Source organism: Geotrypetes seraphini, chromosome 7 (assembly GCF_902459505.1).
Source record: "Geotrypetes seraphini chromosome 7, aGeoSer1.1, whole genome shotgun sequence".
NCBI lineage: Eukaryota > Metazoa > Chordata > Amphibia > Gymnophiona > Dermophiidae > Geotrypetes > Geotrypetes seraphini.
Window position 1 is genome coordinate 109118447 of NC_047090.1, and position 131492 is coordinate 109249938.

The 131492-nt window shown below is 42.4% G+C and overlaps 2 protein-coding genes across 3 annotated transcripts; both read right to left on the reverse strand.

Annotated features, from left to right (window-relative positions):
- Positions 1–23807: 23807 nt before the first annotated feature.
- On the reverse strand, positions 23808–40252 carry SYNJ2BP (synaptojanin 2 binding protein). The gene is made up of 4 exons (XM_033951071.1): positions 39994–40252; positions 35773–35909; positions 26320–26415; positions 23808–25679 (listed from the first exon to the last, which is right to left on the reverse strand). Exons 1-4 carry the CDS (start codon positions 40052–40054, stop codon positions 25533–25535), a joined length of 441 nt encoding a protein of 146 aa, XP_033806962.1. The 5' UTR covers positions 40055–40252; the 3' UTR covers positions 23808–25532.
- Positions 40253–49571: 9319 nt separating this feature from the next.
- MED6 (mediator complex subunit 6) lies at positions 49572–91832 on the reverse strand. Of its 2 annotated transcripts, XM_033953351.1 has the most exons (8): positions 91685–91832; positions 85802–85961; positions 78573–78664; positions 75309–75391; positions 72841–72949; positions 67844–67959; positions 66480–66507; positions 49572–50705 (listed from the first exon to the last, which is right to left on the reverse strand). In XM_033953351.1, exons 1-8 carry the CDS (start codon positions 91704–91706, stop codon positions 50575–50577), a joined length of 741 nt encoding a protein of 246 aa, XP_033809242.1. In that variant the 5' UTR covers positions 91707–91832; the 3' UTR covers positions 49572–50574. The 2 variants fall into 2 exon arrangements, with proteins under 2 accessions (XP_033809242.1, XP_033809243.1); XM_033953352.1 differs by lacking the exon at positions 49572–50705 and having other exon boundaries at positions 66501–66625.
- Between the last annotated feature and the right edge of the window lie 39660 nt (positions 91833–131492).

Sequence of the window (131492 nt, forward strand, 5' to 3'; positions counted from 1 at the left end):
AACTGGGAAACCACAGGATGAACAGAGAGAGGTTTTCCGTCAATCGGCTGATGAAAAGCAGCAATGGCATTAAGGTGGACTCGAATAGATGTTGATTTGAGACCAGCCCGAGACAGATGCAGCAGATAATCCAGCACGGCTGTCAAGGAGGCAGATTGTGGCTCCATGCGAAGCATAGCACACCAAGAAGAAAATCTAGCCCATTTTTGCTTATAACACTGTCTAGTGGAATGTTTTCTAGAAGCCTCGAGAATGTCCTGTATAAACTGTGAAAACTGGAACGAGGCAATCAGGTTACAAGGTACCAAGCTGTTAAGTGCAGAGACTGCAGGTTGGGACGAAGCAGAGATCCTTGACTCTGAGTAAGCAGAGAAGGAAAAACAGGTAGAAGTAGAAGCTCCCTGGCACTGAGTTGAAGTAGAAGGGAGAGCCACGGTTGTCTGGGCCACCGAGGAGCTATCAGAATCATGTTGGTGTGGGCTGATTTGAGCATGACGAGAGTCTTCAGAATCAAAGGGAATGGAGGAAACGCATAGAGAAACAGGTTCATCCAATCCAGAAGGAAAGCATCCGCCTCGATTCAGTGAGGAGAGTAAGTCCTTGAGCAGAAACCAGGCAACTTGTGGTTCGGGGGGCGCAAACAGATCTATCTGCGGAGTCCCCCACTGAGCAAACACCTGACGCAGAGTCGAGGAATTGAGTGTCCATTCGTGAGGTTGCAGAAGGCGGCTCAATTTGTCTGCCAGACAGTTCTGCTGGCCCTGAATGTAGACCACTCTGAGAAAGATGTTGTGACGTATCGCCCAATCCCAAATCTTCAGAGCTTCCTGGCAAAGACAGAGATCTTGCACCTCCCTGTTTGTTGACATAATACATGGTCGCAAAGCAGATGATGAAAGGCTTGTAGAGTGTTGAAAATGGCTCGAAGCTCCAACAGGTTGATGTGACAGCGACGATCCGTGCCGGACCAATGGCCTTGAGTACAGAGACCGTCGAGGTGAGCTCCCCATGCGTAGGTGGAAGAGTCTGTCCTAAGGACCTTCTGTGGAGGGGGCGCATGAAACATAAAACCTCTGGAAAGATTGGAAGAGAGAATCCACCAGCGGAGAGACTGTTTCAACAAAGGAGTCACTGCAATGTGTTGAGACGGTGAAGGTAATGGAGTAGCATCTCATGTGATAGTGGAATACTGCCTCCACAAATAAGGGTCATAACCTATGGTATAACAGATGTGGTAGCTGGAAATAGTATATTCTAACTGCCACTGGCCCTGCCATCTTCTCTCACCTCTGCTTTTTCTCATCATAGCTATCTTCTCTGGATCGCTCTGAGTTGGTTGCCTTCAGGTACCAAGTGCCATTTTCAAGGGCAGGGCCACCGTGCTTCCCTGCAGCGCTCTTCTCTTGGAATGCCAGTTTTCAGCAGCGAGCCAGCTGGCAGTAACAGCGCCAGACCAGCAAAAATGGGATCCTTTATTCAGGTAGTCTGCTCACCCTGCACATTGGTCTTTAGGTCCAGCAGCAGATATTGACCTGATTGTTCCACTAGCTGCATGGATTTAAAAAAGTATGAAAGGGCAGGGCTGGAACAATAATTTATTATTTCTATAGCGCTACCAGGCACGCAGCACTGTACACTGGATATACAAGAGACGATCCCTGCTCAAAAGAGCTTACAATCTAATTATGAAAGCTACAGGACAAAAGCTAGAAGAATGTCAGCGGCAAGTTGATAAATTGAGCCACAACTCTGAACTGAGCCCTATCCACCTAAACTGCACATTTTTGTTTTCATACTAATGTACAAGATTAATTTTCAAAATGTAATTGATGAGGCACATGTGCTATACGTATACCTACACCCTAGGGCATCCATAGACCTTGCGTTAGCCCTGGAAGAGACATGACTCAAGACAACCTTTAAAGCTAAATGCCTTCCTTCAGAATCCAAAAGAAGTTAGCGTACAGCTTGGAGCATTGTTAACTTCCAGAAAGCAAAGCAGCCATGGCCAGCTCATCCGTCTGGGTGTTTCTTTTATTTTACGCCATGGTGCCCCTTTTTATATTTCAAAGGAAGGCAAAAGTGCGCACCAGCTGGTTTAACAGACGCTGAAAAATCAAAATAAATGGTGAAACCTTTCCCAAGACTAACCAGTTCAGATAGTTAATTGGTACCTTGAGGAAGAGACAGACGGACACGATGCTAGCACCTCCCTGAAACACATTTTTCATTCCTTTCATCTATCCCCGCTGCATTATTACAGCTGCACATGTTCATGTGAAAGGCAGAACACAGTTTATTAAAGCTACACTTTCTGAATGGTAATCACAGGCTGATTTCAAAAGCATTAATATGGTGAGCATAGGGCACCAACTGCATTAAGTATGTCTGTTTAAATTTTCCAGCCTGCAGAATGTTTAAGGTGCTGGTCCCCTGGCTTCTATATATAGTGCCCAAAACTGAGCACCAAGCCAAGATACTTGCCTGACGAGCTAATTAGCAACAACTTGAATTTATGCACACATCTTGCTACACACTATTCTACATATGCACCCAAAATGGATGTGGCCATGGGAGGTGCATGGCCAGGTAAGGGGCATTCCTAAGCATAAGTGCTGAAATCAGCATTCAATGCTATTCTATATTGGGCACTTATTGAGTGCCCATTAACGAGCAACATGGAGCACCAATTTTTTTTTTTCAGTGCTGATTTTTGAGTGCTATTTACTGAGTCTAGCCCAATATGGCTAAAATCTATCTATTTAGGAATTAATTCCATAAAATGGGTGCTAATAATTATGTACATATTATATGCATAAATGTTTAGAATAACAGATAAACACGTATGCACATACATATGTACTTGCCAAAATTCCACCTACAAACTATACTTTTTTTTTTTTTTTTAAGATATGTTTATTGAGAATGGCAAATGGCCCAGACAAGGAAACACAATCGGCAAAGTAACAATACAGGAAGAGCAAGAACATGTTCAATCTCACCTACAGTGAGTATTTACAGGCAGGCGTACACATAGGTAGAGCATGAGTGAGGAAACTAAAGTGCACACAATTTTACCATTTCTATGGAAGGCGTAAGTACTCACACATAGAAACATGGCAGCAGATAAATTCCTAATGGCCCATCCAGTCTGCCCTTCCCCACCATCCATTATCTTCTCTTCCTCCTAAGAGATCCCACATGCCTGTCCCATGCTATCTTGAATTCAGACATAGTGTTCACCTCCACTGGGATATCATTCCTCACATCTACCACACTTTCTGTAAACAAGTATTTTCTTACATTACTCCTGAGCCTCTTAACTTCATCCTATGTGCCATATATGTGGGTATACTTGTATACCTAGTTACACTAACATTCTGTAAAGAAAAGTAGAAACATAGAAACATAGAAAAAAGCGGCAGAAAAGGGCTATAGCCCACCAAGTCTGCCCATTCCAAGTATCCCCCCCTCCTGAATTTACTCCCTTAAAGATCCCACATGAGTATCCCATTTTTTAAAAAAATCCGTCACGCTGCTGGCCTTTATCACCTGGGGTGGGAGTCTGTTCCAATGATCCACCACTCTTTCGGTGAAGAAGTACTTCCTGGGATCGCCATGAAACTTCCCTCTCCTGATTTTCAGTGGATGCCCTCTGGTGGTCGAGGGTCCCATGAGCCAGAATATATCATCTTCTGACTCGATGCGTCCCATAATGTACTTATACGTTTCAATCATATCTCCCCGTTCTCTTCTTTCCTCAAGTGAGTACAGCCGCAACTTCTTTAATCTTTCTTCATACGTGAGATCCTTGAGCCCCATGACCATCCTGGTGGCCATTCGCTGAACCGACTCGATCCTCAGCACGTCCTTTCGGTAGTGTGGGCTCCAAAACTGAACACAGTACTCTAAGTGAGGCCTCACCATGGCTCTGTACAACGGCATCATAACTTCAGGTCTCCTGCTGACGAAACCTCTACGGATACACCCCATCATTTGTCTTGCCCTGGAGGAAGCCTTCTCCACTTGATTGGCAACCTTCATGTCCTCGCTAATGATCACTCCAAGATCGTGTTCCGCCGTGGTCCTAACCAAGGTCTCACCATTTAGTACATAAGTTCTACGTGGGTTTCTCCTGCCCAAGTGCATTATCTTGCATTTTTTAGCATTGAAGCCTAGCTGCCAAGTTTTTGACCATTGTTCCAGCAGCAGTAGGTCGTGTGTCATGTTATCAGGTGATAAGCCACTGCCTACTATGTTGCAAAGTTTGGCGTCGTCGGCGAACAGTGATACCCTTCCTCTAAGTCCTTGCGTCATATCTCTTATGAATAAGTTGAATAGAATCGGGCCCAGGACTGATCCCTGCAGCACTCCACTGATCACGTCCGATGCTTCGGATGGGGTACCGTTTACCACCACCTTCTGAAGTCTATCCCCAACCCATGTAGTTAGAATGTCTCCTAATCCCATTGATTTCAGCTTGTTCAGAAATCTTCGATGAGGGACACTATCAAATGCTTTACTAAAGTCCAAATACACCACGTCCAGTGACTCTCCGGCGTCCAGTTGTCTAGTAACCCAGTCAAAAAAGCTAATCAGATTAGATTGGCAGGATCTACCTCGGGTGAACCCGTGTTGGTGTGGATCACGCAGTTTTTCTTTGTCTAGGATTGTGTCAATATTCTGTTTGATCAGTGTTTCCATGAGTTTACACACTATAGACGTGAGACTCACCGGTCTGTAGTTTGCTGTCTCCGTCCTGCAGCCTTTCTTGTGGAGTGGGATTACGTTGGCTGTTTTCCAGTCTAGGGGACCCTTCCTGTGCTTAGGGAAAGATTGAAAAGAACAGATAATGGTTCTGCCAGGACTTCCCTTAACTCCCTGAGCACTCTGGGGTGCAGGTTATCCGGCCCCATGGCTTTGTTTACTTTGAGTCTTGAAAGTTCGCCGTAGACACTACTGGGCGTAAATTCGAAATCTTGAAATGGGTCTCTTCGGTTATCTCCCGTCTGCAGCTGGGGACCAGCTCCCGACGCTTCGCGGGTGAACACTGAACAGAAGTATTGGTTTAGTAATTCTGCCTTCTCAGAGTCTGATTCTGCAAATTTACCGTCCGATTGCTTCAGGCGTACTATCCCATCTGTTTCTTTTCTTGTTACTAATATAGCTGAAGAAAGATTTATCCCCTTTCTTAATTTTCCGTGCTAGCTCTTCCTCCATTCGGAGTTTGGCCTCTCTGACTGCTGTTTTGACAGCTTTGGATATGTCTAGATAGTCCTCTTTTGCCCCCTCTCTGCCTAAATGTTTGCAGGCGATAAAAGCGTCTTTTTTCTGTTTAACTAGGTCTGAAATTTCTTTACTGAACCATTGGGGTCTTTTGTTTCTCCTGCGTTTACTTACTGTCTTTATGTATCGGTCTGTTGCTACGTGTAGTATGGACTTCAGAGACGACCACATAACCTCTATATTGTCAGTTTTTGCTTGTTTATGTAGCTCCTGATGGACGAAATCTCCCATGCGGTTGAAGTCTGTGCCTCTAAAGTTGAGAACCCTTGTTGCTGTGTTTGTTTTTGGGAAACCTTTCTTGAGGTTGAGCCATACTATATTATGGTCGCTGGAGGCCAGTGTGTCCCCTACTGAGACTTCCGTGACGCTATCTCCGTTGGTGAGAACCAGGTCTAGTAACGTCTGGTCCCTGGTGGGCTCCAATACCAATTGCTTGAGTCGTGCACCCTTTATGGAGTTTAATATTCTTCTGGTGCTACCCGTAGTCGCGGAGAGTGTGTTCCAATCTGCATCTGGCATGTTGAAGTTTCCTAGCATTACTGAGTCCCCGCGCAGTGTGATGTTCTCTATGTCCTCGATTAATTCCATGTCTTTGTCCTCCTGTTGCCTGGGAGGTCTATATATCACACCAAGGTATAGGCATTTTTCATTCCCTCTGGCCAGGTTTACCCAGAGGGATTCCCCAGTGTATCTAACATCTGTGATTCTGGTGGTTTTGATGCTTTCCTTAGTGTATAGCGCTACTCCTCCTCCCAATTTACCCACTCGGTCGCAACGAAGTAGGTTGTACCCTGGTATAACCATATCCCACCCATGCGATTCCGTGAACCTGGTTTCGGATATCGCTATCACGTCAAGATCGGCGTTTGCTATCTCAGTCTCTAATTCTAGAATTTTGTTGCCCAAGCTGTGTGCATTAACATACATGGCCCTCCATATCTGTGAAGAGTTTACTTTATGAGTTAGTGTGGCTCCTAAATTATCAGTGATATTTCTCCCTGAATTATTGTGGATATTATTGGTACTTACCTTAGACTTGGTAGTGCGACTTGCCTCCTCAGAGTGGTTTCTTACTGCTCTGGAATATAAGTATGTACCCTCCCCCAGCTTACCTAGTTTAAAGCCCTATGGAGTAGGCGGGCCAATCGATGTCCAAATACGTTTCTACCTCTTCTGGTTAGGTGCATCCTTCCCTTTATAGAATAGGTGGCACCTGGGCACCTAAGATTGAATTACCTTTGAGGGAGGGGGAGAGGGGAGTTTTTTTAAGTATTCATATGTGAAGCACATTTTACACACAGGACAGGCTTTTATAAAATTATGCATCACATGTAAGTGTTCCTGAAGCTTCCATTAGACAGCACTGTGACATAGACATGTATTTTATAAAATACACAAATCACACATACCCTTATTGGATAGTTCTGGGTGCCTGTTTGGATATTTCAGATAGAGGGGCATTTTTCAACAAGTATGCAAGAAAAAATTTGAATACGTTGTAGATTTTTTCTACATATAAGATGCCTCTTTTTCATGTGATTCTGGGCACTTCTAGCTAGCAATGCATATGTGATAGTTAAGGCCACACCGAATTGAAAGCTTATGACAAGTTGGTACACAAATATAAATAAATTGAATATGGATTATGGCAAAGGCCAGAAAAATAACACTAGAGAATAACAGAAAAACACTAGGAGTTACAAGGAGGGAAAAAGTATATGTATTTTGCTGGATTAAGCCAGATCATAGGGGAAATCAGGTATAGATACACATAACACACTTATAGAGGTATTAATCTGATTCCATTTTGTTTTCTGTCTTTCTTTGTGTCTTTGTACTGCGGTTTTCCCACTTTAAAAAAAGCCTGGGTTTATGGTGTCCTTTGTTTGGATAAGAGAAACCTCATGGCTTAAGTATTAACAGATGGTCCTGGCATTCCAATGCTGGGTAGAGAAGAACCTTTCTGTTATATGTTTTAAAGAATTATGGAATATGGCTGAGATATGAATAAAATATGAGTGTTGCTTGTGTATGGATGATGGGATCCCATGAGTGATTATGAATATGAATGTATATTAAACATAGATGTTTTGAAAACATATTTTTATATATTTTAAACCTGAAGAAATCCTGAAAGGCAACATCTGTAGATTGACCTATTTGACCTTTAAGCTAGGCAACTCTCTCTACTCTGTGACATTCCAGGAGGCTTATAATAAGGAGAGTTCACACACAGCCCAGACCGACAGCATTTAAGTACAATTTGGTCAGAGAGCTGTCTTGGTTCAAATTTTTAGAGCAACAAAACAACAAAAGAACCAGAGGTCCAACTTCGTCTGCAGTGAAAAAACAGACCAGAGCAAACAGTGACTGTGACGAACTTGTAGTGCATTTCGGAGATTCACTGGTGTGCTACCAAACGCTATTTTTCCAGGCTTCTTTTTGTGATATTTTTCTTTTTACCTTTATTACCATGGACCCCTGATGAAGGTTGTCTGAAACACGGACCGTGTTGGGTCCCCCGTCTGGTAAAAGGTTTTTAGTTAAGATTTGTCAAAATAAAATTTGCCTGCACCGTGTACAAGTCTGCAGTTTTGGTTTGTTTGCTCAAATTTTTAGAGAACACTGTGTAAGAAATTTTCTTTGAGCCTGGCACTATGTTAAAAGGAATTTCTTTGTTCAAAAACCTAAGGCCAGTCTCTGCTGGCCAATTGGTTGACAGGTGTGACATCATACTAGGCACTGCAAAAGTATATAAGTGAACCTTGTGGGAGTGGTATTCTGAGTTCATATTTGTCAGGAAAGATGTACTTTGACATGCCTGTCTATACTCTATATATGCCTCCATTGTGCAAAGACCTGATGATATGAGATTATGCTGTTAATATTAATAAACAATATTGGACTAGTAATATTTGCACAATTGTCATTATTCCTAGGCAACTAAGGGCAGGGTTCAGAATGAGTAAACAAGTGATTCGCATCTACCTGCTCCACCCCACTCGGTATTTTATAGACATTGGTCATGTAGATGTGCGTTAGTGATGGTTAGTATTTGATAAGTCAGCCTTTATCCTTGCAGATGGACTCACCCTGTCCTGACATTGAATAAACCAAATTTAGAAGATGGTGGTGACTTGATTTGTGGCTGCAGTGAGTATCCCTGTCAGCTCTTTGATGTATTTTTATTTATTTATTTGGTGAGTTTTATATCCAGTCCTCCCCAACAAACTCGGAATGGAATCATGCCACTCCGATATTTCCATTGCTATTTCATGGCACAAGTTCTTGGTTGACTAACTCAGTCATCAGACTTGAATCCAATCAAGGATACAGATCTTCTTGCATTTCTTCCATTCAACAATTGCTTTTAATCAATGGCATGGGACATGATCATCCTGGAATATGTAGTCACCGGGAAAAAGTTTCTCTGCTAATGGAATCATGCACATCTGAAGTATGGAGGCTCGGGTGTTGTTTAAGCTGGGCTGCTTCTGTTATAAGGCTCTCTATGGTACAGCCCCTTTTTACCTGGTTAACAGATTTTCTCTAGCCTCTTACAAACACAGTAGAAAAACTCAGTCCTTGTTTAACTTTCCTTCTGTTCAGGGCTGCAAAAGCAAGAATTTTTAAACTCACATATTAGCATCTCAAGCAGCTCTTCATGATCAAGAATTTCGAACCTTCCTGCTTACAGCTTATTCCTATAAACACTTCAGAACACAATTAAAGACCTATCTTTTTTCTAATTATTTGACCATTTAATTCATTTTATTCCATGCATTGTGACTCTTATTAGTAATCTTTGTAAACCGCGTTGAACTCCCGGTTACACGGTCAATAAGTATAATGTAATGTACCTCAATATACTCTTTGGCATTTACCAAGCCATTGACAATTTGTAGGCATCCCACCACTTAGGGCTCCTTTTACAAAGGTGCGTTAGCATTTTTAGCGCGCACAATGCGGCAGGTGCTAACCCCGCACTACATAGAAAGCCAGCTCTATGGAGGCATTAGCGTCTAGCACCTGTGGCATTGTAGCGTGTGCTAAAACCACTAGCGCATCTTCGTAAAAGGAGCCCTTACTATCATGCAACCCCCAAACCATGATCTTTAGTGGTTGTTTGACAGACACATTCAAGCACACTGGCATAAATACTTCACTTGAAAATCACCTTAATATATATTCAGGCATCTTTTTTTTTTACGCTGGATACAACTGAAACAGATCTAAATAAAAACCTACTGTTGGACATCCTAATTTTAGGTCCTCTCTGCCCAAAACACATCCCTTTATTTGGATGAGCTACAGTGTAGGATGTCCAAATCCTGCTGTTCCAAAAGTCACAATTTGTACATCTGTTTTTGCCATTTTGAGATAACATAAGAATTGCTATACTGAGAGACGCTGAAGGTCCATCAAGCCCAGTATCCTGTTTTCAACAGTGGCCAACTCAGGTCCTAATACCTAGCTCGATCCCAAGTAGCAAAACAGATTTTATGCCATTTATCCTAGGAATAAGTAGTGGATTTCCCCAAGCCATCTCAATAATGGCCTATGGATTTCTCCGATTTTAAATCTACTATTTAGTAGCTTTATCACATGCCCCCTAGTCCTAGTATTTTGGGAAAGTGAACAAGTGATTTACATCTACCCTTTCCACTCCACTAAGTATTTTATAGACCTCCATATCACCCCCTGAGCAGTCTCTTCTCCAAGCTGAAGATTCCTAGCCACTTTAGCCTTCCCTCATAGGGAAGTCATCCCAAACCTTTTATCATTTTTGTCACTCTTCTCTGTACCTTTTCTAATTCTGCTATATCTTTTTAGAGATACGACAATCAGAACTCAACACAGTATTCAAGTTACAGTTGTACCATAGAGCAATACAAGGGCATTATAACATTTTCATCTTTATTTTCCATTCCTTTCCTGATAATTCCTTTTTTTAAAAATCTTTATTCATTTTAAAACCAGGCATAAAGTGCAACATATCAATCAATTAACTCAATAGACAGCACTCAATTCCTTCTAAGGATACAATAAATACATAACCTCCTCCCCATCCCCACCCACCTTCCCAAAAGTGTAAAAACATTTAATATTTTCTTTTTGAGGTATCCATGTAAATGTGTAGTCAGATATTTATCTTTGAAGTATATTTTTACAGAGCCGTCTCATCTGATTAGTTTTCTCTCAGCGAAACGTCTTGAGAAAGGAATAACAGCGCCCATGGAAGGTTAGCTCCCCGCACTGTAGTAAGACATGGATTTCCTCTTAACTTATTTGATTTATATTTGTTCTACTCTTTAAATCTTGGATCCAATACATGGAGGACTAGTGTGTGATCAATTAGATCATTTATTACTTTATTTATCTATTTTTATTTTCAAATTGAATTATATATTATGGTATATCTTAATTTTGGAAATTTAGTTTATTATGTTGTTTGATCTCACTTTACTGTACAAGATGTATATGCTTGGTAATATTATAAAATTCTATAAATAAATAATAATTAAAAAAAACATTTAATATAACGCAAATGAACAAGATAAACAACCTTGCAATCCAATAATAAATTAATTACATACCCCCCACCCATCCTTGATGCATATAATCAAAGGGCTAAATCCAATAATCAATCTTTACAAAATTTTGGCAATGGGTCCCAACATCCTTAAATTTTTTATAATGTCCAAATTGTATTGCTCTCATATGGCACAAGGATTCCCACCAAAAACTATAGTTTAATCTATCTCAATTTTTCAGAATAAGTTGTATAGTGACTCCCGTCATGATGAAAAGTAGTTTGTTGTTATGGGAAGTTATTGGACTCTTGGTCCTCATTAACATGTCAAACAGCACTGTATCATATGTCAATACCACTGGATTTTCCTGTATTCTATTGATTTGATTCCAAATGGATTGCCAAAATTTAAGTATCAAGGGACAAAATAAAAGCAGATGATACAGTGTCCCTATATCGAGATGACAGTGCCAGCATCTATTTGACTTAGAACTATCTAATTTTTGTAATCTAACAGGGGTCCAAAAACTTCTATGCAACAAAAAAAACCATATTTGTCTCATAGATGCTGACGCTGTACATCTCATCCTCCAAGTCCAAATTCATGGCCATTGAGATGCAGAAATCTGCTGCTTAATTTCAATACTCCAAATATCTTTTAAGCCCATTTTTGGTTTCTTATTCAAATATTCTGATATTAATTTGTACCACTTGGCGGCCTGATGCCCTAAGAAATCTGTCTGGAAGCAAAGGCCCGCAAGTATATATTGAGTTTTCAAGTTTCGCCAATCAGGGAACCCCTTCTGAATGGCCTGCTTCAACTGCAACCACTTATATTTTTGAGTCACATCTCTATTCTTATTCTTAGGAGATTCCATCTTCAAGTTGACTAATGTATTCTTGTAACTTTAATGACTTTAATGGATCCTCGTAGTATATTGTTTTGTTGCAGTGAGTGACCTTCATCTTTGCAGGGAAAAATAATCCAAACAACGCCCCCATTTGTTTCAGCTGGGGGCGTAGTGCCAAAAATTGTTTTCTTTTGTCAGCTGTGGCCTTGGCATAATCAGGAAAAAAACAGTTTAGAATCCTGCTACTTTATGCTCTTTTTCTCCTTGGCTACTTTTTAAAATTTCCATCACTTGTGTGAAACTCAGTAACTTAAAAATTATGGGTCTGGGGTCAGTAGCAGTGTTATTTTTCTTGGAAGGGATTCTATGAGCCCTCTCAAATTCTAGAGAGGGAGAAAACTTTACAGACAGCACTTTGGGAATAAAGTCCTTCAGGAAACCTACAATATCTTGTCCCTCAATATTTTCAGGAAGTCCCAGAATTCTGATATTATTTCTTCTTTCCTGATTTTCCAAATCTTCCAGTTTTGTTGTTAAGGTAATGATAGATTTATGATCCAGCTGAGACTGGACCAGCTATATCTCACAGGCTGAAATTTGCTGCTCGCAACTATCCAATCTAGAATTGGATATTTGTATTTGATGAGTTAAATTTGTCAGTTCTTCCTGAAGTGAGGTCAACTTTAGAGAGTTATCTTGTAACTTTTGAGAGTTATCCTGCAACATCATTTACACATTTTTCATTCCTTCCACCAGTTGTTCAAGTACTTCCATAGAATCACCTGGTAAAGGCACTTTTGAAAGAGTCAGAGGAGTTGGTTTCAATATTTTGCTTTTTCCCTGAGAAGTAAATGCAGATTCCAAGCTTTGTTGTTTTCCTGAGGCCATCAGAGATTAAAAAGTCAGTCTGAAGAGAATCAGATTGTAATAAATATTCAGTTTGTGTGCCCAAGGGAGGAGCTCAGCAGCTACACAGCCATTCTTGTTGCAGCCAAGTTCCTAACATTCTATTTACTTTCTTAGCTACTGCTGCACATTGAGCTGAGGGTTTCAACATATCCTCAACAATGACACATAAATCCTTTTCCTAGGCAGTGACTAACATAGAACCCAGCATCATAACATAAAAATTTATTTCTAAACAGCAGTTACCATAAAGTTCAATACAGTTTACAAAAGATTAGCTATTAAACAAAATTCAGACTGATGGATACATTAATGTTAAGAACCCAAAAACTTGGAGAACAAGAATGTCTTAAGTTGTTTCCTATAGCCAGTGTTCTCCCCAGGGCCTTTCAGCCGGGCGCTCCGCCCAGCTAATTTAGATGAGCGCCCGGCTGTAATCTCGATCGCAATCCTGCTGCTGCTGCCGCCTTCTGCTCAACATTTTAAAAAAAAACCTTTTCACCGGCTTGGAGATTTACCGGGCTGACTCGGCACAGCCTGACTTTTTTTTTTTTTTCGTTTTTAACGCCAGCAAGCGACTTGAACCCATGCTCCCCGGCGGGGATCTAACGTGCATGCCGCTTCCCTCCGAAACCGGAAGTCACGTCCCGAGGGGGGAAGAGAAAGGAAGTCGGCATGCACACGTCCCGGAGCATGGGTTCGCTATAGGAGACAGGTCAGCTTACAACTTGCTCTTGCTTGCATCGGGCTTTTCTCGCTGCCGGGTCCTGCCTACTTTCTGTTTCCGTAAAGGCAGGACCCGGCAACTAGGAAGGCCCGAAGCAAGCAAGAGCAGCGAGTTGTAAGCTTCCCTCCGTTGCTGACTTATGGAAGATAGATCAGCGATGGAAGGAAGCTTACAACTTGCCTTAGTCCAGCCCTGCACAACATGCGGCCCAAAACGGATGTCACTGCCGATATGGCTCTCAATCCACTCTCCTTTGAAGATTAGCTCAGGAGGCAAGATTTAGCCCGAGATCAGACGAACATTAAAGGGCATCTGAGCAGATTGAGGAGAACATGTCCTGTTTTTCCATGCCTAAAAATACCACCTTGTCTAATGTAATCTCTGATCAGATCCTTAAGAGTGATGCAACTATGTATGCTGGACAGTCTCCTCCAGTAAACAGAGCTTTAAAGCCTGCAGCCATACAGAACCAGATAGTCAAAGGGCTCCGAAGTGTAGTATTGCCAAGGGATCTGTCTCACAAGTTTCTGCTGCTGGCAGATGTAAACACAGCACAAGAAATAGAGACTTGTGGCATTCTGTGTGGAAAGCTGATGCATGTAATAGTGCCAAAGCAGTCTGCTGGACCAGACTACAATTCAGTGATATGGGGAATATGGAAGAATTATTCAGTGTTCAAGATCAACATGATCTCCTCACAGAAGAAAGACGGAGAGAAAGAGAGAGGCAGATACTGGAGAGGGGGTGAGAGAAGGGAAGGAGATAGAGATGTCAGACCATGGGGTGGAGAGGCAAGGAAGGAAAGGAGAAGAGAGAGATGCCAGAGCATAGGGGAAGGGTGGAGACAAAAAATGGAGAAGGGTTGAAGCTGAAATAAATCATGTACAAAGGAGAGAAAGGGCACAGGATATAGAGTTTACTGAAGAGACATAGAGAGGGAAGATACCATATGGAACAGAGAGAGAGCAGACACTGGATGGAAAAGGCAGAAAGGGTGGACAGTGGATGCAAGGGGCAGAGATAGGGTAGACAGTAGATGGAAGGGGTAGAGAGAGGGTAGAGGCTGGGTGGAAGGGGCAAAGAGAGAGGACAGATGTTGCCTGGAAGGGAGCGAGGACAAATGCTGAATAGAAAAAAGAGAGTGAAGAGAAGATGACTAAAGCAGAAAAGACAAAAGGTAGAAAAAAAAAATTTTTTTTTGCTTTACGTAGAATCAAGTAGTATTGTAACTGTATTGATTAAAATTTATCAATAGGAAATGGAAATAAGGCAATTTTGGGGGGGGACTAAACCCCTTTCCTCAGATCAGGACAGGATACCATAACAGCTGTTTACTGTACTGTCTTGAAGAAAGATTTGGCCTCTGAAAGCTAATCGAAAAATGGATTAGTCCAATAAAATGGTATTTTCATATTTCTCACTATTTGTTTTATTTCTATTTGTTAATTTGTAAAGTGGTGACTGTTATGTAGAAGTTTTTTTCAAATTTACATCTACTGTCTTTATATTTTGCACAGTATTAGGGGGACATGTGTCACTGTTTCTGTGGTGTTGCATTGTATGCAGAGTCTGGTTTCTTGGTTCAGTTTAACTTTTGACTACATATTTCTATTTTTAGTTTGTGATTATTCCATATTGGGCAAGGGTGTATCTGTGTTCTGTGTGTATGAAAAGGACATGGCTTTCTGTTAGCATCGACTACAGGATCAATTGACTGTAGGATCTGGTTTGTTTAGTTTTCCAATGCGTGTGTTGGTATTCTAGTGCTCAATGCAGTGTTTAAGATGCTGCCTTTTCCTAGATGCACCCTTATTGTGTGACTCATGGATTATTACTAAAAATATCTTTTTTTATATAGAGGAGGGGGTTGTTAAAAAAATAATTAGCACTGGCTGACATATATACTAGGTACACCACTGGATTTAATGACCCTGTTCTAACTTTACTGTTGACGTAGGTGTTGTCCCCCCCAACACACAGACACACACATTATAAAGAATTAAATTAAAGTTGTATTATCATCAAGCAGCTTTCAAATGACATTATAAGCAAATAAAAATAAAATATTTTTAATACATTGCTAATTATTACCTGCATCTTTACCTATACTGTTTTGCCCTAGCTCTTACTTTGCACTATAGCAAAATAAAAAAGAAGCAGATAAAGATCAATCACACAGGTGCCCTTCAAGGCTCAGTAACACCTCTCCCTAAATTATGTGGAAGAGGTCTGGAAGTGGGGATAGCATCTATTTTATATCCTCAGTGAGACCTCAGGAAGGAACCTAGTGATCAAAACATTATTAGAGGTGTTGTACAGCCATTTCTTGTATGACTGGATGAGCTATATTTATCTTTTTTTTTTTAGTTGTTTAAATTCATGCAGAAATAAATGGTTAGATTGAACCTAATGACTTCATTAACGCATTTCCCTTTTTTAAACCTCTATACCATTTGAAAGAGGGTGAATATCTAATTATTCACTTCTAGAATTGGATACTTCTTAGATTTAGTAAAAATATTCTGGCACAAGTGTCAAACCTTAAAAAAGGAAGTCATATCGCGCATTGGAAAATAATAATAATTAACTAATAAAAATAGTATACATTTAATTTTCTCCACTACCAAATTTCCCCGCCCCGCCCCGCCCCCCGGCTGGAAAAAATTTCTGGGGAGAACACTGCTATAGCTATAGTTTGGGTTCCTCTTTTCCACATGAATCACTTTGCACTTGCTCACATTAAACATCAGCTGCCATTTTGATGTCCATGTGCTTTGAAAATGAGCCCATGATGTACGATGTTCCACTATAACATTTAATTATGTGAAAAATTGAATACTGAAGCTTCAAAACAGCATTAAGAGCTGCTTAATCCAGATTTTCCACACCACTGTATTAGAATAGGTACATTAAACCTCTCTCTACATCTGCTGCAAGCCATTACACCCACTGGTTTAATTGCTGGAGCATGTTATAATTAAAGAAAACCAACAGAAGAGAGATTATTTCACTTTATGATTTATTGATTCATATATTAACAAAAATGGCTTGTTATTGTCCTTCAATTATACAGTCTATAAGTCATGCTTGTGGTGGGGGAGGGTTTAAGAGGAGGGTAAAAGGAAATCTCTTTTGAAGTTTGATACCCCATGACAACTTAACAGGTGCCTAAAAACTGACTTGAGCAACCAATTCAAAAGGAACATTTCCAAGAGCAATAGAGTCATTTACTCGGCCGTGATCCCTCAAACAAGGCAGATAAAAAGAAGCTGATCACAAATAGATAATAAAACAAGGATGTTGTCCACCATTCAAATTTACCCGCAATGGGTTTCTGGAAAACTGAGCAGCTGTTCTAGAAGCAAGGCACTGCGATGTACTGAACTGTGTTTTTCTAGTGTGATAACCATAGGATTAACACTCAAAGGATGACAGTGTTACGAAGTCTCAAGTATCCCTGACTTCACAGGTAAATTCTCATTTGGAAAGCTCATTTGGCCCTCAAAATGCTAGAACTAAAAACACAGAAAATTATAATCAGCCAATTTGCAGCACATGACTTTTTTTAAAAAACAACCAAAAAACACCCAAGTCCATTCAAACAACATTTCAAGACCTCACTTCCTCTTTAAGACCGTCCCTGATGGTTTAAGAGTAGGTGTTAAGGGAACACTTAAGAGCCATATTAGCAATCCATTCAAAGAGCAAAGCATGGCCAATACTAACCATAACTAACTGCTGTGGTGTCTTTCCATTACCTTCAGGAGCTCACAGCAACTAACACAATCGGTTCTTGGCCTTTAGTTGAAGATCTAAGTGCAGGGTCTGAGCTATGAGTTCTGTATGGTCCCTTTTTGGCAGAGACAGAGAACTTGTAGAGTATGGGGAGCTAAGACTGTCACCCAACCCAACTGGGGACACATATACAATATTCTCTCCAAAGGTGTGCATAGGCATGGCTTCAGTGTTTCTCTAATGACAGTGCACGCCACACAGCACTAGACAGGAGAAGCAGCAAATCTGGCTAATGCTTGCTGTTTATTCTGTCCTGGTATTTCTGACTGCCGAGCTCATGTCAGCCCATGAGTTTTGAATGCGATTCCAGTGCTACTACAAGAGAAGCAGAAATAGCGCTCACTGCTTAGCTTAACAGAGAGGGAGAAGAAGCATCATGGGAAGGTACAAAAAGAGGAGGTACAGATGCTGGGAACACCACCTATTCTGGGCACAGGCCCACCACAAATGGTTAATTTAGGGTGGGCACAAAATTTTCTCTCTGTCCTGCACTTCCCCCTCCTTGTTTTCCACAGCACTCCTTCCAAACACAAAATATAAATGATCTGAGCTGGTGGCAATTCCCAAGCCCTACAGGTGAAGACCTCTTCCTTTTTTATTTTGCTTTTCTGAAATATACATGTCCCATAATCATTACAAGAAAATAAGTAAACAAACTTTTGCCACAATATTATGCTTCCCAAATAGATTACAGTTCAAGCCCACAAGTGCAAAGATGGAATAGCTCTAAAGAGAAATAAGACCTCTGTGGACAACATTTTTCCAAACTCGGCATCCTGTGGTAGAGTCCCTGAGGCACCACTCCCGATCCTCCCACCCCTCATGCTCAGATGGCTCAAGGACACTACTGATGGCTGCCAAGCTTGGAAAGAGTTCTGGATGCAGGAGTAGAGGTCTTCAGTTAGCAGGGCTTAGGAATTACCACCAACTCAGGTATTTATATTTTGTGGGAGGCAAGGAGGGGGAAAGTGCAAGACAGACATTAAATGTTGTGTCCACCCAAAATTAATCATCTGGCTACACCACTGCTGGGAAAGATCAATAGAGAGATGTAAAAAAGCACACAATAGAGGGATGAGAGTTAATGCGGAGATGGAGAAAGAAGACAAGAAAGGAGCAGAAAGATAAAAGAAGAAATGGAGTGGAGGGATAGGTGAGAGCTGAAAGCTTTGGAGGAATGAGAAGTGATGAAGCTAAAGGGGGGAGAGATGAAAATGTAGCAAAAGAAAGATGAAAAGATCCAGGAAAACATCAGTTTTTAAGTGGTGGCTCTATGGTAGAAACAACTCACAGTACTTCCTCCTGACTTATAAATATTACATACACAACAGCAGTACAAACCTGGACACACCCTGGAAAAATCTAAGAGGTGCACTATCATAATGAACATGGCTAAAGCAGGAAGAAATCCTCTGCTTAACACAAACTGAAAAGCCTTCAGGGGTAAGAGCAGGAGTGCAAAATAACTGAGTTATTGGAAGCAAAATGAGGACTTCAAATTAAGCCTATGCTGTACTTTACAGTCAAAGCCATGCTGAACTTTTACTTACTAAGAACAAAATAAAACTGTGGAGGCGATGATCTTGACAGTTTATTGTGAAAAGTCTTCACTGATTAAACCAATGTGCATACTTGACAAATCCAAATATCGTACTATACAGTATCAGATATGCTTTTCAAGATCATCACCTCCACAGTTTTGTTTTGTTCTTAGTTGTCTCCAATGTACTGTGGACCCATTTGGTGAATTTCTCTTGCTTGTCCTGGAACTTTTACTTACTAAAATGTTAAAAGCAACATTAGCAAATATGAAATGAAATGCTATACATTAAAAAAACAAATTCTCTCAGCTCTTGCCATACCATGAGACTAGCACAAATATTTGGGCACTACTTGGACTCCAAAAATGATACCTGGGTCTACTCTTTGAGAACCTGCAGTGCTGTCTGAGCACTGCAGTGAAGCAATCAGCGACTGGAACCAGATGGAAGTTGACAGGTTAGCTGGTTGGGGGTTTTATGACTAGATAGCAGGAGGCAAGGATGTGGGGGCTTGAGCGAGGGAGACTGGTGAAGTCGAGAGATATGTTAAGAGAAGGCTGGTGGGGGCAAGAAATGAGCTAAGGAAGTGGAAAACTTGTAGGGATGAGCACCAGTCTGCTGGGGACAAGGTGGAAAGCTGGGCCATAGAAACATGTGAAGAAAGTCACGTTACACTGCCTCTGTGTTCTTATTGGAAAACGTTCTCATTATAGTGAAAGGCACCGATCTCTACTACCTGAATTTGTTCTTCTGTAAATATGTTGCACTATGATTGTTGTTTTGTTATGTAAGTATGTATACAACATCACACATCTCACATAGCAACACGAGCTGCAGAGACGTCAGAACCAATTGGCCAATCCAGTTTGCCCAACAGTCTCTCTCTCTGGATCTCCACCACTTTGAATAGGTAAGAATATACATTCCCATGCCTACACCAGAGCCGGTTCCCACCCACTCCATGTCTTTCACATGATCTCTCAACCTTGTTCCTACCAGAGCCCTATGTATCTGTCCCAAGCAAGGTTAAATTTGGTTACAGTCGTGACCTTCATAACCTCTGTGAAATTTCCACATCTTTACTTTTTTTTTCTCTCTCTCTATCTTGTACCACTCAAATAATTTGGCACTGTGCCTGGTTGGTTGATGGAGACATGAAAATAAAAACAAATGATTTTTTTTTTAAAAAAACAGCATTAATTTGCTTGTTTTAATTGCCAATTACATTTTCTACTACAGGAAAAAACAAAAAGAATCTTATGGCTAGTACCATCACTTGAGGAAAGAAATTTCTTCAACAAAGAAGATTACATAGTATAGCAAATAAACCCCCAATAGTTTAGATTAAAATGTACAGGGAAATAACATAAATGGGAATAAAGGCACGGGGTGGAATCACCCACAGTTCCCTGTACAACAGGCACAGCTAATAATTACAAAATCAATTTTCTATTAATAAAGACTTGAAGGGATGATTTAATGCCAGCAATTCAAGTTCCTATATGTTTGTTTTTTGCAGTGCATACATCAGTTCTTTTGGTATAAATTAATCACACACATCTTTAATTTCTAACATATGCTATTTTGAAATCTAAACTGTTAGGAAAATTCCTAACTACGGAACTGGCTTAAGGAGGAAGCTGAACCCCACCCCACCCTCCTTTTATAAACGCTGTCCAGATAAATGCCATGTTTTGTTGTTGTTAAAATTCTTTCATAAATGCACTAAGGCACTCTGATGTAGTGGCACACAAGCATCTCTCAGGTGACTGAAGAACGTTGGGATTTTTTTTAAGTTCTCTTTTTTTAAGTTTTCTCTATTTCTCTTAATAATGTTTTGGGTTTGTTTGTTTTTTTTAAATTTCTTGATGACACACAAATTTGGCCACACAAGCCTACTCACGTGGAAAAAAAATTCTTTGGTGTTTCAAGAAACAGAGAAAGCTGCTAACATCCTACTGCCTTAAAGAGAGGGGCAAGGTAAGCCAAAACCAAAAAACAGAAGACGCAGTTCATCACATGCTACTCATAAAGGAATTTAAACCAGAAGACAGGTGAAATGTTAATGTTTTGGTTTGCCTTGACCACCAACAGAATTATCCTAACATAACCGTTTTTGCTTGTGCTGCTCAGCCACTATAAGAAGGACCGCTGAATGCAATTGCAGCCCCTTTTCAGAGAAATGAAACATGGACCTGTTTCTTATTAATGCTGGTCCTCTGGTTTGCAGGTCCCACCCAGTTCCCATCGGGAGCAGGGCAGAATGCGATGGGAATTGGAAAAACAGAGGTCTGCAGGAATCTGGATGCTGAGGAAGCCTAAATTAATACTGACCACACAACGAATAAGACACAAAAGAAAATGGCACCAGATTTGAATGCTTTCCCCAACAGAAACAAAATGAGCCAGACTTCTTAGTGCAAGTGACTCTCAAAGTGGCACATCATTTTTCATAAAGACAATAGACAATGGCTGTTCCAGAATCCCATCTGTCCAAGCATTCCTATAACAAACACATCGCCTATATGAGCCACATACACTTCAAACGACGCTCTGCACATTCATCTATAGTTAAGCCGTCCTTGTCCGCTACATACCATATCCATAGGCCTCGAGCAGAATTCATCCTCGGGACACAGACAACTATAAATCATATGACAGATCCTGCAAGAAAAGGTCTACACCAAAAAGGCAGCTTTTGGCTACAAATAACATTTTCTTAAAATTCCGTGAACACTTTTTCTCCCCTTTTTCCCACTGCCCTAGATGGCATGTACTCAATAAATCTTTCAAAGGCAGACCCATTCAGTATCACGTGCCATCTGCCAGTAAGCTTAGAACTGGCCAGTAATACTCCATAGATGATTAAAGCATTTTTTTTGTTTCTTATACTGACTGCTAAGAACTAAAACCTAGCCTCTTGCTCTCACATCCTCCCTCTCCCCAAAAAATATCCTGAACGAAAGATTAGGTTCTTACTTCTGCTAATCTTATTTCTTGTAAATTCACACACTATTCCAGGACAAGCGGGTTGTGAACCTATCCTCGCCAGACAGGCTTATAGGGAGACAAATATTCAGAGTCTTCAGCTCCTCCCCTCTCATCTCAGCACCGCCTCCCAGAGAATCAGTTTAGTAGAAAAGAATACAGCAACATCTGGAAGGAAAAGAACAAAAGGAGGGGGAACCTCCCTGGCACATTAGTCTATTCTGCTCAGAACATAAACATTAAACAATCATGAACAATTGCAAACAGGAAGGAAAACAGCAGAACCTGAACAAAACAGTGTTAGTAGGAAACACAGCCTGCACCTACGAAAGGGGGCTCTAGGACTAGAAACCCCAATGAAAATGCAAAATATACTCAGGTGGTAATCTTCAAAGGGCTGGATAGAAAAGATAGCCATCCAGCTTACCAGTACTTGTCAAGGCAGACGATCGGCGAATCAGCAGGTTCCAGGAATAGAGTATGGATTTACAAGAAAGAAGATTAGCAGAGGTAAAAACCTAATCTTTCATTCTTGTACAATCCCACTCTATTCCTGGACAAGTGGAACGTAACTGAGCAGTCCCAAAAACTAGGGTGAGGCTGATAAGCCAGCCACCAAAACGGAGGATGTGCATGGTGCCACATCAATCTGGTAAAACCTGATGAAGGTATGCAAAGAGGACATGGTAGCCGCCCTACAGATCTCCTCCAAAGAGACTGCTGATGACTCCGCCCAAGAAGAGGAAATGCCTCTGGTAGAATGAGCCCTCACCAAGAGAGGGGGTTTCTTCCCCACTGCAATAGAGACAGACAAAATAGCCATGCAAATCCATCTGGAGATGGAAGCCAGCCAGCCCAGCAGGCAGGACCCACCAGGATAAACAGATCCGGAACTCATTCGTGACCTCCAGGTACCGCAACAGAGTTCTGAACACATCCAGGGACCGCAGTACCCAATCCCGTCTCTCAAACTGGAGGGCACAAACAGTTGGAAGCTTTACCTCTTGGTTAACGTGAAAGGCCGAAACTACCTTAAGCAGGAAGGATGGAACAGAGCGCAAGGAGATACCGGAGTCTGTAATCCAGAGGAAAGGATCCCGGCAAGACAGAGCCTGAAGCTCAGAAACCCTGTGGGCCAAAGTAATGGCCACCAAGAAAACTGTCTTGATGGTCAGCTCATAAGGAGGACGAGCCAGAGATCAGAGAACCAGGTTAAGATCCCACATCAGACAGGTGCCCAAAGCGGAGACCGTAGCTGGAGTGTGCCTCTCAGAAATCGGATGACGTCTGGATAAAAAAATCAAAGAGCCCCTCAGGGGCTTTGGTCCAAGACAGGAGAGATCAGCCAGCTGAACCCGAAGGGAAGCAACCGCCAGCCCTTCCCCCAAACCAACCCGGAGAAACTCCAGAATTCTGGGAATGGACAGAACTGAAGGATCCTCCTGTCTCTGAACGCACCAGGCCTGATAACATCTCCACACCTTTGCTTATGCCAACAGTGTGGACCTTTCACTTGCTGTGGAGAAGGGTAGAAATCACCACTGACAAGTAGCCTTTGCTAAGACCTTGCACTCAATAGCCAGGCAATCCAGATCCTGAAGCACAATTGGACTCTGCATGAGCAGACGAGGGTGACAAGGAAGCTTCTCTTCCCATCTATCCATGTGAACCATCTCCTCCCTCTTTCTCCTCCCCTATTCCCATCTATCCATAAGAAGCATTTCTTCTTATCTCTTCCCTGCCGCACCCATTGCTATGCACCATCTCCTCCCTGTCCCCCCTTCCCCTCCACCCCTGTGCACCATCTCATCCCTCTCTCATGGTCAGATAACTCTGTTTTCCCCCTTCCCACTCATATGGTCTGGCATCTTTCTCCTCTCCTTCACATAGCCTGGAATCTCTCTCCTTCCCTCCCTCTTCCCGAGGTCTAACATCTCTCTTTCCCTCCCGCTTCCCGAGGTCTAACACATCTCTCTCCTCTCCTCCCTGTGGTCTGGCATCTCTCTCTCTCCTTCCCATTCCAGTTTTCCGACATCTCTCTCTTCCCCATGCATCTCTACCTCACTCTTCTCCCACAATATGTCCAATAATTCTTTCTCCCTCCCTCTCCGCCCAATTCTCCTCTTTCTTCATCTCCTTATATGCACAATCTCTCTTTCCCTCTCTCAAGACGCCCAATTCTCCCATTCTATTCCCTCCCTCACCTCACCATCGCTTTCCCTCACTCTCTCCATTCTATGGCTCATGATCCCCTCTCTCCTTCCCTTCATTCTATGTCCCAAGTTCATGCCCCCTCCCTCCTATCATTTGTCCGAAATTTGTTCTCCCCCTTTCTCGATTCCCAAAATGCCCCTCTTCCTCCCTCCATTCTGTGCCTCAGCTAGGTGCTTGCCTCCGCTATGTAATCCACCCCTGAAATTAAGAAGGTGAGATCCTGGTGTCAGAGTCATGGCGAAACTAGAAAGTCAAGTTCTAGCCACAAAAGAGGTGGCAGTCATCCGAAGCACCGCTGCAACCGAATCAAAAAGGTACTTAAGGACAAAGCCCAGCCAATGGACTTGAACATCTTTTAGGATGTTGTCCTCAGGGGCTGCTTTTGACTGAGTGCCTCCAGGTTATAGGATCCCCAATCTGAGGTTGAGGGAACCTGGGCTGATGAAATTTTGCCCCCCTCTTGTGCTGCAGCACACATGGAACATAGCCACTCACCGGACAGCCATCTGTGGCAAATGGGGCATGAATCTGAAGGATCCTGCCCTGGGGAGGCCAACTGAGTAGTTATCTTTTAAAAATAAAGATACTTGGAAGGTTACAAAATCAAATTCAAATCAGGAAAAAACCCCAAGATGGCCCCAGTGCAATATAAAATCTTAAAAAAGCAGCCTGGGAAAAAACACAGGAACCCCCAAAACACAGCAATTTCAGGATTTTAGGGGGGAGAACTAGAGCTCACCCCCAAAAATCCAACACAGCCCATCAACTCAGTACTTACTGTGTGTGCCACATGGTGCTGAAAGATTGCAGGAAAGGTAGCTGGAACAGCTTACAGGGAGATCTTCTGCCTCATCAAGTCTGTGCACTGGACTCTGACTCTTCTGATTGCACCCCTGGCTTGAAACCAATGACCAGGAACAACCACTGGACTAGTGCTGAAGCAAATATGCATAGGACGCAGTTGGCTCCAATCCCGGTCACACCTTCGAGCCACACAGCCTGCGTCCACCCACTAGTGGACAAACCTGGGGCGAGCTAGCTCCCAAGGGATGGATCCCTGAGCCCCAGAACGAAGGAGCAGGCTGTCAAGGGGGCATACTGTCAGTCGACCCTGCTGGAAGCAGACTTTCCAAAAGTCTGTGATTTCCCGCAGCCCAAGACACGCAGGGAACCTGAAGCACTGTGGCAAATACTGCAAAAAAGCATGAAAAAAATACTTAAAGAAAAATAAATATGAGCAGAAAAGTTATGCTCCCTCTGTTTGGCTTATAGGTTAAAACTGATTCTCTGGGAGGCGGTGCTGAGATGAGAGGGGAGGAGCTAAATACTATGAATATTTATGTCTCCCTATAAGCCTGTCTGGCAAGGATAGGCTCACAACCCACTTGTCCAGGAATACAGCGGGATTGTACAAGAAACTTAGTTTTTAACACTACAGGTTACTGAACACAAAAAAGCATTCAAGTTTCTGGGCAAGTAAGACAAGAATATCAAGGCAAGGGGCACACATCTGTGAGGTGCACACGATCCACCCTCTCTTCCTCGACCCCGCCTGCAGCCCGAGGGAAATGTAATGAACAAAAACAGTGCCATTATAACTTCTACAAGTCCTTAGAAGTTTCAGTCCAGGGTAAAACTTCGATTTTTCTGCCTAGATTGCATATATCTTCATCTCTCTTTAAAGAACATTTTCAGTGCCGATGCCGGTATTTCATGATCAGCCATACAGTAGCAGCTGCACCAGCTAATAGCAGTGGAACCAAAATCGTGCTCAGCGAGAGGCCTCCAGGTTCTCCATCCCCCTTGTGACCTAGTGGGCCATTCTGCTGAGTTTGGACCTGCAAGGAAAGAAGCATAATTAGGCTGGATCTGGACACTTTCAAATAGCACCTCTACCAATCCTGTAGCATCTGCCTGCCAAGTTTCCCAAGGGCCAAAAGAAGTAGGGCATGATGGCATGATCTCAAAGAAAATGACGTGATTCACCTTTATTGCAATTCACAAAAATCGTGCCTGTTCATACTACACATGCGTTAATCTCCCTAGCCAGATACTACTCATCTTCCCTTTAATTGATAAGGGAGGGGCTCTGAAATGCTCTCACCTTTTATTAAAAGTGTTTAATCAACACCATGGTCTCACTTATAATTCTTCAAAGAAGTGTTGACATATGAAACAGAATCAATCCTGCTGGACCACGAGACATCACGTCTACCAGATACTACAGCAGTAGAATTAAAATATACTGCAAAAGGCGGCAGCCAGGATGAAACGAAGAGGAAAGAGTATGAGTGAGGAGGGCAGGAGCTCTAGAAGTGAGGGCATACATTCAAGTTAGTTTAGCTTAGTTGAAACCAAAGCAGTCAGGATAGAGAATCTCTTGAAGAAACTACATTCAAAACTTTACCAAAGTTGGACGAGCTGCGGGCACCAAGAGTGGCAGTGCACAAAAGCTCCTCAAAGGCAGCCAGTACTCACTTTATGTTGAACATTTAACCTGACATCCTCGCCTGCCTTTCTGAACAGGTCCACCACATCACTGTGCAGGAGGTTCTTCAGCACCTGACCGTTGACCTAGTAAAAAGGAGCAAGTGTCAAAACCATTAGCCTTCTATGCACAGCAGGCAATTTCAAAGGTACTTGCCCCCTTCTCCACTGCACCCAGTTGAGCTTCAACCAGCCGGCCTCCCTCCAGTAAATCAAGCAATGTGGCTAGGTATCCCTTAGTACACAGAGCTCAGCTAGTTTTGTGAATACGGAGGAACTGGCAGTTAAGTTTATTAAAAGTTTGTTGTACACGCAATGTCAAGTACTTCAATGCAAATGACAATTTAAAATTGGGAGACAAAAATAAAACAATTTTATACAAATAAACGTACAATGTATACATACAAATAATTATCAATACAAAAGGAAAGGGGTGAACTACAATCTTTTTAACGATAAAGGTACATTTAGAGAAAAAAAACATCTGGAGGGTAATGAAGAATAATTTTAAAAATATGGCTAAGCCTAAAGGAGAGGGTAGGGGAGATTGTGACCTATACATAAGGTCTGATTAAGATTAAGTATTTGAGCATAAGGATTAATAGATGAGTTGTCCTATCTATGTCTCAAATGTGTCTTTATACAAGTGACATTTTAATGAACTTTTAAATTTTTCTAATGAGGATTCACCACATAAGAAAATTGGTAAATTGTTCCAAAGCTAGGGTGCTATAACTGAAAAAATGTACTAGAACTTCATAATTACTTTAAAAATTGTTAGACATACTAGTCATTTCAGAGACTCATTACGTTTTTTATTCTAAACTAAACCTTAAAAGCTTATATACCGCATCTTCTCTATAAATACAGATCTCAACATGGTTTCCAAAAATTAAAAGGGAAATACAGTGGGAGTTGGTGGTAGAGGGAAATGGAAATTTACATTTTTGAAAATAGTCAAGTTCTTTAAACATTGGATAACCAATGAGACACTGTGATATCAGTTACAAAACACACTAAAATGACAGAGATGATTAAGCTACTGGTGGGGTACCTATAAGTTCTACAGAAAATAAACTGCAATCTAGAATCACTATGGCTAGAAATTCTATATATAAGAAAAGTATAGCAGTGGCACTATGGTACCATCCGTTTCACCAGGCTATGAGAATTGTAAAATGATGAAATTAGATGTGTTGCTAAAAAGTAGAACTACAACAATATTAGGTGATCTGAATTATCCAGTGCTGACTCACTTCGAATCGATTCGTTGTCCAAGAAAAATTGGACTCACCGATTCAGCGACCCTCACCCTGGTGTGACCAGACATATATCCAAGGACTCCTAAAACAGCAGCAGCGCTGTGAACATGCTGCTTCGCGGCCTTCCCCCTGCCGTGTCACTGATGACATCATCGGTGATGCGGCAGAGGGAAGCCCTAGCAAAGAAGGTCACGAAGCAGCCCTTTCAAAGCGCTGTCCCTGCTGCTGCTTTAGGGGGCCTTGGAGGTTTGTCAGGTTTCACAGTGGGAGGGAGGGATGGAAAGCTGCTACACAGGGGCACAGGTGGGAGAGGAGGAAACATGCTGCTCAGGGGGGTAGAAAGGAGAGAGGAAGAAATCCTTCATATGGTGGAGGAGAGGGAGACATGCAGGGAGAAGAGAGAGAGATTGAGAAATCCAAGGTGCATCTCTCCCACCCCTCTACTGCCACATCCAACATTTCTCCCTCTCTCATCCCCCGGATCATGTGCAGTATCTTTCACCACTGCCCACCAGCCCCATGCCCAATATTTCTCCTTCTATCACCCCTCTCCAGGACATGCCACATCTCTCTCTCTCTCCAACACTCCTCTCCCTTGCATCCCTTTCAATCTGTCCTACTGTTCCCCTCTCCACGACCAAATCCAACATTTTTCCTTTTCATCCTTCTCTTCCCCATGCATCTCTATCTCTCTCTTCCCTCTCTCTCTCTCTATGCCCAACAATTTTCCTCTTTCTTCCTTTCCCCGCAGGAAGCATTTCAATCCTCCAAAGTAACCCGTTCAACTCTGTAACACCTCTGGAAATGTCCAGATAACCTCTTATGTAATTCACCTTGAACCGCAAGGTAATGGCGGAATAAAAGTCACTAATGTAATGTAATGTGCACCATCTCTTCCCCTCTCACTCACACACTCATGCCCAACAATTCTCCCTTTCTATTCCCTCCCTCCTGTGTCCCAAGTTCATGCCCCTCCCTTCTTCCTTCTACATGCATCTTTTCCCCTCTTCCCTTCCAGCCATGTGCATCTCCTCTCAATTTCCTTCCATTCCACTTTATCCATCCCACTTTCGCTTCGAGTTTGTATTCCAAGCGCAGAGATTTCCGTTGTAATTAATCCACAAGCCTGTTTATAGGACTAATAGGGACCCCTGAAGAAGACAGTTGTGTTGAAACACAGACCGTGTTGGGTCCATGTTTTCAGTGGTTCAGGCCCCAGATGTTTTTATGTGGATTATTTATTTGTTTTAATAAAGCCTTCATCTTGGACATCAACTCTCCACAAGTTTTTTGTTTCTATCTTCCCTCTTCTCCATCCATGTGCATTTCCTCCTCTTTCTCCCTTCCTCTGCATCCCATAAGAAGCATATCCCTTCTCACCTTCTCCTCCATCCATATCCAGCATTTCTCCACATCCATCCAGCCAGCCTTACCAACTCTCTCCATTTCCCCACATCCCTCAGTCCAACATTGCTCCCTCTCTCCTTCCACCCCACCCCCATCCCAGCAAGACCAGCGTTTCTCCTCCTCTAACCTTCCTTCTTCTGCCACCCTACCACTGCCTGACCCGAAATCTGGAGTCCACACAAGGCCTGGCACCAGCACTAACTTCATTGAAGAGCCTTCATGTTCACGTGCTCGGGAAGGTCCTGTCAGCTCCATCCACTTTGACACATTTGCTTCAGAGGGGTGGTAGCAACAGGGCCTCACAAGCGGAAAGACTTGAAGGCTCTGTGTCATTTAAGCTAGCACCAGTGCCAGGCCTTGTATAGACTCCGGACTCCCTGACAGGCAGCGGGAGGGTGGAAGAAGACAGAGTAAAACTGAGGAAATGAAGCAGAGCCCAGAGTGAGAGGAGAAGCAGAAAAATATGTAAATTAGGCTCTCTAGAAACTTCGTAGTAAAGGAGAGTAAATACACGTTGGTCAAGACTTATATTCCTGTTGCACTAGAAACAAAGCTTTTTTCACCAATTTGGAATTCTTTAATGAGGACAATCTTCCTAAGCCTGGGCTTTCCCTGTCCTTTGTTTTCAACCCTGGTCAGAGTTCACAAGGGCACTACAGAGCATTTGGATTCCTCCAGGTGATTCTCCTACAGACACAGAGGAAGAACTGCCAGCGGAAGTAAGATACAGTAAAACCTTGGTTTGTAAGTGTTTTGCAAGACAAGCAAAAAATTTTATTAAATTTTAACTTGCTATACAAGCAATGTCTTTCAATACAAGTACATACAGTATACACGTGTCACATCATCACAACTGAGCCGATGGTTCTTCTCTCTCTGACGCTGCGGGAGTGTAGCGACTGTTCTAAATGAGCGAGGTCTTGCAAAACAAGTACGTATAGAAACATAGAACATGACGGCAGAAAAGGGCCATGGCCCATCTAGTCTGCCCACACTAATGGCTCACCCCGTTAACTACCTCCATGAAGAGATCCCACATGCCAATTCCATTTTTTCTTAAAATCTGGCACGCTGCTTGCCTCAATTACCTGTTGTGGAAGATTATTCCAGCGATCAACCACCCTTTCGGTGAAGAAATATTTTCTGGTGTTGCCATGAAATTTCCCACCCCTGATTTTCAACGGATGCCCTTTTGTTGCCATGGGTCCTTTAAGGAAAAAGAGATCCTCTTCCACCTCGATATGGCCTGTGACATATTTGAACGTCTCGATCATGTCTCCCCTCTCTCTGCGTTCCTCGAGCGAGTACAGCTGCAACTTACCCAGTTGTTCCTCATACGGGAAATCCTTGAGTCCTGAGACCATCCTGGTGGCCATTCGCTGAACCGACTCAACTCTCTGCACATCTTCTTGATAATGCAGCCTCCAGAATTGTACACAGTATTCCAGATGGGGTCTCATCATGGATCTGTACAACGGCATTATGACCTCGGGCTTACAGCTGACGAAACTTCTACGGATACAGCCCATGATTTGTCTAGCCCTGGATGAAGCTTTCTCCACTTGATTGGCAGTCTTCATGTCTTTGCTAATGATCACTCCCAAGTCACGTTCTGCTACAGTCCTTGCTAGGATCTCACCATTTAGGGTGTAAGTCCTGCATGGATTTTTGCCGCAAAGGTGCATAACCTTGCATTTTTTGGCATTGAAACTTAGTTGCCAAGTCTTTGACCAATGCTCCAGCAGGAGTAGGTCCTGCATCATACTGTCGGGCATTGAGCTTTTGTCAGGCACTGTGCTTTCATCTGTTGTGCAGTTGCCTACCATGTTGCATAGTTTGGCGTCATCGGCGAATAATGTAATTTTACCTCGAAGCCCCTCTGCCAAGTCTCTTACGAAGATGTTAAATAGGATCAGGCCCAAGACCGAGCCCTGCGGCACTCTGTTGATCACCTCCGTCGTATCGGAGAGGGTACCGTTTACCACTACCCTCTGAAGTCTACCTCTAAACCAGTCCCTAACCTATGCGGTTAATGTTTCACCCAGTCCCATCGAACCCATCTTGCTCAATAACCTGCGGTGTGGGACACTATCAAACACTTTGCTGAAGTCCAAGTACACGACGTCCAGGGACTCCCCTATATCCAGCTTTCTTGTTACCCAGTCAAAGAAGCTGATCAGATTTGATTGGCAGGACCTTCCCTTTGTAAAACCATGTATTAAAGTTTTTGGGTTGTGGAATGAATCATCTGAGTTTCCATTATTTCCTATGGGAAAATTCATTTTGACATACGAGTGCTTTGGATTACAAGCATGCTTCTGGAACTAATTATGCTCGCAAACCAAGGTTTTTCTGTATTTATTTAATGAATTGGACATGAGTGTACATAGAAAACATATCTGACAAACACTCCTCTTCAACAACACTGAGCCAAAGAAACCAAGAGAAACACAGGCTCAGGCTGTTCTTTACCTTCCTCAGAATGGCTGGATAACGTCCCATTGATGCTATTCTGCACTTTGCCAGCCCTCAATTTTCAGAGAACCCCTTTACTTTCCTGCCTCATACAGTTGGTTACCTCTTTCCTGCGTTCCTGCCAGCTCACTCCTTCTAGCTGCAGAGCAGTGCAGTTAAAGCTTTCAAGGGACCGAATGAACAACCACCTCTATAGCCATGGTTTTTTTGTTTGTTTTTTTACTTGATGCAGTTTTATTGGTTGAGCAGAGAGCCTGTTCAACCAATCAAACTGCATCAAACATCAAAAAGCAGGACTCTTAAGGCTAGGGATTTACCCAGCCCCCTGAAGGCCCTGGCAGCACTGCTTTGAATTTGATTGGTTAAGTGGGCAGCAGGCAGAAGCTGCTCAACTAATCAGATTCAAAGCAGTGCTGCCAGGGCTTTCAGGGGGCTGAGAGAATCCCCAAACCTGTGTTCTCCCAGCCCCTTTTGCTTGATGCAGTTTCACTGGTTGAATATGAAGCCTGTTCAACCAAACTACATTACAACAAATCTGTAGGGCTAGGGATTTACCCATCCCCCTATAGGCCCTGGCAGCTCTGCTCTGAATTTTAATTGAGCAGGCAGAAGCTGCTCAGCCAATTAAATTCAGAGCAGTTCTGCCAAGGCCTTTAATGGGTTAGGCGAATTCCTAGCTCTGAGCCGTTAGGTTAGATGCAGTTTGATTGAGCAGGCAGACTGCACCAAGGAAAAAGTAAACCAAAAAAAAAGCAGGACTGTAGAGCTGGAGAATGAGGATTCACTGAAGGCAAAAGAAAAAGAAAACCAATACTCCATGCAAATTGATGGTATGTCTGCAGCTTAAGAATGTTATGTACCCCATCTCAAAAAACATACGGCAGAACTAGAAACAGTTCAGAGAAAGGTAACAAAAATGTTACAGGATAAGGAGGAGCTCCCTTATGAAAAAAGCTAAAGAGGTTAGTATTCTCAACTTGGGAAAGACCGAGGGAACGTGGAAGAGGTTAATAAAATCATAAATGCTATGGAGCTTGTTAATAGTGAATGGCTATTTATCTTTTTAAAGAGGACTACAGACTCTTTATGAAACAAACTTTGGGGAGTTTTGGGCTTACTCCAACAGTTCAAGCCCTATTGCAACCAGAGCTCACCTTTACCTATCATATCTAAAAAGATTACCACGGTCACCTTCGTTTTGGAGCCCAACAGATTGGGAATTAACATTTTCCTAAGAACATAAGAACTGCCATCTCCAGATCAGACCTTCGGTCCATCAAGTCCGGTGATCCGCACACGCGGAGGCCCAGCCAGGTATACACCTGACGTAATTTTAGTCACCCATATCTCTCTATTCCTCTCGTAAGGAGATGTGCATCTAATTTGCTTTTAAATCCTAGAACGGTGGATTCCGCAATAACCTCCTCTGGGAGAGCATTCCAGGTGTCCACTACTCGTTGTGTGAAGCAGAACTTCCTGATATTTGTCCTGGACTTGTCCCCTCTTAGCTTCAGTCCATGTCCTCTTGTCCGTGTCACATTGGACATTGTAAATAATTTTTTTCCTGCTCTATTTTGTCGATTCCTTTCAGTATTTTGAAAGTCTCGATCATATCCCCTCGCAGTCTCCTTTTCTCAAGGGAGAACAATCCCAGTCTCTTAAGTCGTTCCTCGTATTCCAAGGTCTCCATACCTTTTATTAGCTTCGTTGCTCGTCTCTGCACCCTCTCCAGCAGTTTTATATCCTTCTTTAGGTTGGGAGACCAATGTTGGACACAGTATTCCAAGTGTGGTCTGACCATTGCCCTATAAAGCAGCATTATAACTTTCTCCGATCTACTCGTGATTCCTTTCTTTATCATGCCTAACATTCTATCTGCTTTCTTTGCCGCTGCCGCATATGGTGCCGACAGTTTCAAGGTCCTTTTCTTGTTCGCTCTTACCCAGAATTGCACCTGACATTCTATACTCGTGTTCCTTGTTCTTTCTGCCTAAATGCATTACTTTGCACTTTTCCACATTAAAATTCATCTGCCATTTCTCTAATTGACACAAGTCATTCTGGAGTTCCTCGCTATCCTTCTACGATCTGATTGCCCGGCATAGCTTTGTGTCGTCTGCAAACTTGATGATCTCACTGGATGTTCCTTCTTCTAGGTTACTGATGAAAATATTAAATAAGATGGGCCCAAGTACCGAGCCATGGGGCACACCGCTAGTCACTTTCTCCCAGTCTGAGAACTTCCCATTTATGCCCACTCTCTGTTCTCCGGCCATTTGCCTATCAATCTTAGTATATCTCCCTCTTTTCTATGGCTTTGTAGTTTCCTGAGAAGTCTTTCATGTGGAACCTTGTCGAACGCTTTCTGGAAGTCCAAGTATATTATGTCCACCGGTTCTCCACTATCAATTTGTTTGTTCACGGTCTCAAAAAATTGAAGTAAATTCGTCAAACATGATTTCCCTTTCCTGAAGCCATATTGACTGGCTCTCATCAGGTCGTGTGTATCCAAGTGCCAGACTATGCTATCTTTAATCAGTGCTTCAACCATCTTTCCAGGGACAGACATAAGACTCACAGGTCTGTAGTTGTCCGGTTCTCCTCTTGATCCTTTTTTTGAAAATTGGCGTGACGTTCACTATCTTCCAATCGTCCGGTATCTGTCCAGTTCTAATTGACAGGTTGGCAAGTTTTTGCAAAAGCTCTCCGATTTCAACTTTCAGTTCTTTTAAGACTCTCGGGTGAATTCCATCAGGTCCAGGGAATTTGTCGCTTTTAAGATTGTCGATCTGGTAGTATATCTGGTCCAAGTCCACTTCTACTTTGGTGAGGCTGTCCTCTATTACTCATTTGAACATTTTCACTGCTCCTGGTATTATTGTGGTGTCCTCCTTCGTAAAGACAGACGCAAAGAAGGAATTTAGTCTGTCTGCAATTTGTTTGTCTTCCTTGATGTACCCTTTTCTTCCCAGGTCATCCATGTACATTTTCTGGAGTAAAGGATTCAACTTTCCATCATGTTTCAAAGGATGCAAGGAAGCCTTCATTAGCTACTAAAACCCTTATCCACACACTCATCACCTCTTGCTTAAATTAATGCAACTTGCTTCTCTCAGGTGCTTCACTCAACCATCTTTCTCCCCTTCAATCAATTCAAAATTCTGTCGTAGGACTTATATTCCACTAAAGCCGCCATAGGCACATTACCCCTCTCCTCAGTGCTCCCCACCATGAACTCCATTCATTAGGCAAGTCCCTCTTATTCATACCCTTCTCCTCCCCTGTCAAATCCAGACTCTGTCCCTTCTATCTTGCCGCACCGTATGCCTGGAACAGACTGACTGAGTCAATACATCAAGCTCCTTCGCCAGCAGTATTCAAATCCAAGCTAAAAGCCCACTTTTTCGAGGCTTTCAACTTCTAACTTCCACTCACCGTTAGATACCTATCATTCTCTCTGCGAGAAACTCCTAACCCCTACCTATCCCATTTGTTCCGTCTGTCCTAATTAGACTGTAAGGTCTTCTGAGCAGGGACTGTCTTTTACATGTTGAACGCACAGTGGTAAGCATGCCTTTCAGTGCTATAAAAAGGATAAGTAGTAGTAGTATATGGCCAGGTTTCTTCATTGAAAATAGACTGCAAAAAAAAAAAAGTTATAGATTAATGCCTAGGGAAACATTTGAGGAACCAATTTGCTTAAGAGTTTTTTTCCATTTAGTTTTATCAAATTTCCAACCAACTGACACATCGCAGCAAATGAAAGCATTTTGAGGCTGAAGGGTGAGGTGACAGACTGCTTCTTGAATTTTATAAAGGAGTGTGGCTTATTTGAAATTGGGTTTTGATTGATATTCATATTAACACTACGGGATGAAATATATGCACTTTTCTTTTTTTTCCTAAACTTTCTTCTACCTTTGAAGCTTGGATTCTCCCATTTTAAGAGCTTGCAGAATTGCATTTTTTGTGCCTTCAGTCCCAGCAACATAACATCCAAACATTACAAGGACCTCAGCTCAGAATAGACTTGTTTTCAGCATGCCATGATTGCACACATATATAACCGCTGAACCATATCAAGGTAACCTGAGTTACTAACCTGAAGATTCTGGTTAACAGAGCAAGGCACTCGCCTAGTGCTGCTTTATAATCAAGTTTTGCTTTTACTGTACAGACTTCTGATAAAGCACAGCATTTTCTTTAATGGAGAAACAGATCCTAAATGACATGAATCATGTCCCTTGCCATAAGCATGGAGTGGGAAACAACCCTCAGGAAAGCCAACGTGATACTTTACCGCTATAATTTTGTCTCCTTCCTGCAGTCGGCCATCGAGAGCAGCTGCTCCATCATCTTTTATCCTACTGACGTAGATCCCGCTGTCATTACATATATACTGCTGATCCGTCCCACCAACAATATTAAAGCCCAGACCTGAAAGATTAGTGAGACAGAAATTAAGACAAACAGCTTGAATGGTTTCAAGCAGCAGCTATGAACACATGAGATTGTGAAAACTTTCTGCTCAATATGGAAAGATTAGGTGCAGCCTGCACTTTGATTTCTTTACACAGTATTTTGCATGCTTTTTAACACGTCTAACTTTTGTGGTTCAACCAACACAGACCCCAGATGAAGGTTGTTTATACTGAAACACGAACTGTGTTGGGTCCACACCACAGACTATATACTGTGTATTATTTGGATGTGACAAGCATATGCATCGCTTTTACCTGTGAAGATTTTTAATTTTAAAAAAAAAACCAACCTAGTTATCAAGATCATCGCCTCCACAGTTCCTTTTCGCTTATCTCCTTCCGACTGTGGAAACATTTGATGAATTCTCCCCGCTTTACACAGAAAAATCATGCTAACAGAATACCTCAGTCACACAAACAGAACACAAATGCCAAATCTATAATAGTTGACCAAAAACGATAAACATAAATTAAACCAACATTCCAAGAAGCCACACCTTAAATGCAGTACAACAGCCATATGGATATATAAATAAGGAGTCTAGCCAAAGAGCCTGCTGTACACGGAGCCTAGAAAACTGGTGTCAGCAGCGTATCAATCCCGCTTAGGCGCTGTTCACAGAATTGCACCTAGTGGCACCTATGTAAAAATTTAGGCACTGGAAATAAAAGCGAGGGTTTTAAAGGCCTACATTTCAGGCACCTAAGTTTTGGGAGAATCATTAACGGCACCCAAGTCAAGCTCCACCCGTAGAAACGCCCACTTGGGTGTTAGGCACCATGTGATAGGTGCCTATCTTTTATAGAATTTGATAGGCGCCTATCACCCAAATTTAAGGGTATTTTGCGTATCCAACCATCCCGTTGTTTGCAGGATACCTACTGTAAAGTCTGGCCAGTAGTATCCTTATGTTCAAAGTCAATGGAATTCACATTGATACCCTCACCAGCCCAAAAGATTTCAACTACAGGAAAGAGCAATTGCACCGAATAGCTTCCCTATTTTGAGGATATAGATTTAAATCTAATATCTCGGACTCGGTCATATTTACTTGGAATCTAGAGATTTTCCCTTCCTAATATACTCTCCCTTTTTGTATCTGTCCTATTAATCATTATATTTCCCCCCTCACCTCATGTATAACATTGTTTTGTTCTAGTTTGTGTACCAGTTTGTGACACCCCATATGAATTAAAAATTTTTTATAGTAATGTACACTGCTTAGACATTAATCAAGCGGGATATCAAATTTTAAAGAAACTTGGTCTCTGCAGGAATGTTAACAAAGAAGCAATGGTGTCAGTTAAAGTAAACAATACATCATCTGCAAAAAATAGTATTCCTCATATATGACCATTCTGACACACCATTTGAGCCTTCACATTTTTAACGCCAACATAATTTGCATACTTTTTGTTTAGTACATCAAGAGAGAGAAAAAAAACAAGCTTTTTGCAGCGTACCATAGTTGCCAGGTCTGCAGTTTTCTCGCCCAATTGTTCTGCTTTGGAATGCTGGCTGCAGGAAATTTTGAATAGCTGACGGTTGTGTTTTTTGGGGCTAGTTTCAGATTTTTATGCTTTAAATTAGGCTGCATTATTGCACGCTAATTCTCAAGTTGGCTTGGCATTCATCAAATCAGCACTTAATGTAGACCATGTGCTCAGTATCTAGGCTTACCAGACTTCTGGGAAAACCTGAACATGTCTTCTTTTGAGAGCACTGTCCAGGCTCTCAGATGGACTTTCCAAAATCTGGCATTTGTCCGGGATTTGGAAAGCCCCAATGAACTCCGACTTCGGCTGGAGGGCCTCTGAGCACACACAGATGATGTCACACACATCCGTGCATGCTCCAGGCCCTCCAGACATTGCTGGAGCTCATCCGGAAGAAGCGAAGCTTTGTGGGGGCAAGGCTGGGGGCAGAACAGGGCAGAGCTAGAGGCAGAATGGGGTGGGGTCATGTGTCCGGGGTTTCCCACACTATCAGTATCCCACTATTGGCGGCCCTTGCCCGCCCTCTCCCCAAAGCCAATCATAATCAGAACCTAGCCTTCTCCTGGACTGACCCTAGCTCTAACATTGTCAACACTCAACAGCCAGGCAGCACATGAGCTGCACTATTGGGAAAGACCGGCAGCCAAGGAATTGTGATTTCAGAGAGAGCAGAGACAGGCAGGCCAGGAGCTGCACAATGAAGGAAAGAGATAGGCAGCATGTGCAGATTGTGCAAAAGAGAAACACAGAAAAGAGAAGTTCTCAGCCCATTCAACAAAGTTGGGGAAGTCTCCATTGAGGGAAATGCACTTGGACTAGATTCGTGTTTGCAATCGTGTACCGACTTGATTTTCCTCCAACCTGATTCACTAACCTCTGTGCCAATCATACTCTGATTCGATCCACGCATGCAAATGAGGGGAAATGGCATGCAAAGTAGGAAGGAAGCGATTCACTAACTAAAATCAAGAACACCGACTGAGCTGGCCGATCAACAAAGTAGCAACTGCTGGGGACCAGTCACTCACTTCCTTTCCGACTGCCCTGTTCTCTGCCCCGACTCTCCTGCACTTGCTGCCCTGCTCTCTGCCGACTTCAGTAAACTGCATCTCCTGCTCTCTGCCCCGACTTTGCGAGCCTGTGGTTTTAACCCGCGGGATAAAACCACAGGCTCGCGAAGTAAAAAGTTTCCAGCTCTGTAAGCATGCACAGACCATCTACAGGCAAAGGAGATGGTCTGTACATGTGTCAGGATCGCTCTGCAGCGATCTGTCTGGTCGGTGGGAAGAGTGCCTCCGATCGCCCCCAATTGCATGAGGATGCGTTGAGAATCAGTCAGCCTGCCACGGATCGGTGGCCTTAGTGAATCTAGGCCTTAGTCCAGGAAGTTTCCACTTTTTTCATTCCAATAGAAAAGTACTGAATAAAAAAAGTGGAAACTCGCTGGACTAAGTGCAACACCCTCGATGAAGACTTGTCCGAATTACAGTAAATTGGGCTGAGAGCTTTTCAGTTGGGCTGTTTTTGGGCTGCATTTTCAAGATAAATGGGCAGGATTATAAATAAAAGTATCTGGCAATACTGAAGGGTACCCTTCTAATACAGGCAATCCCCGAGTTATAGATGCCCAACTTAAGTATGACTCGTACTTAAGGACGCAGTTGTGGCTTCATTTGATTTCACCGAGCAGTATTTCCAATGGCATCGACTCCTACACTTCTGTACAGATTCAGGAATGATGCATGGCCACATCAAGAACAGTGTGTGGTTGTGCATGCTTAAGAGAGCATACTGTTAGGGACAGTTGGCCCTTTTGTCAGCTGATAGTAGAGGTAAGCAGCAAGAATCTTAAAATCTACATGTTCTGAGTTACATACAATCTGACTTAAGAATAGCTTTAAAAACGTAACTGGTTCTTAACCCGGGGACTGCCTGTATATGGCTTATTACATCAGCCCCTAGGTTGGGTATCAGGAGCTTTCGATTTTCCTTAGAAAAATCTACAGCCGAGCCATGTTGCTAAAGGGAACTCAATTAGCATGTAAATCTACGTTTCAGAAACTGCCCGGTGTAGGTAACGAAACTAAAATCTGATGTGTTCTTAACGTCCTTTTAGCACAGGGAAATTTGCATACGGCCTTCCGCCGGGAAGAAAACTTACATAGAAACCCTTTACTCAGCAACAGTTTATAAGAACAACAATCGGCAATATGTTTAGTGCTTGTAAAGGAATCCCTCGATTTCAGCACAGAGGGAAGATTGGAACGTCCGAAGCAATGCTTGCAGCTAGAACGTCAGCAATCCTGCTGCTGGAGAATTCTACAGCAAGCTCAAGTCTCCAAAAGATTATATAATATTTCAGTGAAGTGATCTACCAGAATAAATATACAGTGTTGTGCTGAGGAAGAAAACCACTGCGTGAATTCTAGGGCCTGCTAGATCTACAAGGGCCCCGATTTGCAATTCTGCGAGTTGACCCGAACAAGGGCCGAAGAGGCAGCAGCTTGCTGCCCTGTAGGGACTGCCTCCCTTCTCCCCGGTACCTGAGGGGCCTCTCTTCAGATGGATCTCCTCATCGGACGCGAGATAGTCCCCGCCGTTCATCGTGCCCGCCTCCCGGGGGGCCAGCCCTGCAGCACCGCGCGCGCCTCAAGGTGAACCGGCCGCAGCACTTTCACTTTCAGCAGCCTGGGACCCCCGCGGCATGCCGGGACTTGTAGTCTTTCGGCTTTTTTCACGCCCACCGCCTGAGATCGTTCCCGTTTTTTGAAGGTGAAGGGGACCTCAAGTCTGGAGAATGGCTTGTTTTCCAAATTGCAGGACAGATTTAGCACAAAGGGCAGAGAGGAAGAACAGTTTAAGTGACGGATATTCTGAGCTCCGCGTGCAAAACAATAAAAACCTTAGCTTTTTTTTTTTTTTCTTATTCCATATAAAGAACAACTAATAAAAGAGTTGCAGAGCAATTTGGAGAAACCCTTTTTCCCTAGTAGTGAAAAAAAATTACTTTTCTTATTTTAGTTTTGGGATTAATACATGAGTTGTACCCCCAAATTGTTATTTTATATGTAACCCCGGTCCCACTCACATAGTCTGTGTGGACACCGGCTAAGCTCTTTGATTCAAGCATCCGGGACCAGGATGTACAAAGAGGGTTATGATGGTGGGCGCAGGCTGGGGCCATGCTAAATCTCAGTAGGCCACGGGGTTTTAAGGCACTACCTTTACCACTGTAACATGGTCGCAGGAAAAAAAATGCACTAAATGCTTTTAAAACTGACGAATTTCTGTGGCCATCTTGCTATCTCAGCGCCCCGCCCCGTTTATTATGCTGGATAGGATAGCCCTTCTCCTCACAGGTCCTAGTGGGAGTTCAGGCAACCAACGACCTCGTGTTCACAGTAAGGAATAAAGTTTTATTTCTTCCAATCCCACCTCATTCGCTGCATAAACACTATCAAGCATACGTGCATAACATGCACAACGGTATCAATCTCCCAAATCCACCTAGCTAAAGCAACTCCACCACCTTCCATCACCATAGTGACCTCTAGGGGAACATCCTACCTTCTGCTCTGCAGCATTCTCCGGAAGAGGGGGGGGGGATCACATTTGATAGTGCCTAGGTTTCATATGGATACACAATACAGCCATATGTCAAAGTGCTGGTATCCCTGATTTATTGCTTGTGCTAAACATTAGTGCAACATGTACCTTTAACTAAGGTTAATATACTCACTGTTTCTGCAGAACAATGTTGGTCTCTTTCTGTGAGTCACCTATAATATTTGCCACTTCTTTTGATATCCGGGTTGATGTGAAGAAACAGAAATGCTCTATCATCATCACCTTTCCAAAATGTATCTTTCAGAGTTATACACAATATATGATGAACAGCTGCAAATTCCATCAAAAATTACTTTGAACAATGCAGGCGCTCTTCAATTTTCTGAGGCTGAAGCACAAGTTGCCCTGTACCCACAAACGAGATGCAAAAGTAAGAGAGCAGCAGACACATAATCTCCAGGGTGCAGGCAACAAAATAAAATAAGCTTTCCCTTGTCACCCATTCCTTCTTCAGGTCATACTCACATAGGAGTGACAGTAAGCAAAGTAAAGCTGCCATCACTTTGAGCCAAACCAATGGAACAGCAGACTGAAACACCCATGAAAGTGTCCTTACCACTGGAAACAAAACCAGTTAACAAGATTGCATACGCTGAACTGTTATAGCTGCATACATAACATTTGAAATAGAGAATAACATGGGGACAAATTTGTCCCATCCCCATGAGTTTTGTCTCTGTCCCTGTCCCATTCCTGTAAGCTCTGCCTTAACCGCACAAGCCTCGAACACTTATAATTTTAAAATGTGTGTGGCTTGTTCAGATGAGGACAGCCTTCAGGGATGGGGCAGGGACAGGAAAAGAACTTGCCAGGATGGGAAAATGAGTTCCTGCTAGAAGGAAACATTTGTCCCCATGTCAATTCTCTAATTTTAAACCAGTTAAGTTTTTAGTCAAATACAGCTTGGGATAAAGTGTATATAGAACTAAGAGCTCTCTGGAAATGCTCATTTAAAATGAAATCCCATCCTCCTCTCCTTTTTTTTATAAAATGCTAAATGGCATCATCATCATAGAATTTCATATTTGACTTTAGCAAAGAGTTACGCCTGACTTTAAATTGGACAGTTTTATCATATGAGAAAATAAAGGGCCTCATTCACGACACTCAGAAGAGACTCTCTTACCTGTTCCCAATCCCATCCATTCATATTATATCTCTCACCCCCACCCACTCCATCTATCATTGATTCCACTGACAGCCTACAACAGTCCAAAGATATAATTTTTTTCCTGTCAACCCATCCCTATTTTTCCCCAGCCTCCCAAAATACAAAAAATATATTTTCCTGTCACCCCCAATTCCTTTTCTTTTTGCCCCCAGCCCCTTATCAGTATAAAAAGGTACAGTATTTCCTGTCACCCCATCTCCTCTTTTTGCCCCCCTACAGCCCAGTACAATAAAAGGTATTTCTAGTTCAATGTTTTCTAGTATTCCTGACTGCTAGAGTCTTGTATCTGAACTAGCAAGTAGATGGTAAATCAATATATGCGGTTCATTTGGGGAAATACAAAGGGAGAAGAGGTAGAGAGGGTAGGAAGCTACAGAGGGAGTGACAAACAATGTGGTGCTTTACAAAATGGTAGGGTTAAGATTTAAAACAGTTTCAAAAAAGTGGGTCTTCAGCCTGGACTTGAATATCGCCAGAGACGGAGCCTGTCATACTGTCAGTGTTCTTATCCTCGTGCTTTCTATGCTGTCCTGATGAGAAGATATGCAATGAGATCCAAAGTTGATGATGATGGCGTTGCTTTTCCCAGCACATGCGCACATTGAAGCCTCCTTTCGGGGTGTATTCTGCACATGTGCCAATTACTATCACCAGCAACTCATCACATGTAAATTTAGCGACCCTTCACAAAACTCTGTGAACCTCATTTGCATGGGCATTTTTTAAAATTATTTTTTTAGACTAACTTGTCTTTTTGAAACTGTTACAATAATGGCCATCTGTCAGATTTTTCCAGTGATATTATATATAATTTGCATCTCAGAGCCAGATTCTCAAAACTTACCGTTCCCTTAATGATGGTTGCTAAACCTGTTCCAGCCAATTATCAAAATGGCTCACCATAGTCTTTTCCATTCAAATATAGTACAAGGACATTAATAGTGAAATGGGCTCACCAATATTCAAAGGAGCACTCTGGATGATTCCCCAAGCGCGGTGCCAGCTTTTGGCAACCAAAAATCACCAACTACTTCGGAGGTGCCAGTAATGTGAAAATCACCTCTAGAGAATGATGTTGGGACAAATTTGTCCCCGTACCTGCCCCATCCCTGTAAGCTCTGCCTTAACCGCACAAGCCTCATATATTTATGATATTAAAGTGTTTGAGGCTTGTGCAGATGAGGGCAGAGTTTGTGGGAATGGGGCAGGAAAAGAAGTCATGGGGATGGGGAAAAATTTGTCCCCTTGTCATTCTCTAAATGCATCTCAGGCATGTGTTTCTGGCTGTGGCTCATGATAAAATTTGATATGAAAAAAAAAAAAAATTACAAGATTTACATGACTTATAGTAGGATTTTTTTTTTTTGGGGGGGACAAAAGCACCCCTTTTGAGCATGTGTATTATAGGCATGTCTCATGTGTTTCTGGCTTTGGCTCATCATAAAATTTAATAACAAATCTTTTAGGGAGGAAATATTATATACTGTGATAATATCCAAACTCCAAACAATCACAGGTCAATCAATATATATGATTTAAAAAAAGTAAAGTGCTCAGACCCTTAACCAAGCTGTTCAGTACATTCACCAAACTGTGGTTGCCATAGGGACCATCATTGCCTTTACCGTCCCTTTCACCACCTTATATCCAAGAACTTAGCATAAAATAAAGAGATAACACCAAAACTTATCTTAAGTTCTGCGGCAGGCAGTTGACAACTCCATTCATAAGGAAGCCACAGGAGAAAGAGCTAGTGCAAAACGTGCTGGTGTTTAAAATGCTAGACGCCGTTTGTGGAAATGACCCTCCGACTTGAGTTTTGCACTCTTCATCAGGAGAGGACACTGCATAAAATTACAAACAAACACACCTCTTACTTCTATAAAGAAAAATTGGGTATTGAATTATACTAAATAGATCAAAATAATAAATCTCAAAATCTACAACTATTAAAATTGCTAAATACCTTCTCTCGCAGCTTCCCACCAGGATTGGCAAAGGCCAGACAACAATGGAAGAGTTACTATTAGCAAAACTTCCTATACAAAAAGCCATCAGATTGTAATTTTACTCCAGTATCAAAGCTTTCACCCTAGAGCTCTTAACAACAGTATTACCACAGAGCAGTTCCTTCATTTAAGAAAGATTTGCTCAGATGAAACAGATTTCAACAGTCAATCGTTATTGATTTATGAGAAATTTATCAACAGAGGTTATCCCAAACATATCATTAGGAAAGCTTGGAAAAGAGCTAAATATTGCCAGTGGGAGTGGCTTATTAATTCAAATTCTCACAGAGAAGATAATGTTCTTGCCTGCATTTTGCCATATTCTGCCAATAGTGCTATCATAAGAGATATTGTTAAAAAACATTGGTCAGTTTTGCAGGTTCATCTGGTTATTCCCCACTTTGCGTTCTCTAGAGGACGCAACCTGGGTGAAATATTACATCATAGGGGATTTTCTCGTCAATATGGTATCCGGCATCTCCATAAGGGTTGTGGGAAGTGTTCTTGTTGCCAATATAGTCTTCCTGCAGATAATATCGAGATTCCTCATAGTAATGGCAAGTTATTCCATCGATTATCTAATACTACTTGCGATTCTAATGGAGTTATATACCGCATTATATGCCCTTGTGGCAAATGTTATATTGGACACACTATTAGGAAGATTAAAGTCTGTATAGCTGACCATTTAAGTAACATTAGATGTGGACGTTTATCCCTTAATGCCCCATTGGGTTGAGTATAATCATTTAATAACGGATGTTAAGAATACTGTGCTGAGTCATGTAAAAAACTTTTCAGGGGACCTGTCTAAATTTCTTCTTTCTATAGAACATAGATTTATTTTCAAATGGCATACATTGACACATAAGGCCTTAATGCAGAAATCAATTGATTCCAGTTGTGACCTCCTGTTGTCGTCAGGTTAGTTGTCCTCAGCTGTTGGCTGACGTCATCCTTTCTTTATCTAACAGGAAATTTAGCTAACAGTTAATCTTCCATTGTTGTCTGGCCTTTGCCAGTCCTTCTGGCGGGAAGCTGCTGAGAGAAGGTATTTAGCAATTTTAATAGTTGCAGATTTTGAGATGATTTATTATTTTGATCTGTTTAGTATAATTCAATACCAAATTTTTCTTTATAGAATTAAGAGGTGTGTTTGTAATTTAATGCAGTGTCCCCTCCTGATGAAGAGTGCAAAACTTGAGTCGGGGGGTCATTTTCACAAACAGCGTCTAGCATTTTAAACACCAGCATGTTTAGCACTAGCACTTTCTCCTGTGGCTGTCTTATGAATGGAGTTGTCAACTGCCCGCCACAGAACTTAAGATAAGTTTTGGTGTTATCTCTTTATTTTATGCTAAGTTCTTGGATATAAGGCAGTAAAAGGGACGGTAAAGGCAATGGTGGTCTCTATGGCAACCACATTTTGGTGAATGCACTGAACAGCTTTGTTAAGGGTCTGAGCACTTTACTTTTTATTTAATCATATATATTGATTGACTTGTGATTGTTTGGAGTCATGATAAAATTTGACATAAAAAATTATAAAATTCAAAAGCTGTGAATTATAGGCATTTGTGAGTTGCATGTGTTTTGTACTATAATAGCAGATGGCAGTTCTTATCCGCGTACTTTCCATATTGTCTTGATGAGAAGATATGTGATGAGACGCGAAGATGATGATGACAGCATTGCTTTTCCTGGCACATACACACATGTAAGTCTCCTTTTGTGGTGTATTCTGCGCATGTGCCGATTGCTATCACCAGCAACTCATCACATGTAAATATAGTGAACCTTCACAATACTCCGTGAACCTCATTTGCATGCATGGTTTTTGAGAATGACTCGTCTTTTTTTAAACCATTACATTAACAGCCGTGACAGCGGCCCATTGGATTATTCCAGGGATATTAGGGGAAGATTCTCTAATGTTCTCGATAAAATCTAAGCGAGAGGGGATGCGAGTGTGGATAAGGGTTTTGGTAGTGTGCTCGGAAGAGAGAGGTCAGATTTTGGTAATATTATCAAGGAATAGACAGGCTTTAGCAGTTTCTTGGATCTGAACAGAGAAGGAAAGAGAAGAATCAAGGATGACGCTGAGGATGAGAGTGTTGTCCACAGAAATAGAGAAGGGGGGAAGGTGGGTTTAGATGGAAAGATAAGGAGCTTGGTCTTAGCCATATTCAGTTTCAGATGGCAGTGAGACATCCAGGCGTGAATGTCAGAAAGGCAGGCTGAGACTCAGGCCTGGATTCCTGTGGAGATATCTGGTGTGGGGAGACAGATCTGGGAATCATCGGCATAGAAGTGATACTGAAAATCATGGTAGATCAGTGCACCGAGGGAGTGGGTATAGAATTGATAAAAGGAGAGGTCCCAAGACAGAGCCATAGGATACACTGATTGATAGTGGGATAGTACTGGAAGAGGATCCACCATTGCATACACTGAAAGTGTGATGGGAAAGATAAGAAGTAACAGAGCCCAAGAATCCCAGTAAAGACAGTATATCGAGGAATAAGTGCTTATCAACAATGCTGAAAGCAGCAGATAGCTCAAGAAGGATGAGGATAGAGTAGAGGTCTTTGGATCTGGCCAGGAACAGGTCATTGGAGATTTTATCAAGGGCAGTTTCAGTGGAACAGAATGGGTGAAAGCATGATTGAACTTGATCAAGAATAGCTTGAGAGGAGAGAAAGTCCAGGAAATGGCAGTGAATAGCATGGAAACTAAAGAACCATGGGATGGAAAGGGATGTACATAGATGGACCAAAAATTGGTTGGTGGGTAGGAAGCAAACGGTAGGAGTGAAGGGCCACTACTTGGACTGAAGAAGGGTCACGAGTGGTGTTCAGCAGGGTTCGGTACTTGAACCGCTGCTGTTCAATGTATTCATAAATGACCTAGAAACAGGGCTGAAGTGCGAAGTTATAAAATTCGCAGACGACACAAAACTTTTTAGTGAGGATAGGAATAAAGAGGACTGTGAAGAGTTATAAAGGGACCTGAACAAACTGGGAGAGTGGGCAAATAAATGGCAGATGAAGTTTAATGTAGAGAAATGTAAAGTCTTGCATGTAGGAAACAGAAACCCGAGGTACAGCTATACGATGGGAGGGCTGGTAATGGGAGAAAGTAGCCTAGAGAAGAACTTAGGGGTACAGGTGGACAAAACAATGAAGCCGTCGGCACAGTGCGCAGCGGCCTCTAAGAAGGCAAACAGAATGCTAGGTATTATCAAGAAAGGTATTACAACCAAAATGAAGGACGTTATCTTGCCGTTGTATCGGGCGATGGTGTGCCCGCATCTGGAGTACTGCGTCCAATATTGGTCGCTGTACCTGAGGAAGGATATGGCGATACTCCAGAGGGTTCAGAGGAGAGCGACGCAACTGAAAAAGGGTATAGAAAACCTTTCATATGCTGAAAGATTGGAGAAACTGGGCCTCTTTTCCCTGGAGAAGCGGAAGCTTAGAGGGGACATGATAGAGACTTACAAGATCTTGAAGGGCACAGAGAAAGTGGAGAGGGACAGATTTTTCAAACTTTCGAAAACTACCAGAACAAGAGGGCATTCGGAAAAGTTGAGAGAGGACAGATTCAGAACCAATGCTAGGAAGTTCTTCTTCACCCAAAGGGTGGTGGACACCTGGAATGCGCTTCCAGAGGGTGTGATACGACAGAGTACGCTACTGGGTTTCAAGAAAGGATTGGATGATTTCCTGAAGGAAAAGGGGACTGAAGAGTATAGATAGAGGATTACTATGCAGGTCCTGGACCTGATGAGCCGCCGCGTGAGCGGACTGCTGGGCATGATGGACCTCTGGTCTGACCCAGCAGAGGCACTGCTTATGTTCTTATGATCAAGTAGCTTGGATAAGAAGGGGAGGGAAATGGGGCAATAGTTGGAGGGGCATGTAGGGTCTAATGAGGTTTTTTTTTAGAGGTGTAACTATGTAATGGAGAGTGATAGGTGGAGGATGTGACAGAAGGGATGACAATGGGAGAGATAGTGCTGAGTAGATGGGTTGGAATTGGATCAGAAGAGTAGATAGTGGGTTTGGAGGAGGAGAGAAGATGTGTAGTTTCCTCTTCAGTGATTTCAGAAAAGGAGGAAAAGGTGGCAGGAGTTGAAGGAAGGTTAGCAGAAAGGACAGATGGGAGGGAGGTGACCTGGTTGAGAACTCAAGGTGAATCTTGTGAACCTTGTAGAAGAACCCAGCCATAGTCTGGAGAGAAAGTGAAGGAGAGAATGGAGGTGCGGGTACTTTGAGTAGGGAGTTTATTGTTTATTGAAAGCTTCTATACCACTACTAATGACTCAGGTGTCAATTCAGAGCAGTTTACATGAGCTTTTGTAACAGAGTTTGAGTGTTTCAGTGATGGTTAATACACTCATCCTAAGTATATGCACACACATAATACTAGTATCATTTCCTAGTGTGTGACAAAGAGATGGTGCAGGTTGGAGCTAAGAGATTTAGTTAAATGGGCATAGTTTTCTTGTTTGGCAAGTGAATACTGGCCCACAAAAATATAGCATTCTTCTATCTAGATCTGAAAGCTAAACTTAAACCATTAATTACTCACTGAACAGAAATTCATAAATGTTTTTAATACCTTATTAGTGCAAACAAAGCTATTGGGTAAGGGTAGCAAATAAGAATCTCTCTTCCAAGACTCATGAAAGGGCTTTCACCTGCTCACAGGAGCATATGCAGATGAATAATCTGTCCGACTTCAGTTCCTTCTTCACTAGGCCAACATCAGGGTTCAAACTCAAATCCTTAGCAGGGACATGCTTCCTTAATACAGAAAAAGACATACTAGAAAAGACAGTACAGCTTAATTGTAACTTTTTCAAACAGATGCCTAATGCTTGCAGCAAAGTTGCAAATCAGGCTCAAGTTGATTTCCAAAGGAAGCAAACAGGAGGGCATGGGCAGTGGAACTTTGTCTAGGGTCTCAGATTAAGTATTTATTTCATAAACAGCTACCAGTAGTCTATAATCTGTACTGCAACAGATGAAACAAAAAAAACCCAGATCTGAAATTGAGGGGTCTATTCACTAAGGTGCACATTAAATAGAATAGGCTACAGAGCATTTAACATGCACTAAATTCATTAGCACACCTTAGCAGACAAACCCCACCAAGTCTGCAAAAAAAAAAAAAAAAAAAAGTAGCATCTAATAGGTTTGTGGAGCTGCAGTATCGGCTCAAAACATGTTTTTAAAAAAGACAAAAAAAATGCTTGGTTTTATTTTGTTAAACCCTCCCCCCCAAAAAAACCCCCCAGCCATAAACTATACGAGTATAATACATAATTTCAACTTCTATCTCCGATTACAAATACTTTTATGCAATGACAAATAGTGTGGGGGTTTTTTTTTGCACTGTGTGCTGCTTACATCTACAAGTAGCACTATAGAAATTAGTAGTATTGTCTCAGTAAAAAAGGACTTTCAAGCTGAGATTATGAAGTGGGGATCCTATTAGAACAGACTTTGCAAACTGCTAGACACTTTGTCTAATTTTTGTCAATTTATTCTGTACTTTATCTGTTTTACATGTAAAAACAGTACACCCATTTTATTACATCTCCAAATACTGGCATCTCCATAGACACAAAAGAAAAACTGAAAGAAATGTCTACAACTGCACGGCAATTCAAAAAGAGAACATTTTATTTCTTGTCCTCTTGTAGGTGGTACAGTTGATCCATTTTGTGTCTTTTGCAGTTGCTCAGAGGATAGATTCTTTCCAACTTACACATTCTTGTAATTTTGTCTCTCCCCCATGTGCTCTTCTCCTACCTTCTTCTTCTCTTTCTGCTTCAGCCCCCACCTCAGCCAAGTAGTTCATTTTCGTTGGATGGTGGAGCCTGGGAACCCAGGCAGTCCTGCTGAAATTCAATCTCCACTAAAACTCACATTCTAGATTTGTTTGCCTATCTCCGTTACTCCTTGTCTGTGCAATTGATACCACAAATAAATGGACAAGTCCATTTTTCTTCTTCATAAAATGCATTTAAGGGAGAACTTCATGATTTTACTACTAATTAAATGATTCCCAATTAGAAAACCTAAAGAAATGTTGATTGCCCTTCTGAGAGCAGATGGGGAAACCCAAGAATGACCACCAACTTTCCTGGCACAGAATGAATGTATATCAGGCACTTGGTTTTTGCTCTACTGGCCAAAATGCCAAACCAGGATATAGGCCTGTGCAAACGAGCTTTAGAATACTGATCACGGGCATGTTTTCATCCAATGAGCTCACTTTAGGTCTCATGCCATAGCTATTTCCTTTTATCACTGGAGTCGCATTCGTTTCTCTGGAGGTCCTTTGGTGCCACTGCTTTGTTGCAAATTCTTTACAGCCTCCTTCTCCTCTTGCTTTACAGCTTCTGGTGCTTGCTCAGGCTCCTTTTTTATTTGATCCACTACAATATTAAAAACAAAAACCAAATAAAATCATAACAATCCTTTGATCGTAAAACTTTCTATTACATGCTTAATGTGGGGATCAACTAGGAAAATAGAAACAGATAGATATACAGGCAAATAAAGAGCATATGGCCTCTCTAGTCTGCCCATCAATGCCATTTCTCCCTTAAAGGTTCTATATACGTGTCCCAAGCTTTGCTTGAATTAAGATACTGTATTTAGCAATCCTATGCTTAGAATATTCAGACCTAGCATTATAAAATGATTAAACCTATATTGTTACTGTATATAGTACTAAACTGAATATAATCATTATCACATAAATGATTTATTCTTATCCTCTTTACTCCTCAATAAATCATTTAACAATAAATCACATAAGGGGTCGTTTACTAACAGTGCTTGCTAGTGAAGTCTGCATGCAGTATTTGTACATGGCCCATGAAATAAAATTAGTATTGCTTAATGGCATTAGATCTTCATAACATATAAACTAAACTAGGAAATCAATGGGGTCTTTTATTGAAGATTAGCATTTTATCTGCAATAGGACCCATTTTATCTCTATAGGCCCTGTAGCAGATAAAGCACAGTTACTTACCGTAACAGGTGTTATCCAGGGACAGCAGGCATATATTCTCACATGTGGGTGACGTCATCTACGGAGCCCCGATGTGGAAGCTTTCTCAAGCAAACTTGATTGAAGATTTAAAGTTTGCTCTGCTGCTCCATGCATGCGTGCCTTCCTGCTCCACTAGAGGGCGCATCTCCCCCTCATGGTCTCCAGTTCACTTAACCAGCAAAGAAGCCAACCTCGGGGAGGCGGGCGGGTTGTGAGAATATATGCCTGCTGTCCCTGGATAACACCTGTTACGGTAAGTAACTGTGCTTTATCCCAGGACAAGCAGGCATGATATTCTCACATGTGGGTGACCTCCAAGCTAATTGAAAAGGGATGGAGGGAAGTTGGCAATTTAGGTGAATAGATTACGCAATACCGATTGGCCAAAACGGCCATCGCTCCTGGACAATGTATCCAGGCAGTAGTGGGAGGTGAAAGTATGAACCGAAGACCACGTGGCAGCCTTGCAGATTTCCTCAATGGGTGTGGATCAGAGGAAAGCTACGGAGGCTGCCATTGCTCGGACTTTATGTCCCGTTACTCGACCATGCAGCGAGAGACCAGCCTGAGCGTAGCAAAAAGAAATACAAGCAGCCAACCAGTTGGACAAGGTGCGCTTGGAAACTGGGTGACCCAGCCGGTTAGGGTCGAAGGACAAAAACAATTGTGGGGTTGTCCGATGAGACTGAGTGCGTTGGAGGTAGAAGGCCAACGCTCTCTTACAGTCAAGCGTGTGTAGCGCCATCTCTCCGGGATGAGAGTGGGGCTTGGGGAAAAATACTGGCAAGACGATGGACTGATTGAGATGAAAATCAGACACCACTTTAGGCAAGAACTTAGGGTTAGTGCGGAGGACCACCTTGTCATGATGGAATACAGTGAAAGGGGGGTGCGCCACCAGCGCCTGTAGCTCGCTAACTCGTCGGGCGGAAGTGAGTGCGAGCAGGAAGATCACCTTCCAAGTGAGGAATTTCAGATGGCATTTGTCTAATGGCTCGAAAGGGGGTTTCATGAGTTGAGCCAGGACCACATTAAGATCCCAAACCACCGGGGGAGGTTTGAGATAGAGAGCTGCACGGGAACGGGGACGACGGGAATCCCGCGGGACCCCCGGGCATCCCGCGGGTTCCCCCTTTGGGTCACGGGGATCCCGTGGGGACGCCCCTAGGGTCGCGGGGATCCCGTGGGGACGCCCCCTAGGGTCGCGGGGATCCCGTGGGGACGCCTCAGAGGGTCGCGGGGTTCCTGCGGGGCTGGATGTACTCAGTCGCGCGGCTCTTCTCTCTACCTTCTCTGCTTGCAGCACAGAGCCGAACGGAAGTCTTCCCGACGTCAGCGCTGACGTCGGAGGGGAGGGAGGGCTTAAAGCTTAAAGCCCTCCCTCCCTCCGACGTAAGCGCTGACGTCGGGAAGACTTCCGTTCGGCTCTGTGCTGCAAGCAGAGAAGGTAGAGAGAAGAGCCGCGCGACTGAGTCGGGAAGACTTCCGTTTGGCTCTGTGCTGCAGGCAGTGCAGGTAAGGAGGAGAGTAGCCTCGCGGTTCGAGTGCCTACCAAGGGACGGGGCGGTCCGCCCCGCCACACCCCGCCCCGGTTGCAGCACAGCCGGCCAGGTCCCCTTACTTTTGTGGCACTTCCCCGACCGACCGACAACAGCCCCGGTCCGACAATCCTCCCTGCCCTGTAGCCGCAAATCTAAATTATCTTCTTACAGCAGCTGTAATAAGGTAATTTAGATTCGCAATTAAGGGCAGGGAGGTTTGTCGGACCGGGGCTGTTGTCAGTCGGTCGGGGAAGTGCCACAAAAGTAAGGGGACCTGGCCGGCTGTGCTGCACCCGGGGCGGTAGAGAAGGAGGGGGGGAGAAGGACGCTGAAAGCACTTGAAGACAGAGGAGGGAGAAGGACGCTGAAAGCACATGGGGGAATACAAAGGGGTGGAGAAGGACGCTGAAAGGCCATGGGAAGGGCGGGGGGGGGGGGGAAGGACTCCGAAAGCACTTGTGGAAGACAGAGGGGGGAGAAGGATGCTGAAAGCACATGGGGAAGACAAAGGGGTGGAGAAGGACGCTGAAAGGACATGGGGAAGATAAAGGGGTGGAGAAGGACGCTGAAAGGCCATGGGAAGGGCGGGGGGGGAAAGGACTCTGAAAGCACTTGTGGAAGACAGAGGGGGTAGAAGGATGCTGAAAGCACATGGGGAAGACAAAGGGGTGGAGAAGGACGCTGAAAGGACATGGGGAAGACGGGGGTGGGTGGAGAAGGACGCTGAAAGGCCATGGGGAAGACAGAGAGGGAGAAGGACGCTGAAAGGACATGGGGAAGCAGAGGGGGGAGAAGGACACTGAAAACACATGTGGAAGACAGAGGGGGGAGAAGGACGCTGACAGGACATGGGGAAGATGGGGGGAGAAGGACGCTGAAAGGAAATGGGGAAGAGAGAGTAGGGAGAAGACGCTGGCAGGGAAGAAGACAGATGCCAGACTATGGGGGGAGCGGAGAGAAGAAGATGGGTGCCAGACCAATTTGGAAGGGGGAAGAAAGGGAGAGGCACAGTAACAGAGCAAATGGAAGATGCAGAAGGAAGAGAGACAGTGGATGGAAGGAATTGAATGAGAACATGAGGAAAGCAGAAACCAGGCAACAAAGGTAGGAAAAGAATTATATTTCTTTTTTTTTATTTTGCTTCAGGATAAAGTAGTATATTAGTTGTGTTGATAAAAATTTATAAACATTAGAGGCTCTGGTAGAAACCCATTTGCAAAGTATGTATTCTTCCCAATTAATATTTTCAAATTAATAAAGTCTTTTTGCTTATTTGTAAATGGTTTCTACCAGAGCCTTTAATTCAGTAGCATAATTAAATGAAATAACTATTTCTGAAGTTTATAGGGACGGGCGGGGACGGAGGGGATTCCTCGCGGGGACGGGTGGGAACGGAGGGGATTCCTCACGGGGACGGGTGGGGACGGAGGGATTCCTCACGGGGACGGGTGGGATTCCTCGTGGGGACGGGTGGGACTTTGGCAGGGACGGGTGGGGACGGGTGGGATTTCTGTCCCCGCGCAACTCTCTAGTTTGAGAGGAGGGTGGACATTCAGAAGACCTTTCATGAAACGAGAAACTAGGGGGTGGAGTGAAAGGGCTTTTCCTTCCAGGGTTTGATGGAAGTCAGCAATTGCACTAAGATGTACCCGAATGGAGTTGGTCTTTAGGCCGGAGTGAGAAAGATGGAGCAAATACTCCAGGACCAAGGGGACCGGGACCGACTCCGGGTCCTGGTCGTGCGAGGAGCACCAGGACGAGAATCTGGTCCACTTTTGGGAAGCCTTCCTCGAGGCTTCCAGTATTTCCTTGACTGATTGCGACACAGGGAGAGAAGTCAGGGGGAGAGAAACCAAGCATTCAGATGAAGAGACTGAACGTAAATGGCGATTCAAACCTACCCAGGAAAATTTAGATAACTATAACTAACAATCACAATACTATCGACAATCAATTAACAATACTAAGAAACAATACTACGCAAAAAAAATTTCTAATACTAATAACTCATCAGCCTTGTTTAAAATTCTTAAACAACTAACTACTTTCAAAAATAAAAAATTAACTCTGACCGACGAAACTCCAACAGCTCAAGCTTTAGCCAATTATTTTCAAGAAAAAATAAATTTGATCAGATCCAAAATCACTAATAAAATATCCACAAGTACCAACTTACCCAGCCCTTCAACAAGCGACAACATGATATCTAGGTCCCAGACATTTCACACCACATTATCAAATTTTCTATTGCCATCTTTGAAAGCCATAGAAAACACTTTACAATGCATCAACATTAAAGGCTCTAAACTAGAGCCCATCCCTCCATTTTTTTTGAAACGTCACTTTACAGTTTTTGGGCCATATATTCTTCAAATTATCCACACCTGTCTATCTACAGCCAACATCCAGCCAGTCTGGAAACATTCTATCATTTCTCCTATTATCAAAGACCCAAAAAATAATTTGAATAATTGCTCTAACTATCGACCAATTGCAAATCTTCCTTTTCTGTCTAAATTAACTGAAAAAAATTGTATTTCAACAATTGGCCGATTATGTCGAAAAAACACACGTACTTCACCCTAATCAAACTGGTTTCCGTATAAACCATTCTACAGAGCACTCATTACTCGGTCTCACCACATCCATAAATTATTATCTTGACCATCATAAATCTGTTCTTTTAATTTCCTTAGATCTCGCTGCAGCATTTGACACCATTGACCATCAACTCTTATTACAACGTCTTTTTTCTATAGGTGTAGCTGATCAAGCCCTAGAATGGTTTCATTCTTATTTTTCCGAAAGAGCCTCTACAGTTCAATTCAATCATTCAAAATCAAAACCCTTCCATTCTAACTTTGGTATCCCACAAGGTTCTATTTTATCACCTTTATTATTCAATGTTTACTTGGTGCCTCTTTTGACTCTTTGTCAATCAATAGGATTTACGGTGTACGCTTATGCGGATGATCTCCAACTATTGCACCCTATTGAATCAACTAACCAAAACGAGATCCAGGCAATCAATCAAAAACTAAGTAAAGTTCATGACTGGTTAAACAGCAATAAGCTATCATTAAGTATTTCAAAAACTAATATTCTCTTATTCCCCGGAAACGAAGGAGCACAACTAATTTCTCCAATCATCATTGATAATATTTCACTTTCACCAATTACAACTACAAAAATTTTAGGGGTCCTTATCGATAGTAAGCTAACATTCCGTCCTCAAATAAGCGCATTGGTCAAAAACTGCTTTTATAAATTAAGAATGATTCGATCATTGGCCCCCCTTCTTGACATTAGTTCCCTCAACGTTCTGATCCACTCGCTCGTAATATCAAAAATATATTATTGTAATTCGCTGTTAAAAGGAATTTACCACAAGGACTTAAAACGCTTGCAGCTCATTCAAAACACGGCCATTAAGATAATCTCAGGAGCCTCAAAATATGATCACGTTACCCCTTTGCTTAAAAATGCCCACTGGCTGCCTATTTCACATAGGGTAACGTACAAAATAGCCCTCCTGACATTCAAAACTATCCAGACTAATTCCCCAGCTTTTATTGACAGACTTCTGATCCCATACGACCCTCCGAGATCTTTAAGATCAATATCCCAGTTCAATCTTAATATTCCCTCTTTAAAAATTATTGGCACACGCCGCACCTCAATCTTCTCCGTGACAGCCCCTACGATCTGGAATGCCCTGCCACTTTATTTAAAAATGGAAAAAAACTTTAAAAATTTTAAAAGCAACCTAAAATGCTTTCTTTTTAAAGACGCTTTTAATTGAAGTACTGTATTTTAGAGTTTAACTTAAATCAGTTTTTTTTTTTCTTTTCTAATTATTCCTAATCCTTTTGTATTCAAACCAGTTCTTTTTTTTTCTTCTAATTATTCCTAACCCTTTTGTGTTTACCTTAACCGTTTCTCTCATTTACTATTTCAATTGTATTTCACCCCCCTTCCCAATTTGTGTCCAATGTAACTGTCCATTGTACGTTTGTCGATAATAATTTAGTTAGTATCGTGGTTAGCCTTGTAGTTTATAGAAAGTATGTTTTAACTAATTACATTGTTTGTTGAAATGTTATTTTATACTCTGTACAACGCTTTGAAGAATCGAGAAAGCGTTTAATCAAAAACTAAATAAACAATAAACAATAATAGCGTCTCAGGCGCCTCGGGGAGGAATCCGAGGAGGATGAAATGCGGCGAAGCTGGCGCACTTTGCCCCGAGGGGGCTCGACACGAGGCTCAGGCTGGTCCGGCGCATGCGAGGTCGAGGTCTGGGCCGGTTGTAGATGGGAAAGTGCAGCGGACAGCTCCGATGAGATCATCGCCCGGAGTAGGTCCTGGAAGACGGGCACGGACAGCATCGAGGGCATGTCCGATGCCTCGGTGCACTCCACCGGGGGCGACCTCGTGTCAGAGTATTCCCGTGTGGTGGAGGCACGGCCCGAAGGCTTGGGGGGCTTCGCCGGGGCTGAAAGCATGGGGGTTCCACCATGCGTCGCCGGTGTCCCCGAGGCTGGCTTCTTCGCTGGTGCGGAATCTGAAGAAGGAAGAGGAGACTTACCCGGGGCCAAGGCTTTTTGCTGTCCCGAGGTCTTCGGGGTCGGGTCTCGAGGTGGCACTGAGGTATTCGGGGCCGAGGTCAAGGCCGGGGTCGAGGCCGGGGCCGACCTCGAGGCCGAGGTAGAGGGTTGGTCGGCAGTGAATAGGTCCGCCATGCGGGCTTTTCTTCGACGAAGGGCCCGGTTCTGAAAAGTAGCGCACTGGGGGCAGGAGTCGGTTGGATGAGCGGCCCCCAGGCAGAGGATGCACCGGTGATGCGGGTCTGTGATGGAAAGAAGTCGCTTGCACCGGGTGCACTTTTTAAAGTCGGTCAAAGGCCGGGACATAGAAAAACGAAACTGGCCGAGGCCTAAGTAGCCACGCGGCCGCGGCAACCCGGAAGCCTCCGGGTCGGTCAAAATGAAGCAGGAACAGATAAAAAATCAAGAGAAAAAAGCGCACAGCAACTAACTCAATAAAACAAGAAAAAATCGCGGTGCTAGAAGGCAGTTGGGGCAGAGCCTAAAAATATACGACTTCTAGGCTCAGCGGAAAAATTTGAACTGGAGACCACGAGCGGGAGATGCGCCCTCTAGTGGAGCAGGAAGGCACGCATGCGTGGAGCAGCAGAGCAAACTTTAAATCTTCAATCAAGTTTGCTTGAAAAAGCTTCCGCATCGGGGCTCCGTAGATGACGTCACCCACATGTGAGAATATCATGCCTGCTTGTCCTGGGATAACATGCACTACACTTTAGTAAAAATTTCTTAAAATATGAAATCATTCAGATCTCAATAACAATACACAAAAATTCAAAATAAAATCATAAAAACCAGGAGCAGTCATATCAATATACGTAATTAATTATTGACCTATCTTTCAATAGAATTTGTTTTATGGGAGGGGGTTCTCTCATTTCTGTTTGTTGGAAATTCCCTTGCTCAGTGAGCATGATCTTCCATAGGAGAACACATATGCAAAATTCAAATCAAGCTATTGCTTAGCCAGGTATAAATGACTGAATGGGACATTTTACACATGAGTGGGATCTGACCTAGCTTACCTAGAAGAAAGCAATTTGCTGGTAATGTCCATTTTGTATTAAAAGAGCAGTGCCAACATATCTTTCACCCCTACTGGAAGAGAGACCTATTGATCTCGCCAACCCCTCTTCTAATGGGACAAAATAAATGCTTGACTTACAAAGATTTAAGCGACCGAAAATGAAATCAATTAGAATGATTTATCAATAAGAGTAATTTATCATCTATGCGTTTTGCTCTACAATATGGGAAAAAGGACCTTAGTAACCAAAAATGCAGATTTTGTCCTTTAATTTGCTTCTATATGTGGTTCCTTGCGTCGCACATGGTTAGATATGTATTAGAAGGCATTTGATCGTGTAGAATGGACCTTTATGTACCAACCAATGGATTGGTTTGGAGTGGGTTCTGGATTTATACAAATGATCAAAGCTTTATATAACTCCCCTTTGGCTAGATTGTATATAAATAATTCTTTCTCAGACAGTTTTTGTCTAAAAAGGGGAGTTAGGCAGGGATGTCCCTTATCTCCTCTTTTGTTTGATATTGTTTTGGAACCCTTATTATTGGCTATTCAACAAAAAGAGGAGATTCAATGTATTCCTTATGCTGGTCGTGAGTATAAAGTTTCTGCATATGCAGAAGACATTTTGCTTCATTTGAGGAATCCTGAATCTACTATTCCACATTTATTGGACTTAATTGAAAGATTTGGAAAATTTTCAGGATATAAAATAAATTGGAATAAATCTGAAATTCTTCCGCTTAATGTACATTCTCAAAAAGGTTTGTTTGATCAATTCCCTTTTCTTTGGAAAGAAGAGGGTATAAAATATTTAGGAATATGGATTTATAAGACATTGGAAGAAACAATGAAAATAAATGAAAAATCTTTATTATTAAAGGTTACAGAAATGTGTGAACAATGGAATCCGTTACATATATCTTGGTGGGGGAGAGTTCAAACAGTGAAAATGATGATCTTGCCTGTGGTAGGTTATCAAATGGGAATGTTACCAATCTATTTTCAAAGTTCTTTTTACAAGAAATTGAATAGTATTCTCATAAAATTTATTTGGATGGGCAAAACTGCTAGAAATACCAAATTTTTATAGGTATCATCAGGCCTATATTCTGCGTCAGGGTATGCACTGGATCCTACCTGACCTCATGGATCATTATCCAGATTGGTTAATTTTGGAATGGAAAATTATGTCCCCAATGCGTCTATCTCATATATTAGACATTAAACTACCCAGTTACGCAAAGGATAATAACATCATTTTTGATACTTGGAGATTACTGCACAGGTCCTGGGCCGCCGCGTGAGCGGGCTGCTGGGCACGATGGACCTCGGGTCTGACCCAGCAGAGGCATTTCTTATGTTCTTACTTTGAGATGTATAAATAAGTTAACCGAAATACCTATAGAACAGTCTTTGTGTCAATCCCTATGGCTGAATTCCAAGATACAAATAGGTGGCTCTAAAATTGCCTGGAAGGATTGGATGCAAGTATGCATAAGAACATTAGAGGATGTTGTCTTAAATGGGAAATTGCTGGATTTTTCACAGCTGCAACAATCTTTTGGTATTTCAAAATTACAATTTTATAAATGGTTGCAACTGAAGGAGGCCATTCAGAAAGGGTTCCCTGAGTGGCGTAATTTTAAAAATTATTACAGCTTGCAGTTCCTCTGTTTTCAGGCAGACATGCTAGGACATCAAGCCGCCGAGTGGTATAAATTAATATACGAACTTATGAATAAGAAACCCAAAAACGCTCTTAGAGACATTTGGAGCATTGAGATTAAGCAGTATATTTCTGCATCTCGATGACCACGTATTTGGTCTTGGAGGATGAGGTGTACAGCTTCAGCATCTATGAAACAAACATGGTTTTTTTCTGTTGCATCGTTCTTTTTGGACCCAGGTTAGATTGAATAAGTTCAAAGTCTAATAGATGCTGGCACTGTCATCTAGACATAGGAACATTGGATCATTTACTGTTTTATTGTCCTAAGATAGTGGTTTTTTGGAAATCGATTTGGGGACATATTACTAATATTTTAGAATCTGAAATTCCTTTAACCTATGAAATAGTAATCTATGGTACCATTTTATATATCAAAGATCCCCTAGATAAATATAAAAGAAGTTTCTTTTTAATTATGACAAGTACAGCTATACAATTGATTACACGTAACTAGAAAAACTGTGATTGTCTAAATTTTGCATTCTGGTGGGCTAGTTTATATCAAATATATAAATATGAAAAAATGAGAGCTGATCAGTTAGGGAACTCTAAAATCTTAATCTAATATGGGGTCCTTTGACATCTTTTGTAGATTTAATATAATTATACATTCTTGTTGTTAGAAGAATTGCACATCCAGGGAGGGAGGGTGGAAGGAATATAAAGGTTATAATCAATTATTAATATGGATGAGGGAAGGGTGGTTATATAAAGTTTAAAATATGTCTAAGTGGGTAAATGTGTAATTTTATGTTTAAAATATGTAGTGAATTATGGAATTATGTTAAATTTATAGTTACATGAATGATAAAGAATAATTTGAATGGGGGGGTTATTGATCTGTAAGAATCTTGTAATATTTTAAGTGAAGTCTATAGTGTAAAATCTACTGTTTTTCACTTATTGAAATTATTTTAAAATGAATAAAGATTATTAAAAAAAAAAAGATATGTTTCAGTATTACACAAATTTCATATAAGAAGTAGATAAAAAAAAGTTTCAAAAATCAGATTTTTTTTAAAGGACCAATGAAAGAGAAAGGATTGGTTTGGATTTATTATTTAATTTACTGCTAGTGACATAAGGAACCAAATATAGAAGCAGATTACTCTAATATAAATTGAGATTTGGGGGCCAAATAAATGGCCCAAAATGGGGATCTCAGTTTATATTCAGGTCCACTTTAAATCCTGGTGGTCCAGTGGTGTGGTAAGCCAAGCTGGGACAAGAGTGATCCCTTCTCTCCCGAGGTGAAGTGTAAGGTCCTACCCTGGCTGTCAGCCAGCTGTAGAACCACAGTGTGCCCCTTCATTCCCTCCCTCTCTGATGTAGAATCAAATGCGCATCTCCTCCCTCCCTCCCTGCTGCAGAATCAATGTGCACCTCCTCCTTTCCTCCCTCCTGAGGAATCACCATGGGACCCCTCCCTCTTCTCCTGCAGAGAAGCAGTGTAGGACTTCCCCCAGGCCTACCTTAAATCACTAGTGGTCCAGCAGGGTGAGTCGTGGCAGAAGCAATCCTCTTACACTCCTGCCCATACAGTCTCACTGAAAAAATGACTACCACGAGTTCCCATGGCAATTCGTGAGACTGTAAGGGAGGGAGGGGGCAAGTGGTGATTCTATAGCAGGGAGGGAACGAAGAAGTACACGGTGATTCTACATCCAGTTGACAGCTGGGACAGGACTCAACACCTCACCTCAGGACAGGGAGTGATCACTCCTGTCCTGGTTTGGTTCACTACACTACTGGACCACCAGGATTTAAGGTGGATCAGGGGAGAGGCCAGCGCTAGGTTCGAGAGGGGTGGGTGGGTGTACAGCTGGGTGGCACTTGAATATAAACCCTAAGTTTATATTTGAGTTAACATTTTTCCCTCCCAAAGGGGGGGGGGGATTTTTTCCCCAAAAATGGGGATGGGGGGATGTTCTCGGTTTATATTCAAATATATACAGTTAACAAAAAAATCTGCATTTTTTAGTTACTGAGGGCCTTTTTCCAATATTGTAGAGCAAAAATGAAATATTACTCTAAATAATAAATCATTCTAATTGGTTTTTTGGTTTGGGTCATAGATCTTTGTAAATTGGGTTTTTCCTTTTGATCTGAGTTCATCATTTTTTTGAAATGTGTTCTTACAGAATGAATGCTCCCAGCAATGGCTAGAGTGACCTCTGCTCACAGTGTCTGAAATGAAAATCACTCAGTACATCTTTCTGAGTAGACAAGAAAACAACCTTGTGTCATGGAATTAAAAACTTATTGTGCACTGCTAAGGGCTAAAAACAAAATATATGACTCATAAAAGTCATCAAGTTATCACCAACTGCTACAAGCAATAATAAGTCTATACACTGACAAAGACTGGTTTGTTACATTATATGGCCAAGTTACTTTGCTATTAGAAAGGGTAATCTTTGTTAATATTACACAAAGGCCCTTATTTTAGAAATCCTATTTGTGATTTACATGTGTAAATATTGGTGTTTACATGTGCATATCTGCACTGTATGTAGTTTGCAAGGAGGTGTGGTTTGGGCATGATGTGCCCTGACAGCAAAAAGGCAGCTAGCTCACAAAAGCCAGACCAGTGAAGCGACAGTAAACCAGAATAAGAAAATATTCCAAACTATAGATTTATTTGGTAACATGCAAAAGGGTATTTGTTTGAACCTCTCACATGTTGTTCTCAAGTCTACAAGTTTGCTCTCTTCTTAAGAATTGAGCATGATATAGGTAGGGTTTGGGTATAACTAAAATCTACACATGTACTAATAATAAAATAATAATTTATTTTTATATACTGCCTAATCAGCAGTTCATAGCAGTTTACACAATAGGTACTCAGCATACAATATAATAATAACAACATCATACATAATAAAATTCTAAGTAACTAATACAAGCATTAAAACTAATGAATAAGGAAAACACAATATAAATTTAAATAAGTAAAGATACAAAAATTAAAAGTACATTATAACTACATGATAATATAAAAATCAGTAATGTATATTATATACTGTTTAAATAAGTGGGTTTTAAGATCTTTTCGAAATTGATAGTAAGAAATGGAGAAACAAAAAGATTCAAACATGAATTCATTAATCCTGCTTGGAATGCTAAGGTCATAAGAACATAAGCAATGCCTCCGCTGGGTCAGACCTGAGGTCCATCGTGCCCAGCAGTCCGCTCACGCGGCGGCCCAACAGGTCCAGGACCTGTGCAGTAATCCTTTATCTATACCCCTCTATCCCCTTTTCCAATAGGAAACTGTCCAATCCTTTCTTGAACCCCAGTACCGTACTCTGCCCTATTACGCCCTCTGGAAGCACATTCCAGGTGTCCATTGTTAATGCATCTAGCTCTGTGTGTGCAAAATCTGTAGCACAAAACTTCTAAGAAAGGGCATGTGTGGCTCAGGGGTGTGCCCAGGACAAGCGTAGGTTATACAATAAGATAGTAAATGGTGGCAGATAAAGATCTGCGTGCTTCATTCAGTCTGCCCAACAAGATAAACTCATGGCATATGGTATGATGCAATATAACACATACATACTTGATCTGTTCTTGTCATAATCAGGGCACAGACTGTGGAAGTCTGACCTTATTTCCCCAATTAATGGAGTTACCTTCTAAGTACCACTTAGTTTATTTTGCATCCATACTGTTTATTTAATTGCTATTAATTGGAATGTATGAATGGACGTGTGTTTATCTTTGTCTTCTATATAAGTCCATCCTATTTAAAATGCAGTTATTTTCCTTTTATTTATATATTGTATTCCTATCTAAAAAAATTTTGTAACGACATGCATTTGCTGAAGGAAAATAAAACCAACCAGATCTACGAACATTTTTCTTAGAAGTAAAAAAACTAAAATGAGAAACAAGGTAAGCTGGTGCTAAGCCAAATAAAACTTTAAAACAAATGCATCCAAATTTAAATAGCACTCTAGCCTCAAATGGAAGCCAGTGAAGCTTTTGATAATATACACTGATATGATCATGTTTTTTCATATTAGAAATCAAACAAATACTGTATTTCCTATTTCACAAAGAGAATACATATGATTGTGGGACAGTTCTCATGTTGGGATTTATACCTGCTCTTTCCCACATAAAAATATTTCAAAATGTACAATTAGCCTGTCTGTGCAGTGCACCCTGGGATGCACTGAGCAGGATCAATTTGCCATGTAAGGAAATGTTTCCTTCAAACGGCAGACTGAACCCATTCCATTCTGTTGGTTTAAGGTCAGAGGAGGGCCTGGGCAAGAGGTCAAGGGGGGGAGGAGTCCCACCAGAGAATTTGTTTTGTAAATTCAAGTCAGGTCAAAGGGGCTAGAAGAAAGGAGTGGCCACAATATTTTTGGGGTAACAAGTCAAGGTGAAAAGAGGACTGGTCATGTTAGGGGGAACCAGAGATTCTTTTTTGGTAAGTCAAGTCATGGGGGGTGTCACTAGATACCATGGAATTTTTTTTCTTTTAAGTAGTGTGAAAGGACTCAAGTTAGGGGTGCCAAATACCATGGATTTTTTTTTTTTTTTTTAATTAAGTCAGGGGCATGGGGCTTGGATTAGTGGAGTGGGGGATACCAACAGACACTTTGTAGAGAGTGTATTTTCTTGTGTATATGATGCCTCTTTGTATATGCGCTTTTGATATTATTGTTGTTCCTATTACCCGGTTGTACCCTTTCTAATAAAAATGATTACAAAAAAAAATATTTTAAATAGGATTCAGGGGAGTGAGTGTGGTCAGGTTGGATTGGGCCTAGTAGAGGTAGGAGAGCACAGGTGCAGAAAGCTAATGGAGTGAATAGGGGAAGGGTCAGGTCAGGCTTGGACCCAGCAAAAGAATTTGGCAGTAGCCATGCATTGGAGGCATATTTAATGGACTTATATTCATTCATTTGAATGCAATGTGTGGCCACACATACCATGTGAGATAAATCTTTGCTCATTAGATCATAAGAATAGCTTTACTGGGTAGACCAATGGTCCATCAAGCCCAGTAGTCCATTCTCACGGTGGCCAATCCAGGTCACTAGTACCTGGCCAAAACCCAAGGAGTAGCAATATTCCATGCTACCTATCCAGGGCAAGCAGTGGCTTCCCCCATGTCTTTCTCAATAACAGAGTATTGACTTTTCTTCCAGGAACTTGTCCAAACCTTTCTTAAAATCAGCTGTGCTACCCCCTCTTACCACAACTTCTGGCAACGCATTCCAGAGCTTAACTATTCTCTGAATGAAAAAATATTTCCTCCTATTGGTTTTAAAAGTATTTCCCTGTAACTTCATCACGTGTCCCCTAATCTTTGTAATTTTTGATGGAGTGGAAAATCAATCTACTTTTACCCGTTATACTCCACTCAGGATTTTGTAGACTTCAATCATATCTCCCCTCAGCCTTCTCTTTTCCAAGCTGAAGAGCCCTAACCGTTTTAGTCTTTCCTCATATGTCTTTCCATCCCCTTTACCATCTTGGTTGCTTTTCTTTGAACCTTTTCTAGCGCCACTATATCTTTCTTGAGATAAGGAGACCAGAATTGAATGCAATACTCCAGATGAGGTCACACCAAGGAGCGATACAGGGGCATTATAACATTCTTAGTCTTGTTAACTATCCCTTTTTTTTTTTTTTTTTACTAATTCCTAGCATCCTGTTTGCTTTTTTGGCCGCCACAGCACATTGGGCAGGTTTCATCGTATTGTCTACGGCGACACCCAGATCCTTTTCTTGGACGCTAATCCCCAAGGTGGACCCTAGTATCCGGTAACTGTGATTCAGGTTATTCTTCCCAATGTGCATCACTTTGCATTTGCCACATTCAAGTTTTCAAGTTTTATTAGGATTTTATATACCGCCTATCAAGGTTATCTAAGCAGTTTTACAATCAGGTACTCAAGCATTTTCCCTATCTGTCCCGGTGGGATCACAATCATTAAATTTCATCTACCATTTGGACGCTCAGCTCCATTACTGCATTGCTCAGCCAGTAACATGTGTGTGTACCCCGTGGTAACTGCACAGCTGAGCTTATATTAGCTTTCTGTATTAGCCCCCAGGAAGCAAAAGACTGGCTTTGGAACTGGAATCCAGATCTCATAATCTACAACTCAGCCTTGTATATGTTACTAATATTGAAACATACTATAAGTAGAAGAAAAATACATGAGGTAATAACATTATAACATAACACAATATAAATTACTTTAAAAAAAAAAGAGTATTTTACCTGGTACAGGTTTTTCACCTGACTTTTGCTGGAAGAGAAGAACATAAAAATGAACATGGTAACAGTTGATGACAGCAGAGAAAACCAAAATAGAGTCATCCAGTCTTCCTAGTTAGACCTGTCCACACTTGAAGGCAATATCCCAGCTGTGTGGAAAAATGAGGATATAATTTTATTTTTACTTAATGCAAACACTCTAGTACTTCTATGTGACTTATCACCAAGTTTTGTAATAATTTCAGAGAGGTAGTAAAACTAGACCCTGTGGTCTTGCTGAACAGTACTTAGCCACCAACGTGCCTTATTCTTAATTGTGAGAAACTGTTGCCTGCTGGCTTACTGGCCAGCCATCCTGACCAACTTTTGATCTTCCCATTTTTGGTACTACTGTACTCCTTGTTGACTCCTTTCAATGTTTAGGGATTTTCTTCGATTATCAACTTTCTTTCCTACCACAGATAGCCTCCCTTTGCAAAACCTTTTTTTTTTTTTTTTTTAATTATGAGATAACTGTTTGGCTAGAAGTCACTTTAACCATGATTCCTTCCACTTGTTCTGTATGATGAAATATAAGGTTGAGATTGGCTGAGGAAGGATGAGTGGTGACTGTTAGGTGCAGTGTGCTGGCCACTAATGTATTCCAGTCTGGTCTATTTTAGAAGGTAGTTTAAATGTGACATGCAATTTTATATTTTGATGTACTTTACGATCTGGCCAAGTTTTTTAGGCTACAATGATGTATGTTGTTGAAGTGACTTGATTGGTTCATGTATTTTTATATCCTGTATGTTTGGGTGTATTTGCTTTATGCTGATGTATTTTGTTGATGATACTGAGCAATGTAAACTGTACTGTTATATTTTGTATGTAAATGTGTAACTCGCCCTGGATAAGGGCGGGGGATAAACAAACAAACACTCCCTCATTCTCTCACTCCTTATCGCTCTACTCAACCACTGGAACATCATTTACTCCAGCATCTCTAAGCCTCTAACCTTCCATTTCCCTCCACTCTTTGTATGTTTGGGTACTTTTTATTGTTTTATGCCATTCCTTTCCTTTTATTTTATATTGGTTTTATAGTGTTGTTTTGCACTGCAATGATCACTGTTAATATACCACTGTTACAGGCTACAACAAATGCTGCGGAGATTAATTCATCCTGCTTGTCCTCTGAGAAAGGGTCTTTGATGGGAATGAATGGGATTACATGTAAAGTTCCTTAGCCTGTAGAAAAAAAGGGCTTCCCATTGTGTTCTAACTAAGCAGGTATTTTTAGTTTTACAAAAAATGCATTATCTGTTATGAAAAACACAATACCGAGCTGTATTTCTTGACTATATGATAGGCACAGGCCTAATTACCTGTACAAATTTAGGCGGAAAATTTTGCCGAAGATCTAGAAGCAAAGCATCCACTCGCTGCCTCTGGAAGAGAGAGCTGGCCTCCTCTTTTTTCTTGGACTTTGGCTTCACTTTATCTGCATAGACACACACACAAAATTGAAATAGCTACAATTTACATATGTCCTGCCAATACAATCCTATATAATAAAACTCTAGCCGCGCATGCGCACTCCTATCTGCATGTTCCATTTTCCCTTTTCTGTGAGATTTAGGTCCGTGGTGGCAGCAGTGCGCATGTGCGGGTCCCCAGCCTTACAGCACCTAACTACACTCGCCGGCAGGACTGGCCGCTAGTGCTGAACTCCCTGCTCTGGTAAAAGTAAGTTCTTCGCCTTGCCGCCCCCCCTTCCCTTCCCTTTCCGCGGTCCCAACTCCAAACCTGCCGACTCCAGCAGCGTCTGCATCAGAAGGCCCCAAAGCAGCGTGTGTACAGTGCTGTAGGCGCTGCTGGAGTCGACAGGTTTGGAGTCGGGGCCACGGCAAGGGACTACGAGAGCCGACCACACTTCTAGCACCCGTTAATGTAACGGGCTAAAATACTAGTCATTCTATAAGAAACTGAGATAATCCAACATTTTTATTTGCTAGCATTGTGTGATGGTTCATTGAAACCCTTTAATTCATGGTCAACACACATATATATACTAGTAAGCAACACAACATATTTGTATATCCTCTACACATGGTTGATAAGTCTTAAAATGGCAAAACATTCACTTTTTTGTTGAAAACTTATCAGTTTCCTCATTTACTTTGTAACTATTGCCATGGTTTTAAGTCCCCTCCCTAGTGTCTAAGAGGAGGAAGAAGAGAATAGGCATGAGATTGGGGCCAGGAAGGTGAAGGAAAAAATTGTGCTGGACAAGTAATCCTCATCCAGATGGAGTTGGCACAGGACATGGGGATCCTCTCCACAATTTGTGGTGGGTTATCACCAGTACTAATGAGCGACATTAGTTCTAATAGTAATTCATATCACTAGAGCTTTGTCTAGCCATCCGATATTTCAACTGAGCCAAGGGAACAAATAACGAAAAAATTAAAAATGTTTCTAATTTCACAAGGAAATCTGTAAAGATTTTAGATCTAGGAAACATAATCCAGGCTCTTCTCCGTGAACACTTTGTATAAATACTGAAGATACCTGTGCTTCAGACTTATGTCTCCTTATACATCCTGGAGTATGTACTGAATTTCACATATATGAGGGATCTTCAAAAGTTTCCATTTTTCCAAGTTTCCAAGCTTTTATTTTTTTTAACACTATTTATTAAATATCTCAAAACCAAAGTACATCACTTTTGCACATAATCATCCTGTTTTGCGCTACATTTTTCCCAGCGTCCTACTAACATGCCCTGTTACATATCATATAAAATTAGTGTGTGGCCATTAATTTGGAAAATCTGTCTTTTTCTGGCTGTGGGAAAACTGGCCTTAGTGTTAATCGGCATGGTAATTGATTGTGTCATTTAAAACCAATTAAAATGTCATTTTAAAAAATGTATAGGACACCTTAATCACGTCTATAGAGACGCGGTTTAGGCCAGAAATGACCTTAGGCGCTGTTAGGTGTCAAACATAGGTGTCAGGAATTTAGGTCTTTAAAATTTTGGCCAACATTACTGATACCTATATTTAACAGTAGGTGCTATTCTACAAATGGCACCATAGCATGATTGACATGCTGTCGGCATTTTTTATGGCAGCCGCTGATGTAGGCGCCATTTGCAGAATCCGTCTCTGTGTGCTCAATAACAGCTCAGCTGCGCTTCAGTGCTGGAGGTCCATCTAGGCTGAGCAATACAAAATTATACTGATGATTATATTAAGGCTTTCATGATATCCCCGTAGTTCAAAATCCCCCTCCTCCCTCATCACTAGACTATCAATCTCCTCCCTTCTCTATGAGCACAGTATTATTTATGGTCAATCTCATAAGCACACCCCCCTAAAAAAAATTATCAAGCCATCCTGAAAAATGCTAATTATATATGCATAATCTATCAGCCATATACTTGTATATTTACGCCTGCTCTAGCATGCACATCTGAATCCAAAAACACCTCAATTCCAGACACACTATTTCACTTCACAGCAATACTTTATTTTCTTATTCACACATATATACTAGTGTATTCTTATTCACACATATATACTATCTTTGATGCACTATCAATGGAAGGCATTCAATATAACTACTTTCCTTAAAACAAATTATATTTCTATTATTTTATTCTTAATGTGCCAGCTGCTGCGAGTTGGATGTGTAAGTGGCAATTTCAGAAGGAGAAGTCTACGTGTATGTTCTCTTTCTAATACTGCCACTATTTACACACATAGGGATCATTTTATAAAGTCATTTTTGCATGCACATGGCCTCTCATAATATACTGACTGGCATGAGAATAGCGTTAATTCAAATGGTGGTTTTTCCACAATGGCTATATATGTTAAAGGTGCTGCCCCTGCAGCTTCTGAGGAAGGATCTCAGTGCATTGGAGATTTTATTGGAATGGACATAAAATGCATCTTTGATATTCTCCTCTAGTAGGCAATTGGTCACAGGGTGGATTAGGTATCCCTAATTTTGGCTTGTATAATTGGGCTTGTTTGTTGAGACATTTAAAGGATTGGATATTATGTGAACAACAATTTATCACTTTATCTTTAGAAGAGGCATATTATGCCCCATATTCCTTATACGTCTTATTGCATCGGTGAGGGAGAGACATACCTGGGGTCTTCAGGGGGAGAGTTTTGCTAAAATCATTGCTGGAAGCTTGGGGCTATTTGGTGCCCAAATTGGGGGGTGACCCACAAATTTCTTACCAACTACCTTTGCGGGGAAACCCTTCTTTTGAGCCAGGGATACATAATGCTGTTTTCTTACAGTGGGACAGGCAGGGAATAACTAGGACAGCACATTTATTGGATGATAGGGGTACCTTGTACACCCTGAAGGCCCTGGCACCCCGGTTGGGAGATGGTTGGGGAAACACCTATGCTTATTGCCAACTCAAGCATTAAATAGCATCCCTCTCGGCAGAGCCACTGGAACAAGGTTTGGGGCATAGACTTTATCACTTTTACTGGGAGTGGCACTTAGCAACACATCAGTGTCCTCCTTACATGCCACACTGGTTTCTCTTGAACACTGTAGGGATGTTGTTTATTAAGTCTGCATGGGAGAGGGAGCTCGAGCTATCTTTGGATTCCTGGGACCTTTTAAGCACAGTCAGGGGCCTGCCATGTTTGACTTCAGGCAAGAATGCTATATCAGGGTGCTCTACAGAGCTTATTTTACCCAGTGCAGTTGCACAAAATGGGTGGCATTGGGTCTCCTCTCTGTATTAAATGTCAGAGGGAACCTAATATTCTCTCTCATTTGTTTTGGGATTATTGGCTTGTTCAGCAATTCTGTGTAGCAGTTCAACAGTATTGCAATCCCTCTTGGGGAAACCAATACAGAGTATAGCGGCGCAGATGGTTTTGGACCTGCCCAGAGACTTTGTGAGACTGCCTAGAGGGGTCCACCTCTTATATCATTAAGGTGTGTCTCCTTGCAAGTAAATGTATCTTACAATCTTGGACTTCTACCGATCCACCGTCCTTTTGGAAATGGTGCAATCAGGTGCATACCTTGGTAGCCTGGGAGGCACGGATGGTGGAGGGGCATCCAGGGCACCAAAGAAAGTTCTTGCTCATTTGGAATGCTTACTTGAGGTCCCTGCCTCCAAGGGGACGCAGCTTACTTTTGACTGTGTTAGGCTGATATTTGTTGATTGGAGTCGAGTGCTTGCCTCAGTAGCTGTATTTGCTTCTCCAGAGGATGTGCGGGTGGGACGTTTGTTGCTATTGGTGGGGGGGGGGGGAATAAAAGCCCAGGCCCTCTAAATTTCTTCTTGAGACTATCAGTCTCGGTGTGCCTGCCTATACTCTTGAGTTGTTTTGATTTTTTAATTGGGGGAGGGAGGAGGATTGGAGAGAGGGAGGACGGAATTAGGGGATGGGCCTATTGGGGACAGGCGGTTATACTGTGTTCTTATACAAAAGATTGATGACTTGACCTGTTGGTTTTGATTTTTGTATCTGGCTATTGGAACTGGGGTTGACGGCAGTTAAAGAATAGAATGGGAATGGTAGTTGAAGTGAATTGGGGTGGAGATGGAGGTGGGTATGGAGAGGGATAGGGATTTGATGTATTCCGGAAAGGCATTTAATATCTGGCGTTCATAATAATTACAAGTCAAAGATCTTGATGCTTTTTTGGAGTGTGTTTCTGTTTCTCTCTATGCTTATTTTTATCTCTATTTTGTTTACTTTAATTATTATTTTAATTCTATCTTTAAATTATTTATTCATTACTTGTTGGAATATTTCATTTCTATCTCTGTCTTTTTATTTTTATTTTTCATACTGTTTCTTCAGGTACTTTAGTTAGATTGTGAGCCTTTGGGACAGTTAGGGAATTTCTTATTTATTTAGTTTTTATTTATTGTATCTTTAATGCATCATTTTTGTAAACCGCTTAGAAACCTCACGGTTATTAGCGGTATAAAAGAATTAAATTAAATTAAAGAATTAAATTAAATTAAAACTATTGTTGCTGCTGTATACCAATTGTTGTTGTTCTGATGATGTCATTAATAAAAATTGTTTAAACATAAAATACTGCCTGGCATAAAAGATGTGACACGATATTAAATACTTTAGGCAGAGCATGATAGCTCACAATTACACATGTAGAACACACTGATCCACACATATACTTGAATAATAAAGAGCAGATGTAAATGTTTGGACTTGCAAGACAGGTGCAATTTCTTCTACTTTGTTATAAAATGGCACCCAACCAGGCACCCTGTTATAAAAGTAATCTCATGTTGGCCACATTCACTTAATGATGCAGAATCTAAAATCATCTACTTAATTTAGCACCCTATGCACCATACCTCGGTCTTCTTGATCTTTGAAGTGCCACCAGTAACCTTTGGAAGGGTGATAACGGCAATAAGACATGGCTTCATCAAAAGCCGACTGAATTCCATGTACTGCAGTGAGCTGAACAAATAGTTTCAAGTTCAAGTTTATTAAAAATTTGATAAAACGCTAATCATAAATTCTAAGCATTTTACAGTAAAAATGTAAAAAGGGGTCTAATTAAACTATTAATAACATAACTTTACATGAAACAATAGAATAGTCGGGAGAAATACAATTTAAAAGAAAGAAAGAACAATTAAGGACAATAACATGGGGAAAGGGAGAGATCAATTTTTATCTAGAAAATAAGCTTGGAAAGTCCCTTAGATCAATTAACAGTCGTATGCGTCTTTAAATAAGAAGCTTTTGAGGCCACCCTTGAATTTATCTAAATTCTGTTCAGACCTTAAATATAATGGTAACGAATTCCATATTGTTGGAGCAATCGGTGCGAAAGAGGAAGCCCTATGGGTACTAATGATTTTTAGGGATGGAACATGAAGATGCTGTGATGCAGATCTTAAGGTTCTTGGAGGATCATGTGGAATCAGGTATTTATGGATACACTTCTCCCTCGTCATTCGCGGGGGATACGGGCAGAGCCAGACCGCGAATGCCAAAAAAAATGCGATTATCCGGCTCTGACCCACCTCCACCTCCCTGCCGCCTTCCCGGCCTTACCTGGTGGTCTAGAGGGCTTTCGGGGCAGGAGCGATCTTCCTACGTTCCTGCCCTGTGCAGATCGCCATCAGGAAATGGCTGTAGGGAGTTCCCGACATAGTCTCGAGAGACTACAGGAACTCCCAGCAGCCATTTCCTCATGGCGATCTGCACGGGGCAGGAGCGTAGGAAGATCGCTCCTGCCCCGAAAGCCCTCTAGACCACCAGGTAAGGCCGGGAAAGCAGCAGGGAGGAAAAAAAGATGGAATTTTTTTTACATTAAGACTGGTTTTTTTATTTTCCCCCTCTCCAGAAAAAAATCACGATTATATGAAACCGCGAGTGCAGGAACCGCGAATGGGGAGGGGGGAAGTGTAGTATCGTGTGAAAATAGGTTTGATACTATAGCAATATTATTATTATTTAATCAATAGTGCGGAATACAAAATATTAGCTGTCATCATATTTTAGCTCTTGTACGTTGGATTTTGTTTGCCAAATTTGTTATTGGTTACTACAAATTTAAGGTTACTACAAATTTATCAATAACTTCCATTTTTTAATTTTTTTATTTCAGTATAGCCTGTGTAGGCAGTTGTTATAAATATTTATTGCATTTTATTATTACCTTCGGCATTGTATAGCACAGTATATAGCCCTTAAAGAGATAGAATGTATAGCCCTTAAAGGGATACTAATCTGCTGAAAGTTGACGAAATTCCACTCTAGTAAAACAAATAATATCTACCAAAGAAATAAACCAAAAAGAGAACAAATTTAGGGATTCTTTTACTAAATCTGCAATAAGCACTAATGCGTGCATGCAGCAGCTTAAAAGGGCTTACCATGAGGTGTGCCGAGGTATTCCGTGGTACATTTCAAATGTGCGTATGCTACCTATGTACTAAAAATTATTATTATTTCTCTTTTGGTTAAGAGGGCTTGTTGGGGGAGGGAGTGAAGACAGTGGGTGTTTCTGCCCTAATTGGATAGCACGTTGGCACTGCTGCATGCTGATTAATGCAGCATTACTGCAAGAGCCCTTAAAGCCTACAAAATGTGTCAACAGTGGCTACAGACTGAACAAGAGAGAAAAAGTTTTTGAAACTTTTCATTCACATACACCACACTCATAGCAGTCATATTTTATACTGCTTGATGATGGTGCAAAAATGAACGAGGCAGAAGGGAAAGTTAGACTTTGTGAAAATCTAAGAAGCGTCTACCTTCACCACCATCTGTTGCCACATCTGAATACATCCAATGGCATAGATTTTATTTATTTATATTCCGCATATCTTACAATTCTATGCAGATTACAAGTTATTCAGGTACTCGAGCATTTTTCCCTATCTATCCCAGCGGGATCACACCATATGTAATGTACCTTGGGCACTGGGGGATTAAGTGACTTGCCCAGGGTCACAAGGAGCAGTGCAGGATTTGAACCCACAACCCCAGGGTGCTGGGGCTGTAGCTCTAATCACTGCCCTAGTAAATCAGCTAACCACAAGATAATTTCTTTGACATGGACCAAGGGAATAGGTCCAGTTCATCATGCAAATCTGTAGTTGACATTCATTTCCCTTACAGGTGAATGCCATCACAGCTAAGCATCAAATTACATCTGTCAGCACTAATGGTATCAAAACTCTTAGATCATCATACTGGGTAATTTGATTTATGGTGTGGCTAGCAAGGATAATGAGCTGGAGCTAATTGCATCTGTGTATGAAAATTTTTTTATTTCTGTGAATTAAAAGAAATAAATCCTCACCGCTCTTGAGTTTATAACAGATCCCAAGTCAGGTGCCTGGTAAATGACTCCGGCAATGATATAGTAATCAGCTAAAGGAACAACTGAAACGCAAAAAGAAAAAATTAACCCTAAGGTGGATAAATGAACAAGAATGTTAGCTCAGTACATTAGCTAGCTGGTTCATGGAACGCCTGGCTGCCTCTAGAATAAAGTCCCAACAATAGCACAACCAGCATTGCTATCTATAGAAACAGCTTAAAAATAAGTATTAAAACAAGAAACACGTCACTATAAACATGAGGAACAATTGTTGGACAGAAGTAAGAGAGAAAATGAGATATAAAGATTAGACAATGACACGGGGACACATTTTTCCCCGTCCCCGCGGGAACTAATTTCCCCATCCCGGCGAGTTATTTTCCTGTCCCTGCCCCATTCCTGCAAGTTCCGTCCTCATCTGCACAAGCCAAAGTTTGTGCAATTAAGACAGAGCTTATGGGAATGGGGCAGGAACAGTGCCAAAACTTGTTGGCACAGGATGGGGAAATTGAGTTGCTGCAGGGATGGGGTAAAATTTGTTCCCATGTCATTCTCTAATAAAGATTCATAAACAAGCTGGAGATGATATGCTTTTGCTGAAATAAATTAATACACTGGTTACAAACTAGCTGCTTGAAATGAAAGTAAATGGTGGAAATATTGTTTAAATAAGCAGCCTTTTACAGAGGGAAATGCAAATAAAGTTGTGATTTGCAATGAACGTCACTCTAGTAGGACAAATTGCTGGTACAGAAAAATGGAAATACATAGTGCAGTCAGATATCTGACTTGTACAATATGAGGGGGGGGGTGCTGAAAAGTTCTCAGCCCAATCAAATAAAGAATGATCTGAAACAATGTCAAAATACAGAATTTTGTTTCTGCAAATTGGCACTTAACTAAATAAGATAACACTCTTTTCAGCTACAGTGGCAAAATAACGCTCAGAATTTAGGAATTTGGTTGGTTGGGCTGAGAACATCAGCATCCCCTCATAAAATCTGGCACACTTTGGGCCCCTCCATGCTAGGTTTCGATGCACCACATGACAAAAGAATACACTTGCTTTTTTGCAACTATCCTGACAAGCAGGTAATCTCCTTTCTTTTATGTCCTCTAATCCATTCTAATCTCAAGATACAACATTGCAGAACTCCTTGTAAACATTTTGCATCAGTATGATCAATCATGCACCGGTTTCAATCTCTGCATTACTGGACCTGTGCTCTCTTATAAAGTTTTAGATCTCTATTAGACCTGATGTTATACTTCATGGATCCCTTATGTCATTTCACAGTAATCACAAAATAAAATTTGAAAACTATATCACCAGGTTCGTAAAACAACGCTCCCATCTTACTTAGCAAAATGGTTGGCTTTATCTACCTTACCTAAAAGAGTATACAAGTTTATTTCTAGTGCTGCCCGATTCAGGAAAAAAATTTTGATTCGATTCAGCCTATTGAATTGATTTTTCGATTCGATTTTCCTGCCCAATTGGGTGTTCTTTTCAAACATCCTGGTGGGTTTATTTTATAGCCTCTTCACCCCCTTTGCCTTCTCCTAACCACACGCGCTGTGGTGTAAACAAAATAAACAAACAAAAAAGACTTTTCTTCTCTCTGTTAAATCCTAGCTCACGTTTGTGGTCTAACACCAGCTCTGGCAGAATACATGTTTCAAATCTGACATATTGTAATCACAAAACAGAAAATAAAATTATTTTTCCTACCTTTTGTTGTCTGATCATTATTCAAATCTTGTTGGTCCCAGGTTCTGGTTGTTTTCTGATAACTTGTTTGCCGGGATCTCCTTCTTTCTCCATGCTAACCATCCATCTTCCATCTCTGTCCTCCCCTTCTGTTTCCCTTCCCTCCCCCGGAGGTCTGGCATCTTTCCTTTTTTCATCTCCATCCACAGATCCACCTTTTCTCAACTACCCTTTCATCCAGCATCTCTCCCTCCTTCCCCACCACCCCAGGGTCCAACATCTCTCCCTTTCTTTTCCCAACTACCCAGTATACCTATCCCCCCTCCACACCATCCCTTGTGTCCAACTTTTCTCCTTTTCTGTTCCTTCCCTCCCTAAATCCCATTGTCCACCGTCTCTCTCCCTCTCCTCTGTTTTTAGACCCATTATTTCTTCCCCCCAAAGTCCAGCATATGTACGTCTCTTTGAACCCCCTTCTCTCCCTCCGTGTACTTCTATATTAGGGCCCCCCTCCCCTGATGGTCTGCCCCCCCCTGAAGGCCTGCACCCCACCCCTGAAGGCCTGTGCCACCATCCCTGAAGACCTGCGCCACCATCCCTGAAGACCTGCGCCCTCCCCCCCCGAAGGCCTGCCTGTTCCCCCTGAAGGCCTGTGCTACCATCCCTTAAGGTCTGAAGACCTGCACCCCACCCTGAAGGCCTGCCTGTCCCCCCCCCTGAAGGCCTGTACCAGCACTCCCGAAGGACTGCACCCCCCTCCTCCCTGGAAGGCCTGCATGTTCCCCCTGACCTCCTGCGCATTTACCTCATTTCAGCAGCCTGCAGAGAGGATCACTTGTGGTAGCGATCTCTGCAAGCTGCTATAGGCCTTCAGAGCTGTCTTCCTTCTGCCGCGGTCCTGCCCCTCCTCTAACGTCAGAAGCAGGATCGCGGCAGAGGAAAAAACTCCAAAGGCCTATAGCAGCTTGCAGAGATCGCTAGCATAAGCAATCCTCTCTGCAGGCTGCTCAAATGAGGTAAATGGATGCATGGGAGGCTAGGGGGGGGAAGTCGGACACCAGCACTTCCCGACTGACCCTTCCCCCTCGCCCTCTAAAGCAGGAGTGGCAGCAGCTGGCCAGCAAGAGGCAGCACTGCCGCTCCTGCTTTAGGGGGCAATGGGGGAGGGTCAGTCACCGAATCGGGAGGCTGATTTTTTTTGTTTTAAATCGATTCGAATTGATTCATCCGAAGTGAATCGGTGAATTGATTTGAATCGTGAATCGATTTAAATCGTGAATTGGAGGCAGCACTAGTTATTTCTCCATGAGTGAAAAAACACTGTGAACGTATATAAACATTCTCAATATATTCATGGCTCATGAAAATAGACTTCACCTGGCTTGCACAGAGAATTCTGGACAAGAAGAAATATTAGTAGGTAAATTGGTCATTTTGTTTAAACGTTTCTAGTTCTTTTTTGTCTAAGAAATTAAAAAAAAATTACTGTGCTTCATTTGTAGGAACTGTGCTCCTTCACAGGAAGTGCTTACCTTGTGTAGGAGACTGTCTTTGCTGTTTCCTGATGATAAAGAGGATGGGATCTTGAGCATGTAGAAGGATATACTCCACTCCTACCATCTGGCTGAAAAATGTTTCATACAAAAGGTGCCATGAATATTGCCATTGTGTTAAAGTGGAATACCAGTTTAAAAATGATAACAATTCATATACATTTAAATGGTAACCATTCATTGTGAATTGGAGTACTAAGCTGTCTCTGCAAACCTTGTGAGTCTTTTTATAAAAGAATATTTTTAATCTGTGTGTAATTCAATGACTTGTACACACAGAAATTCTGGGTAGATTTTCCCATATGTTTACCCATTGTTCCTTTCCCTACTCAATCCCGACCTTTGTTTCCATTTAACATAGTTTTGTACTTAGCTGTCAGACTAATAATAGCATCTTTTTGGAAGAGAACTGCAGCCCCCACATTGGAAGATTGTTGGGCAAAGGGTTGGAAAATAATGGAGATGGAGAGGTATTCAGCCATGACCAGCAGTGTGGATCACTGAAAGATAAATTTTGGACTCCCAATTTTTTTCTATAAATTGCTGGGAGCATCCATCTCTTGAACCCAAGAGCTTGAGACTCCAGCTAGATTTGGTTGAACCTACATTCACATGCTACATGAATCTATTTTTCTCTCTTTTTGGTTTCAACACAATAGATTAAGTTAACCTTGTTATTTGAGGGAGAAGAATTCCCCACCCCCCCTTTTTACAAAAGCGTAGCGCGGTTTTTAGCACCAGCCGTGGCCATAACAGCTCCAACGCTGGTAGGAATTATTTTTTTTCAATGAGCATAGGAGCTGTTACCGCCATGGCTGGCGCTAAAAACCACGCTATGCTTTTGTAAAGGGGGGGGGGGGTTAGTGCAGTGTTCTTCACTGCAAGGATAGGGGCCAGTGGTGACCCTTAGAGACCTTTAAGGTGGCTCATTCCAGCTTTTTTGTCACTATGCTCTGCTTCTCTACCCAAGCTCATGGCAGAAGAGGGAAGTGAATGGGAGGAAGAACAACATGTTTGAAGGCAATTCTCAATAGACAAACAATGCCAACCTCCTTGAGGATACAGCCATCAAAATGTTTGAAAACAGACTAGTGAGGTGGATGTCACTGACACACACTAATCTGCAGTACCAAGGCAGCACATGGAAAGATATTTGGTAGTTCTGCTTCAGCTCATTTGGATACAATGTGGCGCCCCATTTAAAAATTAGAGATCACTGATTTAGTGAGTTTTGTGCTATTCAAACACTTGTTCAGTTGTTTATGCTTAGTATTTCTTAATTATGTTGTATATTATGCCTATAATTGTGGTGCGTCACAGCATTAAAATAATGCTGCTCGGAACTGCTTAGTGTTGTTTTTCTGTTGCTGTCCCATTGCATCTAGAAATGTTCTAAATGAGCGAGGTCTTGCAATACAAGTACGTAAAGTATTTTGTATTAAAGTTTTTGGGTTGTGGAATGAATCATCTGAGTTTCCATTATTTCCTACGGGGAAATTTGCTTTGATATACGAGTGCTTTGGATTACAAGCCTGCTTTTGAAACGAATTATGCTCACAAACCAAGGTTTTACTGTATATATATATATATATATATATATATATACACTAGTTTTTAAGCCCGTTACATTAATGGGTGCTAGAATAAATGTGTCTGTCTATCTTTCTTTCTCTCTCTCTCTCTCCCTGGCCCCCTTTCTCTGTCTTTCTGTCCCTCTCCCTGCCCCTGTATCTTTCTTCCTTTCTTTCGGTCTCCCTCCATCCTGCTGTCTGTCTGTCATTTTTTCCCTGCATTTCCCTGTACAGCATCAACAACGGTATTTCCCTTCCCCTCCAGGTCCCTGTGCAGCAGTAGGAGCATTTTCCCCCACCCCCCTTCCCTACTCTTACCACGATGTGGCCTGCTCCTTTTGGCCTCTCCCCCTTCCCTTCCTGCGGTCTAGCCTGCTCCAAAGGCCCCCCTTCCCTTATTGCGTTCCTCGCAGGCAGGCCCAGCTTCTCCCTGTACGTTACCTTTTTTTTCATTCTGCTGCCCTCCCTCGTGTGGCTGCCTGCCTGGTTCCATTGAGCGGCTCGCGGCTGGAGTCTTTTTTGTTGGCGCTTCCCTGCCTGCCCCGTGGTCTGGCCTGCTCCGGGCGAGTTTTTTTTTTAAGTTTAAAGGTGTCGCGGCGGCTCCTCTCGATCCCCGCCAGCGTCAGAAGCCTTCTCCGACGCTGGTGCGGCTCGTGAGAGGAGCCGACACCGCGATCTTGTGGAGAGCAGGGAGTCCAGCGCTGGCGGCCAGTCCTGCCGGCGAGTGTAGGTAGGTGCTGTAAGGCTGGGGACTCGCGCATGTGCACTCCTGCCGCCACAGACCTACTGATCATGGTTTAGAGATCATGGAACACGCAGGTAAGAGTGTGCATGCGCGTCTAGGGTTTTATTATATTAGATATATACATACACACACATACACACAAAGGTGGTTTGAAAAGTTTGGTAAAAATGTAGTCTCCATCAAGGACTATACACTTCCCCCCTCTTTTACTAAGGTGTGCTAACCGATTAGCACACGCTAAACGCTAACACGTCCATAGACTAACATGCACGCATTAGCGTTTAGTGCGCACTAATCAGTTAGTGCACCTTAGTAAAAGAGGGCCTTAGTCCAGCGAGTTTCCAGTTTATTGATATCATAGGAAAAATAGCTTATAAAAAAAACTGGAAACTCGCTGGACTAAGTGTATAGCCCTTGATGGAGTCTATGTTAACTTGTTTTTTTACCAAACTTTTCAAGCCACACTCATATATATATATACAGTATATATAAGCACACACACTAATACAGCTACTCTTCCCCTTAACACTTTCAGAACCATAAATATGGTTCAGATACCAGCTCAGCTAGGTATCCCAGAGATGGCTGTAAGTAGAGGTTCTTAAATACTAAAAATGTTAAAATACAGTACATTTTAATTTTGTTTGCAAGGCAGTACACAAATGCAAAATTATCACAATATTATAAATCCAGCACTTCGTGAGCTATGGAAAAAGAAAAATTCCATTTGCTCACGCTGACAAAACAGCTGAATTTCTATATTTCTGAAGCAGATAGAATGCAAATAATTCCCATGCATCATCTGCAAATCTGCCAGTAAGTACTATAGATTGCCTAGAATCCAGGATCCCCTCTTTGTACCTCCTGGAAATGTGAAATCCCTTTTCTCTGTCCACACACATCTAAATGGGATGCACAGAACTGCAATAAGGACAATGAAACTGTATGCTAAGGTAGCTTAACAGTACTGAGGAGTTTCCTGCTGTTTAAACCCCCCCCCCCCCACACACACACCTTTTACTAAGCTGCGGTAGAATTTCTACCACTGCCTGAAGCACTAAATGCTCCGATGCTCACAGGAATTCTATGCACGTCTGAGCATTTAGTGCTCCAGGCCACAGTAGAAACATCTACCGTGGCTTAGTAAAAGAGGGCCTAAATTGTTTAACTTATCTGCAAAACAGTTCACCATGCACAGCTAACAGTTTCATCCTGCTGGAGTTTCTACATCTACAGCAACCAGCAATCATTTGGGCCCACAGTTCCCACCAAAATCTAACAAAATGCATTTCTGATTCATGCTTTTTCTCTTTTAGATCAGATTTTAATGCACTCGGTGAATTTTTGAGCATCTGAGAATTAGTTCCACCTACTCAGACACATTAATTTCCTGCTGTGAGGGCGTAGGACAGCATTAAGGAGACAACCAGTGGTTAAGATGTAAAGTTGCAAAGTTTCCTCCATTTATAATTCACTGTTACCTTGAGCACATCATTGAAGTATCCTGTGATTAATCCCAGGCGTCAGTTTATCAAGTACCCTCTTTCATTAGTGCAAGAAAGTGCACCAAAAATTAAGCAAGAAAAATATGGACACTGAGCACCAATTCTATAAAGGCAATCGAGGACGTATTAGGGCCGATATTAGGGTTGCGCAAACAGGGCAATTGTCCTGTCATAAGGGGCCCCAAACCTGCCTGAAGCTGAAAGAGGGACAGCCTGCAAGCAAGCTTTGGGACCCTATCATGTCTAGCTCCGGCCCTGAGCGCACCTATCCTGTAACGATGGTCGCAAAACCAATTTTACTGTTTTTTTTAATTTAAAAACAGCTAACTTTTCTTTACCATGCGCCATGATGAAGAAAAGTTAGCTGTTTTTGAATCCCTGATGCAGCTGGTTAACGGTGGGAGGTGTAAGAAAAATGTCTGAAAAACAAGAGCAGTGAGGTTCATGTTTATCTTGGACAACTAGAACACTGGTGGACATCACGAGCATTCTTCGTCTTCAGCTAAGTGAAAGATTTTTCCTTTTTCCATTTGTGCACATGGGTGAGTGGTTGCCCAGTTTGAGATAAATATTTCACTTGGAGGAGTTGACAAGCAGTGTGGCAGCTTGAAGTCCTTTGGGACTGCTGTCTGTACTATATATGTGATATTTGAGGCTTTTTCTCCACCTATTTGTGTTAATTAATATCTTCTCAGGCCAGCCCATCTCTGGCTGGTAGTATTTTTGGTAATTTTTTTATTTAAATGTCTCTAGCATATCCCCTCTCTTCCCATCTTTTCTCCAGAGTATACATATTAAAGTCTCTTAATCTGTCCCCATACAATTTATGATAAAAGACCACTAACCAATTTTATAGCAGCTCTCTGGACTGACTCCATCCTTTTTATATTTTTTTGAAGGTGGGGTCTCCAAAATTTCACACAATAGTCCAAATGGGGCCTCACCAGAGACTTATACAACGGCATTATCACCTCCCTTTTCCTACTGGCTATTCCTCTCCTTATGTACCCAAGCATCCTCCTGGTTTGACCGTCGCCTTTTGTACCTGTTTTTCCACCCTGAGATCATCAGATACAATCACCCCCAAATCCCGCTCTTCTTCCACACACAGAAGTACTTCATCTCCTATACTATACTGTTCTCCTGGATTTTTGTACCCTTACCCCCTGTTTTACAAAGGTGCGTTAGCCATTTTAGCGTGTGATAAATCTACGCACGCGCTAAACGCTAACACATCCATAGATTAACATGTACGCGTTAGCATTTAGCGCACTGAAACGCTTAGCGCGCCTTTGTAAAAGGACCCCTTAGTGCATGAACCTGCATTTTTTAGCATCAAATCTTACTTGCCAATTAATCTTTCAAGTATTTAAATGTCTGTATCGTATCTTCTCTATCCCTTCTTTCCTCCAGAGTATATATATTCAGGTATTGAAGCCTCTTCTCGTATGTCTCTCGGCGCAATCCCATTATAATTTTCATTGTCTTCCTCTGGACTGCTTCAAGTCTTCTAACATACTTAGCAAGGTATGGCCTCCAGAACTGAACACAATATTTCAAGTGAGGCCTCATGAACAACTTGTACAGAGACATCACACTTCTCTTTTTCTGCTGGCGATTTCTCTCTATGTAGTCCAGCATTCTTTTGGCTTTGGCCACCATTTTGTCACATTGTTTCGCAGCCTTGAGATCCTCATACACTATCCTGTCAAGGTCCCTCTCCCTGTCTGTGCATATCAGCTTCTCACCCCCATGCATTAGAACATTCTTCCAACATTCGCTGATCTCTTCTCGTGTTTTCTATTCCCTCCAGAGTGTCTACTCTGTTGCAAATCTTCATGTCATCTGCAAAAAGACACACTTTTCCTTCTAATCCTTCAGAAATATCACAGCGAATCCCACGAGAACTTGCAGCAGCCTATCAAAGAGCGGTGCACCACTGGCTACTATCTTTACAATCTTCAGGATTTCAGCGCAGGATACACGCTGGACCACCAGGGAACAGGTACGCAAGGGAAGGAGGGAGGGTGGTAATTATTAGTGTCGGCCGGGGCAGGAGACGGGAAGGATCCCTCCTGTCCTGGCCTAAGGCAAGCCTGCAGGAAGTCCGGGAGGGTTTCGGGTGGTCACTGGAGGATGACTCGAATATAAACCGGGACCCCCATTTTGGGGCCAATTTTTCCCATCTCTTGTTAGGTCCTAGCTCATGCTCGCTGTCTAACATCAACTCTGGCAGGATAAACATTTCAAATCTGGCATACGGTAATCACAAAAGTAAAATTATTTTTTGTACCTTTTGTTGTCTGGTCATTTTATTATTCAAATCATGTTTGTCCCAGGCTCTGATTTCTGTTTGTCTTCTGTTAACTCACTCACCAGGGTCTCCTACCCATTTTAAGTTTTCTTCTTTCTCCGTGTTTATCAACCATCTTTCATCCCTGTATCTTCCCTTCCACTGTCATAGCCAACATTTCATATGCAACATTTCTCTCTCTCTCTCCATGCCCGCCACCCTATGTCCAACATTTCTCCCTCTCTCTTCTCCGTGCATGTCTCCGTCCCGTCCACCATATGCAGGATTTCTCCCTCTCATTCCTTTCTACCTCTCTGTTGCATCTCTCTCTTCTTTTCCTCCACCCTATGTCCACCAATTTTTTCTTTCTCCCCTCATGCACAGCAACTTTCGATACCCCTATGCAGCAGCCTTCCATCCCTCCCTCCCATCCCCTGTGGAGTAGTTTTCCATCTCTCCCTCCCATCCCCCTGTGCAGCACCCTTCCATCCTTCCTATCCCCCTGTGCAGCAGTTCCCAATCGACACCCCCGCCCACCACCATAAGACCTCAACTTTCGGGCCTCCTAAAACAGCAGTAGTGGTGAACCGGCTGCTTGCGGCCTGCCCACCAGGGCTTCCCTCTGCCACGTCACCAGCGATGTCATCAGTGACACAGTAGAGGGAAGGCCCTGGCGGGGAAGGCCAGGAGTAGCCTGTTAACTGCCTGCCTCCACCACTACTGCTGCTGCTTTAGGAGACCCAGATGTATTTCAGGAGACTCAGGACTCATTGAATCAGTGAGTTCAATTTTTTAAGAAAATGAATCGGTAAATCGGGCAGCACTGCTCTCCACTGCTGCACCAATTGGAATGTCTCCTCTACTGTGACAGAGAATATTGGCTTTCCTACTGTACTGCAAGCTAGCAGAAGGGACATAACTCATTCACCTGGACAGGTCTCACAGGAAAAACAGGAAGCAGCTATCGCTCATGCACATTCACTGTGCATATCCTGAAAACAAAATTACCTAAGTGTTCCTGAGGATAGGTTTGGGAACCACTGCAATATCAGTTAAACATTGTTTTCTTATCCACTTTTTAAAAGGGCACTTACTTTAAATGGTCCAGGGTTAGCCTCTGCATTTTGACCACTTCATTGTTGCATGTTCTGTCATAGAAAGGGTTACTTCTTTCTGAGAAATAATCCAGAACTGTACCACTGTTTAATATAGGGATCCATGAACTATCAACCCAGGAAATCCCCAGTAAGTTATCTGCAGGCAGATAGAGTAAAATTTGTTAATAAGTCCAAAGAACTCAACTGAAGTTTAAGTAATGATGTGCAAAATTAATTATATGTGGCGTCAAGTGCTGGTAATATTTAGAGATTGTTCTCCACATGGAATTTAGATTTGATTACATTTACTTGCCTTTCAAACTGTTGTTTGTTTGTTTTTTTTAATTAAAACTTAGTTGCTATTGAGTTTAGAGCAGGTAATGAAGCAGATTAAAACAAACAAATCTTAATTAAATAAAATTTACAACATGAAACAAAAAAATACCAAACACCAAGAAATTAAGGATCACAAATTTCTCCCATGGATATCCCATGCCTTTTGTAATTCCAGCACTGTTTTTGACACTACCACCTTTTCTAGGAGGGCGTTATAGATATCCACCACTCATTTTTCCACAGAATTTCCTCCTGGAAGAGGCAGTGGAGACAAGAATGATGCTGAAAATTCATTTATATGCATTTAAAATCTGGAAAAAAAATTAAAAAGTTTAAAATATTGATTCTGAAAATTTTTTTTTAAAGGCATGAGACATATGCAGAGGATCTCTAATGGGCAAAGCAGCTGTGAAATAACCTTTGACATTCTAAGGAATCACTGGAGAAATAGAAGTTGCTTACCTGTAACGGTAGTTCTTCGTGGACAATTGATCATTCAGCCACACAGACCCGCCCACCCGCCCAGTTGCCGCCAGCTATAAACTCAACTGAGGGGGGTGGGGGTGGAACTGTATTTACAGTAAGTACAGTAGACAGGAAAGATGTTACATGCACAGAAAGCTCCTCTACAGTTTTCTGTGCTAGGAACTAGCCAGGATTGGGCGCCGTCAGGATGACGACACCTACTGTGGGGCTGAATTGATCATACTGTCCAGGGAGAAGTAACTATTTGACAGGTACACCACTAATAAAACCAAAGGCATTGTGAAAGTTGTGTGGCAAATACAACCATAGACTAGATGGGCCACGTTGGTATTTGTTGCTGCTTTCATCCACTATATACTACAAGACTGCTACTAGAGGCTGAGAGTGGGAATTAGGGGAGGGACATTACATTATATGAGTGATTTCTATTCCGCCAATACCTTGTGGTTCAAGGCGGATTACAAAAGAAGTTATCTGGCCATTTCAGAGGAATTAAAGAGAAGAGCGAGTTGCTTCAGAGAATTGGGATGAGTCTTGCGGTGTTAGTTTGTCTTCAAGGATTTCTTGAATAGCAGGGTTTTTATTTCTTTCTGAACGATTTGTAGTCTGGGGTTGTTATCAGTAAATTGGAGAGTTGTAGTCCAGTTTTGCTGCTTATGTGGCTAGTACGCCATCATACAGTTTTTTCCATTTGACGTCTCTGATTGGGGCCTACGTGAACAGTTTGTGGGTTCTCCTATGTCTGATTGAGGTAGTTTGGATTAGGCAGTTGTTTAGGTAGGCTGGGCTGTCTCCATTTATGGTTTTAAATAGTAGGCAGTAGAATTTGAATTGTACTCTTGCTTGTATTGGGAGCCAGTGTGAGTCGAGGTATGCCGCTGTGATGTGGTCATGTTTCCTCAGTGAATAGATAAGTCTTAGTGCTGTGTTTTGAACTGTTTGTAGTTGTTTTATCATGGTTGCGGGGCAGAGGAGATAAAGTATGTTGCAGTAGTCTAGAAGACCTAGGACTAGGGACTGGACCAAGAGCTGGAATTGTGTTCTGTCGAAGAATTTTCAAACTTGCCTCAAGTTTCTAATGACCGCGAATTATTTTTCTATTGTTTTGTTGATTTGTGGTTGCATAGTACAGCATCTGTCTATCGTCATTCCTAGAAATTTTAGAGTGGGTTCTATGGGATATGTGATTGAGTTTATAACTAGATTTGTTATGGTTGAGGTTTTATTATTTTTGAGGAGGATAAATTTTGTCTTGGCTGGGTTCAGTTTCAGTTTGTGATTTTTTATCCATGTTGCTACATTCAAAGTAGGCCAGGGTTTGAGCCTGGGCAACTGAAACATTGCATTCCTTATCCAAGTCCTGGCCAATATTCAGCAGGCAACTGCATAAGCTCCAGGGGCCAGTACTTTTGCAATTAGTGCTGGATATTCAGGGTCCATGCCAGCACTGAATATCTGAGGCCAATTCTTCCCACTAGAAGAAAATACCAACCACCACAGGCCTAATATTGACCAGTAAGTTTGCACTTGAGGCAAAGGAAGGTTAAGTGACTTGACCAAGATCAGAAACAGCCCCAGTAGGACTTGAACCCTGATTTCCCTGGCTTTCAGTCCACTACTCCAGTGTTTCTCAACTTCTTCAAGTCAAGTACCCTCCTAAGTCTAACAAATATCAACCGAGTACCCCCACCCAAGCTCCGCCCCTGACCCCACCCCATAATAATAGTACTAATTGCAATGCAATTTCTTCTATCCATTTTTTCATATATATACACAATATAATCTTATTGATACATAATGGTAAATACTGTACAAAATTAAAAAAAACACAAAGCACACTGTACACAGAGAAAATCTTAATTATCATTTATATTATATTCTTAAAATATGCAATGTCACCTCAGTAACAACTATAGAAAAATAGACAAATATTTTTCCTATCTTTGTTGTCTGGTGATTTCATGAGTTTCTGGTTGCACTTCCTTCTGACTGTGCATCCAACATTTCTTTCTCTCTGCCTCCTGCACACTTCCTCTCCTCCAGTCTTCATTCCCTCCACCTCCTTGAGTCCAACATTTTACTCTCTGCTCTTCCCTCCTACCTGAGTGTAACATTTCTCCTTCCCTTCTTTCTGCCCTCCCCATCCATCTCTCTCTCTCTCTCTCCGAGTACACTTTCTGCCTCCTGAACACTTTCTCTTTCTCCTCGCCCCTTCCCTCAAGTGTGACATCCTTCCTTCCCTCCCCCAGTCCATCTCTCCCCAACCCCTCAACACATGTTCTCTCCCCAAGCCCCATTTCTCCCTCTCCTCCACATCATGTCAATTTCTCCCTCTCTCATCACTCTCACTCATCCTGCAATAATTTCCCTTCCTTCCCTCTCCCCATTCCCACTCACAACTAATATGCTCTCTCCCCATACATCATCTCACCCTCCCCTCCAGCGTGCAGCACCTTTCCTTTCCCTCCCCTTCCCCTAGCAAAGGCCCAGAGGCTGCCTGATGGAACCACAGCTAAACTAACTCTAGCGGCAGCTGCGTGGGGTAGTTAAAAGCACACAGTGAGCTGCCGCTAGGGAGATGAGTGGTACTGCTGAGCTGGCAATTCCATCAGGCAGCCTCGAGGCCTTGGCTAGTCCGTCTCGCCTCCGATGATGCAACTTCCTCTTTTGTCGGAGGCAGGCTGGCCTAGCAAAGGTCACACAGTGAGCTGCTGCTGTTTGAGGAGGGAGGCTGGGGATTGAAGATGAGGAAGGCGGGTGATACATGATGGCAGGAGGGAGAATATAGCGACGGCACTGCATAGATGTGACAGAAGAAGAAAGTTACAGCACCAGCGCTGTGTACCCCCTACTGTGTGTTGAGAAACACTGCACTACTCTAACTGCTAGGCGATTCCTCAAAAGGGTTACGAGTGAACTACATGCAATAACTTATTTTCATGAATATATATAATTTTGTAACATAATTTGATGTAAGGAATTTATAGTTATGCTGCTCCTCAAAAAATCATTGCTGGACTCTACCTGCCCCTCCAATTATCATCCCCCATCTCCCTCCTCCCCTTCTTATCCAAGCTACTCAAACGTGCTGTTCACTACCATCATCTTGACTTTCTTCTCATGCTATTCTTGATCCACTTTAATTGGGCTTTCACCCTCTCCATTCTATGGAAACTGTCCTTGCTAAAGTCTCCAGTGATCTGACCCTTGCCAAATCCAAAGGCCTCTACTCCGTTCTCATCCTCCTTGATATATCTGCATGTGACACTATACTCACTTAGATTTCAGGGCTCTGTTATTGCATTGTTTTTTTCCCATCGCACTTTTAACATACACTCTGGAGGATCCTCCTCCGCTGCTATTCTGCTATTGGTCGGCGTACCTCAGGACTATGTCCTTGGACCTCTTCCCTTTGCTCTAATCTCCTCCCATGGTTCCAGTACCATCTCTATATCTCACAAATCTATCTCTCTATGCCCAAAATTTCTATAGGAATCCAGGCCTGAGTATCAGCCTGACATTGCTACCTGGATGTCTCATTGCTATCTAAAATTAAACATGGACAAGACATAATTTCTTATCTTTCCTCCTAACCCTGCCTCCCCTCTCCCTCTCCCTCCATTCTCTATTTCAGTAGATAACACTCTCATCAGCTCACAGCCTCTGGATAATTTTTGACTCATCTTTTTCCTTCTCTTTGCATATCCAATAGACCGCCAAAACTTATCGCTTCTTTCTATACAACATCACTAAAATCAAGTCTTTCCTTTCTGAGCACACCACCAAGACCCTCATCCACATTCTCATCACCTCTCACTTGGATTACTGCAACTTGCATCTCGCAGGTCTTCCACTAAGACATCTCTCTCCCCTACAATCTGTTCAGAATTCTGCTGCATGTCTCGTATTCTGCCAGTGTCATTATGTTCATTTTACCCCTCTCCTCAATTCACTTCATTGGCTCCCTGTCTGCTGCCGCAAATAATTCAAACTCCTCTTATTGACCTACAAGTGTATTCACTCTGCTGCTCCTCAATACCTCTCCCTATATTCTGTCCTAAGAACTCAATTTGTCAGATAGGTCTCTTGTCGGTAGAGGTCCTCTCTTGTACTGTCAACTACCGACTCCATCTCTTCTGCCTTGTGGCGCCGTATGCCTGGAACAGCAGCAGCCTTGGTACAGCAGGCTCTATCTCTGGTCGTATTTAAATCCAGGCTGAAAGCCCACTTTTTCAGTTTTAACTGCATCTTAAGTCCAAACCATACCAACTTATAAAGCACCATAACTGTTTGTCATTTTCTCTGTACTCCCCTACCCTCTCTACCTCTTTTTCACTTTTATTTCCCTATATGAGCAGCATATATTAATTCACCCTTTTTGTCCTGTGTGTCTGTCATAATTAGATTGTAAGCTCTTTCAAGCAGGGATTGTCTCTTGCATGTTTAATTTAAAGCGTTGCATGCATCTGGTAGAGCTATAGAAATAATAGCAGTAGTATTTAACCATTAATTTCAAAGTGTAGTATAATAAATAAACATATACGATCAAAATTATTTGAATTATTATAACAGAACAAAAAAAAAGCACTATCATAGGCGACTACTGCCTTTCAGTACTCACATGCAAGCTAAAACAAATAAAAGTCTCAGGTTGTACATCAATAATATACTTCTCCGGTTTCCCAGCCCAGATTCACTTCCTGTGCAGACTTTCACTGGCCCACAGTTCTTCTCACTGCATGAGAAGAAATATTTCTTCTTTCTTTAGAAAACCAAAATTATAAGCTCATGAAATGGGGATAAGGCCAGGATTGGCTGAGCCAGTCCACAACTGGGACCAGCTGCTGACATTTTTTGTCTAAATGCCTTTAAGCTCTAAGTTTAAAGAGTCATTTAATATTTAGCATCTTGAAGAGAGTTTTCAATAGTGGCCAAAGAGATAAACTGCAGTCCAAGTCTGAAAAAAACACGGCACAGGCACAACCTCCGCCACTTTTAACGTTACGGTGAGAAACAAGTGCTTTGAGCAAGAAACAGCGCCCAGGATCTCAAACTTACCACGGATATCCACAGCCGCCATAGCGAAAGATCAAGAATTTCCGGCGCTATATTGTGACGTCACGAAAGATCTTAGGAACCACAGTTACCATAGCGAAAGAATAAGAACTTCCGGTGCTACAAAAATTAATGTTAACAAAGAGCGTCCTCCAACTGACGCCATGTTAAGATTGGCTGCAGACTAGGAGTGCATAGTTCTATGGCTTCTTCGCTTCAGTAGATTCTGTTTTCTACGTTCTCTTTTCTTCGTGACAAAATCAGCCCTCGTCGCCTCCTCTCACACACGAAAAAGTGCTCAGAATAGTCTGAGATTTAGATTTTTACCGAAATCAAATATTTAGAAGTAGATAAAAAGCCAGATATTGTCTTTTGGAATATTTGTAATTTAATTGGTGAGAAAACATTGCAAAGATACAAAATCTCGCTTATTAGGAGTGTTGTCACACTCATTTGAAAACTTTCTCATTCTCTAACTCTTTAAGCCCTATTTCTCAAGAAAGGAAAGTCAGAGAGAAGAAAACCAAGTGGTCTAACTAGTAGAAAGAAATCCGAACACACCTTCCTACCTACTGTTTCCCTTTACCGCCTCCCTGCAGTTCAGCTCCCCATATCAAGATGAAGGGCTGTCATTGCACAGATGAGATGGAACGCTGTGTATATAACCAAAATTACAAATGCCAAACCTGTGAAACCAAAGCACATACTTTTAACTGCTGGGTGGAAGACAATTTTCAGCTAAAAATTGTTCCTTACTTTTTATATTCTTTCAGAGGCTCCAGAGAAAAGTCAAAATCATGTGTGTGTGTGTCCCTCTTTATAAAACTGCGATAGTGTTTTTTAGCACAGGCCGGCACGCTGAATGATCTGCACTGCGAGCAGCACAGAGTATTCGCGCTGGTCTGCGCTAAAAATTGCTATCGTGGTTTTGTAAAAGGGGGGAGGGGGAGTTAATGCTCCTTTGATTCATTTGCAAAGCAGTACCACACTTAAATCATTCTAGAGTTATACCCTGGATGCTTTGAAAAAATATCTCTTTGGTTTTCAATCTCACTCCTTGCCATGGTAAATCTCACTCTTTGAGATGATTCACTCTTGGCATCTCTGGGACATATCGTGTCTTTTTTATTTTAAAAATATGAAGCCCTGGACAATGTATCAAATTGGTGGAGGCGTAGCGTTATATGTTAGGAGGGCCTTGAATCAAATGAACTGAAAATTCTACAGGAGTAGAAACACACCTTGGAATCCCTGTGGGTAGAAATTCCATGTGTAAATGGGAAAAGGATAGTGATAGGAGTCTGTCTGACGAGGACTACAGTCTACAGTCCGCCTGACCAGGACTACAGTGGACTACAGTCTGCCTGACCAGGATGAATGGACATATTCTGAAATGTTATCAGAAATTAGGGAGGCTAAGAAATTAGAAAACACAATAATAATATGTGATTTCAACTACTCCAATATTGACTGGGTAAATGTAACATCAGGGCATGCTAGGGAGATAAAATTCCTTGATGAAATCAAGGACTGCTTTGTGGAGCAGCTGATTCTGGCACTGACAAGAAGTGAAACAATTCTAGACCTAGTTCTTAGTGGAGCACATGAATTGGTGCATGAGGCAATAGTGCTGGGGCCACTTGATAACAGTTGCCATAACATGATCATATTTGATATAATCCCTGGAATAAATTCACACAGAAAATCCAATATATCAGCATTTAACTTTAAAAAAAGGAGAATATGTTAGCATGAGAAGAATAGTAAAAATGAGGAGCAGCTGCAAAACTCAAAAATTCACATCAAGTGTGGATGTTATTCAAAAATACCATCTTAGAAGCTCAGACTAAATATATTCCATGTAATAAAAAAGGAGGAAGGAAGACCAAACAGCAATTGGTATGGTTAATGAGTGAGGTAAAGGAAGCTATTAGAGTCAAAAGAGAATCCTTCAGAAAGTGGAAGAAGGATCTGACTGAAAATGTAAACAGCACAAGGAATGGCAAGTTAAATATGAGGTGCTAATAAGAAAGGCAAAGAGAGACACTGAAAAGAAGATTGCTCTGGAAGCAGAAACAATTTTTTTTTAAAAATTAGGTACTGTATATTAAAAGCAAGAAGCCAGGAAGAGAATCAGTTGGACTGCTAGACAACCAAGGGATGAAAGGGGCTCTCAGGGAAGACAAAGCCATAGTGAATAGATTAAATGAATTATTTGCTTCAGTCTTCACCGAGGAAGATGTGGGGGAGTTATCAGTGAGAGAAATAGTATTCAATTCTGATGATTCAAAGAAACTCAAGCAAATCTCCCATGTCCAAATGGTCTTGTTCCAGGTGTTTGGGATTTAGACAAATTTTTGGATGAAAATGTGGTGTAAAGATAGACTTGCTAGCAGTCTAGACAATCAATGGCCTGGCCGTCCAGATAGATGATTTAAAAAAAAAAAAATTCTACATGTATTTTTTGAGAATTGACACTTTATCACTGCCAACTTTGGGCGACTAGCGCCTTACGTCCTAATCAGACTTAGACGTTTCTTTTGATTATACTCCTCCATGAGTTTAAGCTAAAGTCCACTATGTAGAAGAGGGTGGATCAGAAAATTACATAAGAAAAATTTTTTAATACCAATAATCAAAGGGATTATAGCGAAAGGTCAGTGAAGTCCTTTCAATTAAATCTTATATAGTACCTTCAACAACAGGAGACAAAGGAGGAGCAGGAATCAAAGACTTTTTTGAAGCAAAATAAATGGTTAGATGTAAAGGATCAAAAAATATATAATGTACAGATTTGTACTTCACAACACATTTACAAGGACATTTTAAGAAATACAATGCTCCTAACTGTAATACTCCAGGTTTTAACAAAACAAATTGGGTTTTTTTTTCTTTTTTTGCATCTCTCTTGAGACATCAGGAAAAACATTTCTTTTTAAATAAAAAAAACTTCTTATCATGATGATGAAAGAACATTCTCAGCAACCACTCTTTATCAGAGACTAAAGCAAAAGTTACCACCATTGTAGCTGGTTTTACATTTCCTTGACCTGAAAACACTCCAATATATTTGAAATATCCAGAGTACCCAGTTCAGTTCAAGCTTCTTCTCGAGGCTATTCCTCATGTTTTTTAAAAGCTGGGAGATAATAAGCCTTCACAATAGGTAGAACAAATTCAGGAGCAACCGCTAATATTTCCATTACATATTTTCTGAACATGTCTCGTGGTGAAACCATCACTTTTTTGGGAAAGTTCAAAAACCTCAAATTTGTAGTTCTGGAAACATTCTCCAAATTTTTCACCTAAGCTCTAAGGTTCAAGTTAATTAAAGTTTCATTCACAGATTGATTAGTGGTAGCTTTCTTATTCAGATCCTCTACTTTAGGAGACAATAGCAAAATCTCTGTAGTAGATTTTTCAACATTTTCTTCCAAGATTTGAACTCTCAGATTTAGAGCATTAATTTGTGAAATTAATATATTTGCCATCTCTGATAGAGCTTCCCAGATTACATCTAAAGTTATTACAGAGGGACAATTGATCAAAGAAGAAGGCATTGAAACAGTTATAATTGAAGAGGAAATTCCACCAGTGTCCTGACGCACTTTAGAAATCAATGTACCCCCAACAGTCTCTGATGTCAGAGATATCTGACTTTGCAGTACAGCTTCGATTCCTGACCCTTGCAGAGAGCTCTCAGCTACTCCTGCTCTGCTGGTATCACCTCCTCCCAGCAAATTTGACATCTCTTCTGTTGAAGAAATGCTGGGTGAGGCAGAAACACTGCTGATTGTTGAAGGCTGCACAGGAGGATTTCTGAGATCTGGGCTTAATGAGGTGTCAGGTCCAGGGAAAACCAGTACTGTTTTTCCCTGAAAATAAGACCGGGTCTTATATTAATTTTTGCTCAAAAAGACGCATTAGTGCTTATTTTCAGCGGATGTCTTATTTTTTTCTGGAGGGTCATTATTCCCTTTAAATCTATTAAATCAAGTGCATTGTGTCTGTACGCCGATTGGTCATGCACTGGGAAGGAGTCCTAAGGCTCTGGTTGGCCCAGGTGCCTAATGCCCCTCCTATGGGCGGGACCTTAGGCATCTGAGACAATCAGGGCCTTAGGCCTCTATGCGGTGCATTCCAGAGTGCACTGAGAAGGGGGAAGGCCCGCCATTTTGCAGTGGTGGCCTTCCAGCAGGAGGGAGTGGGCATCCCTCTTACCGGCCATTAGATAAAGGTACGGGGGCATTCGGGGTGGAGTCAGTGAATGTCTAGGGGATTTTGGGGATGTCGGGGTGGAATCGAGGATGTTGGGGTGTTGGGTGGTGTCAAGAAGTGTTTGGTAGGTTCGGGGGATGATGGGGCCAGCATCAGGAGGGAGTGGGCATCCCTCCTGCCTTGGACTGTATCAGGAGGGTTCACCGTTTTGGCATGAAGAATTGGGTACTCCTCCTGCTGCGGACATTTGGGGGGGAGAGGGCTTCGGGGGTCGATCTTAACTGGGGCTTATTTTTTGGGTAGGATTAATATTACGAGTATCATGAAAAATCATGCTAGGGCTTATTTTCCTGTTAGTTCTTATTTTCGGGTAAATATGGTAGCTCTTGCTTCCTGGTGTCTCACAGGCAGACTTCCAGCATCGGACACTGAAGGATCTTTTGCTCACTGAACAAAAGGATCTATTGGGCCTATCACATATGTGTTCATGGTTTTGGAGGGAAAGACGCGGGGCTTCCCTTTTTATTTCACCATTGCGATAGGTAAGGAAAGCAGAGAGCAAACATTAGACCTCCGCTATCTTGACTCTTTAGCTTGGACTAAGGCTCTTTAGCTTGGAGAAAAGATGGCTGAGGGGAGATATGATAGATGTATATAAAATATTGAGTGGATTGGAATGGGTAGACGTGAATTGCTTGTTTACGCTTTCCAAAAATACAAGGACGCAATGAAACTACTAAGTCAATTTTAAAACAAATTTTTATTCACTCAGCAGGTGTGTATTTAAGCACTAAAAGTATTCTTGTGCATAACTGCAAGGGGGTGGGCATGAATGGACCATGGGCTTGTCACCAAGCATTGTGTGAAACTTATAGAACACTGTCAATTGCACGCACAGGATGCCGGATTTAGGCATGCATATTTATGCCTTATGTGTATGCCTGCTGTTTCACCTCCATTCTGGCATGTAACTGCCACTGTGGCATGGAAGTTATATGTCAAACTGATGCTTAACTTTTGGTGCACTATAGAGAATGAAGGAGATAAAGGACTCCAGTATCCTTTGAACAGAAGATGTCGTATTCTGTTTAATGGAAATGCAGCGCGTGTAGCCTGACTTGACTTTGTGTTTAAAGTACTGTCAAGTCTCATTGCACTTGCTAAGAGTAACTGTAAGTATTAACTTCTGCCAGTATAGGATAAACAGGTAAATATAGTAACACATTGTGTTATAACACTAATTAAACCCATTAGGCTCAATTCTTGTTCTTCATGCTCAGAAGCACAGCAGACCCTGGGGCCAATGTCCACTAGATAGAGCATGACTAGGCAAGCTGTGCTGATTTATAAGATGTTTGTGCCAGCTAAATAAGAAGTGCAGCTGGTCTGCTGTAAGATTTTGTACTTTCTGAAATAGACCCTACTGTAAAAATAATCCCTTAGGGCAGATGTCCAAACCAATCAGAAGCGGTGAATGAAGATGTGGATAAAGGTGATCCAGTTGATATTGTGTATTTGGATTTTCAAAAGGCATATGACAAAGAACTTCATGAAAGACTTCTGAGGAAATTAGAGAGACATGGGATAGGGGAACTGGATTAAGAACTGGTTGAAAGACAGAAAACAGAGAATAGGTTTAAATAGCATTCTCAGTGGAGAAGGGTAAATAGTGGAGTTCCCCAGGGGTCTGTGCTGGCACTGCTACTTTTTAGCATTTATCAATGATCTAGAGATGGGATTTATTTAATTTATTTATTCAATTATTTAGCCCGTCCTCGATTATATTGTGGATGTACTTAGTAACCTGTTCTGGGCCCAGAACAGGTTACTAAGTACATCCACAATATAATCGAGACAGGACAGAGATAATTTACATTATAGACATGACAGTAAAACATATACACTAAGTAGCATCAGGTGAGATTAGGTAGCGTAGGTGTGTTGACTCTGAATGGCATTTCTGGGTGCATGTCCTTAAGCCGCTGGGTTTGTAAAAAGAAAGTTTTTTACGGCATTCCTGAAGCTCCAAAGTCCATCTAGTGTTCTAACAGATGAGGGGATGGTGTGCCATTGTTAGAGGCTGTTTCAGTTGAGTAGGAGCGTTTGCGGGCTGTTTCAGTTTTGAGGGAGTGGCCGGGAGGTATGGTTAGTCGTTTTTCTCCTTGGACCTCAGTAGTCGCTTTGGGAAGTAGATTTGTAGTTTAGTTTTCATGTAGTGCAGAATCGTTTCATGGAAGGTTTTAAAAGCGAGGACCAGGGCCTGATGGGCCTTCAGTCTGTCCCAGCATGGCAATTCTTATGTTCTTAACTTTGAGCTAAGTGCAAAGCTGGCTTTCTATGTCTTTTCTCTAAAGCTGTAGTTGGAGGTCCATTCCTGAACAGTGGACAAGATTCAGTCTGATCTGTTATAAGATGTTTAACAGACTTCAGCCTGAATTTCTTTTGGTAGATCATTCCACAAAGTAGGTGCCAACCAGAAAAATGTCCTCTCTTTAGTGATAACCCAATGTGCTATTGAAAATAAGGTGACTGCATTCTGAAGTTCTGCATGGACCCGAGACATCTAGTGGGTGTATACAGGGATAGCTATCTGCTTAAATATAGAGCTTCTATTTTCACAATGACTTGTACACTTTTCAGTGTAATTTAAATCTGCTTCTGACTGATACAGGTAGTTAGTGATATTTTATAAACAATGGCGTTACATGATCAAATAGTTGCGCGTTCCCCAGGAACCTGATTGCTGCATTATGTAATGTCTGAAGATGCTTAGTAAGGGACTGTGGCAGGCCTAAGTATACTGTGGGGCTCATTTTCAAAAAAGAAAAACATCCAAAAAGTTTTTTGCTGATATCAGTCAGGTGTCACAGCGTATGGTGTAGCCCGATTTGCAAAACCCTGAGGAAGCTGCTTGTTAGCGGCGAAACAGGTCCCCGTCAGATATATACTGAATGGGGCTATAGCGGCAGATTCTAAAAAGCCGTTTGACACAAGTTGAAGTCAAAGATAAGTGCTCCTTTTCACAATTGTTAATGCTGGTTGTGACTTTATTTTGCAAAACATATTGAACCGTTGCTATATATCTCCAGTATTGAGCTATATCACTGAATGTCTAGAACTGCTAACACTGGTCAAGACTATGAATTGTGTTTTCTATGGTGTTATATGCACAAGCTGACTGATATCAGCAAAAAACTTTCTCTCATATAAAAAGAAAAAGTAAAAAAATGTATGTATTAAATATTTTCAGAGTAGCGATAATTTATTAAATAGACAAAGTAGTCATTTTTAGTATATGAAGGTTTTGGATCGATGAAAGATACCCATGCCACAATTCCTTATATGGATAATACGATCATGATCCTTGGAGTGGCAATTCTGAGATTCTTTCCTTCATTTAGTTATTTATTCTCCAATTGATTAACTTTGTGTGGATCTAATTTGGTTTTGGTTAATCTTTTTTCACCTTTTTGACTGATCTAAACTTAGTTGTACTGCACGTATGACCGAAAGTTTAACGAGGCTGCTTGGACGGAACTTGTACGTTGTGACTTAGACCATGTAAAACCAGTTCTAAGTGCCAAAAAGGTATCAAAAGTGACCAGATAAGTACTGCACACACAAAGTACAGACCCACACACACTGCTCCAGTGATCACTTACTCCCCTCCCTCCTCATACCATAAAAATTGGAATAAAAATGTACATACCTGCCTCCAGAAAATCAGCACCTGGCATAGCAAAGCCTAGTAGAGCAGTACAGACTTAAGTAGTGGGGAGGATGGGCTATTGAACCATAGAGAGGAGGATCCAGGCCCATAAGCCACTCTAACCACTGCATTTATGGTGGAACATGTGCACCCCCCAAACCCTACTGTACTGCCATATAGATGCCACCTGCAGCCATGAGGACTATTGGAGTGGTAGACAGGTGGGTCTAGTAGGTTTTAGGGGTGTTTTGGGGGGCTCACCATGACCTATAAAGGAGTTATAGTGAGATGTTTATGTGGCACCCTTTTTGTGAAGTTTTCAGCAGTATCCTGTAAGGTGCCCCACTACTCTGTTGCCATGTCTAGGTGTCCATTCCATTACTTTGCTGGCCCCTCTCACATCCAAAAAGTGGTGGAATGAAAAAAACAAACGGGATACAGCACTGCCGGGGTACAAGCTCTATTGCCAGGACAGGTCAGGACAGAAAGGAGGTGGAATAGCCCTATACATAAAAGAAAGCATACAATCGACAAAAATGGATACAGCAGAGACGACCAACAAGCTGGAATCGCTATGGGTTAAAATACCGGGATGGAAAAGGCTTGAAATAAAGATGGGCCACCCGGGCAAACCGGAGATATCGATAAAGAAATGGAAGCCGAGATGAAGTGAGAATGCAAAAGCGGTAACACGGTTATTATGGGAAACTTCAACTACCCCGGGATAGACTGGAGTCTTGGAAGCTCAAAATGCGCTAGGGAGACAGAATTCCTGGAGGCTATACAAGATTGTTTCATGGAGCAGCTTGTTAGAGAACCAACGAGAGGAAATGCCACTCTGGATCTAATCCTAAATGGGTTAAGGGGACCTGCAAAGGAAGTAGAGGTAGTGGGACCGTTGGGAAACAGCGATCATAACATGATCAAGTTCAAGGTTGAGGTAGGAATACCGAAAGGAAAGAGAACCATAGCGACAACTTTCAACTTCAGGAAAGGAAACTACGAAGCAATGAGGGAAATGGTAAGGAAGAAACTTAGGAACACTTCCAAAAAATGGCAAATGGTAGAACATGCCTGGTCTTTTCTCAAGAACACAGTGAGCGAGGTGCAAAATCTGTATATTCCCAGATTCAGAAAGGGGTGCAAAAAGAGTCGAACAAAAGACCCGGCGTGGATAACTAAAATAGTGAAGGAAGCGATAGGCAATAAGAAAAATTCATTCAGGAAATGGAAAAAGGACAAAACTGAGGGGAACTGGAAAGAGCACTGGAAGTATCAAAAAGAATGTCACTGAGTGGTTCGAAAAGCCAAAAGAGAGTATGAAGAGAGGCTAGCCATGGAAGCATGAAATTTCAAACCGTTCTTTAGATATGTTAAAGGAAAGCAACCGACTAGGGAGGAGGTGCGACCGCTGGACGACGGATACAGGAAGGGAGTGGTGAAGGAGGAGAAAGTAGTGGCAGAAAGACTTAACATGTTCTTTTCGTCTGTATTCACAAACGAAAACACATCCAACATACCGGAACCTGAGCAATTCTTCAATGGAAATTAAGCAGAAAAATTAACATCCATGGAAGTGAGCCTTGAAGATATGCGCAGGCAGATAGAAAAACTAAAAACTGACAAATCCCCGGGTCCGGACAGAATCCATCCAAGGGTTCTGAAGGAATTAAAGGAGGAGATAGCGGAACTACTGCAGCAAATTTGCAATCTATCCCTGAAAACAGGCATGATCCCGGAGGACTGGAAGATAGCCAACGTTACGCCCATCTTTAAAAAGGGATCAAGAGGTGACCAGAGAAACTACAGACCGGTAAGTCTGACCTCGGTTCCGGGGAAAATGGCGGAAGCACTGATAAAAGAAAACATCGATGAACATTTTGAAAGAAACGAACTACTGATAACCAGCCAACATAGTTTCTGCAAGGAGTGATCGTGCCTAACGAACTTATTGCACTTCTTTGAAGGAATTAACAAACGGATGGACAAAGGAGACCCCATAGACATCATATATCTAGATTTCCAAAAAGCCTTTGACAAGGTGCCCCATGAACGCCTACTCTGGAAACTGAAGAACCATGGGGTGGAAGGAGACGTACATAGATGGATCAGAAACTGGTTGGTGGGTAGGAAACAGAGGGTAGGAGTGAAGGGCTACTACTTGGACTAGAGGAGGGTCATGAGTGGGGTCCCGCAGGGCTCGGTGTTAGGGCCGCTGCTATTTAATATATTCATAAATGATCTAGAAACAGAGACGAAGTGCGAAATAATAAAATTTGCGGACGACACCAAACTATTTAGTGGAGCTCGGACTAAAGAGGACTGCGAAGAATTGCAAAGGGACTTGAACAAACTAGGGGAATGGGCGACGAGATGGCAGATGAAGTTCAACGTTGAGAAATGTAAAGTATTACATGTGGGAAACAGAAACCCGAGGTACAACTATACGATGGGAGGGATGTTATTAAATGAGAGTACCCAAGAAAGGGACTTGGGGGTAATGGTGGACATGACAATGAAGCCAACGGCACAGTGCGCAGCGGCCGCTAAGAAGGCAAACAGAATGCTAAGCATAATCAAGAAGGGTATTACAACCAGAACGAAAGAAGTTATCCTGCCATTGTATCGGGCGATGGTGCGTCCGCATCTGGAGTACTGCGTCCAATATTGGTCGCCGTACCTTAAGAAGGACATGGCGTTACTCGAGAGGGTTCAGAGGAGAGCGACGCGTCAAACTTTCGAATAATAAAAGAACAAGAGGGCATTCAGAAAAGTTGAAAGAGGACAGATTCAAAAAGAATGCTAGGAAGTTCTTCTTTACCCAACGTGTGGTGGACACCTGGAATGCGCTTCCAGAGAGCGTAATAGGGCAGAGTACGGTACTGGGGTTCAAGATAGCGGATTACTGCACAGGTCCTGGACCTGTTGGGCTGCCGTGTGAGTGGATTGCTGGGCACGATGGACCTCAGGTCTGACCCAGCAGAGGCATTGCTTATGTTCTTATGTCCTTTTCTAGGCATTTTTGACTTGGACAAATTTTTGGACGAGAATGGGGTATAAAGACGACTTAGCGGTCTGGGGACCAAACAGCTTGAAGGATACTATTGAAACAGGATATTTACGGAATCCCAATAGAGAGGTTTCAATAATGGTGAAAGAAAGCCATGAGTGTTTAAAAGGAAGGCAGAGTAAAGGACTCAAATTATCCCTGTTTTCTTCTCAGCAGCCTGTAGATAAAAGGAAAAAAACACAATTTAAAGTGTCTGTATACAAATATTAGAAGCCTAAAAAATAAATTAGGAGAGTTAGAGTATATAGCACTGAATGATGAGGCAGATATAATAGGTCCATCTCAGAGACCTGGTGGAAGGAGGACAATCATTGGGACACTGTGTTACCTGGATACAAATTATATTGCAAGGACAGAGTAGACCAAATTGGAGGAGGGTTTGCATTAAATGTTAAAGAAGGAGTTGAATCAAACAAAATAAACTTTCCTGCATGACATAGATAGCAGTGTGGAATCTATTTGGATAGAAATTCCATGTGTGACTGAAAGGAATATAAAGGTATACTACCATCCTCTGGAACAGAATGAGCAGACAGATGAAGAAATGTTTTCAGAGATGAGAAAAGTTGGCAAATTAGGCAATAGTATAATAATGGGTGATTTCAATTAACCCAGCATTGACTGGATAAATGTTACATCAGGGATTACTAGGGAGAAAAAATTCCTAGATGTTATAAATGACTGCTTCTTGGAGCAACTGGTCCAGGACCCAATAAGAAGGAGATCTATTTTAGATTTGGTTCTTAATGAAATGCAAGGTTGAGTACGTTGTGAGGTAATTGTGTGGGTCTGTGAGATAACTGTGTTGGGTCCGCTAGGAAACAGTGATCATAACATGATAAAATTTGAGTTGATATGTGGAGTGATGTTGCAAAATAAATCATTTAATTTTCGAAAGGGCAACTCTGAGAAAATGAGAAAAATGGTTAAAAAGTAGCTAAAAGGATCAGTTTCAAGGCTTGGGACTCTAAACCAGGTGTGGATATTATTTTAAAATACCATTGTGGAAGTCCAGACCAGATGTATTCCATATATTAACAAGGGTGGAAAGAAGACAAAACGAGAGCTGGCATGGTTAAAATGTGAAGTGAAAAAGGCTATTAGAGCAAAAAACTGCCCACAAAAAAACAACCCAACAAATCCTGTAAAGAATGGAAAAAGGATCCAATGAAGAAAATAAGAAGAGATATAAGAACTAGCAAGATAGATGCAAAGCATTAATAAAGAAATCTAATAAAGAATATGAAGAGAAACTTGCCAAAGAGGCAAAACTCATTGCAACAATTTTTTTTGGTTCATCAGAAGCAGAAAACTTGTGAGGGAATCCATGGAACTGTTGGATGGTCAAGGAACTAAAGAAGCATTGAGGGAGGATAAGGCCATAACGGAGAGACTGAATTAATTCTTTGTTTCAGTCTTTACAGAAAAAGATGTAAGAGATCTACCTAAACCAGAATGGTTTTCAAGGATGATGATTCAGAGGAGCTATAAGAAATCTCAGTGAATCTGGAAGATATACTAAGCAAATGAACAAGTTAAAAAGTGATAAATCACCTGGATCAGAGAGTATATAGCCCAGGGTACTAAAAGAACTCAGACATAAAATTGCTTACTTGCTTTTAGTGATCTGTAACCCGTCACTAAAATTGGCTGTAAGTACCTGAAGATTGGAGGGTAGTTAATGTTATGCCGATTTTTCAAAAGGGTCCCGGTGAGATCTGGGAAGCCTGACTTCAATGCTGGGCAAAATAGTGGAAACAAGTATAAAAATTAGAATTGTGGAACATGTAGACAAACATGAGACGGAATCAGCATGGGTTCAGCTGAGGGAGATCTTGCCTCACCAATTTGCTTGACTTCTTTGAAGGTGTGAATAAACATGTGAATAAAGGTGAGCAGTTTATCTAGATCGCTGAATCGACTCCATTCTCTTCACATCCTTTTGATAATGTGGCCTCCAAAACTGAACACAGTACTCCAGGTGAGGTCTCACCATGGATCTGTATAAAAGCAGTATAACTTCAGGCTTTCAGCTAATAAAGCTCCTTCTGATGCAACCCAGCATTTGTCTAGCCTTTGCTGAAGCTTTCTCCACCTGATTGGCAGCTTTCATATCTTCCCGGATGATTACTCCCAAGTCCCGTTCTGCTACAGTTCTTGTTAGGTTTTCACCATTCAGAGTGTATGTTCTGCATGGATTTCCGCTACCAAGGTGCATTACCTTACATTTTTTGGCATTAAAATTCAGTTCTTGTACCTCAAGGGAATTTACTTATCCAAGGTGATATAATATAAATAAACACTTTCACTGAATCACTTTGCTTTTCAAAACCAATGTCATTATAAGAACATAAGAACATAAGAACTGCCATCTCCGGATCAGACCCATGGTCCATCGAGTCCGGCGATCCGCACACGCGGAGGCCCAGTCAGGTATACACCTGATGTAGTTTTACCACCCATATCCCTCTATGCCTCTCATAAGGAGATGTGCATCTAATTTGCCTTTGAATCCTAGCACAGTGGATTCCTTAATAACCTCCTGTGGAAGAGCATTCCAGGCGTTCACCACTCGCTGCGTAAAGCAGAACCTCCTGACATTTGTCCTGGACTTGTCCCCCCTTAGCTTTAAACCATGTCCTCTTGTCCGTGTCACGTTGGACAGTGTAAATAATTTGTTTTTCTGCTCTATTTTATCGATGTCTTTCAGTATTTTGAACGTCTCTATCATGTCCCCTCGCAGCCTCCTCTTCTCAAGGGAGAACAGTCCTAGTTTCTTGAGTCGTTCCTCATATTCCAAGTTCTCCATACCTCTTATTAGCTTCGTTGCTCGTCTCTGCACCCTCTCCAGCAGTTTTATATCCCTCTTTAGTTTGGGAGACCAATGTTGGACACAGTATTCCAAGTGTGGTCTGACCATTGCTCTATAAAGCGGCATTATGACTTTCTCCGATCTGCTCATGATTCCTTTCTTTATCATTCCTAACATTCTGTTCGCTTTCTTTGCCGCTGCCGCACATTGTGCCGACGGCTTCAGGGTCCTATCTATCAGTACACCCAGGTCCCTTTCTTGTTCGCTCTTACCAAGAGTTGCTCCTGACATTCTATACTCGTGTTCCTTATTCTTACTGCCTAAATGCATTACTTTGCATTTCTCCACGTTGAACTTCATCTGCCATTGCTCTGCCCATTTCTCTAACTGATACAAGTCGCTCTGGAGTTCTTCGCTATCTTTCTGCGTTCTGATTGTCCGGCATAGCTTTGTGTCGTCTGCAAACTTAATGATCTCACTGGATATTCCGTCTTCAAGGTCATTGATATAAATGTTAAATAGGATCGGCCCAAGTACCGAGCCCTGGGGCACACCACTAGTCACTTTCTCCCAGTCTGAGAACTTCCCATTTATGCCCACTCTCTGCTTCCTGTTTTCCAGCCATTTGCCTATCCACCTGTGTATATCTCCCTCTATTCCATGGCATTGTAGTTTCCTGAGAAGTCTTTCATGCGGAACTTTGTCGAATGCCTTCTGGAAGTCCAAATATATTATGTCCACCGGCATTCCACTATCAATTTGCTTGTTCACGGTCTCAAAAAATTGAAGCAAATTCGTTAAACATGATTTCCCTTTCCTGAACCCATGTTGACTGGGTTTCAGCAATTCGTGTATATCTAAGTGCCGGACTATGCTATCCTTGATCAGTGCTTCAACCATCTTTCCAGGGACAGACGTAAGGCTCACAGGTCTGTAGTTGCCCGGTTCTCCTCTTGATCCCTTTTTGAAAATTGGCGTGACGTTCGCTATCTTCCAGTCATCCGGTATCTGTCCAGTTCTGATTGTCAGATTGGCGAGTTTTTGCAATAACTCTCCGATTTCAACCTTCAATTCCTTTAAGACTCTCGGGTGAATTCCATCCGGTCCAGGGGATTTGTCACTTTTAAGTTTGTCGATCTGGTAGTATATCTGGTCCAAATCTACTTCAACTGTGGTGAGGCTGTCTTCTATTACTCCACTAAACACTTTCACTGCTTCTGGTATTTTAGCGGTATCCTCCTCCGTAAAGACGGACGCAAAGAAGGAATTTAGTTTGTCCGCAATTTGTTTATCTTCCTTAATGTACCCTTTTCTTCCCTGATCGTCCAGGGGTCCCACCGCCTCTTTTGCGGGTTTTTTCCCTTTCACGTATCTAAAGAAGGGCTTGAAGTTTTTGGCCTCTTGCGCTATTTTTTCTTCATAGTCCTTTTTGGCATCCCTCACCGCCTTGTGACATTTCTTTTGATCATCTTTATGTATTTTCCATGCTTCGATTGTTTTCATGTGTTTCCATTTTTTGAAAGAGTCCTTCTTTTCTTGTATGGTTTCCCTCACCTGTCTGGTAAGCCATGCTGGTTCTCCCTTACCCTTTGTTCTCCTTTCTTTGGAGATCCTCGGAATGTATAGGTTTTGTGCTTCTGTGATAGTAGTTTTCAGTAGGGACCATGCCTGCTCTACTGTTTCAAGTTTATCCACCTTTTTTTTGAGTCGTTGTTTCACCATGGCTCTCATGCAATCGTATTTGCCCTTTTTAAAGTTAAAGGTTTTGGTTAAGGTTTTGGCACTTTTTCTATTCCCGATGTCAAGCTTAAAGATGATCACATTGTGATCGCTCGTCCCCAGCGGTGCCGTAACTTCTACTTCTTTTGTCGGTCCCGTGAGGCCATTTAGCACCAAGTCCAGGGTGGCGTTGCCTCTTGTCGGCTCTTTTACCATTTGTTCCAGGAAGCAATCCCCTAGCGCCTCCAGGAACTTGACCTCATTGCCGCAGTTGGAGGTTCCTAGTTTCCAGTCTATCCTCGGGAAATTGAAGTCTCCCAATATTATTACATTGCCCGTCTTGCATTCTCGTTTGATTTCCTCTATCATTTCAGAGTCAGTTTCATCCGCCTGTCCCGGGGGACGATAGAAAAGGCCAATTTTCGTGTCTGCACTGTTTTGGCCAGGAATCTTGACCCAGAGGGACTCTAGCTTCTCTTTCGTTTCCGTCATAGCCACTTCAACAGATTCTACTCCTTCCTGAACATATAGGGCAATACCTCCACCTTTCTGCCCTACTCGATCTCTTCTATATAGTTTGTATCCCTGAAGTACTGTGTCCCATTTGTTTTCTTCGTTCCACCATGTTTCAGTTATGCCAATGATTTCCAACTTATCATTTCTTGCCATTGTCTCTAGTTCCCCCATTTTGCTTCCTAGACTTCTAGCATTGGTATACATACATTTGAGTTCTCTTCGAGTTACTTTTTTGGACTTTCTGCTCTTTGCTGTCCCTACTGTTTCTTTCACGGTCTCCTTAACCGCTCCAGTGTTGTCTCCCTTATTTGCTGTGCGGTCATCCCCTCCTGTGTCTGAGTTGTCCCTTCCTGCCTTGTCTTCCTTATTTGCTGTGAGTTCGTCCTCTCCTGTGTATGAGTAGTAGCCCATTGATCTTTCATTGGGGCATCCTGTTGTCCGTACCATCGACTGGTGGTCGACTGTCGGCTTTCCCCTATTTATTAGTTTAAAGCCTTCTCGATGGCCCTCTTCAAGTTGCTCGCCAATACTCTTGCTCCTTCCTTGTTGAGGTGTAGTCCGTCCTTTCTGTAGTACTTGCTTTTTCCCCAGAACGCCGTCCAGTTGCGCACGAAGTCAAAGCCTTCTTCTTCGCACCATCGTCTCATCCAGGCGTTAATAGCTTGCAATTCCCCTTGTCTCTTTCCATCCGCTCTTGGTACTGGGAGGATCTCGGAGAAGGCCACCCTCACCTCCCTGATCTTCAGCAATCTTCCAAGTGAGCGGAGCTGGCCCTTCATCTCTTCCCTGTCATACTTCCGTCCGCTCACATCATTTGTTCCCACGTGGATGAGCACAGCAGTATCCTCTCCCCCTGCGCTGTCTATGATCCTGGAGATCCTGTTGGCCACATCCTTGACTCTTGCTCCAGGCAGACAGGTGACGATTCTGTCCTCTCTTCCTCCTGCGGTGTGGCTGTCCACGTGACGTATAATGGAGTCACCTACGATGATCCCCATCTTCTTTATTTGAGGGTTCCTTGGGGGTCGTAAGTCCACGTCTACGGTATAGGGCCAGTCTTCTTCTTCCGGAGCTACTCTTGAATTTGTTTTCGTCTCTTCAGATGGGGGGACCTCTCCCTGTGTTTTCTCTCTTCCTTCTTGTGTGTGGATGTCTCCTACCTCATCTTCGGTTTTTTCTGGATTTGCATGTGTGTCTTCTCTCCTCTCTTCCAGTCCGTCTTTCTGGGTATCCAGGGTACAGCTTTCCAGACCTGGGATTTCTACGTGTTGCTGATGGGCTTCCTCGATGAATCTTTCCAGTTCCACGATCCCTTCGCCGGTGTTGGGCTCCCCTAGCAACTTCTCCTGTATGCAGTTTTCCTCCTTCCTGGCAAGGAGTTCTTCGAGTTCCATCACAGTTCCCTCCAGCAGCCGAACTTGCAGTTTCAGGCTGTCCAGCTCCTCACATCGGCTGCAAATGTATGCCCTAGTCCCCGAGGGGAGGTAGTCATACATACTGCAGCCGGTGCAGAATACTGGAAAGCTCATCTTCTGGCTTCCGTGGGCGCTCATGTCTTGCTCTCCTTCTCAGTTGTGTGTGTCCTGCCCTCTTGATAGCAGTCCTCTTGTTGATCGCTGGTCTTGGTTGTGTTGGTGCTGTTGAGCTGTATGAGAGTGCTTGTCTCTCGGTGTGCTGTGTGACTAGGTAATAATAAACAACAAACAAAAGATCAGTAGAACAATAACTGGATGTTACTTACGTATTGGGGCCCTGCTTCCTGGCTCCTTCTGCAGGCTCCTTTGCAAAGGCGCTCTTGCTAAGGCGAGCGCCTTTGCCGCACGCCTTCGCCTGGCGCCGAACGGCTAGGCGCCGTTGGCTCCTCCCCTTTCAAGGGGGAGTCCGGCGCTGGCTCTGACGCGTTGGGGGGGGCGGAGCGAACTCTCGCCGCTTCCCCGAGCTCTGTCTCCTCTTCCCTCTGCTTGCTTTTCTGGTGCTCGGCACCAAACGCTGCCCCTCTCTTACCTGAAGCAAATCTTCAGGTTCGCTGCTCTTTCTCCCTCAAAGCACCGCGTGTGCCGCGTTGGCTCCTCCCCTTTCAAGGGGGAGTCCGGCGCTGGCTCTGACGCGTTGGGGGGGGCGGAGCGAACTCTCGCCGCTTCCCCGAGCTCTGTCTCCTCTTCCCTCTGCTTGCTTTTCTGGTGCTCGGCACCAAACGCTGCCCCTCTCTTACCTGAAGCAAATCTTCAGGTTCGCTGCTCTTTCTCCCTCAAAGCACCGCGTGTGCCGCGTTGGCTCCTCCCCTTTCAAGGGGGAGTCCGGCGCTGGCTCTGACGCGTTGGGGGGGGCGGAGCGAACTCTCGCCGCTTCCCCGAGCTCTGTCTCCTCTTCCCTCTGCTTGCTTTTCTGGTGCTCGGCACCAAACGCTGCCCCTCTCTTACCTGAAGCAAATCTTCAGGTTCGCTGCTCTTTCTCCCTCAAAGCACCGCGTGTGCCGCGTTGGCTCCTCCCCTTTCAAGGGGGAGTCCGGCGCTGGCTCTGACGCGTTGGGGGGGGCGGAGCGAACTCTCGCCGCTTCCCCGAGCTCTGTCTCCTCTTCCCTCTGCTTGCTTTTCTGGTGCTCGGCACCAAACGCTGCCCCTCTCTTACCTGAAGCAAATCTTCAGGTTCGCTGCTCTTTCTCCCTCAAAGCACCGCGTGTGCCGCGTTGGCTCCTCCCCTTTCAAGGGGGAGTCCGGCGCTGGCTCTGACGCGTTGGGGGGGGCGGAGCGAACTCTCGCCGCTTCCCCGAGCTCTGTCTCCTCTTCCCTCTGCTTGCTTTTCTGGTGCTCGGCACCAAACGCTGCCCCTCTCTTACCTGAAGCAAATCTTCAGGTTCGCTGCTCTTTCTCCCTCAAAGCACCGCGTGTGCCGCGTTGGCTCCTCCCCTTTCAAGGGGGAGTCCGGCGCTGGCTCTGACGCGTTGGGGGGGGGCGGAGCGAACTCTCGCCGCTTCCCCGAGCTCTGTCTCCTCTTCCCTCTGCTTGCTTTTCTGGTGCTCGGCACCAAACGCTGCCCCTCTCTTACCTGAATTTATCAATCAACAAGTAACTGAAGTTATTTAGTGAACACTCAGACCCACAGCTGAGGTCCCAGTGAAAAAAATCACGGAGCAGCTGTTTTGAGAGACCATCATCGTTGTTCACAGTCTCACCCACCATACAACAGCTAAATAACATCAAATGAGATAGTAAAACACAACCAACTTAGCTTTGAATGATGTGGGTAATCAATATAACTGCTCCGGGCTCCTCCTTTATTCATACGACTGCATACTTTGCACATATACTGTCGACCCCCCAACCTAGGTTTCACCAACTGGCTTCTTCAGGAGGGGTACTACGAATGTAAAACAACCAACATTAACACTAAATCCTTCAGTTACCACTACTGTCTCTATCTTCTCAATAATCGCAATTACCTACACCAAACATTCACTCTCCGACTTACCGGCACAACACACTCCATACTGCACACAGACAAATTAGCTACTGGCGACGGGTTTCCAATCAGCAGGCCACACTTTAAATACACTCCCCTCTTCTCATTTAGTATCGTCATAATGACGTCAAACTCGTCACTGCCGTCCCAACAATAAATACCCGTTAATAAATATGATGCTTTTCAAACTCGGGCTTCTTTATATAGATTTTTTCGGGTACTACGATTAAAAACATTTTTTGGTGAAAAATCACCTGCTCTTGATCCTGTTGAACCATTAAGAGGAATGAAATCCAAATCCAAGTGGATTCCCCCCGGAGCACCAGACGTCTCAGTGGCTGCTTTCGAAAAAGCAGTATTACGGGATGTTGAAATATTTGAGACTTCCAATGTTCATTGTGGCTCTAATTTAACTTTACAGCAGTTTAGCATGCTCAGGTCTTTGCAGCAGGATCCCACTATCATTATCCAACACGCCGATAAAGGCGGTGGGATAGTGATACAGGATCATGAACAATACTGTACAGAAGCCTTCAGACAGTTGTTGGATGAGAGTTTCTATAGGGAGATTAATGGGGATCCCACTCAAGATATTAAGAAAGCAATTGATATTGTATTACATACTGCTCGCCAGGCGGAGGTTATCACAGCCAGGGAGTTTAAATGTTTGAATGTGGAATTCCCAGAAATCCCCTACATTTACTTTATCCCCAAAATCCATAAGTCCCCCACACGCCCTCCAGGCCGTCCGATTGAGGCGGGCATTGGTTCAGTGCTGGAGCCGCTGTCTAGGTTCATCGACAGTTTTATGTTCTAACAAGTGAGCAAAAAACAGTCTTATGTACGTGATTCTTCTCACTTCCTTCAAAGTTTGCAGGGAAGTGAGAACCAAGACTGTAAATTGTTAGTCACTGCAGATGTTTCTGCATTGTATACCAATGTGCCACAATCGGCGGCCCTGGCAATTATAAAGAAAGTTATGTTCGATTTGAATGTGTCAGCACAGAAGAAGGAACTAGTGGGTACATTGGCAGAATTTGTGATTTGTCAAAATTATTTTCATTTCATAAATAGGTTCTTCATTCAGACTAAGGGGGTGGCGATGGGGGCCACAGTGGCCCCATCTGTCGCCTCCCTCTATATGTCTGAATATGAAGAAAAGTATGTGTATACATCTAGGTGGTTTAACCGAGTAGGCCTATGGAGAAGATATATTGACGACATCTTTTTTAAGTGGAATGGGGAGCGTCACGAGTTGGAGGAATTCCTTAAAGAATTAAATCAGGTAGATCCTAATATTTCTCTCACTTATGAAGTGAGTGCCAATATGGTATCCTTTTTGGATATTCAGGTTGTTAAATCCTCATTTGATTCTCAGGTACGTTTTGACACCACTTTATTTAGGAAACCCTCCGACCGTAATACGCTCCTCCATTACCACAGTTATCATCCAAAACCCCTCCGGGACAGTATACCGGTGGGGCAATTTTTAAGATTGCGGAGGATATGCTCTGACGAACGGGATTTCCATCAGCAGGCCACACTATTATATACAAAGTTTATAGAACGAGGCTACCCTTCCAGGGTAGTCAAAGTAGCATGGAAAAGAGCCCATAATTGTCAGTGGGAGTGGTTATTTCATCCGAAAGAGAAGGAGAGGAGTGGGGCCTTGGTATGCGTATTACCCTATTCCAGTAGGAGTCAACAACTTAGACAAATTATTTTGAAGCACTGGTCAGTGTTGCAGGTACATGAGAGCATGAATGAAATTCCATTGTTTGCGTATACTCGAGGCCGCAATTTGGGCCAAATTCTCAAACATCGGGTCCCTGGCCAATACATTGGTAGGGGTCCCCATGTAAGTTGTTCTCATTGTGTATATTGCTCTCATGTCCTCAACACTGACCAAGTACTTATTCCCCAATCATGGTGGCAAGAAATTTTATTTAAGAACCAACACCAATTGTACTTCAGTGGCAGTAGTATATTGTATTATATGCCCTTGTGGGCTTTATTATATCGGGCACACTCGGTGGGCTATTAAAACTCGCATCGCCGAGCATTTGAGTAACATCAGATGCAAACATGTGTCGGCTCCTCTTGTGAGCCATTGGCTTGAACAGCAACATTTAATTGAGGATGTGAAATATACGGTAATAGCTAGTGCCCATAAAACAACTGGGGACGTCACTCAATTGTTGTTATATTTAGAACAGAAGTTTATTTTTCAATGGCATACCTTGACCCCTATAGGGTTAAATAATGAAATCGAATGGTTTCACCTGTAGAAGGAGATAGTATATTGTTGGGACGGCAGTGACGAGTTTGACGTCATTATGACGATACTGAATGAGAAGAGGGGAGTGTATTTAAAGTGTGGCCTGCTGATTGGAAACCCGTCGCCAGTAGTTAATTTGTCTGTGTGCAGTATGGAGTGTGTTGTGCCGGTAAGTCGGAGAGTGAATGTTTGGTGTAGGTAATTGCGATTATTGAGAAGATAGAGATAGTAGTGGTAACTGAAGGATTTAGTGTTAATGTTGGTTGTTTTACATTCGTAGTACCCCTCCTGAAGAAGCCAGTTGGTGAAACCTAGGTTGGGGGGTCGACAGTATATGTGCAAAGTATGCAGTCATATGAATAAAGGAGGAGCCCGGAGCAGTTATATTGATTACCCACATCATTCAAAGCTAAGTTGGTTTTGTTTTACTATCTCATTTGATGTTATTTAGCTGTTGTATGGTGGGTGAGACTGTGAACAACGATGATGGTCTCTCAAAACAGCTGCTCCGTGATTTTTTTCACTGGGACCTCAGCTGTGGGTCTGAGTGTTCACTAAATAACTTCAGTTACTTGTTGATTGATAATGACATCGGTTTTGAAAAGCAAAGTGATTCAGTGAAAGTGATTAAAATTCAGTTGCCAAGTACTGGACCATTGTTCCAGTAAAAGTAGGTCCTGCTGTCGGGTTCTGCTGCACTGCCCACAACGTTGCATAGTTTAGCGTCATTGGCAAATAATGTAATTTTGCCTCAAAGTCCCTGAGGCAGATCCCTTACAAAGATATTAAATAGTATCGGGCCCAAGACCGAGCCCTGCGGCACTCCACTGGTCACTTCCGACGTTTTTGAGGGAGTATCGTTTACCATCACCCTTTGAAGTCTGCCGCTAAGCCAGTCTTCTACCCAGTGTTTCTCCTAGGCTCATCGCGTTCATCTTGTTCAATAACCTACAGGGGGGGGAGTGGGGGGACGGGACACTATCAAAAGCCTTACTGAAGTCTAAATATATGATGTCCAGGGATTCTTCCCCATCCAGTTTTTTTGTTACCCAGTCAAAGAAGCTTATCAGATTGGATTGACAAGATCTTCCCTTTGTAAAGCCATGCTGGTGGGGATCCCTTAGTCCTTCGTCATCCAGAATCGTGTCCAATCTGTTTTTGATCAACGTTTCCATAAGTTTACATACTATTGATGTGAGACTCGCCGGTCTGTAATTTTCAGCCTCTGCCCTGCATCCCTTTTGTGGAGCGGAATAACGTTGGCAGTTTTTCAGTCCAAGGGAACTTTTCCCTTACTTAGGGAAAGATTGAAAAGCTCAGCTAACGGTTCTGCCAGGACATCTCTCAATTCCCGAAGTACTCTGGGGTGTAGATTATCCGGGCCCATAGCTTTGTTCACTTTTAGCTTTGATAATTCGTGGTAGACATTACTCGTGGTAAATTTAAAGTCCCAGAATAGGTCCTCCAAGCACCCCTTTAACCGTAGCTGAGGTCCGGACCCTGGTGCTTCGCAGGTGAAGACTGAGCAGAAGTAGTTTTTGAGTAGTTCTACTTTGTCTGCGTCCGAGTCTACAAAGTTACCGTCAGGTTTCTTTAGGCACACAATACTGCTTGTGTTCTTCTTCCTGTCGCTAACGTACTTAAAAAAAGGATTTATCCCCTGTTTTAACCTGTCTTGCTATATTTTCTTCCATCCGGAGTTTGGCCTCCCTGACTGCCATTTTAACATATCTAGATTTCGCCAGATAGGTTTCTTTAGCTTCCGGTCATTGTGATTGTTTGTAGGTTATGAATGCTTTTTTCTTTTGCTTTATTAGTTCTGAGATCTCCGCAGAGAACCACTGTGGTCTATGCCGCTTGCTCACGGTTTTTATGTATATGTTGGTTGCTTCTTGCAGGGTTGATTTCAGAGCCGACCATAGTACCTCCACACTGTCCGTCGTGCTCTGGTTTTGCAGCACTTTGTAGACATAGTCTCCCATGCACTGAAAGTTAGTTCCTTTAAAATTTAGGACTTTAGTCGATGTATTTGACCTAGTGATTCCTTTCTTCAGGTGGAACCACACCATGTTGTGGTTGCTGGAGGCCAAAGTTTCTCCCACCGATACCTCTGTGACACTGTCCCCGTTGGTGAGTAGCAGGTCCAGGATCGCCTGATCCCTGGTGGGTTCTAATACCATCTGTTTGAGATGTGCTCCTTGAATGGAGGTTATTAGCCTCTTGCTGCCGCTGGTTGTAGCGGAAAGTTTGTTCCAGTCCACATCAGGCATATTAAATTCTCCCAACAGCACTGGGTCTCCTCGCAGTGTGATGGTCTCAATGTCTTCAATTAATTCTTTGCCTGCATCATCCTTTTGTCTTGGTGGTCTGTACACAACACCAAGATACATGCATTTGTTATTGCCCCTGGCAAGGTTCACCCAGAGGGATTCTCCTGTATATTTGATGTCTGTGATTTTAGTAACTTTGATGTCCTCTCTAATGTATAGAGCTACTCCTCCTCCTGATTTGCCTTCTCTGTCATGACGGAGTAGGTTATATCCTGGTATGACCATGTCCCATCCGTGGGACTCTGAGAACCACGTTTCTGATATCGCCACCACATCAAGGTCAGCGTTTCTCATTTCTGTTTCCAGTTCCAGAATTTTATTGCTCAAGCTACGGGCATTAGCATACATGGCTATCCATTCTTTCTGCTTGCATGGAGTATTTTCTGTCTGAGATAGTTTGTCCCCCTCAAACTTGCCTTTGTCACCCTTGGTATTGCCTCTGTCCCCTTAAGTATTCACGTGATTACTTACCTCAGGCTCCAAGATGGAGTTACTTACCCTACTAGTGTGAGAGTGGGTCCCCTCCCCCGTCTCACCTAATTTAAAGCCTTCCGGAGCAGGTGAGCCAGGCATTGTCCTAGGACGTTCTTCCCTCTTCTGGTTAGGTGTAGCCCGTCTGGTCCCTGCAGTCCCTGAAGTGCCTCTCTGAGGTCCAAAAAGCCAAAGTTCATCTCTTTGCACCATCCCCGTAGCCATTCGTTTGTCCTCTGGATCCGTTCTACTCTAGCTCTCCCCTTGTCTCTTACTGGTAGGATGGAGGAGAAAACCACCTGCGCTTCCATCTGCTTCAGCTTCTCACCTAGGGCTCTAAAGTCATCCGGTATCTTCTCTAGTGAGTTCCTGGCAGTGTTGTTTGTCCCAACATGGATGAGGAGCATTGGGTAGTGGTCTTGGGGTTTGATTATTTTTCCAACGCAGGCAGTCACATCCCGGATCCTGGCTCCTGGTAGACAGCAGACCTCTCTTGATTGTAGATCTGGTCTGCATACTGGTCCCTCGGTTCCCCGTAGCAGAGAGTATGATAACATGTTCTTCTTTGTTTTCCAATCCTTTCCTGACAATTCCTAACATTTTATTTGCTTTCTAAGCTGCTGCCGCACACAACAGAGGATCTCAGCATATCTTGCACAGTGACATCTAGATCCTTTTCCTGGCAGTGAGCCGAATATCTGACCTAGCTGTGGCCAGAGCCTGCACAAAGCCCAGATATTTAGTGTCAGTATTCACACAGTTGCCAGCACTAAATATCAGAGCCTAACTCAGCCCACAGCAAAAAAAAAACAAACAAACCAACAACAAAACCGCTGCCCGCTGCCAGCTGAATATTGCTAGGTTCATATTTTCCAGTAATGGCAATGTGATTACTCTAAATCCCAATAATATTCTACTAAAAGTATTAGGTAGCTGAGGATTGTACATCAAACCTTATCCACGCCTCTTTAAAAGATGCCTTGTAAACTACCCCTTCTACATTATATTTCAAGCAGAGGCTTCAGTACAACATTTTACCTTCCTAAGATGGAAGCTGAACATGAAACACAAATGGCCTTTTCCATCTAAATGCTTTGCACACACAACACTGAGAGGGATCCCAATGGGAAGGAAGAGTCTGCTGAGATGTAAAAGTGCCTTTCACTCTGCTATGCACTTCTCAGTACAGCTCATTTGGCGGTGTCGTCTCTGCCAAGCCAGATGGCTGAGGCAGCATTCTGCAGCAGGATGCTGAAGGAAAGCTTTGAAATGGACAAAACTTCCAGTACATCATGGCAGTGACTTCCAAGAAAATTAAAGAAATGACTCTTTGGCAGAGGGCCTTCTTTCTATAAAGGCTGGCTTTTCGTCAGCATGCCATATGCAGACTGCATTTGCTGACATGCTTTGGAAAAGAGTGCAGTGAGCCAGACTTAGGCCTGTGCATAGCCATGACTGTCCTCTGCTGGAAGCCTGTGATGGAAATTCATCGTGATGAAAACTCTGAGAAATAAATGTGCATGAACAAGGTGTTCCCATTATACCAATTCTGCTGTTCAGTATATCTAGGGCACTTGCCATTTCTCTACTTGTCAGATGCTCTTGAGGCTAACTGGAGCTGAATGTCGGAAACAGTAAAGTCATACACAGATCTAGAGAGCTAATGGGAAGCATTTTGTGCATTCAATTATGCTTCCGGCTGACATACATTATTTTAACAAAATAGTCATTCCTCAGTATTAGCATCAGCATCTCTGCTGCTCATTAAAGTATAAACATAGTACGTACTAGAGGTCTGCACGGGAATGGGGATCGCGGGAATCCCGCGGGAGTCCCACAGGAATCCTCCCCTAACCCACGGGACTCCCACGGGGACCCCCCTGTGGCCCAAGGGACTACCATAGGGATGGAAGGCTTTGGAAGCAGGGTTCATCCATATAATATAATGGACACGTCAGCCTTAGTAAAAGAGGGGGTTTATAAGTTAATTACCTGAACAGAAAACAAAAAAAGGGTTCCACCAAAGAGATTCCACAAGGAAAACAGCAGCGGAAACACAAAAGAAACTGTGGAATTGATGATCCTGTCAGAAGTAATTGCTGCTTTTTATGGGGACGGGCGGGGATGGAGGTGATTCCTGACAGGGATGGGTGGGGAAGGAGAGGATCCTGGCGGGGACGGGTGGGGACGGAGAGGGTCCTGGCAGGGACAGGCGGGAATGGATGGGATTTCTGTCCCGCGCAACTCTCTACTACGGACTATAAAGATATTCACGCCAATGGAGATAAGTACCGCTCTTTCTATGCACTGTTATTGATATATCCCGTTTGACTGGGGTTGGGATCTCCTCTGTGACAGATATTTTTGATTTGATTTTGCGATCACACACAGGGTAGAAATTACTTGCCTCCCCTTTTCTTTTGGGGTTTTCACGGATTACAGGTATTGATTTTTTTGTACACACGCCAATTGAAACAAGGTCAAGGGATGTATCATGCTTAAATACCCTGCTGGGTTTGCATAAGCTCTCAACTCTAAATAGTGGAATCTGATTGAGTTATGAATACTGAGGATCTTTTTCATATCTCACTGACTATTTTTTCCTGTTGATATATGCAGAGAAATTTATATAAGAGAGTTTGGGGCTAATTTTCCCTTGATCATTCATAAGAAAGAATCTTTTGTATTTAGTTTATCGCCATTCTTTCTAATTGGGTTCTATTTTTTTGTGCTCAGTAAAGTATACCAGTGCTGTATAACCGGAAACATTATGGGACGGTTTTCAAAAGAATAACTCCCGCAATTGGCCAAATTATGCATGTGACTGGCAAATGCACAAAAATATCTAAATGCAAGCAGGCTTGATTAATCATGCACTGCCAATCGTGCAAACATAAGTGAGGGAGAGAATTTTCAAATGCTGCTGCAAATGACAGAAAGGAAGTGCTGATCAGAAACCAGGTCTTCTATGAAGAAATTAGCATTGAAAGATTTTGGATCCAGGATGTGGTTTTGTGTGAATGGGGGCTTATTCTGCATCCCTCAGGTTGTTCTCTTAGCAAAAACTGGATCAGGACTCCTAGAAGCTTTAGTATTCCATTTCCATGGTAGTCTTCAAAGCAGTATCTCTTTAAAGATGAGAAGCATTTAGGGCCGGATGTAATAAACTGCCCTAATCTCAGTGCAGCAGATTACTTCTGGTTTACTGCTAATTTTTTTTGTGCACTATAATTACTTCTGATGTAGCAAGGATTGGAGCAAACAAAAAGCATCAAACCAGAAGTAAAGTATTGTGCCAATCAGAGCACAACTAGCATTGAAATGCATGCTAATGAGATACTAAAATTGCAGTTTTTCATTTCTCTGATAGCACGGAAACTTTGCTTCACTTTCAGAAGTGAAGTACAATTTTAAGTTCCCAATGACTTCAATGGAAAGAATCAGTATGGGATCATTAAGTTTAGCCTCTTGGAGATGGGATGCCCACAGTCCCATGGTACACTGGCCGGGTCATCCTAAGAAAGGGCACTCATGGCCCAGGACCCCCCAACACTGAGAAGTCTCGGACCTAAGTACACCTATAGCACCTGTCCCTTCCCCTCTGTCCTGGAATATTTTTCTGGTTCCAAGAAGTGTTCTCCTAGGCCTTTTCTTCTGCTGCCATCATGGTGGTTCAACAGATATAAGAATAGCCTTACTAGGTCAGACCAATGGTCCATCTAGCCCAGTATCCCATCTTCATGGAAGCCAATCCAAGTCAAAAGTACCTGGCAAAAACCAAAATAGTAGCAGCATTCCATGCCACCAATCCAGGGCAAGCAGTGGCTTCCTCCATGTCTGTCTCAACAGCAGACTAAGGACTTTTCCTCCAGGAACTTGTCCAAACCTTTTTTAAAACAATGATTATTGTGCTATTTGGTATCATTATTGAATATAGTGCACATTGCATATGTTAAATTCAGCCAATTATCACATGCCTTAAAGAATAATTTTAATACTTGGCAACAAGTTCCAAAGGGCATTTAAAGTTTACCTTTTTAAACTATAACTACTATTTCCACTTTCCGTTGTGTTGCTGTAGAGATTTTTGTGGTAAAAAAAACCAAACATACAGTGGCTGAGTTGTAATATATTCAGAGTCCACTGAGTACAGCAACGCTTTTATTTTAGGGGCCCTTTTTACTAAAGTTTAGCACACACTAACTCCTTTAGCACACACTAAATGCTAATATCTTTGGGCTTCTTAGCATTTAGTGCAAGCTAAGTTTTAGTAAAAGAATCCCTTAGGGCAGGGGTGTCAAAGTCCCTCCTCGAGGGCCGCAATCCAGTTGGGTTTTCAGGATTTCCCCAATGAATATACATGAGGTCTATTTGCATGCACTGCTTTCATTGTATGCTAATAGATCTCATGCATATTCATTGGGGAAATCCTGAAAACCTGCCTGAATTGCAGCCCTCAAGGAGGGACTTTGACTCCCCTTCCTTAGGGTCTGAATCTATACACAGCGCTTAGTGGTGCCTAATTCCTACCAGGGCACCTTTGGCGCAGTTGTCAATCAACTGCTAGGTGTTGCTTATAGAATCACATCAGTCTAACGGTGCCTAACTCAGATGTCACTGGGCATCCTAATGTTGGATACTTGTATATTAGGGTTTTCTTGGTCTAATATACCGGCGCATAACACAGATGCCTAGATCATACACACCTATTCTCTACCCCCTAACCACACCTGCTTTGCAGATAGGCATTGTTAGGTGCCGGTAGGTGCCTTGACATAGATGTTGGTAGGCGCCACCCTGAATTCCAAGCACAACTTCAATTCATGTTAAAATTAATTGGTTTTTTTAAAAACTTTTAATGGCATTTTCAATTAAAATGGCAATTAAAGTCAATTAAACAATTTGGAATTGCGTGCGGAATTTGGCTAGGTACTGCTAGGTGCCACCGACGTAAGTGCCTAATCTAGGCATCACTTATAGAATCAAGCCTTTAATTTCTACAATGATAAGATCTCGGGACTGTGTTACATTCAATTTTTTTCCTCTGATACTCAGCATTTTTTTTTATAAACACTGGCCATCATGTTCCAAAAAGTCCAGATATTTAGCAACAGTATCCATACAGTGGCTGCCACTAAATATCTGGAAAGTGGCAATATATTTAGTTGCTCTCTAGGCAGCTTATTTGGATAGATTTATCTTGCTTACCCACCCTTTATCAAGCTGTGCTGCCGAGCAGCATGAGCTAAATGCGGAGTTGCTCATAGGAATAAAATGGATGGCTTGGCAGTGCGGCTTGATAAAAGAGGGGTTAGTTTTTAAATCAATTTATGTGCATCTGAATACAAATTTCTCTTCATCATGAACTATTGAGTGTCTGAAATTAAATTTCCCTTTTGTGAAAAATGTCTCAAGGAAGAAACAATTGAAATTTACCTTTGCATCAGTGGCGTAGTAAGGGGTGGGGGTGGGGGGCAAGGGGGCAGACTGCTCCGGGTGCCATATTGTTGGGGGGTGCCAGCACCTCTCCGCCCCCCCCCATGCTTGCGCCCTCTCATCCCCACCCTCCATACCTTTTTAAATCTTTGCCAGCACGCCCTCTGAAATTACTTCTGGGTCACTAGGCCAGGAAGTGATGTCAGAGGGAAAGCCAATGCCAGCACAAGCAGCAGACTGGAGAAGATTTAAAGAAGTATGGGGTGGGAAGGGAGGGTGAGAGTGTGGTGTGGGAGGTTCAGAAAGAGTAGGGGTCATGGAAGGAGTAGGAGACAGAGGGTGTGGGGGGCACGTCCTACCTTTGCTACACCACTGCTTTGTATATCAGGATTCTAAAGTGTGGAACTCCTTATCACTAAGTATTAATCAGATTAAGGGTTCCTTTAACAAAGCTGTAGTTGCAGTTCCCGGTGCAGCAAATACAATGAAGCTCATAGGAACTGAATGGGCTTCATTGCATTTGCCAGGAATAATTACTGTGGCTTTGTAACAGGAGCCCTAAATCTTATTCTCTTTGTCAGAAAAACGCTGTTCAGCATCAATTTTAACAATTTTATTTGATGTATTTAATTGTGTCTGTTATAATTAAGGTGTGTTTTAAGTTGTAATTCCCCATGTTGAGGTTCTCTTTTTATTTGTGGAATACAAAAATAATAGAATAGAAATCTAGACATTTTGCCTGTTTGATTATGGCTGGAGATGGATTGGTTTTTTTTAGATGTTATAAGCAGGACTTTTGTCATTGTTGTTATTGGATTTTGATTTTTTTTTTTTTTTAAATGTCCCTCCACATCTAGAAACCGAACTCTGCAAAAAACAAACACATTCCAGACCTATATAGAACATAGTAACATAGTAACATAGTAACATAGTAACATAGTAACATAGTAACATAGTAGATGACGGCAGATAAAGACTGCCATAATAAAGCAGTAGTAAGGTTCAGGACTCAACCAATAAACCTACCTATAAAAAGGCAGCACTCTATAACACCATTTTACTTCCTGCTGGAAAAACAGAATAAGTCAGACTGCTATAGATCTCTACACAGAAACTAAACTCTAGCAGAATACCACACAGAAACTATATGCTAGTAGAATACCTAGACCTTGATCACATGTTTGCTTATCTTGCTGATTGTACTGAATGTAGTACTCTATTTCTATTACTACTATTAATTATTTCTAGAGCACTACCGGGTGTGCACAGTGCTGTACAGAGTCACAAAGGAGACAGTCCCTGCTCGAAAGAGCTTACAGTCTGAACAGATAAGACAAACAGGATGCCATGGAGGGGATATAGTTAGGGGGGATGGAATCTGCTGGCTAAGGTAGTGAGCAAGTGAGGCCTCAGACAAACTGTTGTTCCCTGTACTGTTTACATTAAAGTCTAACTACTAAGCATTGACCAGTGTTCTAATGTTTGTAGACCACTTGTCATTTCTTCTGCTCCTTCAGTGTTGTTTTCTCTGTTGCAAATCTTTTAGTAATCGGCAAAAAAGGCAAATTTTTCCTTCCAAACCTTTTGTCACTATCACTCATGAAAATATTGAACAGAATTGGCCCCAGGGCCAATCCTTGAGGTTCTCCACTACTAAACTCTCTGTCTTCTGAATGAATTCTATTTACTCAGAAGAAAGGAAGGCAAAAGGTTAGAAGTAAAAGTGGCTTTTTACATATGACAAAAAAGATCAGTAACAGTGAATCCCCTGAACAAAATAAGTATAATGTGATCTACAAAAACTAGAATGATCAAATGCTTGGAAGTTAACTTCTTTAATGTGAAGAAATGTAGAGTGATCCATTTAGAAACTGTATGCAAGAGGATGGAAGACAGAACAGGGTATTGCTTAGATGGAAAGGATGCAGCACAGGAGCTGGAAGTTAAATTTCTTCTCTTTAGGCAGTCTCTAGTCACATTTTGTAATGTGCACAAAAGACTAGAGTTAGTTGCTGAATTAATGATGATAATTCACCATACCCTTTTATTCTTTCAGCATGCTTGTTTTAAAATGTATGTGGTGCATTATAAATTCTCTTGTCTTGCAGGATACAGTGTTGTTATTGTATTGTTTAAGGATCACTTAAGATCTTGGCAGATTTGAAAATACAGCTGCATCAAGCTGGATTGGCTGAAGTCCATCACTGCAGTGACTAATACGTGCATTGGGAAAGGAAGTCTGAGAGAAAAATCTGATTCAACAGTAAGGCAACTCTGCTTTTCAGCAAACAGGGTTGCAGGAACAGTGATGCATTCCGTGATTTGCCATTGGGAGGTCAGACGTTCATTCTACTGTTGTTTCTTTCTATTTCCAGGAAACAATGCTAAATCCAAGAAGTCTAGAACTGCATGACAGACTTATGAGAGTGCATTATGGGTAAAATATTATAAGGAATGTGAGAATGTAGAACAGCATTTTATGCCCTCAAATGTACTCTTATAAAACTGCCTGGCGATATCCGTGTGTGAAAAGTAAACTCACAGAAACCTAGTATTTACTTTTATGCAACATGGGGGTCATTTTACAGATTGATTTCAGAGATAATTATGGGGCTCATTTTCAAAACAGATAAACATCCAAAAAGTGACATAAAGTGGCAGATGGATGCTTTTTTCTCCAAAGTGTCCAAATCACTATTTTCGAAATCCATTTTGTAGACAGTTTTCTATGCTGTTTGTCTAAATCTTAAGGGGGCATGTTTTGGGAGGGACTAGGGCAGGCTTATGATTTGAGTGTTTTGTTTAGTTTTTTTTGCAATAATGTAACATTGTAGACAGTGGTGTAGTGGGGGTCCGCCCTGGGTGCAGTCTTGGTAAGGGTGCCAGCAAACGTCCTCCTCTCCGCCCCTCGTTCCTTCCCAACCCCCCCTGCCATGCAAATGCGCCCCTTCCCTTCCCACCTCTAGTTTTCCCTGTATGAGCAGCATTACAAACTTGCTGCCCGCATCAGTGCCACCTCTCTCTGACATCACTTTCGGGCCCCGCACCTTGGAAGTGACATCATAGAGATAGCTGACGCGACACGGGCAGCAAGTTCATGATGTTGCTCCTGCTTGGAAAATTAAAAAGGTATGGGGGAAAGGAAGGGGGCATGTGCATGAACGGTAGGGGCAGTTGGGAAGGAGCGAGGTGGAAAGAGGGTGGGGAAGGGGTGCCAAATCCCTGGTCGCCACTCACCACCACTAAGCCACTGATTGTAGAAAACATCCAGAGCAAACATTGGACATTTGAAGCAACTAGACCTGTCCAAACTGACTAGATGACTACCAGAAGGATTAAAGCATGACCCCACCTTACTCCCCCAGTGGTCACTGTCCCCTCCCACTCCCCAAAGATGTGAAAGAAACAGGACATACAAACCTGTATGGCAGCTTCAAATGTTCCTATTTTTTTTCTTTTTTTCCCTACCTGGCACTAATTATTTCTAATATAGGACCTCTTCCCACTTGATTCCTGGTGTTTGTTGCATAACTTTTCTCTCATAACTTGAAAAGTAGAAACAAATGTTATCTGCTTTCTCTTTGGATTACAAAGGGATCCTGGCAGCAAAGAAAAATGTAACTAGAATAAAGTATATCCTTGATTTTAAAGTAATTGTTCAACATTATTTGACACTTTACCCAAATTTTGGATTTTCTTCAATTCAAAAGCCTATTTAGAAGCATCACCTCCCACATCCAAGATCGGTAGGATGGATGCCCACTCCCTCCTCTCGCTGGGTCCCCTCAATCCCATGACACCCCATCCCAAACCCTCCGACACCCCTCCCTGACACCCCTGAACCCTCATACACTCTCGACACTCCAACCCCCCCCCCTTACTTTTTGAAAAAGAATGACAAGAGGGATGCCTCTTCCAAATGGTGAGCCTTCCCTTTCTCGGTGCAGCTGAAGATTAAGTGGAATTAATGCAAGTTATGAGCCTAATAAATAGGCTCCATTGACAATAACAGGGCGTACATTAATGTGATTTAATGGATCTTATTTAAGCATGTTAAGGCACATATAGATGTCATAACATTAGATCTGTACTTCGATTAAAATTTTTAATCGCATAAAGCACCCCCTCGCATTTCCTCCTATATAGTGCAATATATATAGCAGACGTAAATTCTCAAAACTTACAAATTTCAATTCAATTGTTCCATAGAAAGACTGTATATCAAATTCCATTACCCCGCTTACTAAACTAAAAATAAAATAATTTATCTTACCTTTGTTGTCTGATGATTTTATCTTTCTAATCATCTTGTTCCACATCTCTGGTTCTGCTTCCCTGTGCTGTCTATTCACTCTCTTTTTTTTCTCCTCTTTACTTCCTGCCCTATATCCATCTTTCACTATCAACTTTTCTTCTATTTTTCATCCTCCATTTCAAATCTGTCTAGTTTCTGACTCTTCCCTTCCCTGCCATTCATGGGTACCATCATCCCCAACTTCCTTTCCTTTCCATGGGTACCCTCTCTTCCCTTATCTCATCCATCCCCTCCCTCTTCCCACCACTCTGTGCTCACCATTTCTCTCCTTTCCTCCTCTGTCACCTTCTCCCTTGTTTTTTCATCCATATTTTCAGAATCTGGCCCTCTCAAATATCACCCTACCCCTCATCTGTACCCCTTTCGACCAGCAAATCTTCCTAAGCTCCTACCCTCCCTCTGTGGTTGAGCATCTCTCTCTCCCCCATCTCTCTCTCCCATCCTCAAGCAGGAGGGAATGGGCATCCCTCCTGCCGATTTTGGGTATATGTGTGTTGGGAGGGGGCAAGTTCTCAGGCAGGAGGGAATAGGCATCCCTCCTGCAGATTGGGAGGGGGGATATTCTTCTGCCTGCCACTGCTGCTGCTCTCTCTGCTAGCCGAGCTGATTGTGGCAGGGGAATCCCTGATCAATTAAGCCGGCAGGACTTCCTTAAGCTAGCACCTTCGTGGCTTCCCTTGTCGGCTCAGTTGTTTGGGGCTTCTCCTACCAGCTCAGCTGAGTGCAGGAGAAACCCTAAAGCCAGTAGCTTTGGGAAGTCCTACCGGTTCAGTTGATCAGGGATTCCCCTGCTGCAAGCATCTCAGCCAGCAGGAAGAGCAGCAGTGGCAGGCAGAAGAAAACTTTTTAAATTTTGACAGGAAGGATGAGGGGAAGAGCTGTGCCTAGCGATTGCTTTTCTGAGCAGGCACCAGGCACAGTTCCTCTCCCTTTTACCAGAGCTGCTCTACACGAATAGCGTGCATATAATTTGCATGCTATTCATTCAGAACATCACTCGGAAAACAAAAATCGCTCCCGCCATGGTATTTTTTATCGTGGTGTTGGAGCATTGTGCATCAGGGCCAGGGAGACAAAATGGCACAATTCAGAATGTGGGGAAGAGAGGAGAGAGCAATGCTGGATAGCCAGAGAGACAACCACATTAATTGTATTAAAATTTTTTTTAATGCAGTTAGACATTTAATGAGTTAATCACATTTTTAATGCGTTAAATGTACAGCAATAAACAATAATAGTCAACATTTTCAGTCTTTGAACCTTATAGAACCATACCCTCCCCAACCCACCCTGCAATCATCTATTATCTACTCAACCAATTATATGACTGAAGGGCTTGGGTTCTTGTAGCAACCATAGGACATCTATTAACTTCATAGTTTAGTATTTCCCCTACAACTTTAACCCACTCCCCATTATTCTTCATGTAACCCAGTAGAAAGCACCCCTCGTCTCCCAACCACCCATTAACCAACTCCATGCTACCACCCACCCAATAAGTATTCGCCAAAACACTTTTTAAGAGTAAATTAATGCAGACTTCTGCAGGGGACAGCTAGTGCAGCCTCTGAGCAGAGGTGCAGTGCTGGGTTTGTAGCAGGCTCTGCCACCTAGCATCAGCTTCTGGCTCTCTCCTTTATTAAGACAGCTATGAAAACAGCAGAAATAAAATGGAGTGCCATTTGCCTGCAGCAGGTTGCTACCTCAAAATTTCACAAGATCGGTTTAAAACAGTCAATTCAGCTAATTTTTTAAGAGTGAGATATATTCTGCAAGAGGTGAGTGCCTTAAAAAAATCTTTGGTCTCCTACCGAGGCTAGTCCATGGAATTAATGGCCAGTGAAATTCCAAATATTTTTCATCTGAACTTAAACAAAGTCAGATTCTATTGTTCAGTTCTCCTGTGTCATGTTTGTTTTCTAATCAACAATATAGACTACGCGGATAATTCTGTAAGCCATTTACTTGTTTGCAATTTGATCTGAGCAGGCACCTAATTTTGCTTATGTATGTGTGGACAATAAAAATTGAAAACTAAAATGCTGTGATTGTATTTTGATGTGTCTGCATCGAAATGAGGCCAGCTGCTCGCGGGTCAGCAACGAACATCACTCTTTCTGGCTGGATCGTTCATTGCAACAGAAAACTCTGAAAGTGATACATATTTTTCATCTTGCTACATAATTATATTGCTATTGCTTTCTACAACAACTATGATTACAGCTTGAGGAAAAGCAACTTTTATTTACTAATCCTTTTCTACAGGCTAGTGAGGTAGAACCATTGCGTCTTTCAATTGTGGCCAATTATTTTTATTTTAAAAATTAGTAGCTAATTTACCCTGCTTTGAATTTTCCTGAGACACAAGAAGTGAGAAAAGACCTCAGTACCCCACTTGGAAAGGAAAACACAAAACAAGAATCCTGCACAAACAGTCTAGGTCAGTGGTTCCCAACCCTGTCCTGGAGGATCACTAGGCCAATCAGGTTTTCAGGATAGCCCTAATGAATATGTATGGAGCAGATTTGCATGCCTGGCACCTCCATTATATGCAGAGCTCTCTCATCCATATTCATTAGAGCTATCCTGAAAACCCGACTGATCTGGTGGTCCTCCAGGACAGGGTTGGGAACCACTGGTCTAGGATTGAGTGAAGTAGATGAACTGGATATATATCAGGTTTTATTTTGAACAAATAATAATAAAATAAAAGATAATAAAATAAGATAAGACAAGCACTAACACAATTGCCACAAGACAACATCAAAAAGTCTCTTGCTGGCACTGATCTTTACAACAATGTCTCTTGTATTTGTCGAACCAGTTTGGGAGTGCAATAAACTCAAAGTGTGTGGCACAGTGGCTAAAGTTACAGCCTCAGCACCCTGGGGTTGTGGGTTCAAACCCAGGCTGCTCCTTGTGACCCTGGGCAAGTCACTTAATTCCCCCCTTTGGGACAGACAGGGAAAAATGCTTGAGTACCTGAATAAATTAATGTAAACCATTCTGAGCTCCCCTGGTAGAACAGTATAGAAAACTGAATAAATAAATAAAAAAAATTGAAAAACCTGGTGTATTTGCAGAGGTAGTGTAGCTCCGAAAGACGGATGAGACTTATTGGAAGATATTTTCTTAAATATGGCTAACCCTCAGAGACACTATGCTTAACAAGGTTCATCAGTACCAGTCCCAAAGGGAATATCAGGCATGGGTCCCATTTACTGTAAATATGAAAGGCAAGATGGCTGACAACCAGCATTTCCATTCATACCTACTTTTCCGAAGCGACTGCTGCTCTTGCCCCTCCCCTGCTATCATTCTCCTCCCATGCCAATGTTCATCACTGTGTAGGACTACTGAGAGGAGCTGGGAGGAACATTACACCGTGCACGGGATTGTGAACTGGTAGCACACGGGCACGTCGACTGCCGAAACGCCTCTGTGGCTTCCTTCCAAAGAGAAAGTCCAGCTGAGAAAGGGATGCGGCTCTGTTTAGGAATGCAAGTACATGCTAACTCGCATGCATAATGTGACATTCTTCCTCAACAGTGCCTGTGCACCTCGCTACTTCAAGAACACCTCTTACTGTTTGCAAAGCAGTATTTGAGGGTTACTGTGGGGAAAGTGGTGTAACGTGGCTGCAAACTCATGCACATGATCTCACTGGAAACCAAAGTCCTCCATTTAATCACACAAAATAGGAACAGTACATTACAAATAGTGATAATACAAACCTCTCCACCTTTCATAAGAACATACGAATTGCCGCTGCTGGGTCAGACCAGTGGTCCATCGTGCCCAGCAGTCCGCTCACGCGGCGGCCCCCAGGTCAATGTCAAAATCCTTCTGTGGAAAACTACCAAGGTAATAACTATTTTGATTTCTCCATTCCTTCAACTGGTGAGACCAAAAATAGAGAAGATATTTTTATACCCATAAAGGGCCATATTCTATACATGGTGCCCAAAAAATGGGTGCCAACTAGAGTATGAAATGAGGACAGAGTTTGTCCCCATCCCTGCGGGTTCTGTCCTCATCCCCGCTCTGTCCCCGCAGGCTCCAACTCCATCCCTGCCCCATTACCATGAACTCTGTCCTCATTTGCACAAGCCTCAAACACTTATGATTATATATTTAAATATTTTTTATTAAAGTATAAAAAGGGACAATATTCTGTACAACTGTTTATAAATCACAAATAGAGCCTTCCATTTTGATTTGGTTTTCGTACAACCTTCCCAAAGATTCAGTTGCCTATGATTTTACGTCATCTGGGACAGTAATTGGATTGTCTTTCATACATGGATGTAGAACAGAATCTAAACTGTGTAGTGGATGAACAGGAAAATAAGTGTCTATTAAATGTTGGAAGCGTTCCTTGATGCCAGCAATGATATATGAATCTGTTGCAGTAACAGTAAGGTGCCTGAGCAGCTGGGCACATGATGAAAGCACGTTGCAGACGGTAGGAGTCTGGTCAGCAGACAAGACTCTTGTTGCCATATCAAAAACAGACAAGACACAAATGATGTCATTTAAATCCAAAACCAGCTCCTGCAGTCCTTTTTAATCATTATATTCGGTTGCCAGCTGTCTAAGATGTATTAAATTTTTACATATTGATACTCATACTAGTCTCAAGTTTTTAGAGAATGACACAGGGACAAAGTTTGCCCCTGTCCCCACGGGCTCTGTCCCTATCCCCCGTCCCCGCCCCATCCCCACCCCATGGCCTTTATCCCCATTCCCCCCCTTCCCCACAATTAACTTTAGGTACCTGTCCGCATAGCATTCTCTACTGCTGACTAGAATGGCACTTAGCACTTATAGAATCATGCAAAACACCAGTGCATGTCATAATGTTTAGATACAGCCATTTAGGCCAAGGAAAATCAGGCCCAAATACCTGTATCTAACTTGTGCGTGGATTGGGTATATTATATAACAGTGCGCCTAACTTTTAGGAGCCCCCATGATCTGCCCATGCTCTTCCCAGGCCACACCCCCTTTTCAGATTCATGTACTAGAACTGACGCGCAGCAGTTTATAGAATGCATCTACCAAGCTATGCACATAACTGCTAATTGGTGCCAATTAGAACAATTATTAAGTGTTAAATGCCAACTTTCAGTGCCTATTTGTCCTATTAAACAATTTAGGGCCAGATTCACTAACCTGCCCGATCCGGGCAGGTCTGACGAATTCTCAAAGCCTCAATATGTAGATGGGGGCAATCAGAGGAATGCCCCCATCTGCCTCCATGGATCACTGTTCTGCGATCTGCGCATGCCCATCCGAGCTGGAGCCGTTTTTTGTTTTTTTTTTAACTTTAACTTTTTCTTGTTTTTAGCCCGTGGTTTTAACCTGCTTTAAACCCGTGGGTTAAAACCACAGGCTCGCAGGCCGGGGAAGGGCAGGAGAGATTCGGGGAACTTCGGGGCAGAGCAGGGCAGCATTCGGGGGGAAGATTGAGCAGGG

What these genes read in the sequence shown, in the direction of transcription:
- SYNJ2BP (XM_033951071.1), bottom strand. Translation starts at nt 40,054, where the DNA reads ATGAACGGCGGGGACTATCTCGCGTCCGATGAGGAGATCCATCTGAAG. An exon ending in TCTGAAGAGAGGCCCCTCAG is followed by an intron (nt 35,910 to 39,993) that starts GTACCGGGGAGA and finishes CTAATCTTTCAG; the next exon opens with GTCTGGGCTTTAATATTGTT. An exon ending in GGTTAAATGTTCAACATAAA is followed by an intron (nt 25,680 to 26,319) that starts GTGAGTACTGGC and finishes CTTTCCTTGCAG; the next exon opens with GTCCAAACTCAGCAGAATGG.
- MED6 (XM_033953351.1), bottom strand. Translation starts at nt 91,706, where the DNA reads ATGGCGGCTGTGGATATCCGTG. An exon ending in AAGACAGTCTCCTACACAAG is followed by an intron (nt 75,392 to 78,572) that starts GTAAGCACTTCC and finishes TTTGCGTTTCAG; the next exon opens with TTGTTCCTTTAGCTGATTAC. An exon ending in AGGTGAAAAACCTGTACCAG is followed by an intron (nt 50,706 to 66,479) that starts GTAAAATACTCT and finishes TTAATATTGTAG; the next exon opens with TGGATCAAATAAAAAAGGAG.